The sequence below is a fragment of the Rissa tridactyla genome, chromosome 3 (assembly GCF_028500815.1).
Source record: "Rissa tridactyla isolate bRisTri1 chromosome 3, bRisTri1.patW.cur.20221130, whole genome shotgun sequence".
NCBI lineage: Eukaryota > Metazoa > Chordata > Aves > Charadriiformes > Laridae > Rissa > Rissa tridactyla.
In genome coordinates this window covers 25,332,379-25,454,274 of record NC_071468.1, presented here as the reverse complement: position 1 = coordinate 25,454,274, position 121,896 = coordinate 25,332,379, and the positions used below count along the sequence as shown (strand labels likewise).

At 40.2% G+C, this 121,896-nt stretch overlaps 3 protein-coding genes and 1 long non-coding RNA gene across 13 annotated transcripts; 2 read left to right on the top strand and 2 right to left on the bottom strand.

Moving 5' to 3' along the window:
* The first annotated feature begins 929 nt into the window (after positions 1-929).
* Positions 930-48,797, top strand: PPP2R5A (protein phosphatase 2 regulatory subunit B'alpha). Of its 5 annotated transcripts, XR_008465525.1 has the most exons (14): positions 930-1,886; positions 20,178-20,374; positions 25,574-25,675; positions 32,651-32,743; positions 35,094-35,224; positions 35,437-35,496; positions 36,723-36,831; positions 39,270-39,323; positions 43,422-43,472; positions 44,195-44,314; positions 44,410-44,537; positions 45,764-45,848; positions 46,656-46,757; positions 47,570-47,720. XR_008465525.1 is itself a non-coding variant. In XM_054195810.1 (13 exons), exons 1-13 carry the CDS (start codon positions 1,736-1,738, stop codon positions 47,700-47,702), a joined length of 1,431 nt encoding a protein of 476 aa, XP_054051785.1. In that variant the 5' UTR covers positions 932-1,735; the 3' UTR covers positions 47,703-48,797. The 5 variants fall into 5 exon arrangements, 4 of the variants coding, with proteins under 4 accessions (XP_054051786.1, XP_054051788.1, XP_054051789.1 ...); XM_054195810.1 differs by lacking the exon at positions 45,764-45,848 and having other exon boundaries at positions 932-1,886; positions 47,570-48,797; XM_054195811.1 differs by lacking the exons at positions 39,270-39,323; positions 45,764-45,848 and having other exon boundaries at positions 931-1,886; positions 47,570-48,797.
* A 1,901-nt stretch (positions 48,798-50,698) lies between these two features.
* PACC1 (proton activated chloride channel 1) lies at positions 50,699-73,403 on the bottom strand. Of its 6 annotated transcripts, XM_054195815.1 has the most exons (9): positions 73,241-73,403; positions 69,323-69,419; positions 67,473-67,682; positions 65,198-65,352; positions 63,545-63,687; positions 57,169-57,313; positions 53,893-53,997; positions 51,852-52,112; positions 50,699-50,808 (listed from the first exon to the last, which is right to left on the bottom strand). In XM_054195815.1, exons 1-8 carry the CDS (start codon positions 73,274-73,276, stop codon positions 51,951-51,953), a joined length of 1,053 nt encoding a protein of 350 aa, XP_054051790.1. In that variant the 5' UTR covers positions 73,277-73,403; the 3' UTR covers positions 50,699-50,808; positions 51,852-51,950. The 6 variants fall into 6 exon arrangements, with proteins under 6 accessions (XP_054051790.1, XP_054051792.1, XP_054051791.1 ...); XM_054195817.1 differs by lacking the exon at positions 50,699-50,808 and having other exon boundaries at positions 67,473-67,574; XM_054195816.1 differs by lacking the exon at positions 50,699-50,808 and having other exon boundaries at positions 69,323-69,482; positions 73,241-73,379.
* Positions 73,404-75,970: 2,567 nt separating this feature from the next.
* On the top strand, positions 75,971-80,203 carry NENF (neudesin neurotrophic factor). Its single transcript, XM_054195822.1, has 4 exons — positions 75,971-76,159; positions 77,390-77,450; positions 78,645-78,748; positions 79,395-80,203. The coding sequence occupies exons 1-4, from the start codon at positions 76,010-76,012 to the stop codon at positions 79,569-79,571; spliced, it is 492 nt and encodes a 163-aa protein (XP_054051797.1). The 5' UTR covers positions 75,971-76,009; the 3' UTR covers positions 79,572-80,203.
* Positions 80,204-85,059: 4,856 nt separating this feature from the next.
* Positions 85,060-102,161, bottom strand: LOC128907231 (uncharacterized). Its single transcript, XR_008465534.1, has 7 exons — positions 101,704-102,161; positions 100,562-100,684; positions 96,408-96,485; positions 96,101-96,202; positions 91,408-91,594; positions 90,563-90,610; positions 85,060-89,591 (listed from the first exon to the last, which is right to left on the bottom strand). It is a non-coding gene; the product is annotated as an uncharacterized LOC128907231 (long non-coding RNA).
* Between the last annotated feature and the right edge of the window lie 19,735 nt (positions 102,162-121,896).

The following is a 121,896-nucleotide window of genomic DNA, read 5'->3' as shown; positions in this document are numbered from 1 at the left end:
CCCAAGAGCCAGAATCATCTGGAGCTGTGAAGAAGACCAAAAACGTTGAGGTGCCAGGAGGGTGGAAACAAAAAAGGAGCTTTGAAGATAGCATAAACCATTTTTGCATGTTGTCCTGACTCCCAGTGCCCATCGCTTAGGGTTAAACACGCTTTTAGTAGTTTCCCCCCCATGAGGAGCATCTCCAGCTGCCACATGCGGCTGCCGACGGCTCACTGAAGGCATGGAGAGCGACTGCTGCTCTCCCAGCAGCTCTACTACTGTCAGGCAGCCCCTGCCCTGCCTGCGGGGAACGCCGGAGCCGGGATCCCCGCCTCGCTCAGCGGGCTCACGGTCCGGCCCCGAGGCCGCAAGCATGCTTCGGGCCGAGGGGGAGGCTTCCAGGTGGAACAGCCGTCCTCTCTCCACACGCCTTATCATTTCGCTTCCCTCCCCGCCCAGCCTAAATCCGGGAAGAGTGCGACGGCCCAGGATGCCGGCTTCACCTCCTCCCCCACCCCCGCGCCGGTCCCCTTGACGGCTTATGTCTTCGACGAAACGACTTGGGCTCCGTAAGGAGCAAAGGGCTTCACTGCCGGCTCGCTAACGGCGGCGCCGCGCGCCCAACGGCCACCGCTTCCCCCGCCCACCCCCGGGCGCAGACCAGCCACCACCGACTCCACCCTCTATCTCCGCCCCTTCCCCTGCCCTCGCCTTTTACGTCCGCCAGGCGACCCCCGCCCACCTCCCCTCCCCTCCTCTCGGTTGGAGGAGCCTGCTGTCAATCACGCCGTCCCCCGTGCTGTGCGCCCTGGCTCCCGCGTCCGCCTCAAAACCCTGCGCGCAGGGTGGGTGGTGTTTCACGATCCTCTCTTTTCATTGGCTGCCGGTCGCCGTCAATCATCCAGTGCCTCTCGCCCCTTCTTTCCCCCCTCCGCCCCGCCCCTTCCCCCTCCTCCCTCCCCTCAACTCCGCTCGGCTCCGCCAAGTTGCGCGGCCGCTCGCCCGCCGGCTCCGGGGCTGCGGCGGGCGGGGACACTTCGTTAGCGGTCGTCGTGTCGTGAGCGGGAGGGGGCAGGATGACGGCGGAGGCGCGGGGAGCAGCCGGCGGTGGTTGAAGGCGGAGAAGGGGCGTGTGGGGAAGCCAGCGACTTGGGGAGCGGGGAGTGGAAGAGCCGCCTCCCCGGCGAGCTCGGCCCAGGGGGCGAGTCCGGCCGATGATCGTGGGCTCGGCGCGGGCTGGTGCAGGCGAGCCCGGCTGAGGGGGGACGCGGAGCGAGCCAGGCGGCACCGGTGCCGCTGAGCCTGGCCCGCGCCTGCCCTGAGGAGAACGGGAGCCCGGTGCGTGTCCCGTCCCCGCCGCGGGAAAGTTTGGCGCCTGCCCGCCCCTCCGGGCGAAGTTGTCGTTGGGTTTGTTTGTTTGTTTTTCCCCCTTTTCCTCCTTCCGCTCCTCCCCGGCAGCCGGCTCCCGTCGGAGAGGAAACTGCGAGGGAAGCAGGAACTGAGGAGCGAGGCGGCAGCCCAGATCCAGGAGCCTCCCCGGCGCCCAGCAGCCCGCGCCGGCACCGCCGCTCGGACGCCAGCCTTCTTCTCCCCTCTGCCCGTCGGTGTGTGTGTGTGAGGACAGGGAGGACTTGATTTTTGGGGTATTTTTTCCTTTTTTTTTTTTTTTTTTTTTAAGCCCCTTTTTTGCCCGCCCGCTTCGATATATGCTTCTGGAGAGCGACGTCCCCCCGCGCCGCCTCACCGCCCAGCCATGTCGGCGGCCATCTCTGCCGCGGAGAAAGTGGATGGCTTCACACGGAAATCGGTGCGCAAGGCTCAGAGGCAGAAGCGCTCGCAGGGCTCCTCGCAGTTCCGCAGCCAGGGCAGCCAGGTGGAGCTCTCGCCGCTGCCCCAGCTCAAAGGTACTCGTCTGTCCTCCCTCCTCCTCCTCCCGCACCCCCCCAGATTCCCCCCCTCTCCCCCCCCCCCGGCTGCAGGTGCCCCGGGCTGCCTTTGGTGACAGCGCTTTGCCTGCCCTGTCGCCGCCTGCCCTGGCTTGTCCCCTTCCCCCGCACCCTCTGCCCTTTAGCCGCGTCCTCCTCCACTCCCGGTGCTTTCCAGGTAGGGATCCCGCAGGAGGAATTCTCTGTGGGCATGGGCTCGCTTCCCCCGCTCCTATAAACAAGGTCGTGCGGGTCGGTTCCCATTTACCGTCCCGGGCACCGACTCCTCTAAGTCGCCAACCCTCTTCTGGGTAGTCCGGGGGTAAGTCTCGGGCGGGCAGGTGTGCTTTTTTGAGGGCTTACAGCGAAAAAACGTAGACGGTAAGTTGAGTTTAGGAGTGCAGGGAATTGAGCGCTGAAACGTAGGAGCGAGTGGTGGCTCCTCCCACGGGGGGATTTTGCAAAGAGGAACTCTGTGCCTGTGGCATAATATCCTGAGTTACCGGAGCGAGTTTGCGTCTGGCTTAGTGGTTCCTTCCCGTCACTTTTGGACGGTGTTTGAATGACGTTTTGCCTGTCCCGTTTTAATGATCAGGAGTTGTCTCAGAGACCTTCTACTGCATACTGCTGTGTGCAAATGCTCACAAGTGAATGAAAATTGTAGATTGCTGACATTAAAATAGATAGCAAGGTTTTATCCTTTGTACTGGAGCTAAAAATCTGAAAACATTCGGTTCATTAGATTACAGAAGTGAAACGAAAGTTAACTGCAACCTTCCACACCTTTGAACAACAAAATAAATTTCTGTATATTCCTTCTTTTAAAAATTATAAAAATAGTTGTTAGGCAGAGAATATGAACTTGTTGTTAAAGTATTTGACAGGGACCTGGAAAATAAGGGAGACAGAGTACCCATGACCCAGGATATTAACTATACTTTCATTAGTGTTAAAGTCTTGAAGTTTTTTGAAGCTGTTTCATGTGATGGTGGAAAAAAGTCTCTGATGATTTGCAGCATTTGAATGAAATACATCAGACTTAAAAATATTCCTAGATATTAAGTACTTTTTTTCTGTTTGATTTTTATGGCTTTTACAGTCATGTGTGTCGTATTTCAGAACAATTTTTTTTTTCTACTCTTGAGTGGCAGATGTACGTGAACCATAAAACTGGCTGAAATGTTATTAAGTGCAAATAAGTTTGGGCAGGAGAGTAACAAGGGGAGGGGTTTTTTCTTTAGCGTGTTCGTTGCAGCGGCTTTGTGTGTTACTTTTAACAACAGCAGGGATGTTCTTGCTGCTTGTTTTGGCCTTTCTTCTCTCTGTGAAGTTGTGTCCTGTCTTGGTATGCTAGTGTGGTTTGAGGGATTTATAACCAGAATAATTTGTTTGAAATCAATATTTAGATTCTGCTGTTCACATGCTGTTTTAGACAGTATATTTTCCTCAGAGATCGTTTTTGTAAAACCACATTTCAGACCTTGTAAAAGCACTTGGTAAATATTGCACATAGGTGGCAGACTTCAGAAAGTTTGAGTCCTGATCCAGCAAACAGTTAAGCATACATACTTTATGCAGGGAGTAATTCCAGTTTAAATCGGCAAAATGTCCAAGTTTACATTCTTTGAGCTAGGACTTTAATGTTAAAATTTTTAACTCTCTGTGATTAGATTTTATAGTTTTGTGAGTGCGGTTTTACATCTTTTTTCTTATAACACCGAGAAATTTTGCATGGTATCAGCAGCTCAGATGTTTGGAAATTTAGGGCCATAAACTGTCAGAGGAATTTCTTCAGTTATGCACAGTTTTATAGTAGTTTGAATTGCCTTAAATTCTTAAAGGAAAATCACATCTGTCTTTATGCTTATGATTTAAATTTGCAGACTTGCCCTCTAAACCTACTTCAGAACATAAAACTGTGGGCAAAATACACTTTTCTGCATTATAGTATCCCAGCTAGCCAGTTAGCAGAAACTTGGGCAGCACTCTTCTGCGTGTTTGCTCCCTTGGGTTTGTGATGTTAGATTTGCCCTGAATGTAGCTATGGACGTAAAATGATTTCTCTCCATCTGCTTGAGGCTCCCTCTCTCCTGTCCTCTCTTGAACCTCCCCTGCTCCCCCCAAACCAAAAAAGCTTCCAGAAGGATAGTGTTTGCTCTCTCTATAAATATATCGTTTTGTAAAACTTCTTGAATTAATAACATACACCCTGGGAAGATGAAGCTTTGCTTTATTCTTTAAAGCCAATATGGAATTCAGTAATAGTTGTGATGCTGCCAGTGTAGTATCATCTACAGAGTAGTAGCCAGCTCTCCCAGGGAGGGACAGAAAAAGGAAAGTACAGTCATTATGCTGATGCCTAAGGGTGCTCAGTATACACTTACGAAATTTATCTAGACTTTTTTTACTTCTCCAGATATCTTCAAATAAATGGTTAAATCTGAGGTGTTTGAAGCCTGTGGTGGGAAAAAAGTAGTGTTTTGTAGATGAAAAAGCAGTTTGGTATTATGCTGCTGTAAAATATTTTATCTTTTTTATAGTTACTGTCTTGTTTCATCACTTTTAAGAAAAATATTCTAAAATAAGTATAAACAGTATTCTCAAAGTCCCTAATAGGTTTGTCAGACAGGCATCTATTTTACTGGAAGGAGAGATCTTCCAGAAGAAGAATAAAGATTACCCATCCACTTTTAAAAGTACCTTCTTGGGTAGATAGTGGTGTGGTGTTTTTTCCTTTTATCTAGGGACTGTCGTTTGTTTGCTATTGAAATGGCCAGATTAGATTGTGTAACACGCTTTCATAGTTTTGTTGTTTGAAGGCCTGTAGACAGATAATCTTAAAAGTACATATTTTTGGAGTTAATTGTTCTGCTGCTTTGTACTACCAAAATTCCTTAATTTGGCTGCATATTGTATTGCTGCTAGGTGAAGAAATATGTCTGTAAACTGTATGTAACAGTACCAAACAGTAGGTGCTCTTTACTTCAGAGGTTTTGTTGGGGGAGTGGAATTGAGAGGAGGGGCAGCAGAATTGTGTGTTGTCATTAATGTTCAGCTTATTTTTGTGTGTGGTATTATTTATAATTTTTAGATAAAAGCTTAGCAAAGCCTGACTGATGTCAGGATACATAAAATGAATTAGTAATGTATTCTTCAATTAAGTTAGTGGCTTTCCTATGTGTTTGTTATTCATCAGTGTCCATTTTACTGTATTATTTAAAAGCTGAAGAAGAAGTACTGAAGACCCAGTGCCTGTATTTGAAAGAAAAAGAAAAAAAGAGCGCTTGTTAAACCCATAAGAAGTTGAAGTTGCTTATTTCTTTCCCCATCTCCTTTTCATTTTGTTACTTTATAGTGTACATCATACAAATATGTGGAAAATTCTGCAGCCAAAAAGAGGTGCTAGTTAACAGCAGGATTTTATCACTTTGTGATTCTGAGAGTGAGTTTAAAGAAATCTGGCAAAGGAAGTGTTTTTTTTAAAAATCTTAAGTGGTAATTTTGTCTCAATAGCAAGTAATTTTAAAAGACTGCAATAGCACATGCAGTTATGTCCATTTTTGAAAAAAGAGATACGACTTGACCTTGGAACCTGATCTGACTCATTACAATAAAAGTATGCATACTTGTTTCTGTCATTTTTGGTTGAAGAAGCATGTAAAAATACAGGTGGTAAATGGTGAATAGAAAACACAACTCATTCCTTTTATTTAGCACAGTTAATGTGATCTGTCAGGTTGTAAAGCAAATGTACCTTTTTTTCCCCCCTGTATACCAAACATGTCAAGTGCAGCTGGAATGAATAAACATTTCCTGATGCCTTTCTGTGATCTTCTCAGTAGTGAATATCCATTTGGGAAAGTGCATGTCACCGCAGGCTTATTTCCTATATCATGCTCAGAGAACAAATCTGTAAAAAAAGTTTCTTACTATTCACTTCCAAATTAAACTGTCTCCTCACAGAGAGGACTCTGGCCTTTACAGCAGAAGAACTGGAAAGCGGTTCAAAAATCTTTCAGCCATAGGCTCACGGTCGTTATAACAATCTCTGTGGGGCTGAGAGTTACAGCGGTGAAGTATACAGCAATAAGACATTTTTAAGAATACCTTCCAGTGTGTAGTTTCAACATTCAAATATGGCGTCTAAAATAGGTGTTAATGTGTTTTCTTTACTTAAACCCTTGAGAGAGAGCTTGGATTTGACTGAGAACCAGGTGCTGTGTTCAACCTAAGCTTTTGCGGAATTCTTACAGGAAGGCCTAATAAGCTTGCTTAGGGATAAAATTTTAATGTTATTAAATCTATCAGTGTCAGTTCAAACCTTAAACTTTGAATGTTTTGGGTCATATAGTGTGTGCTTCAGAGTGATGAAAATAAATGGAGGTAAAAACAGCTTAGAGCAGTTTTCTTCTCATATTAAGTTGCCTTTGCTCCCAAAGGAAAAAGTCCTTAAAAAATTTTAGAATGGTTTACTTTTACTACAGCCTTAATATATATTTGTAAGTGAAATGACAGTTTTCTTTCTCAGATTAGCACTTTTTTTTTGGTATCTCTCATGATTCATTGTTATTTCCTCTTCTGTAGTCCCCCATCCTGTATGTTTTGTATTCAACAGCCCTTGCAATTACGGTCTTCTTGGGTGAGTTTTTCCTTAAGAGAGATAATCTTTATTTCAGATGAAGAATGAGGACATTCTGTGAGGAATTTAGGTTTTTAACTCTTACGTATAATCCCAGCAGGGTGCACTATAAAGTAGTCAAAACTTCTGTTTAGTGAAGTTACAATCTTGAGAAATAGAGAACCTGTAATAGCTAAAGAAGCTTTAAGAATTTTTTTTTTAATAGTCTAGAGTAGTTCCATGAAAAATGGTCTGTTTAATTTTTTTTTTCCTATATTAAGGGACTGTTCCTAGTTTATGGAGTGGAACATTTAGTCTTTAATTCTTAACAAATTGACCTTTTTTTATTCTTAGACTTGAATTTTTGGTCTTAGAATATACTTCCATCAAGAGCCACTCCTAAATATAGAGTCTATTGACAGTCTTCACATGAACTTTTCTATTTAAATCTTTCACATCTTCTGTGTGCCAGCTTAGTATCAGATTTCTTTTTCCATATTCGTTGCTTTCTAGTTTAGTCAGATATTAGTTTTGTAGGTGCTGAATTTAATGTTAGTTGCTGTAGGAAATACAAATGGTGTTACTTATTGCTCCAGGCTATCTGATCAAAAGATTACTTCAGCCTACAGATTATTATTTTTTTAATATCTATCTATCTTAAAATCATTCAGTGCTTTTGAAAAGGTGTCATACCAACAGTTCTAGACAGATTAAAATTATGTTTAAGCGTAGAATATGTGTTATGTTCTTACAAAAAAAGATACTTCCCTTGGGAAGCATATAAAATTTGTCTTCTGTGCCATTGTAGTCCTGACTCCTGTTTTAATCTATCAGGCTAAAATTGCATTTACAGTCTCATAACAGTGTGTGGATTTTGAAGGTTGTAACCACAGCCTAACTAGATGAATAGGTAGTAAATAACATCTGTTGTCTAAGACTCCCTTGGCAAAATGCTGTAGTAGAAACTGGACTGACAGTGACAGCTTCTTTTTAATGTCTGAATCATTGATTTTTATCAGAGCCACTGAACTAGTTTCTGTTAAGTTTTGCTGGGTTCATGGCAAATGAAATATGTTGCCTACAAGGTGCCTATTTCATAGTATACTTTTGACTTAAAAGGCAGAGCTCATCATAGTTAAGGTTGCCTACAATTTTCCTTCACAAGACCGTATTCTCAGCTGCTTACAGCATTGCTGAACTGTTTGGACTGAAGTTTTCCATGCCAAGTATGGACAGTTTTATTTGGAACTCTTCCTCAGGCTAATTCTCTTAGTTTCAGCAAAAACAGTTCAAACTGCGTCTAAGACCAGAGTAAAAATAAATTGTATGTTGTCAATATTAAAAAAAAAAAAGTTAACTGTCTTGAGGTTTGATGTTTGCTGTACTTTGAAGCTTAGCACGTGAAAATTGATCTAATTTGGTCCAAATTCTAAGACGTGCTCAGGAGTTGTAGCTCAGTAGCAAGACTGATGATTCGGTACCTACTATGCTATTCTGTATAGATACTTCAGTATCTCCTATGCTACTCTCACTCGTTATGCTGTGTGAGGCTATTATGCATGGCTTTTCTTTGGTTTTCTTGTCTGTAGTAGTGCTGGGCATGGCAACTAAGCGTATGGAAAACTTGCAATGTATTTTTCTACAAGCAAGAAGCCAGAAGTGTGTTACAGGCAAAGGGACAGTATGGAAGTGGTGGGAGAAGTGTCAGTGGGAAGAGAGCACAGAAACTAGCTCCTCTCCAATAGCTGTAGTAAGCTCAGTGTTTCGATTTTCAATGCTCTTGTTGGCTTTGAAACTCACTGGAAATGTTTGTTATATTCTCTTCTGGTTTCTTCATAGTTTTTCATTGCAGCCAGCCATGGTTTTTGAATGTCCCGTGATCTTCCTGAAACTTCATGGAGTTAAGGTTTTTATTCTGTACATCAGCAACTGATTGCAGATGAGTTGACTCATCAAATGAGAGTCTTTACTTGAGTATTTAAAAATGAGGAGAACATAACTGCAATGACCATGATTAGAGCATGAAACTCACTTTTCAATCATTGTGTTTAGTAGTACTGCTTCCGGCTACTATATGTTTGGGGGGGACGGGAGCAAAGTTGAGAAAAGCTGGTGAAATGTAGGTGCAGGATACTAGGCCTTAGTATTTTAAGGGTATGGAAACTATAGGAAGAGACATCAGTCTGATCAGAATTGAAGGTGGCCTGTAGCCTGCTAAAGCAGTAGCATGTATTGCTGCTATGAATATGGTGAAGGGAAAAGGCTATAGACTTTTTTAAAAAAAAGATTGTACTGTTGTGTTGCCTGGCTACCATTGGGAAAATATTTCTGTCTCATTCTCATCTCAAGTTTCCTTTCTTTGCCATCATTTATCACTATCTTACCAAGCAAAGCTTTGGTGACATTAGTAGTTTTTGTCAGCTTCATTGATACGATAGGGTTCAGAAGAGAAATGTGAATTTTGCTGTGGAGCTGGGAAGTCAAGGTGCGAGTAACAACAAAAATTATATTTGCAGGTATATATTCAAGAATAGTGCTGCAGAAGGAAGATGTTCTAATTCTAATAAGTGATTTTTAAACCCTTAACAATTAAAGCCATTAAAGCTACTCCCTACCATAACAGGAAAACTTTCAATATGTTATCCAAGTTTAGTTTTTCAAATTACCAATTAAAAGTTTATATCTGAGACCATCACACACTTGGAGAGTTGATGAGCTCTGGATAACAGAGGTGAAAGCAGCACAGCAGGTTTTCTCATAAGAACCGAAAGAGCAGGTGGACTGAGTGAGTTTAGAGAAGGACAGTATAGCATGGACCAGGAAGACTGATCTGAAGAAGAGCAGGGATAAAAAGTCACTGCAATTTGTCTGAATATAAAAGGGGAAACAGCTTTATTTCTGCTATTGCTGTATTTGAGAATTGGCAAGAGACATCACTGCATAAACAAGTGAACTCTTAGGAGGTGATTTAATAGGTTACTTTGTTTCTGTAGACGGTTGGTCCTTCAAATAATAAAACCACAGCTTTTATTTTATTTTTTACCAAGTAAAATTCTATGGGAAAGTGTGGGGCAATAAAATGGGTTTTAAAAAAAAGTTCCAATTTAGTGTAATCGGGTAAAGGTTTTGAAAAGTGTATGATGTTTTAATTAAAAATTCTATGCTTAAAATATATCATACGTGTTAAGACTGAAGTCCTGTTAAGCAGCGTAAATCTTGGTTCCGCATGTATGTAACGGCAACGAATGATGAGACTTGAACTTGAGTTTTGAATTATGTATGTGAAATAAATTTGTGCATTTCAGCATTGTTGGGTTCTGTAGGAAAGCAGTCATCATTTTGAGATGAAAAATTAAGATGCAAATGTCAGAACCCCGTTGAGAGGCATAGGCTGGGTCCCACAGTATAGTCAGGAAGGACAAGGTTTGGTAGTTCATATTTCTGTGTATTTTCCCTTAAGAGTAGGAAGCAGGAGTAAAATAAACTCAGTACATCAAAATGCTGTAAACTGAATTTAAAAATAGCCAAGAGATTTTGTCAAATGGGAATATACTCAATTGTAGCATCACTCATTACTGAACACTTGATGTTTACAGATTTTGATAGAACATAACTGTTTAAGTATGGGTAAAATTAATGAAAAAACATAGCTCAACCTTTTTATTTATGAGGCTAAATGCTTAAATTAAGTGAAGTGGGTAATGAGATCCTGCAAGTGCTTGAATATTCATCTGCTCTGGATGGTCTACTCCCATTGAGGTCACTGGGAGTTAGGTCACTGAATACAGCAGAACCAGGATTTCACCTGTCTTTCCAGTCTAATCTAATCTTAGCTCTTCCTACTGTAACACTTATCATTATAAAGCATCTCATTGTCGTCTTTGTCTGAAATTTGAAAGTTAAGAAGCACTGGTTTAGCCAATTCATAATGTATATATTTATCCAAGGAATTAATCCAATACCTGTAACTTCCACCGGGATTTACATAGGCATTCAAGGGAAGAGGAGGTTTTTCCTTGGCTTTTGAAAAGCTCGATTGCATGTTTCCTCTGGCACAGATTTCCTATTAAATTACTCCCCTATACATCCCTTTCACACATTTAAAATAGCTATGTGTTAAGTTAACTGCAAAATGAGTTTCTGTGCTTCGTGAAGTAGTGTTTAATAGCTACCCCTTGGTTTCAAATGAAAGGTATTTTTATATTGCAGTCGGTGCTAATTTTGCCATGTGGAAGTGGCATAAGTGTTTCTTCAGTTTCTGTGAAAATACAAACAAACTTGATTTGTAATGTTGACGTGCATTTTCTAGTGTGATGCCAAACTGGGGCAAGTAAGCATCTTATTCAAAATTAATTTTACTCTTAGGTAAGGTGCGGAAATGATTGGGGAAGGGTACAAGTTAATGGGTTTAAAAAAAGAATATACCACACCTGATCCACTTATGGCATATTGCATTATGAGTGCTCACTAATGATAACACACCGTAATTTCAATCAGATAGGAGTTTTGCAGTTGGCTTAATAAATAAGGGAACTTATTCAAATGATAAATACAGCTTCTGTCCTTTCAAGCTTAAAAGTTGCAAAACAAATTGTTTTGGTCAAGCAAAGTGTTTGTGTTCCTATGAATAGAGAGTATTTTTAATACAGTATGTATTGTATAATGGGTATTGAGCTTAAGTGTTTACTGAGTCTGTGGCACACAACTTTGTCACCTGCTTTTCAGCTGTCTTTATATCCTGGTAACGTACGTACAGAGCACTACAGCTGTTGGGGGGTAAAAGAGGGAGCAGAGCTGTTCAGATTATTCTTCTTTTAATTCTTAGCAGGGTAGATGTGAAAAAATTCCTTGAGTCTACCTTGTCACAACCTGACACGTTGTTTTAAATCTTAAAAATTACATGTGAAAATCCAAAATTGTATCGAACAGTTCAATAAATAGTATTTCTTAAAGAGCAAATCCTGGTGTTTGGGGAGCAGTATAATTAACCGTTCCTGTGTCAGGAACAAGCAGCATCCTACTGATAGTGCTCCTGATTTTTTTTTTTTTTTTTTTTTTTTTTTTTGATTCAACAGTCTCAGAAACATGGCCTGTAGTCTCTTTCCATTTCTGTAGAGTCTCTTGGGTCTCCCTCGTGGTTAATTTCCCTGGCACATGAGTGAGTTATCAGGAGTAACAAGCTGTTGTGTGCCAGCCTCTCTGTGGGTGCTTTCAGCTTGTGGCCAACACAACGTAACCTGAGTTAGACTTTAAAGAGAGGACCTGTGTACATACCCAGAACTTTACCTTAGCCTTTATTTGCCCTCTTGAGAGGAGGACCTCTTGAAAGCATGTATGTCTTACCATAACAAAAACCTTTGTTTCCTTTCAGTGTAGCAAAGGCTATTCATGAATTGTATTTTCTGTTTTGGGAAAGCAGTTTTAAATCTCAGGCCTTTGTGTCAACTTTTGCAATTTTGAGTTAAAGGTTGCCATCTATTTCATGTTTGCAGCTTCCAAGAAACAATTTTCCATTCCAGAAATCAATTACTCCCCTGTTTCCCAGTTTAATGACCTGGTTGTGCATGTTAATTCTGTGATAGGATTTAGCACCATATTCCTTAAAGAGGCAGGGTTCCTATTTTAAATTATTTTAAGATCACTGTTACTTAAAATGGAGCTATTGCACCATTGTCAAGCCAGTGAAACCATTATTTTAGTTAATGTCTTGTATGGAGGTGAGAATGTGAAACTCTTAGAGCTTCTGGTTATATTAAAGATAGGCCCATCCTGGCATATGATCACTCATTAAAACTGCTTGATGGTTTTTAAATGAAGACAGCGAATACAGTAGCAGTGAATGCCAAAAACATAAATGAATGCACTGGGGAACATAATAGTTGGCTTACTGGTGGCAGAAAGCTTGGTTCAAATACAAGAGGAGTAGCATAATTGTTTTTTGAAAACGTACGCTTCAGCTGTGTAAGTGAAACTTCTCTGCCTTTTGTTTAGAGTGATACTATATTTACTATAGTATCTCAGTTGCTCAACTTCTCAGTACTTTCAAAAGCAGCATTGATTCAACCGTGTCAGGTCATTGGACAATATTATTTTTACACCCCCCCTAGTTTTTGTGGTTGGTTGTTGTTGCATGTAGCTAAATTTCAGTTAGATTCTGAACTGGCGGTGTGCTCTTGAGGAAACCTTTGTATTGTTCAAGTTGTACATTTTGTTAAATTTTGTTAGGGTGTTTTATGTTCCTCTTCCAGTGGTTGGTATGTTCAGTGGGTTGTTTGTTTAAGGAATCAATGGTGCTTTAAATCTCCTTTTTGAGAAAGTGTGGTAGAATGAAGTAATTTGTGGCAAACTTGGTTACTAGAGTCTCACTATTTAACTCTTTGAGGACCAAGAGAATAGTTTCTATTACTTTTTGCATCTTGACTGCATGTTGTCTTCTGTAATTAGACAGTAGGAAATAGGGCTATTAATATGAAAGCACTTCATCAGGGTACTTTCTTACTTGTCTGAAGTGTCTTGGTTGACTCAAATATTCGTTAAAAATCAAGGGATTTAATGTGGTAGTAGCTGGAAACTCTTAACTATATGAGATTATAAGAAAGCTTGGAAGATGGTAGAAGCAATCTAGCTAAGACACTTGCAGTTTACCATCGCTGCAAGGAGTCATAGCACAGAATTTGTGACAGATGTTGTGAGATCAGCATAGGCTTTTCAGATTTTCTGGACTGATTTGTTAAGGTCAACTGCTGGCCACGTGGAGTGGCAGATGAGACTGTCTGAACAAACAATATCTGTTATTGGATGGAAGGTAGCTTTCCAGGGGTATTTTCAGTAAACAACTTTGAAATTCTCTATAGCCTAGACTTTGTAACTAACTTCATAAACCACAACGCTGTGTGTGAATAAAGTCAGTGTTGATTGTTACCCTCATCTAGTTTTACTTCTAATGTTTGATTTCTTTTTTTTTGTTTTATTTTGTTGGGTTTTTTTTCCTTATTTTTCTTTCCTTTATTCCCTGGCATGTATCACAGAACTACTCTTAAATCCAGAATATTCTAATGAGCAAAATTTGTGATGTCCTAGCTATTTCAAAAGGAAATGGAGATTTGCTTGGAAGGTGGTATGATTTTTAGCAGGTTGGTTGTTTTTGGCAGTTTTAATTTGACTTTGCACAACTGGTTGGAGAAACATGTGCTATAGGGACAGTTGAGCAAGTAGGGTGTCACAGCGTGTTTTTGAAGTATTGTTCATGTGGATCTCAGTGCAAGTCCTGCCTGATCACTGTCTGCAGAATAGTTTGCCTATAAGTGGAAGCACAGCAGAAGCTCAGCTCGTTATCTCGACTGCTATTTTGCAGTCCTTTTGATTTCTGAAATGAAGAGGTTAAGTGGTCAGTATGAGCATATGGGTCCTAGACGGGATTGACCAATGTGGCTTCTGTGCCTTTAATTCTGTGCCAAGTGTTTGTTTTAGTTATCTCCTATGTGTAGTATGAATTTCCTTGTAGCATAATTGAGAATACCATTCTACTTTGTTGTCTTGCAAAACTCCTTCTCTAGTGAACAAACCTGCTACTGTTTTGGGAGCTGGTTAACTTTTAAGATACATAATGTTGTTCTATCTGTCTCCCTTATCTGACCTGGAAAGTCAGAGCTGTGTTTACTGAAAACACGAAGAGGAACTTACTCAGCCCCTCCCAGAGTTCCAGCAACAGGATGTAGACTTTGGGGTAACAGGTAATTTGAAAATATATGCTGTTGATCTCTGAATGGAGGGTACGGGGAGGGGAAACGTACAACTCTAGTTTATTCAGAAATTATACTTATTCCTTAGGGTGGCAATTTTTTTCTGTGGAAGATACTGATGACAAGATTCCTTGGGTACCCAAGGTGCTGCATGAATACTCACTGAGTAGCCCCACTAGTTTCAGTTCAGCTGTTGAGCTACCAAAAGCTGGAATTATGGGAACTTCTCTTACGACTGTATGGAATTACTGGAGAATGTTACAGACTACCAGTATAGCCAAGTATACTGCGAGATTTTATACAGGGGCTACATTTTTCTTTAAAAGGGAGCTTAAGGTGATTTAAAACAAATAAACAAAACACCAACCAAAAAACCCAACAACAAACAAAAAAAACCCAAACAAAAGACCAAAATATGTTATTCAAAAAACCAGCGAACTTAACGTGTAGGTAGGATTCTTCAGTTATCTCATACCTCAATAGTTGGATGATATGGTTCCAAACAAGACGGTGAGCTAACTTAACAGCTCACTACAGCTGAAAGAGGAGTTTCTGCTCCCACCACTAATCTTGTGCCAGAGCTGATGCACATCAGGCCCCTCCAGAAGCTGTTTAACCTCACTAATATGGCCATGTTATTGAGTTAAAGCAGCTTGCAGAAAAGTCTGACGAGTTCCAGAGCCAATGTTGAGGGATGGATGTGACTGGGAGCAGAGGAGGGGAAGGGAGTAATAAATGGCAAGGGGGGTAGAGGGGAGAGAGACCTCTCTCCTTTTTGTTGTCAGCCAGCTATTTTGCTGCTTGTCAAGCTGAAGATGTGGACTTCTGGGAACCCAGAAACATGGTCTGTCTGTCTCCAGTTGTAACATCAATTGCATCAAAACTCCATTTCTTAACAGTGCTTTACCATGCCTGTGACAAACACTGACACCCGGATGCTAGAAGAGATTGCAGCAATAATGCACACAAGAAGTCCCCAGTACAAAAATAAATCTTAAATTTAGGTTAAACAGGACTCCCTATGCTTGATTTATGTAGGCTAGGGCAGATTTTACCAGACTAACCCCTCTCCAGACTTCACAATATCTCTGAAAAGAACAGGTTGCGTAATAGTGTTGTTAATTTACTGATGTGAAGAAATAAATAAAAAAGCAAACAAAACCAAACACTTGATGTCTCATAGTACATGTGCACCTCTCTTCATGTCAGTGTTAAGGCTCCATTCTGCTCCAGCAGATCCCGCCACTGTTGAGTACAGCTGCATGTAGCACAGTAAGTGTAGCCAGACAACAGAGACTAACAATAATAAGTGCTAAACTTCACACTGTGGAATATAGCATAACTATGGCACAATCCTTGTCATGTATCAATCCTTGTCTGTATTTGGACAGAGAATTATGTGGAAGTGTAGGATTGGCCACCAGGTTTGAATTACTCTGAGGAGGGATGCAGTACTTTATTCCATAATATCATCGTCCTCTTAAGTGTTTGAAAGGGCTGGGTGTGAGCTGCTTTAAGAGGCTGCCAGAGGAAAACTTTATGGTTGTTTCTCTGGCTTCTGCAGGTTCCGGGGGTAGCTTCTTCAGGAAAAAGTAGAAATATTTAATTAGAGATATTTAAAAAATAAAATTGGAAACTTGTTGCAAATATTTGAGAGAGTTTATATCGTATTGGCAGGGAAAGTAATTTTTTTTGAACTTCCACTTTGAGTAGTTGAGAGAGAGGAGTTTTTGTGGACTTAGATTCTGGTTCCTGCTACTGAAGCAAGAATTACGTTAGGTTCTCTGGCTTTGTACAGAAGGTATTGGGTAAACAGGTCTCTTGAGAAAGGAGAAGTATCTGTCTCTTCCTTCCAGGAAAAATGCCTGTAAACATATGAGGTAAGTATACTGTGGGAAGATGGCATTGTAGTCCCCTGACTCAATGGTAGTGTTTGTCTTTCCAGTTATAGACTAGTGAGATAGTTCTGTGATTGTGAACTCTCTTTCCCTATATATATTTTGTTTGGGACCTCCCTGAAAAAAATAATGTTTTAACTCCATTCCATGCTTAGACTTGGGTTGATGACCTTATAAACTTGAAAGCATTAGCTTTAGAGACAAATCTGTAAAATCATGCAGTTTTAATATTTAATAACTTCTGTTCACAAAGAACTTCCAAGTCAACTTGTTTGTAACTTTTTATCCTTTGATATTGTTGCTACTGTATGTAATGATCAGGTTTTTGTAAATAGTAGACATCATCTGTTGAGAATTTCAGTATTATGAATTGCAAGGATCAAATGAACTGTTTTCATCAGTTACAAACATTTTACCATCTGTTGTGGAAATGACCAGAGGCAATCAATATCCTTAAAAAGAGTCATAGTGGGTCATAATTTACAATGATTTTTATGGTATTGGATGGAAATTTTTCTGTTTGGGATTTCCCGCTGTCATATCTGATGAAGAATTGGCTTTCTGTGGCTGCCTAAAATCTCATTACTACATTCCCAAGGATCTCAGATCAACTGACAACCAGCCTTTCAGAGAAGGTTAACAGTGGATTTAAACAATTTCCTAAATCACGGTTCTGTTGAGCAGCCTCTAGAAAATAAAATTGAGGCAATTGCATTTTGATGACCTCAATCAGATGGTGTGTAGGCCATTTTCTGGGGTGTGGTTTAATGTATGTGTCTTGACACTCTTCCATATAGGATTAAATGCCTTTGCTCCTTTTTTTCCCCCTGCCTTAGGCTTTCTCGTGTTTTGTTTCCTTCCATCCCGTGTTTTTCTAAAGTGCCTTCTCCAACAACGTGCAGCAATTCAGGGACAGGCTGCTGATAGAATTCAGGCTTCCCCCCGCTGCCTTCAAAATACAGCCTGTCGACAGGGTTATTTTATTGAAACGTCCGCTGTCTGCTTTGAATCTGTGTTATCGTCTATGATCCTTATGGTACTTAGTGTATTTGAAGAAAAGCAATTATCTTGAACTTCAGATATATGGTGCAAATCTTGATAGATATTAAATTGAAATTTAATTCATTTAAGAATCTTGACACAAGTTGTTAAACTACTAAAGCTAAAAGCTTTGGTGTTGATGCAGTTATGGTGGCATAGTTTATTTTATTCGTAGAACTGGAACAAATTATTGCAATATGATTTTATTGTGGTGTAGAGTTGTCTAGCTTCCATTGTATTTGGGATAGTTAAAGACAAGGCTTTAAAAAGTTACGAAAGCTATCTGACAAGCACAGTTCCCAAATCACTTGATGGTTCCCGTGGTACCTCTCGTAACATTCCTGGGATAAATGTGCTATATGTCAAGCAGGGATTGAGTGCATGAAGACAGGTAGTGTTGATACAACAGAACTGGCTTTCTTGTTACCTTAGTTATTACCATGGTTGCACATAATTTTCATGTCTTGCGGATGTCTTTATTTCATGATTCCCCTTATAAGTATGGAAAATGGATGTATGTGTAAAAGAAAATACTTCCTGTGGTTTTACTTTAAATAAGAGTAACAAAACAGATTAATGGGCAGGTTTTTCATTTGAGAAAACATGTCTAATTGCGATCAGATTGCTAATGAAATGGACTGGTGATGCATGACAGGATAGATAAGATCTCTGTTACTCTAATGTCAAACTAAAAGTGGCTAATGCAGGGACTTTGATATTCTAGGGAAGGTAATAAGTGATTTGATTATTTTGTCTGAATTCCTGTTACTTCATTTTAACCTTAGGTCTTTAGTCTGTTTTAACCACTGTTAGGAGTATTCAGGTCTTGTCTTATGGTTTTTGAAACTTCTAAGTAAATTTTGGTCAATGATACTTCATTTTATTGAACATCAAACAAATACGCTGTATTAGCTGCACCTCACTGCTGGGCTTTTGTAACTTAGTTAAGTTTGTAAGTAGGTTTGACTCCTGTATGAGTCCGGCTATCAGCTTGGGGCTAGTATCAAAAAAAAAAAAAAAAAAGCTGTTCCTTCCCGTGTTGGTTCCTTAAATTAGGCTTTTTGGATTTTATCCTCAGCATGTCAGTGTTATTGCCTTGTTGCTATGATACGGTACTTACTCATGCCGTCGGCTGTAGAATATTAGAAGATCTGAGCTGAAATGTTATGTAACTTACAAATGTTGTTACAGCTGATGTTCGTTATTTTGCAGGGTGTAACAATTCATGTCTTTGTAGTTATCTGAGCGAAATAAGCATCTTGCAAGAATCTTATTCAAAGGAAAAATGGTTAAAATTGCAGAATTAACATTCAAAAGTATGAATTGCCCTTTATGAGGGAGTAGTAATTGCTGGCTTTTTCAAAAGCTCGCTGAAGTTGTTATGCTCACTTAATAGGATCATAACTGTCAGATGGGGAAAGGTAATACAATATAACATTCTGGTGTTTGAACTTTCAGGGCAGAGCGAGCAGTTGGGATTACAGTGGAGGCGTTTCAGTCCATTTTAGCAATTACTTTTTGCTTATAGAAACAAAAGAATTCTATCAGATAATTACTGAATATGAAAACCACTGTTGACTGTTGGTTGTTCCAGACACTAAATGGGAGGCGTTTTGGTAAGAAACTTGAGGAACTGGCATTATCAAAGAGCATTTGAGCTGTTAAACTTAAAAACTTAAAATGAAGTTTGTTTAATTAGAATAAGCATAAAACAATAAAGAGAAGCGTGTGATCTTTTTGTGATTTGTTCAAATTTTAAAGTGAGACTTAAGATTTTCAGTGCTCAGTGTTACAAGGCAGTTGCCATTTTCTTGTCTTGATAATTTCCTTGTGATGAAACAGCAGTGCTAATATCAATACTGCAATGAACGAATGAAGCTAAGGGATTGATTAGTAGCCTGGTTATAGACGGGTCTTAAATTCTTCAAGGGGAAAGCAGTTACACTTGCAGATAAAATTGGAAATAATTTTTTTTCACTAGAACAAGGGAAATCCCAACTGACTCACAGATAAGGTGATGCTATGTTGGTGGAGTGGCTTAGAACCCAAAGAAATAATTAAAAACAAGACCAAAAGGCACATTAAACCAATTTCTCATTTAAAACCATGGCGGCTGCTTTTGTTGTGATCATGCAACTTTTGACCAGTCACAATATTTTAAGGCTGTATTAAATTTTTGAGGTGTACTGTACTTAATAATCCATCTTCTTTAGAGCTAATGTGAAATACTAATGGAGGAATTTTGCTTATCAGCTTATAGAGAAACTGCACTCTAAAATGAAAATGCCAAGTCACAACCAAACGCATCGTCTTAATAGGCCAAAAAAAGCTGGAAAACCTTACATGAATAAGATTATAAACAATTATTTAGACCAAAGCATGAAAATTCAGGATTAATCCTTTTGAAATATTGGAGTTGATTCTTAAGAGAAACATTCGTCACATGATGTCAAAAGTATGTGAAGTATTTTGCATTGGGGTAAAAAGACAAGGTTTCTTCAAAGCAGATTTTACAGCTTTTAAGCAGGTTACATAATAAAGGATTAGGGAACAGAATGAGACAAATCGGATGAATGAAAGGTTAGTATGGTGCACTGCTTCCATATATGACTTTTACTGAGGGAGAGTTAATACATGTTGATGTCTCTGTATTTCAAGTAAAGTTAATCCAGGAACTCTTTTTTCCCTAAATACATTTTACTGCCACATATTTATTCATTATTTCTTGTATGAAACACAAGTTGAGAGGTGGGTCTATCATTCTAACATACTTAAACAGGTATTTTAATTTGTGACAATGTTGCTTATTTATTTGCTTACTATAAAGCACACTGTTCCCCACAATAAAAAATTAATAGCTATGCAAATTTTAGTCAACAAAATAAACTTAGAGATCCTGAGTTTGCTTCTACAGACATAAATGATGTGGTGGTTTGTTGTTTTTTGTGTTGTTTTTTTTTTTCTTTTATAGATGCCACCTTCAATGAACAGCAAGATCTCTTTTGTCAGAAGTTGCAACAGTGTTGTGTACTCTTTGACTTCATGGACTCTGTTTCAGACCTGAAAAGCAAAGAAATCAAGAGAGCAACACTGAATGAACTGGTTGAATATGTTTCAACGAATCGTGGAGTGATTGTTGAATCAGCTTATGCTGACATAGTGAAAATGGTAAGTAGAGTGCTGTTGTTACATTTTGAATTTTAATAAAATATCTTAAATTAATCAGTTGACAACTGTGGTGGCATCTAACTCAGAATTGCTATTGGTTATTCTGCTTACGAAACATAATTTATTAATTATAACTTGGCTTACAAATTGTTTAGAAAGGCTTGTAAAAACAAACAACTTGTAAGTTTTAATTATTAGCTGAAATATGATGCGTTCAGGTTAATTAAAATGAAAGAACCTGGTATATTGCAGATGCTTGCAGTCCGGGTAAGCTTTGAAGTTGTTCTCATTCAGAAAATTGAAATATTTTGGTGCTGCCTGTCTTTGTTTATTTAAGAATGGCAGTGGAGTGACAGGCCAAAGTTTTCTGGTAAAGATTCTTGTGGCTACTAGTGTCAACAGAAAGGTTTATCAGTGTAAGAAAGCAACTCTTTGTAAATACTTTTTCTGGCTGTTTGTTACAGTGTTGGCCTTGGAGAGCTGTGCTAGAGCAGTCTTAAGGGGTTTGCTCAAGTTGTCAACCACAGGATGACTTGTACTGTGCAATTTTTACAAATGGCTGGTTGAATAAGCAGCAAAATATTTGTGGTCATTATCTGCTGACTTTCCCAGGTTTTTTATATGCATTTTCAAATCCCGTGTTAAGTGATGTTTTAGATATACCTATACTCCGTGTACAGGGAATGCCACCGAAAGACATTTGACAATAATCTTAAATATTATAAAATTGTTTTTTTTAGAAATTTGAACTGTAAAATGAATGTGTTTAGTGCCCGTGCATTTAGGCTAATGGTTCTCTAAACTTCAGTTAAGTTTAAATAGGCACAATGCTGACTTCAAAAGTAGTTATTGGGAACATAAGGAGACCAGTTCAAACATATGTCCTACGACTTCTGTAGTCTTCTATATAGTGCATGCTATTTTTTTCTCAAGGTTTTGTTTGGTTTGGTTTTTTGTTTGGTGGGTTTTAGTTTTGTGGTTTGGTTTGGGTTTTGTTGTGAGGAGCTGATACGGAAGATCGGAAGTTTAATATAAAAAAGCGTAGAAATTTTGGCATTATACTGAAGGGCTAGGATTATTGAAACCCTCTTAATAATTTTGGCTGTTTCACCAGATGCTTATTAAGTTTCACAAAAGATCTAGGACACTGTTGTGGGTTTTGTTTTTTATATAGTTTTGTTTTTTTAAAGAACCTGTGTTTCTGCCCTTAAATGTTTTTTTCACACAAGACAATCAAGGACAGAGTATGTCCACTTCTTCTTTGTCTACTTTTTTTTTTTGTTGTTGCTGCTGGTGGCAGCAAGCCTGAATCCTTGCAGCATTTTCTTACTTTGTCTGCCCTCTATGGCCTCTTGTTAGAAGAAAGAAAGAGTATACTAACTAGCTAATCATACTTGTTGAAGGGAGATTTTCTTTTATATTGGAATTGTTGTCTTTTCTTGGAGGTAAGGTGTTGTTGAGCTGTTCTTTTGAGGTTATTGTTGTTGTGCAAATGATTGGGCTCTGTGGATGCTTGTTTTTTCTTCCATACCAAATTTCCATCTCATTTTCTCCCCTAAAATGACAGAAAATGAAGAAGGCCTTCTGCTTCAGTGAGAGCTTTTTCAGAGCTTGAGACAAAAGATCCCTCCAAGCCTGAATAGTACTTCTAGTCTCCCTGGCAACTGGCAGCAGAAAAGGTCTTTGCTGTGAATTAGGACTAAGTACCAGCTTTCAGAAAGAACTCTGGATGGGTCTCTCCCTCCAAACAGCACGTGTGTGAGGCTTGAGGCCTTTCTTTGTAGCAAAACTTCTATGACATTTAAAAGATCTTTTTTTTCAGACTGTTCAGTGTTACTACATTATAAGAAAAAGCGCTACGGGATAGTGTTTTTGTGATGAAAAAGTAGAAATCAGCCTTAATGAAACCCACCTATGATCTGACTGGTAGTAAAGGATGAACAGACTACAAAAATTCCCTGAAAAAAGCCAGAGTGGCATTAGTGGCAGAAGCGGAGCTAATTCCTTTCCAAAGCCCCTTGTCTTTCCCTGCGCCTGGGATCCCTTTCCTCCAACTTGCAGAGGAATCAGCCCAGCTTCCTTGGAGTCGCCCAAGTCTTGGGGAGGCAAAGTCAACAATCCCTTACCATATCAAGAGGGGAAGAAAAAAAAAAATGTTTTTCCTGACTGGTGCGTAGACAAAGCCTGTGCAGGTGAGGAGGTCTCCTAGTATTCCGTCCCTTCACATTGTCTCCGTTACCATCATAGCTGCTGGGCCAGTACCACACAATAATGGCTCATGTAGTTGTTCCTGCTCTGCATGGATCCCGAAGTAGGCAGCACTAGTTGAAATGCTACCAATGTCTTTTTGAGCCACCAAGGGTGGAACAAGACCATAAAAAAAAAAAAAAATAAATCTTCTTGTTTAGGTAGATGGGCAGGACATATGCTTTTTGTTGCCTCAGCCAACCTGATTTTCCTATAATTCCTTTGCCAAAGCCTTTGAATTAAGAACTGAGGAAGAGTGTTGCTTACAAATAGTTTTGAAGGGTAGCACAGTAGTCTGTGCACCTCCTTTCTAGGTCATCTAAAATATTAGTATCTTCTCTGTCTGGAAATTCACAATTGAAAGTACCCTGAAGCTAACAGCAAGTTAGGGTTTGGTGTTGTGAATACTTTAAGTTTTAAAACTTCCTGGGAAGTCAGAAAGCTCCATCCTTTATCAGGTTTGGGAGCATAACAGAAATGTCCCTCCAGTACACATTACTCCTCTATCTCCTTGTGCCTGCCAGCCCCTTCTCGTTCCCCACCACCATATATAAAAATCTGATGTAAATGAGATTGCACAGAATTTCAGAAATTCAGAATTGAAAAAAAAAAAAATCAGATATCCCTATCTGCATGCTCAGAAATTGGAATTGAATCTAGTATCTCTCCAAATGCTTAGCTCCTCGGGAAGTATACAGACAATAAGGGACCTTTTTTTTTTTTTTCTTGTTTTGTTTTAATAAAATTTAAGTGCTCTATCTTAATACCTTAACTTTCACTTTCATGTCACTTTCAAAAACTTTGAGATTTAATTTAAAAAGCTGATGCTGGGTTTCTCTGGAAACCTATGCAGCTGTAAGATCCTTTTATGATTTGTATTTCTTAAATCACAGTTTTGGGGTAAAGACTCACTTAGGAAAGGAAAGGGATGTTTTAAATAATATGAGAAGATATAGAGAAGAATTTGCACATATCAAAAACAGGGAGGGTTTCAACTCAAACCACCTTTTTGATCGATACTATTTGCAGTACGTTAGAAAGAAGCAAATGATACAGGAATAAAAAGTATTTAAAACATCATAAAGTAAATGAACCAGTTGTTTAGGGAGATGGGCTAGTACATAAAAACGGGTACACAGTTTGTTGTAGGTTTCGTATGTTCTCAGGAAACCACTAATGCTAGTAGAAGTACTGAATACTCTGAAAAACATAAAATTAGATCTCCAAGGATCTGGACAAGAGGTTTGCTGTTTGTTTCTGCTGTAGGAGTATGTTTAGTAGTTAGTACTTTTGTTCTGGACTCAACTTTTGCATTCTGTACTTGAGGTTCTGTGCTAAAGGGTTGACTGGTTTGGTTCAGCAAGATGCATCTAGAAATAAAAGGATGCATTTTCAAGAGGTATTACTAGAAGACGTGCAAGCAGAAGTGCAGAAGTCTCTGTAGGGGACTGATTTGTATGTTGGGTGTTTTTGTTGAATACCTAGAGTAGACAATATCAAATAACAGAATCAAGATTGTAGCCTTGGCTTTTGGGCTTGATTAAAATTCACATTCTGTCAGACTCCTATTTCCCCCTCCTCTTCTCCTAGCCAGTTTCTCTTGTCCTCCCTTGCGTTTACAACCATATAGGTCAACTGTACTGTTTTGTTTTTTCTGCTGCGCAGTAAACTAGAAGACTGCTGTAGTGTGCATCCATACAGAACATCATTGCCTTTCTACTCTAGAGCAGCATCATCTGAAGCTTTACTGTGTACCACCAGGAGACAGTGACAGGTCATAGAATGAAGCGCCTAGGAGGAAATGAAAAGTCAGTTTATGCAACAGCTTTATATGTTGTTTAATGAGGCAGCTGATTTTTCTATGCAGAGCCAGCTGGGTGACTTCAGGATCTTTTAAAGTCCTTTTGCAGAATTTTTCAAACACCTTGGAGACTCCATGGAAGCTGCGCAGTAGCATTTGCTGCAAACTGTCAAATGTTCTTTCTTTTGTGTTTAGTAGGCTAGGGTGGCTAGCAGCTATTTGAAATGGGTTTGATCAAAAAGACTAAGGAGTTTGAAAGATGATTGGAAAAGTTGGGTTAACTGTATTCCTAAAAACACAGTAGAAAACGCAGAAACAAAATCAACTTCATGTTCTCTTTTATTCATGTTAGAGATTTAAAATCCGGTATGTTACATCTGACAGAAGAGATGACATTTATTTTCCTTTTGACATCTGAAAGATTGGTCTTCTATCTAGACTTCATATACTTTAAAAATCCCCGAAGAAACCTTTTTAAATTTGCCCTTTTGAAATTGATTTGATGTGACTGTATCATACTTAAAGTAACTTGTTAGCTATTTTTTTTTTCCAAAGTTACTTTGTGTTAAAACAAAAAGTCACAATTGTTATGTATTTCTGACTTCCCAAAACCTTGAAACATCTTGAGATTATGAAAGGTGGAAAACCTGTGAGCAGTTTTTCAGCTCTTACCTGAAAATGACAAATATCTTGAAGTTAAGTAAAGAACTCTGAAATTAGATATATTTTTGGGATTGTCTGTCTTACACGTGAAGAGAGTTCTGTTTAAGTCATAATTGGTTAGTCATACTGTATTTGATGTCTTATATAAAACTTCAGCTCTCAGTGTTACATAGTTAAAAATTGGTCTTTATTAGGGAAAACTGAAATGTTCCTTTAACTTTCATGGTTTCAGAGAAGAATTTTAAATATGACTGTAAATAGCTACAAACTTGTAAAACAGTTGAGGAAAAAAGTTACTTTCTCATTATGTTCATTGGCCTGTTTCAGACTTTGGGCTATTTGGATTTAACAGTTTTCACAAAATAAAGAATAAAAGTGATTTTTTTAAAGCTGTTTTTGTTTCATGTAATTTTAGGATAAAAGCAGTACATTGCCGACTATGGTCTGTGGAAGCATAAAAAGCGTAAACTTTTTTTTTTCTCTTGCAGATTAGTTCTAATATTTTCAGAACACTTCCACCTAGTGATAACCCGGATTTTGATCCAGAAGAAGATGAACCAACTCTTGAAGCCTCATGGCCCCACATACAGGTATATGATTTGTTTATTTTCAAGCCCTCTTATAAATGGATACTTGAGTCATTTTGTGGCTTTGGTAAGAATGTCAAAATTCCTTTTATAATACAACTGAGTTCCTATGCTTGGAAGGGAAAAACAATGGTGATTTTCTTAACATGTATAAATATGGCAGAATGTAAGTCTTCCAGACTGCTTAAAAAACGTTGGTTTGGCTGTTTTGTTTTTAAGGGAATGATTGCACTGTTAAAAAGTGGTATATGCATGTCTGAAAAATATATGGATATTTTAGGTAATTATGCTCTTAAGAGGTTTGTTTTCTGCGCTTGAGCAACTTCTTTGTGTGATTTCAATAAAATATAAGTGGATGGTAACAATTTCTTGTGACAGTAACAAAAAATGGAGCAATAGCCTTTATTTGCCTTTTGAGCAAGAAATAGATATCTCCTCATTATCCCATCCTTTTCCCTCCCTCCATGCAAAACTTTACAATATAGGTGTTGTTGTTTGGTGACGATTGGTTAGTTATTCTGTTGTTGCACTCCTGTCCCAGTCTTGTGATTTTTATAGCATTGCTGTATCAATCACATGATTGACTTGCAATACTGCTGAATTTTTAAAATTTTTTTTATTTTTTAATTAACTGCTAAAAGTTGAGCAAACTTGAATCACTTGTAGTCATCCGGGCTCATATGTCAGGTAGTTCATTGCCTGCTGTGGTTTGACCCCAGCCAACAACTGAGCACCATGCAGCCGCTCACTCCCCCCAGTGGGATGGGGGAGAGAATCAGAAGGGTAAAAGTGAGAAAACTCGTGGGTTGAGCTAAAGACAGTTTAATAGGTAAAGCAAAAGCTGCACACACAAGCAAAGGAAAACAAGGAATTTAGTCACTGCTTCCCATCAGCAGGCAGGTGTTCAGCCATCTCCAGGAAAGCAGGGCTCCATCGCACATTACGGTTACTTGGGAAGACAAACGCCATCACTCCAAATGTCTCCCCCCTTCCTCCTTCTTCCCCCAGATTTATATGTTGAGCATGACATCATATGGCATGGAATATCCCTTTGGTCAGTTGGGGTCAGCTGCGGTGTCCTCTCCCAGCTGCTTGTGCCCCCCGAACCTGCCTGCTGGCAGGGCCATGTGAGGAGCAGAAAAGGCCTTGACTCTGTGTGAGCATTGGTCAGCAATAAAGAAAACAACCCTGTATTAGCAACACCCTTTTCAGCACAAATCCGAAACATAGCCCCATACTAGCTGCTATGAAGAAAATTAACTCTGTCCAAGCCCAAACCAGCACAATTGCTGAATTTAAGTAACTAGTATCTGTTAAATAAAAGTTACGTAGCAACCTTTACCCAACTAGTAGTGGATAGAAGATTAATTGCTGTCACGCATCTACATACCATTCTCTCTCCTCTCTTAAGGGAGTTAAAATCCTACTGTGTCCCTGTAATGTTACAGTTCTAATACATCAACGAATGTATTTAAAAACTGGACTTCTCATATTGGCTATAAATCATAGAACTGCCTAAGTTGGAAGGGACCTTTCAGATCATCTAGTCCAACCATCAACCTAACTCTGACAAAAAACCATCACTAACCATATCTCTAAGCATTATATCAACCTGTCTTTTAAATACCTCCAGGGATGGTGCCTCAACCACTTCCCTGGGCAGCCTGTTCCAATGCTTAATAACCCTTTTAGTGTAAAAAAAATTTCCTAATATCCAGTCTAAACCTCCCCTGGCACAACTTGAGGCCATTTCCTCTTGTCCTATCACCTGTTTCTTGGGAGAAGAGACAGAAAAGTAGATGTTCAAGATAGGATTTGAGACCTAAACCACGTAAGAAACAAGTTATCACAAAAAATAACTCTTCAGGCTAAAGGCTGTGATGATTATTATCTCACATATGACTGATTCTAATTCATAGGAGAAATGGCTATAACTGAACTAGATGAGAGGCTGGATTTTGGAGGGGTGGGAGGGTGCAAGGGCTGTGTAAATATCTCTTATAGTCAGTAGTGGCATCTGACTTCAAAATGCCCCTGTGTGTCAAGAACAAAATTTGTAAACGTTTGCTCAGTTCACTTTAGGTCATAAGTAATCTATAGGTTTGTTTGTTTTGTTTTTTTCTATAAAAAGACTTGTGGTTTCTGTGACCAGTTCACTTGTGCTTTAGGCTTGTCTAAGATAAACTGAAAGAGCTTTTTTCTTTGCCCTTTTCTAAATGAGTTTTGGCCAGGCTGTCTGATCACTGATTGTGGATTTCACTCTCCTGCATCAATTGTTCACGCTGTCCTTGGACTAGGTTGCTCCCTGCAGCACAATGGAAACAGTTTGTGTTTTTGTCTCCTTTCTTTTACAGTTCATGTGCTAATGGATGGTAGAAGACTGAGTTTGATAACTTACTAATTGCCTTCCAGGAGCACAAAGCTGCTGGCAGCATCAAATTTTGTGTATGGAGGAAGGGGGGATGCACACCCATTCCCCCTCCCCCCATCAAAACCCATTATTACTTTTGGTATAGTCTAAAGAACTGCTTGGAGGTGTGGGTGAGGTGATTGCTAAACTACAAACAAATTCAGAATTCTATCCTGATATGGCAGTCAGGTAGCCAGTTTTCTGAAGGGAAAAGAAAAAAGTTTGAATCTCTTCTGTGGTTGAATCTGTTGGCATTTCTCTATAAAATAACATTATAAATAATGGCTTAGTAAGTTACTGTTGCATGTAGTCACAACAAAAGACTCTAGACCTTCAGTAAAATTAGTGTCACTTGAAAGACATTGTTTTAAAGCAATACTCAAGATAGTTTGTAACAGCCAAACTAGGTTGTCATTAAAGTCACTGTGTATTTTTTGGAGCTTAGGGAGTTGCAAAGTTGGTGGAATTATTACCTTAAGGCAATAATATTCTAGTGGTCTCAGCAGGAAAGAAGACTGAATCACCAAAGTAATAGGAGTTACATTTCCTAGCTCTTTGACCCAAGCAGACCAATTTTGAGAACCAAAATAACTAAATCCAACAGTTCTCCCCTGATCTAGTATTTCCAATGGTGATGCCTCAGTTAAACTCGAGGAAGTTGAGTGTACCTGTCTCTTTTTTAGGTAGGAGCAGCCAATGTCCGTTGTGGGTAGAATCCATTCTTGTCCCCCTAGTTGATAGTTGTTGTTGTGCTTCTAAGTTTGCAAATGTTAGCATATAGGAGGAGGGAGAGGCTGACTATCCAGAAGTGACCATTGTGCAGCTTGCTTCCTGAAGTGCCTTGGATAAAGCTTCATGGATTTCCCAAGACTCCCAAGGGTTTCCAAAGTTATTTGTTACCTTTTACCATTTGTACATGTTCTAGGAGCAGTAGTACTAATTACCAGGAAGCTAGATGATTCTGTAAGCATCAGAACTGCATAAAAACTCCTTCACTGCATGACACTTCCCTACAATACAGCTCAGGAACGGGATTTTTGAGCACTAAATTTTGTTTTTCTGAAAGCTCTTTAAGAACAATAGCAACAGTCCTGGTTCTGGAATTGCATGTGTTTATATGAAGCATTCAAATGGTTACTAATGCATATTCTCCCTATATTAGAAATAAGACATGTAGCTGATTAATTTGTTGTCATATATTGAGAATCTTGCATTGATACCGACTTGTTCTATTTTATAGATGAGATGTACCTTGGTCTTGACTCTAATCAATATCCTAAACTTAATCTTGGATGTCTTGTACGTAGATGTTGCACAGCATTGTGCTTTAACTTAGTTCTTATTCTGCTTGGCGTTTATCGCAGTCCTCGTATCTATTTATGGAAAGAAGCCATGATTGTCCTTCCTCTCCTTGTCCTTTAGGGGAAACAAAGTATGCCAATTTAGTCTTCACTCATAAAAGGTGCTCTATCGATGACAACTCTAGTGGCTCCTTCTCTGTGTCCTTGCAGGTTTGAATAAATTTTCTCAAGCACGTGTAGGACTGTGCATCTCTATCTGTACTGGCAGTATCTTCCTGGAATATCCCAGGATTTCATCTGTCACTTCCATGGCTGCACTGGGTAGATAGATCTTAGTCGTACTATGGTTAACCAGCATTCAGAACTGGGATCACTTCCTTTCTCAGCTTAAAGGCTTGCAAATGCTTAGCAGAGCTTTTTATTGGATCTCGAACTGTGACTTTGCAGTCCTTGAGTTTCATCCTGTATCTATTACTCTGAGCCTTCAGGATCAACTTGTCCTTTCTTATTGATAACCTGACATACTTCACACACACACGCGCGCACACACACACGCGCGCGCACACACACACACACTCTCTCCCCATCACCTGTGATAGCTTCCCATATTGTGGCATCGTCTAAGCAGTTATCACACGTGACTATTCTTTGTTGTGGTCACTAACAGAAATATTTAATAGAGGAATATATTACAGAAATATTGAATGAAATTTAGTTCCAAAATTAATCCCTATGAAGCTGTGCTAATAAGTTCCCTCCAGCCATATATGTTCCATTTCAATTCAAACAATGAATGAATTCATCTAGTTTCTAGCTTGAAAAAGGTCAGGAGAATCGTAGAATGTTTTGGGTTGGAAGAGACCTCGAAGATCACCTAGTCCAACCCCCATGCAATAAGCAGGAACATCTTCAACTAGATCGGGTTGCTCAAAGCCCCAGCCAACCTGAACTTGAATTTCTCCAGGGATGGGGCATCTGCCACCTCTCTGGGCAACCTGTTCCACTGTTTCACCACCCTCATTGTAAAAAATTTCTTCCTTGTATCTACTCTGAATCTACCCTCTTTTAGTTTAAAGGCATTACCTCCTGTCCTATCGCAACAGGCCCTGCTAAAAAGTCTATCCCCATCTTTCTTATAAGTCCCCTTTAAGTACTGGAAGGCTGCTATAAGGTCTCCCCAGAGCCTTCTCCAGGCTGAATAACCTGAACTCTCTCAGTCTGTTGACACAGGAGAGGTGCTTCAGCCCTCTGATCATTTTTGTGGCCCTCCTCTGGACCTGCTCCAACAGGTCCACATCTCTCCTGTGCTGAGGACTCCAGAGCTGGATGCAGTACTCCAGGTGGGATCTCACCAGAGCAGAGTAGAGGGGCAGAATCACCTCCCTTGACCTGCTGGCCACACTTCTTTTGATGCAGCCCAGGATGCAGTTGGCTTTCTGGGCTGCAAGTGCACATTGTCAGCTCATGTCATCCACCAGCACCTCCCTGTCCTTCTCCTCAGGGCCGCTCTCAATCCCTTCGTCCCCCAGCCTGTATTGATACCAGGGGTTGCCCTGACCCAGCTGCAGGACCTTGCACTTGGCCTTGTTGAACCTCATGAGGTTCACATGGGCCTCGAGCTTGTCCAGGTCCCTCTGGATGGCATTCTGTCCCACAGGCATGTCAGCTGCACCATTCAGCTTCGTGTTGTCTGCAAACTTGCTGGGGTATACTCGATCCCACTGTATATGTCATTGAAGATACTAAACAGCCATGGTTGGCCTCTTTCTAAGACAGAGGATGGAGTATGGTAATGTTTAAAATTATATTATTGGGTTGTCTGTTACCAGGCTTTTTAAAATTCTGTCCTGTGTTGTCTGTTGTGCAACTGTGTGCTATTGTGTTTATGCACAAGAAGACAAATTAAGACTCTACGGGGAAGCCTGGGTTTTAATACAGCTCTGTTACATGAAATTTGTATATGTTTAAACTGCTGGTATGAAAAGGTCTTGTTACAGTCTGTCAGAGGGGAAGGAAGTTAAGGGGAACTTGTGTTTCTGAGCGTCTGCTTTGCAGATGCAGCATGCCCTCCTTGAGGCTATGCGTAAGTAACTGTCATCTCAAATGTTCTAGATAAAAAGTACTTATTGTCAAGCATTTCTCTTGAGTGAACTTCATGATTATAATTATGAACTACTCAGATTTTAATAAGTACTCGTAGTGGTAATAGTTGAAATACATGCCTGTGAGTATGACCACAGCTCTGTGTAGGTTTTATTTGGAAGCCCAGTCAGTGATGTCTTTATGTATCTAAATTGCCTTTTAGTATTATTGCTAATCAGTTGTTTAACTAACATGGAGTTAAGAAATAGGCATTGAGAACATAAGCAGCCCTGAATGTACCTAAACATAAGATGTCTTTCCTCTCAATTCTGTCTTAGTTAAGAGATGCCTTATGTGTATTTTATAAATCTGCTGTTGTGACAAAAGTAAAGTATTTTCTGTCCTGGACTTCTGATGAACCCTGAAATACGTGACTTGTGCTCTGCCACCTTCGTGCCCCTCTCTGCTACCTCAGGCCCTCGCTAGCTCTGTCTCCTGTCTGGTTTTCCATCTGTGGGCATCATGGGATCATAGCAAATGGGGACTTGAACTCAATAGAAATAATATACTACAAAATATAAAAGATGCTGAAAATAAATCTGCAAGAGGGTCCTGTTGTTTGAATTTGAATGTCCAGGATATAGAAACCTAATGTTAAGCTGAACTCTTAAGTTTCCATGTATTCATGCAGCTTTTTAATCTGGCTTTTCATTTTTGGACTTTGCATATGAAACTGAATTTGAAGAACACTTAGTTAGCTGACTTTTCCTCATCTGTTTAAGGAATTATGTGATGTCAGAACACTTAATTTTACCCTCAGTGTTGATAAGTGTTTGGTAACTTATTTCTACATAATAAATTGTTAATCTAGTAGGAAATGTGAATGTATGTAATACTTAGAGATTGTTTGTCTAATAGTGATATTTTCAGTAGATTATTTATGAAGCTTTGACTCTTCTGGGAATTAAAGTGTTCTTGATACTTACTGTAATTCTTTCAGTAGATTCCAGTGGAGGCTGTGATTAAGCAGAGATGTGTTAGGCTTCGGTTTCCTTTTGTACGTTTTAAGCATGTGAAGAGTCCCACTGACTTTGTGGTGGTGGCGGGGCTGAGATCTGTGTTATGGTGTGCTTACTAACTTCAGAATTTTCACTGACTTCAAAATTTTCATTTCAATGTTTGTAGTTGGTGTATGAATTTTTCCTGAGGTTTTTGGAGAGCCCGGATTTTCAGCCGAGCATTGCAAAGCGGTATATTGACCAGAAATTTGTACAGCAGGTAAGTAGAGAGTTTTCCCACCCCCGGATTTAAAGATCACCTCTCAAGCTTAACCTATCAGGTGACTGTACAGCTAAGGAGATATGAAAGCTTTCGTGTTGACTGAGGGTTAAATTTTAGTTATTCCAACAGTGGTTTCTGCCAGACACTAAATAAACAGCACATCATACCTCACAGGCTGTATGCAACTAATAACTTCAGAAACACGTTATTTTCAGATATCAACCTTAGTGCTTTGCAATGCAATATATTTGTAACTTGTAAATAGAAGTTGTGGTTTTAGTGATTTGTAGCTTAGTTCCAGTCATATCAACAATATGCTGATTAAATTGTAGTGCTTCTATGTTTGTTTTTTTTCTTCATAGATTTATCATGGGAAAACTTAACAGCAAACTTTTTTCTTGTAAAAAGCTCATGTACTTATTGTACATGAATTTGCATTCCAACATCTGCTAACTTGTAGGTAGTATAGTTCTCTTTACCTATCATGTGTTAACCACAGAAAGACAATCAAGTAAGAAAGTACCTAGAAAAAATCATGCTTCACCATGCAAAATAACTATGAGCAAGAAAGTGAAGTGAGATTTCATTTTAAATATAACTTCTCAAGGAATTAGGCTGTAGAATACCATAGCATTTTTTTGTCCAAGGTTAACTCGGTGGGGACTTTTTCTATCATATCAAAATACTTGTTTGTCAAGAAAATGCTCAGTATCTGCAGAGTGAGTGGTGGCAGGCTGTCACAGTACAGCAATGGAAGCTAAAAACAGAGATGGATGCTTTCCCTCCCCACCTTCAATGACTGCATTTTAATTTCCACTTGTTTGGTTTTACTGTTCTTGTTTTATAGGTGTTTCCTTCTTCTCTGTTTTATTCAATTTTCCTACAAAATTTAGGCCTGAAGCTGCTGCTGGCTGTGGGTATCCAATTTACTAATTGACCCGTGGTTCCTAAGAGCCATGTTGCAGAGTTTCAGTTCCTGACGTTTCACTTGATCTTTCTCTGGAGTACGAGAAAGACAATGCAATGAACAGCTAGCTATATATGGAAAAAAGTGGAGTAGTGACCCTGAGAAATTCCTTCTAAATATAAAAATGAAATGAGCCCGAACAAAGCTCCTGAACAGCTGTTTCCAGTCCCTTATGCTGCTTGGTGTAGACATACCCGACCTTGCAGACCTGCACTGAGCAGGAGACTGTAGCGACTGCTTGAGCTAAGTTATGGACTAGTTTAGCACAGTTAGCGTTTCCGAATATGCTCTCACTTGGGCATGCAGGAAAAAAAATCCCGAAACTAAAATAATGGTTTGCAATGGGATTGGAATTATTTTTGATGTCTTCAAGTGAGTATGGTCTTTTCTGTATCCTTGGAAAATTTTCTATGAGAGAAAAAAAATGTGTGGAAAACCTTGCTAGCTTATTGCAGCATTTAGTCTGTATTAGTAGAGAATCAGTTAATAATTACATATCTTATGCTTATTTTATACACAGTAGCCCCCCCATTTAATCATTAATTGTGAAATTTCTTGTATAGGAACAAAACCAAACATGTTCATCACCCAGAATATGTAAGAGGAAAAAAGGGGTGGGGGTGTGTGAAAGGTGTGGTGGTTTTTTGTTTTGTTTTTTTTTGTTTGGTTGGTTTGTTTTGGTTTTGTTTGTTTGTTTTTTTAAATAAAGGGTGGGGGGCAGGGAATATTGATAGTAGATTTGGACAGAAATGAACCAACTTCTACTTTCAGTGACTTTTTTTTTCCTCTTTGTTTTCTTCCCCCAACGGCTCATTTTTAATGCATTATCATTCTGTTAAATGTATCTCTCCCTCTTCTCCCCCTGAGGAAATATGCATGAGTCTTATCATCCACTTATCCTGCAAAATGATTCTGCAAAGAATTATGCTTTTGCTTAACCTTCAAGACACAAGTAGCTTTCTGAGATGAGTAGTATAGGATTTTAATTAAGAAATTGTAAATAACTGACACAGATTTGATTCATTCTTATTTCTTAAAGACCAAGGATTACTTAAGGTTTGATAATCTCATTCTCACAATTTCATTTTTGTTTTGAAAGTGTAACAGTTGTTGGAATGGCTTTGATGTCTGTTGTATGTAGACCTTTGAAGGGAATGAAGCTACTGGGTTTAATTTAAAAAAAAAAAATCAGCTTTATTAAATCTAATTTTGAAAATATAATATTGGCAACCAAACAAAATTTTTTTGGTTGAACTGATTCTAATTTTTCTAATGTAAACTTGTAAATGAAAGATAAAACTCCAATTGGTTAGTAATGGTTAGTAACATAACAAAATTTAAGTCTTTCAAAAGTAATACATTTCAATTTAATTTTTAAAGTTGTTGGAGCTCTTTGATAGTGAAGACCCACGAGAACGTGATTTCCTAAAGACAGTTCTTCATCGAATTTATGGAAAATTCCTCGGTTTAAGAGCATTCATCAGGAAACAGATTAACAACATTTTCCTCAGGTATGCTGTGTATATATATGTGTATGTGTGATTAAGTTGAGGAATGTTTTATCTTGCATTCATGGTCTGGGTCTGCAGTGATCTGTTCTTGAAATAAAAGACCTGGGTTTGGTCTGTGATCTGGCTTTCAAATATTTGAAGCTTATTAGAGCTTATTTCTTTGGAATCTCTGATCCTTTTTCGATTTTTGATGGTTGTCTTTTTTGTAACAGGTTTATATATGAAACAGAGCACTTCAATGGTGTTGCCGAACTTCTTGAGATATTAGGAAGGTAAGTTTGATCTGACAGAAAAAATATAAAACGTTATTGTGGGTGTTTGCTTCCGTTTTCTTCCTCTGGGAATGGAGGGAGGGGAGAGAATTATTACAGTAACGAGTGATGAAGTGCAGTCACTGATATAATCTAATACTGTCTGGGTTACCATGTGAATATCAAATTAGGATATACAGTATAAATTATTCCTCTTCAGTGCAAATTTTAAAAGATGACTGGCAAAATATTTCTCAAGGGTCCTTGTTTGTTAGGAATATCTACTCTTGCTTAGCTTACATTTGAGAGATGACTTGTTCTTTGATTCAGAAAATGAACGTTAACTTTTCCCCTCATGCTGAATGAAATGCTTTAATCTTCACCAGGCTGGTTCTCTTTAAATTCTATTCAGTAAAGCCTTGTAAGTGCTCGGATTTTTTAGTTGTCTTTTTTGTCATTATTTCACTAATTTAATTTTTAACTTTGAAGTTTTTTTGTAGTAGTATTTTACTGTTTTTTCCAAAGCTGTCACGTATATTTCACAGTAGACAATGTTATAAATATTACTGGTCTAACTGAAAATCTAAACATTGTGAAACTATTGTGGAACAAATTTTCATGAAAATTGAGTGAAAATTATACCATTATTTTCACAGATTTATCTAAAATGTAGGGGAGAGGGGGGTGAATCCCACCCTCTGCCTGAAGGACTTCTGTCTGTTCTATGACTTATCAACTCATTACTGAATCAATGAGACAACTTTTTAACTTTGTTTTTGGAGGGAAAGGTTGTTCAACAATCTCAAAACAAATGTTCAAACTGCACTGTTAAAATAGTTCAAAATTTTATGCCATCTCTTTTTATTTTTTTTTCCTCTGCAAGTTGCTATTGATTGTGGGTGTGAAATGGATCAGCCTCCTGATGCATCTGTCTGAGCTTCACAATCAGACAGCAAGACTTACTGTAGATGATTTTATTTAATGGCTGTCACAATAAAAATAATCCAGCTTGTCTAATTTTTTGACTTCTGCTGCAGTTCTCTGATATTCCTGCTAAGAGTCTAAATTTTCACAATACCAACACTGTGATGGTTGTGTGTCTGTAGAGCTATTTTATGGCTTCAAAATAATCAGGTTGAGAAATTGAATCAGGAATGAAGTAGCTTTCGAATTTACAAAACTTACTGACTTGCTAGGAAAAAATTATTTTTTTAATAAAAATAAATCCTGCTTATTCATATTTTCAGTATTATCAATGGTTTTGCACTGCCACTGAAAGCAGAACACAAACAGTTCCTTATGAAAGTTCTGATTCCCATGCATACTGCAAAGGGATTAGCTTTGTTTCATGCACAGGTAAGCTTTTGCCTATTTTTAAGAGCGGTGGGGTTTTTTGTATTTGTGTTTGAAACTATTGAAATTTACAGCACTATGTGTTACAGTATCAATATTCCAAAATGTTTGCAAATTCAAAAAGATCTGTTAAGATCTCTTATGTCTAAATGTTAATTTTGAGATAAATATTTAGCATATATTAAAAGTGAAAGAATATAACAGCGAGTCAAAGTCATGTCAGTTGAAGTGGGAAGCTTTTTTGCTTGCTAGTCTTGTCACACTTTAAGCTTCATTTAATCCCAGGACCTTGTTCTGTTATCACTTCCTTTATGTAACCTAAATGCTGCGTATAAAGGGACCTTGAGTATGGCCAGGTACTTATTTCAGAAGTGCTTTTTTTTTTTTTTTTTTTTTTAAATTTCAAAAACCATTGCAGTGATGGGGAGGGGAAGAGAGTGTTGGATATAAATGGCAGAAATGCATAGTAGCTCTCTGGATCAGCTAGAAATTATGTAGATCCATGACACGCTGTCAGAACGCTTTAGTTCTTCATTTGACTTCCATTCTTATACTTTGCACAGACGTTCAGCATTTTATTTGAGGAATAATGCATATCCTTTCCAGACATATAGCACTTGAGTATTGAATACATTTGATGCAAACTCGCAAGTAATTCTGCTGTTCCTAATTAAAACCTTGCTTTGTTAACTTAGCTCACTAATACAGCTCCTTACAGACTAAAGATACAAGGAAATGAGTTTCTAATTAAAGTGAAATCATTATGACTATACAGCCTACAAACAGGATCAAGTCAAGAGCTTAGTTAATTCCTAATTTTCATATAAAGTTTTAATTTCATTGAATCACTTGTCTTTTTGGTTTATTGTTATGCAGTAGGCTGCTTATGGAATTGAGTCAGTGATACGAAAGGGACCAGTCACGTGGCAAAGGTGTAGTGGCTCAGAAGAGCAAGCTGTCCTTTTTTCTATATTTTTTTAATCTGGTTCATCGATATGTGGAAGGGTCCTATTAATTCAGCTGTACCACGTTGCTGAAAGTAGCATTTGGTTTGGTGACCAGGCTACTCATCTATCCCTCTATAAACCACTAGTGCCATGTGCACTTTCAGCCTTGTTCTGGTTTCATATTATCCTGAAGTGTAAACCTGCATTAAGTCTGCTTTGCGGTCAGGAGTGGCCTTCTTGCGTTGTTGCTGCAGTACAAGTTTAGCTTACCCTTAAAGCCTTAAAACTGAATTAAGTTTGAGTCTTTGTGTCTCAAATAATAAAGCATTACTATACAATATATATAATGGGATTGTATGAGATTAATGTGTGACATTCATTATTTTTTTGAATCTACGCATATGCATCCTTAGCCTAAGGGTAAAAGAAATACAATTACAGCATTGTAATTATCTGCTTTGGGATAACAGATTCAAAAAAAAAAAAAAAAAGGTAATGCTTGAATTCAAGCATTCTAACAGTATTGAAATGTACGTGCTCTACATGTAAGTAATTTTTGTCTTTCCTGTATATTCCTGTGAGATGAAAAATACTGTGACTTCTTAAAATCAGTCTTAATGGAATCCATGATTGCAACTACGTTAGTCATGGAATCATAGGTTATTGTATGGTTTCTGTACTGGGCAGAGGTATGCTAGTTTAGTTTCTTAACTGTATGCTAAGTAACTAAACAATAAGTCAGTATATAACACATAATATCACAGTCTGGCCTGTGAAAACCCCTGGACAGAAATCACTGGAGGCTGGGAGAGCACGTGGGTGACTCCATCACCTTGTGCTTCCCCCACTTCATGCACTCTTCCACGGGCATTTGTTGTTGGGCTCCGCTGGGGGCAGGATACGCAGCTGGACAGATGCTGCCTGGTCTCTTGTGGCCACGAAATGTGTTAAAATTATTTCACCTGTAATCTTAGCGCTGAATGTTGTATGCTGTGGATGTCTAGTACTTGAGCAATGTGTGCTCAGTCAGTCCTGTTTTAAAACTTCTGGGTTTTTTGACTGAAAGTAACACCTTTTTTACCCCAATGCAGATGTTTGAAAATTATATCTTTGTAATGTTAATACAGGAATGGATGTTGAGGAAAAATATGTTTGGATGTTGGATCAGAGTTAGGGAAATATCTGTCAAGCTTAAAAGTAATTTTCTTCTAGGATGAAAAAAAAAAAAGAAGGTTTTTGGTATGCAGGAAGTTTTTGTAAGATAGAGCAGGCCTGTATATCTTGCCGCTTTAATTGCTGTTGTGTTTAGTTTGGAAGAATTTAAAAAGGCTGTGTAGGGGTGTTGTGGGTTGGGTCGTCGTTCATCTGTCCATGTCCATCCCCTCCTTCCTCCCCGATCTGAAGTGCTTCCATTATAAGTTGTGATATTTAGTTATGCTGCGATGTCTAAACAATGTCTGTTTAACCTAAATAATCATATGACTTACATTCTAGCTGGCCTATTGTGTTGTACAGTTCCTGGAAAAGGATACAACTTTAACAGAGCCTGTAAGTGTTTTTCAGTTGAATGTTTTTCTGTTTTTAATTTCAACTAAATATCTCAGTGTAACTTGCTACAATTGTATAGAAGTGCTATCTGTGCTATTTTGATTAATGATCCATAGGCATTTTTTTAAATAATCTTAAAATCTAGGACAGTTAAGAAAATTCTGGATTTGAAAATACAGTTATCTCCAACCTGTGACCAATATAGAGCACAAATTTAAATAAAAGTTTGAACCACTGGTACCACGTAAACAACCTCATATGAGAAAGCATCTAACAACTGTATTCCTTCCTGATAAGAACTAAAACTTCAGTATTTTTGGTGCTGATGGCTTGTGCCTAGACACTGCATAAAGCTGAAATATTTCAGGGAATAAACATTCCCAAAATAAAAGTTGGAAAGAATAACACCACTTCATTTAGACAGCAAGAACTCTGAAATTCCAAATGCGATGTTTCTGTTCTGTCTCTTCAGTTACTGGGGTGGCTCTTGGCCATTATAATACAGGTGCTTCAGGCATCAGTGGCTTTTGCCAGACTGAATCTCCCGTGATACATATTGACAGCTCAGCTAAAAAGGGGTTTGCGGTGGTTCATGCGAGGGCTCTGGCAGTGCCTGTAAAGAAGAACGTGGGCTCAGGGCAGTGCAGCAGCTCACGGGGCCACAGGCTGATGTCAGACCAGCTAGAACAGAAACTGGGTTTAGGTGGACAATCAGAAATCTTTCTGTTAAGGTTATGTTGGTATTTAAATACCCCTTCTTGTGACGGAAAAATGACGAGCTTATGCAAAATGTAAATTTTTCTACAAAGAAAAAAGATAAGCAGCTTTGTGGAAACAACGTAGATCTTCACCAGTCTTTCAGTGGAAGCTTGCTTTCTGCACAGCCACTTGGGTATTGGTGTTCCTTATCGGAAAACAAGTTATTCTGTAGGTGGTGGAAGGTGGTTCACTTGACTGTCTATACATTTGCTTTGACTGCTTGAAGCTTCCTCTTTCCCCCATACTGCAGTGGTGCCAGATACACTGGTCAATAAACTTATTTTGTTGGGTGAGGAGAAAGGAATTGCATAAGCCTTGTTCCTTGAGCCAGGCGATAAAACAACCCAGGCATTTTCACAGTTAAAGTTGACATGTGAGCAGAAAATGTGTAGTATTACATAAAAACCTGCAAGATTGAATGAAGTGACAACGTGACAGAGTCAGAACTTCCTGGTGTGAATTTACAGAACTGTGATGCAGGATCCAAGCCCAAACTTAGAAGTGAAGGCGGCAGGGCTTTTGAAGTAGGAGTGCCACAGGGCAATTCTAAGACTTCACCTGGGCTATAGTATATGCAATTCTGGTTGCCTCTTAATCAGAAAAGCTGAATTCAGAATGGAGAAGATACAAGAGCTCTCTGCAGAGTCACTGCCTGTGCTTGCTTTGGTCCTTACTCTGACCGTGTAGTGAAATGGGCTTTATAAAGTTAGTAAGATGATAGGAAGTGAAGCTTTCAGAAACTTTCTGAAATGCTCGAAAAGTAAACATTAAAATTTGGGGCAACTGATGAGATAGCATTTGGAATTTTTTTTGGCTTTAGGTCAAGTAATATTTTAAGAACTCCATCAGAAGGCTGTCTTCACAAGTACCTTACTGTTATTTTTCTGGCAGGAATTGTCACTCAGGGTCAATTTAGAGGACGTTTAATCCGAGCTCTTGTAACTATGGTAGCCTGCCTTAGGTCAGTCCTGATGTTTGCAGAGCTGACAAGAAGAGTTTGTTACCTAACCCTGCTAAGTGCAATAGCCTTTACATTGAAGAAGGCGGGCTAAACATGCAGTCCTTGTACGGAAGATATGTTTTCTAGCAGGTACCTACTGTTCTAAGTCAACTTTGTGGGAATTTTGTAGCTCGGGAAGAATTATTGATATTAAGAGTTTTGTGTAGTAAGAGCAGCAGGATTTCAAATCTGAATTCATGTAGAATATTTCTTTGAATAAAATCTTTGAACATAAATGTGCATTTATCATCTTTTTAAGAGGAAAGCATAGTTCAAGATGGAAACTGATTCTCTGAGGAGCAAGGAACAGGTGTCTTGGTGAGGTCTGCACTGTTGTATTCAGAATATGCCATCTTTATCAGTTGAGAATATGAGTCTGTGTAGCGAAGTATATTCAACACTCTTACAATAACAAGTGCTGGAAACTGGACTCTTCCAGCTAACTCAATTTTATGCTTTCAAGACCAGTAAATTCATGCTCCAGTTAGGGGAGTATGGTAGGTTCTCACAGCTTTTCTTTGGCAAATGTGCTCGTCTGAAGTTTTTTTGGCTTCCTTGCTTTGTTGTGGGGCAAGGGAAGGTGTCGGCAGAATGAGCGATTATACCTGTAAATGTTCGGGTTTGTTCTCAAAAGATACAAAACCTCAATAGTGCATAACGGAGTCATTCAGCTACAAGCTAATTAACAGAAAATGGCCCTAAATTTAAAATGTATTTACATAGACTGCTTTAAATTGTGACTCTAGAGAAACAAATGTAATTAATTCACACAAGTGTGACCCCCCAAGGGTGGAGAGGTGGGTGAGCGAAGGACTTGCTTCATCAGGTAACAGCAGTGAACTGGGGGTGGGGGGCTCACAATCTCTGTGCCCCATCACTGAGCTGTGTCTGCCCCAGCTCTCCTCCTGCCCTGCCTGTGGCCAGGAGGGAGGGAGCTCTGCCACTGTGGGCCAGGCTGCAAAATTGCCACCTGCGTGGGCTGACCCAGGCCTCCTGCTCCTTCATCGGGTGCCAGGTGAGGGTGTTTCAGTTGTCTGTAGCTTTCAGCCAGCCGAGTAGAACTTGTAGGGTCGAGGATCTGTAAGGGATCTGTTCTTCCCACATAATTTGCTTTCTTCTTGTGGATTTGAGCATAGGACTTTACCAGCTGCCTGAGGTTTCTGCATTTGCTTGGTGTCACTTGAAGTGACATTCAGTTTTGTAGTAGCAGGATATGCGTGTATCCTAGGATAAAGACTTGTGGGCACTTAAAATCATATTAACTTTTTCTCTGGAAAGTCACTTTTGATAGTTCACATAGTTATGAATAAAACAGCCCGCTGGGAAGCTGGGGGAAAAAAAATCAACATGACAAAATCAAATATGGAAGGTATTCAAATAGTTGAGTAAGTTTTACACTTGTATATGATCAAATAGGTGCTGTTGTACCATAAAAAATAGAGGTCCTTCCCTCAGAGTTGAAGTTTATAAGGCTCTGAGAATGTTTCTGCTTGGGAAACATACAGTTACAGTGCTGCTGTTTGTTTTTTTTTTTTTTTTTTAAAGCCAGCATTAATTTTGTAAATGAGATGCCATGTCAGATGTTTGTTGCTAGGATCCAGGCCTCCAGCCTCTGTTTGTCCTGTCCTGTCCCCCCCTCCCCTGCCTCTTGGGGGCTGTACTTTCCAATTAAGTTTCCAGAAGGTTTTTTCCAGTCTTGTGTAAGAGAGTTTCCAGTGTAGATAGTGGAATATATTTTCTCTGTAAGTTCACATCTGTGGGGTTTTGTGGTATTTTTTGTTGTTGTTGTGTTGTGTGGTTGGTTTTTTTTTTTTTTCAGTTGCCAGTCTTTAACATTTCAAATGCTAGAAGAAAAAAAGGAAGTGTCAGAGGCCATGACTCTTCTCTCTAGCGCTGTTTGTGCAGTCAGAGCATACTGCTTGCTCTCGGGCTTCAAACCTTCCTACCAAGACAGGTGCTCCCCAAAGCGTGGATGAGTTAGAAGAGAGAAAATATTCTGGGAAATCTAGCTACAGGGGGGCTAACTCCATTTTGGGATACTTTGGGTGTTATCAGCGTCCTATCAATTAGTGTATGTACTGGGATGGAAGCAGTGTGTGAACAGATAATCAACGACTTGTGAGGTGATAAGGGTCTAAATTATTTTGATAACCTAAAGAAGAGAAATGTTTAAATGAGACGAGGCAGCATTTATTTTCAGTGGAACTACATTTAGCTGTATTCAGTTTTCATTGAACCGCTCGCTAAGGAAAAGCCAACTAGTACTTCTTTTTTTTTTAATCTTATCAAATATGTAATAAAACTTGTTCTGTTTTAACTTGTTTGTATTTTTAATATAGGTAATCAGAGGACTGCTCAAATTTTGGCCAAAAACTTGCAGTCAGAAAGAGGTTGGTTTTGTCTCTTCCTTCTTGTGTCTGCTGTGATGTAAAATGTAGCGTGTCAGGTTGATACACCTCAATCTTGCAGAAATTTAGCAATCGAGATACGGAGTAAGCGTCTAGTAAAGCATACATATGTTCTTTTTCTGTAATAAAAAAATAACTGTAAATGGTCTTGGGTAATTAGTTTTTTTCCCCCCGTTTCTATGCAGTGAAAATGAGTATAAAAATCAGGAGCTTGATTAATGCCACCACATCCCACCTCCCAATAGCTCTTTAAAAGTGGAGTCCCTTAACGCTGTTGTCCCAGTGTTGGGAGCAGTGTTAAATTTTCCTGTGCCACCTGCCTGGTGTTCTGCCGGTTGTAATCTAAACCGGGAATTAACTATTTATCACTTCAAAAGCTACTTTGGAGATCTCAGATAACGGTAACCTCTGCAGCCATTCTTGAAGAAATAAAATGTTTTAGTGTGGTTTTTTTAACTGTAAAAAACATATTCTGCTGAAGCAGTTCTGTGAAGTGTTTAGAGCAATTACACACAAGAAGGAATCCAAGATGAGAGCTGTAACCTGGCAGCTGGAACTGATGGATGTCTAATGCATTGTAATTACATACCCTGTTCCTTGCAGGATTCATGACTAATGTATAAGCTGTATTTTGTTTGTTTCTCTTTACAATGGCAATCTAAAACATTCTCACACTTTTTGATATATTTCTTTTATACAAACAGGTAATGTTTTTAGGTGAAATTGAAGAAATCTTAGATGTAATAGAACCGACACAATTCAAAAAAATAGAAGAGCCTTTATTTAAGCAAATATCCAAATCTGTCTCAAGTTCACATTTTCAGGTAAAAAAAAAAAAAAGACAAACATTAAAAAAAAAAAACCTCAAACTTGTAGTAATGTATTTTGTGGTTGTTGACCCCTAAACTTTGTGTTTCAGGTTGCAGAAAGAGCTTTGTACTTCTGGAATAATGAATATATTCTTAGCCTGATTGAGGAGAACATTGATAAAATTCTACCAATTATGTTTGGCAGTTTATACAAGATCTCCAAAGAACACTGGAATCCGTATGTAACGTTTAACTTTATCTATAGTACCAGAAATAAATTGTCCTCTGCTTCAGGTTTGCATCGTAAGCTTCTAAATGTGACTTCATTTTTACTTAAATGAGATTATGGGTGCTAAAATGGAGGTAATTTTCAGCTGTTTCACTGTTGTGCATTGCTATTATGGACAGCTGGGATTTACTGAAAAAGCATGAGGAAACTGGATGATGGTCTTCATATTATAAACCCATTTGATCTTATGCATTAATTAAAAATGCAAATGAACAATTTCCAAGGGATTCTTCGGCTATAATTATGCTTTGCTGTCTTATGACTTGAGATGAACAGAATTCTGTGAATGTCTTCATGAGTAGTTATTGCTGCCCGGTGAGATAAGAAGGGGAAGAGATGCTAGAGAAGAGCAATACCTACCACTATAAAGGATGGTAGGGATGAGAAATTGGTGACTACTTCATTTTGTATTTAATGCCGGGAGTTAAACGTTAGTATTTTTATCTCACGTTTGAAAGAAGCAGTAATTACAGTGAAATACTAAAAAGCAAAGTTTGCTTGTGTCCAGCACCCGAATTGAGTTGCAAGTCAGTTTGCAGAATGGAAAGCTCGTACAGGCAAAGGCCAGGGTAGGCAGGAGCCTTCCACAGCTTTGAAGTAAATCAGATGCCCTGTTTTAAGCCCTTTGGGGCTCTGAAATTATTCTGAATTTATCCAGATGGGGTGTCTAGTTGCACATATATCAGCGGAGACCGCATATAAATTATGGAGAACTGGTTCTTGAAGCATTAGTAGTACTTGGGAGCTCAACAAATGTGAAGGCTGTTCCTCTTTCTCTAGCTGCGGACAGAAGTTGCTTTTTCTGAAGTGAAAGACTCAAGATAACTGGATACCTTGAGGACCAGGAAGTTTGGGGAAGAAAGTCTTGATTTTAACCTGGTTTTGGAGGGCAGAGAACCGTGCCTGTATCCATCTAGCTGTCTGACATGGGCTTAACTACTCACTCAAAATCAAGCTTTTCCTCTCAGAAAACCAAAACCCTGAATAAGCTTTTGTCTCCAAACCATGTGAAACCCAGCGTTTGGAAAAAAATATAAAAAAATGTGTAGACAGGCCCAGTGTACTGTGTTTTGAGTGAGCATAGGGCCTCCGATGCAATCTTGGGGCATTTCCTCGTGCCACCACGGCCAGAGTGTACTGAAAAGACAAACCTGGTCCTTTCGTTACTTCCTTAGATGCTGCTTTCACTCACTTGTCAAGGTGACAAGGCTGCACGGCACCCCTGCTCTGCCACCTCCCAACCGATACTGCTGGGTGAAGGTGAACTGTGGGCAAGGGGAAAGATGGGGAAGCCGGCTTGCCGACTTTCCTTATTAGTGATAAGCTTAATGATGAGCACCTTTTCAGTGTTTAATTTTTTTACTATTTTTGCTTTTTTTGTATAAGTAAGAGCGAGCTTAAAGGAGATAAACAATATAATATTTAAGATAACTTATTGAAATATGAATACCTTCACAAAAAGAAGAGTACTACCTAACACGGAAATACAGCCAGCCATGTAAGACGCAGCCAGTGCTGCTCCAGCTGTTCAGTTTCTTACAGGTACCAAGGTACCACAAACCACAATCTGATGTTCTCAGCTCAGCTCTTTAATGGGGCCTGTGCAGCAAAACTGTCAGCTGCCTGGAAATGCTTCTGGTAGAACTTCTAGTATTAAACCATGTGCCTGTGGTTCCTCTGCCCTGTTCTTTTGCCCAGTCTCCAAGCTATTAGCCGGAAGCTTTTTTTTTCTAGACTCATATTTCATTCCTCAAGTATTACAAAATTGTTATTAAAACTCAGTTAAATAAATGTTAACATAATTGAATGGCTTTATAGTACAGCCACAGTACTAATAATTATATCCTGTGCAATTACAAGAGTCAGGAATTTAAGGTCTTTTCAAAAGCCTTTTCAAGAAACGTTTAAATATGCAGTTTAATTTACAGAGGAAATTATAGTAAAGGATTTTGTTTCAGAAACTCACTGACCTTAAAGAAGCTGAGTCCAAAAAAGAAACTGAATGCTTGTTTACTGAAATTAATTTTGTGTTGAGTAATTCTAATGGTTGTGTTTCTTCTGTTCTAGAACTATCGTGGCACTAGTATATAATGTGCTGAAAACCCTGATGGAAATGAATGGCAAGCTTTTTGATGAACTTACAAGCTCATATAAAGCAGAAAGACAAAGGTACTGATTTTTTTTTTCTTCCAGATGTGTCTGTTGATTAATACATACCTAAAATGTACCAGCTGAAAAGAAACAAAACTTAAGTCATGGCTGTGGGGTGCTGTAGCGGAGTTGCTCTGCAGTGGAACCGCTCAGCAGATGTTTGCTGCTGGGTGTCACCTAAGTAAGAAGCACCCTTGCAGGGGGATGTCCGCGCTGTTGTGGGAGCTGAAGCCCGGGGAGGCGTCAGGAATGCGCCCACTCCCTGTCCCACCTGGGCAGGGAACGCTCACTCCTGTGTGGTAAAACTGGGATCAGCCGCGAGGGGCTGCCAGGAGCCAGCTCTGCGGCTTCGGGGCTGTTTTCTGAAGAAAGCTGAGCTGGAGAATGCCTCATCGCTCAGCTAAAACCTCTCTCTTATCCCGCCAACCTCCTAAGCAGTGCTGTCAGAGTAAGGGAGGCAGGGTCGGAGTTATCCGGGGCCAGCTGGGACCACGGGCTAAGTCTCCTTTCAAGAGTTGTGCTTTTCTGCCCCAGAGACGCTTAATTTGTTTGCACGTGATAAAGAACCTGCTTAGAACTGCACTCGTCTGTGCAAAGCCGCACTACGGCATTGTCTGACTCCGCTGGAGCAAAGTTACAGTTTTACCACTAACCAGTACCAATTTGTACACGCAGTTTTTAATAGAGGAAACTGTAATTGCCTCTAAAAATAGCTTTGAATAAAAACTCAGAAGAGGAAATGCTAGATGTAAATCACAGTAGTTAAGTAACTGCACCTCCATGTTGCACTTAAAACACATCCAAAACTGATACTTCACTCTTTTCTACAGAGAGAAAAAGAAAGAATTGGAACGTGAAGAGTTGTGGAGAAAGCTAGAGGAGCTAAAGCTTAAGAAGGCTATGGCAGAAAAGCAGAACAGCACTCACAACGTGCTAAATGCACACAATACAAGTGCCAAATAAAAGAAATGACCACCTCTACTCGGCAGACATACTTTTTTGTACCCTTTTGAAATATATAAGGATTTGCAAAAGAAACCTCATCAGTATAATAGAAACAGCCAATTTTTTCTCTGGCAAATGTAAAGATTTGAATTTAAATACAGCAGTTAAGTGATGTCGTTACCACAGCATATTGTAAATTTGTCTAATTATTGATATACTGTCACTTCCAATGTTTCATAGAACTGAATTATCATCCTTAATGAGTGAAATAATTACGGGAGTGGTGAGAATTATGACTTGAATTTTTGATTGTGTTGCACATAGGTGGTATAGTTTGCTATGTACATTTTTTTTCTTGTTTTATATGTGCTTTTCACATCGCTGCATACTTTGGTTAAGGTGATAGAAAAGGCTTCTAGTTGTGCTGTATTTTCTCAAATAAAACCAAGGTACATTACCATAACTTGAGATATTCAGTATGTACCCCTCACAGCATTGAAAGGAACTCAGATGTGGTGCTGTCCTTCAATTCCTGATTGGATTCAGATGTCGTTAGAAGGAGGCGCGGTAGGGAGAGGAAGTCAGCTCGAAGGGGCTGGGGTGGTCTGTGCGTCTGACCTACTGCTTGCTGAGTGCTTCTGCCCCAGGCTCGCTGCCTCTTGGTCCTGGGCTGAGTAGACATTTCCTCCTGCTACAGCTGAGGATGGAGCTTCCTCCAGAGAGCCCATCAATGATGCTCCTCATCAGCCCCAGGACTCCCTGCAGAGTAGTTGCAGGTCTCCTGGAGACCGTGTTGGGTGGTTCTGCATTAGTTTTAGCATCTCATGGACTGAAGAATGAGACCAAAATTGGGATTACTTTTTGTTGTTGTTGTTAGTAAGGAGGGAAGGATGTCAGTAAATAGTTCCTTGTTTTATTTAAAGAAAATGCAGTCTGTTTCTTAAAGGTGGAAAGCTGACAATAGAAGTCTTGTCTGTTTACTTGATCAAGTATTTTTCACATCTTTTATCAGAGTACCATTCCAATCTCTTAAACTGCAGTTGTGTGGAAAACTTTTGTAATGAAAGATCTTTGGGGAATTGAGCAGCATTCAATAAAGTCTTTATGTTTGTATTTAGTGCTGTATATCACATTTTTGTGTTTATAAAGACCAGGAGAATTAGAGTGGTTTTTATGAACAACCTTTTAACTGCACACCTCTGAAGAGCCTGTGGCTTTTCACTGAGTGGCAAAAGTGTTGGAGGCAGAGGCCCAATGCTGGGGTTTCATTTTTGTGGGTAGGGTGGAAGGCTTTGTTCTGCTCTGTGGTGGCCAGAACAGCTGAGGCAGGGGTCCTGGGCTTCTCTTACTTACCACTTGGCTGGTTTACTGTCTTGATTTTCAAGCAGTTTCCAGGCTAAAAAAGTTTCTACTATGCTGTTTGAGTTGACTTTATTACCCTTTTATTGTTACTTCATTTGTGTCTCTAAAAAGTTGCGTTTCACAGAGGGAATAACACTCTGCTTGAAGTCACAGTAGCTCCATCTGATGAAAACCAATTAGTTGCTACTCTCTATGTGTCAGTTTTATCTTAAAAGACTACATAATCAGCTGCCCAAAGGAGACTCTGCCATGGTAGGTGGCTGCCCAAAATCTGGGGGGGGGTTGGGGGTAATCATTTACTTTTCATGGTGCTTCTTGAAGTCCTGATGCCAACCTTAAACATTGTGGAGCCTGCAAGGGGGCATTTGCCAGCTCTGGAGGGAGACGACTGTCAGGCAGACAGCGTTTACCTCAGTTTAGTTCTTCAGTACCTTTTTCCAATGGAAGAATAAAAACCTCAATTTGAGATATAAAATATTTTCAGGAAATAAATTATATTCAAATTAGGGAATCTAACACTTGCAGTGGTACAAAGAACAAATTACAGGCACTTGTAATCGAGTTGTTAAAAAATTTGCAAATATAGCCATCAAGAGTAAGTATTAGAAAACCAAGCCAGCAGCTATAAGAGGCCATTTCAAACAACTTGTGCAACACTTTCTACTAGACTCACTCCTATAAATAGGTATATAAAAGAAAGGTTTCTTGGCTGGAATCAGCTGGTCTGCTCTAGTAACAACATTTCCTTATAAAACAAAAGATCTCAAGAGCAGAGATGTAGTGACTGAAGCTGACTACTCTGGGAATATATTTTTTTGGTTTAAAAAAAGTACATTAAATACTGCAGAAATGAATGCATCCTTTTTTTTAACCACAGCTCCTCCTTACCCCAGAGCTGGGACTAAGCTGCCTTCCAGCTTACCTTAATTAGCAAAAAAAAGAACAAAAAATGCAGTGGGAGGCATAGGTTCTGATCAAACTGTTGTTTCTAAACATTTTTTTAAAAAATCCAAGAAATAGCTGCTGTACTATAATTTGTTGAAGGAACACTTGGGTGTTTCTTTGGCAGGGAGGAGGTAAGAGAGCTCAGTTGTCTTTGTCTTACCTGTAGAACAGGCGCGCAGCAGTGGGAAAGCAAAGGGCGGTAAGGGGACCAGGGAGGTCAGTGGGCTGCTTTCCTACCAGCGGAGGCTGTTACGTAGCAAAATCAACAGGGTTTTTCTTGATACAGGTGGTCTAAGTGTGGAGGTTTTCATCATTTTTCTTCCTCCTCCCTATTTCCTGCCCCCGGCACCTAGGGATGAAGTAGCTCTCAAACAGTTTGCTTCAACAGGGTCGTGTTTGGCCTTTGCTACTGGCCTCTCCTCTAACCTCATTCACTTGCTCACCTACCTCACCTGGGGCAGTACAGTGGTGGCCCTGCTGGACCTGTTTAACGTCCATCATCGCAAGATACTGAATATAAAGCATTGACTGAACACCACCTGTTCTTGCATCCAAAAGCTTGTTTTTCCCCAGAAGAGCGTGATCAAGTCAGCTCAGACTAAACCATTCAAATTATGAACTGTTGGAAGCACCAACACAGGACCCAGGAAGAGGCAAGAGCGGTAACTGCGAGTGACTGGTAGGCTGTAACCTCCTCCCGCCCTCACCTGTCCGGACGCAGGAGACCCCGTGTGGTGTTTTTCTTATTACAGTGAATTGTTGCTCCCTTGTTTAAGGCTGTGGTCAATGCAGTCCCTTGATTTGCTCTGGAAATCAGCTGAAAGGAATACATTTAGTTCCTTAGGAGGCAAAAAAACCCCAAAGACAGGATACTTCTGCTATGCTTACTACTATATTAATACTTCAGTAGAGGATGGAAGAAGCAAGAGATGACTTGGCATAGCTGCCTGCCTTGCAACAAAGCCTTCAGAGCAAACGCAGTGGTGCAGTGCTGCCCTGCAGCCTCCACAAGGCCGAGTCAGGCATCTAGACTAATAAGGGACTTATAAGGAAGAAAAAGCCTCTGCCACCACAGCACAGTTAGTTAGCATGCATTCTCTATATAACAATCACATTTAAATGCCAGGCTGATGAAAGACTATTTTTCACTTCCCTAGCAAAGGCTTGGGGGGAAGAGGGAAGAGCAGCAGCCTGAGACTTTGAAATCTGTCATCAGCTCAGATGCCAAGGTAGTGAGCTGCTGGAGTTTACTTTGCGTTGGACTGGTAAGGAATACATTTTTGCTTTTTACTGAATCTTCTTGCTGGAATGCCTCTGCCCAGACTACCTCCTGCAAAAATCCAGCTGAATCTGAGAGCAGGTAGTTTCAGAGAACATACACAGTATCTTATTTGAAGTATTTTTTTTAATATTAAAGTCAATATACTTTAAATCAAAAATGACACACAACAGAATTCCAGTGTATTTTGTTTTAAGACATACTTTGGAGAGGGGAGGCCAGACTGACTGTTCTGTTGAGTACTTTACCTTCCACTAAACACAGTCAAGGAAGTAACCGCATTACGGTAACAGATGCAGGTCATAGCTCATGCAGAAGTTAAATGTTCTCCTCTCCCGAGAACCATTCAAAAACACCACCCATTTTTTTAGAACTTAACCATTACAGTGTTGACTTTCTGAACATTAGTGAAATCTCACCTTCTCTCTTGGTCCCCCTGTATATTGAGGTAAACTTGTTAAATTGGGAATAGAAAAGCATGAGTTTGTTAGACCTGTCCTAGAGTTAGCTCCTTGCTAAAGGTCAAAGGCCAGTTCACTAGGCTGTTCCTCCAGCCATCGTTTTTCCTGAAGAAAACATACCTGGTTTGCATCTTTAATTGCTGTACTGCTGGTCGAAGTGTATTCCAGTTATTTTGTATCCCTTCTGCTATGAATAGTTAAAAGAAGGCAGTCTTAGTCTCAGTTTATGTGGTTCATTACTTGACTCCTCCTCTTCAGATGTCTCTTTCGGATTTTGATCATCCACTTAACACTTAATTTAGCAAAGTCCGCTGCCTTGAACAGAGCCAAAAAGATACCACAAAGAAGAGCAATCATGTTCCAGGGATTTGCTGTGATTATCTGAAAGAGATGAAAAATATTATTCCCCTCATCTCATTCAGCAGGTATTATACCTCTTTTGATAACAAACAATTCCATTTTTGGAAGTGAAGTGTTTTGCAGCATATTCCTTTATGCCGCAGAGGTGGCCTGTAGTGCCTTCTCCATGCATCTGCCTCACACCACGGTTTTTCCAACTCCTGCCATCAGGAAGAAAACACACTGTACTACCTGCTAAATTCCTTTTAAATGGTGAATTGCTTAAAAAAAATCAGTTAAATTGCAAATTTTATGATTAAGGATTATGCTTACTATGTCATTTAAAGATTTACAAAAATAATTACATTGAAGAAGATCTTCCAGAAGACAAAGCTGAAAGAAGCAGCTACTGGAAGGCTTTAATAAGACAGCATTGTAATGCTAAACTCGGTTTTGACAGCGGCAACTGTTTCTGCAGACCCACAGCAAGTATTTTATGTTTCTATGTTTAATGACATTTGGTTCACAAGTAGTTAAATTTATGTATAGTTTGCAATTCTCCTCACACCTCTAGGCACAAGGATGACTTCTAGGATCTCAGATGAAACAAGCAGAGCTAGGCTTAGGCAGCAATAAAGTAGCACACAGCTTTGGGACTGGCCCTGGAGTCGGCAGCTCTGATGGTCAGCATGAGCACAGTGTTGCTCGTCACCACCAGAGCCAGAAGGTCTTAAACAGGCTTTCCGTATCTGTTAATCCTCCTAAAAGCAGCAGCGCTGGCTGCCAGTGCTTGTGAACTATGGCCTCTTCAGCAAGAGGAAACAGGCACCCCTAATCCATCGGATCAAGGGCAGCTGTCAGCATGAAGGAGGCGGAGGTGTGAACCCTATCTGGCCCAGAGGAGCAAGAGGTGCTGGGAACAGGACCGGGCTCTCCAGGCCAGGTTGGTGCTTGCCCTGAGGAGGTGCCCAGCCCCAGCACAGACCGGACAGCAAGAGTGCAAAGGACCAACTATACAATCCTGCCCCTCACTGCCTGTGTTTACAGACAGGAAAAAAAGAACGCTGTGGGGTTTGCTGGTGATGGACTTAAGTTGTCAGAGAGGGCCACGTTAAATGCAAAATTTTAAACAGATTGTCTTTGCATGCTTTGCCAATCTGCATCTTTCTGGGGAGATCAAATGTACCTGACCTTCTCCGTTAGAACACTAGGAAAACAAGATCTAGCTCACATGCTTAAAGCACATGTACCTGCGGCGCGCACCTTTTAAGCCCTCCAGTGACTAACTGGTCTTGTCTGGCACATCATACACCTCCAGCCGCAGCATATTGAGCTCAATTTTAAAGTGCTTTTCCTGCATTTCAATGCGGTACCAAATTCCATTCAAATAAGAGGTAAAAAATATACTAATTATTTATTTTTATTATTTTGATATAAGTCTAGGTTTCTTGCTTGTCAATTAATAAAAAAAAAGTCATTAAATCACTTTATCCAAGTACACTTAGTTAAGCAAAAAGTTCAGACTTGACCTGAAGCTAACTTTGCTAGAGCACAAGGGACAGATGCTTTTTCTTAGCTACGTGTACCTCTAGCCGCGAAAAAGAATGCTGAGTGTCACCACGCCAAGGAAAGGCATCAGATGGTCTTGACTGCCACAGAACGTCCATTACTGGATATAAGGAAGAGCCTAGACTGAAATTTCAGATGTAGTCTCACTCTTCCTCTGAATTTCTACTTGGAGTGAGGTAGATGTATGCACAAAACACACACACAAACCATGAGCATGTACAGTCAGACAACAATTCGGTAGCATGTTACTCACATCTTGAACAGTCTGTATAAAAGGATCTTTCCATTCAAATACCACAAAAAACAGTTGGTCACTTCTTGGTTGAGTTCTCTGGTCAATGTAGTTAACCACACTAGTCTGGAGAGGAGGAAAATAAAACGCAGGTTACTTTCTTCAGCGTTGTAATGAGTCCTCTGTGCAACAGAAAAGGCTTCTGAGAAGGTGAAAACAGCAGACTGGTCAGGAACTTCCAATTCAGCCTTCCTCGACCTGGAACAACAGGCTCCCAAAATATGGGAAGCACAGTTTCCTCCATCTGTCTCATGTTCATAATCTTTTCCTATTCCCTACTTAGTAAAACACTGCAATGCTATTTTTATAGCCAGGGCCTTTATTTTATCAAATAGTTTTTCCCTTTCAAAGGGAGAAATTTCATTTACAAGATTGATCTACTTGGAGTAATACAGCATTTGGAAAGTTCTCATGAATGAATGCTAAATTGATTTTCTTTACGAGAGAACTACAGACGGTGACAGGAAGATGTGTTTGTTGGTTGGGTTTTTTTTGAAAAATCAGTTGTAGAATAAACTAGAAGATGCCAGCAAGCGCAGAATAAAAATGAAAGGGAAAGAAGCCTAGGTGTTACCAATTAAAACCAGCATTGCCCATGAACTAGGTTACCACTTGAAACTAGGACTGACCAGCAGAGCTGTTTAGCACAGTTCCACAGAGCTGGGATGGCCAGGGTACAGTTTAAGATCCCAGATCGATGTTACAGCCACATGAACCCATAGTCTTTAGAATCACAATCAGGAAAGTATTAAGGCATCAGGCCTCAGAAAAACACTTGTCTTGTCTTGTAACACACCCCATGGCCCAGAGGGGAACTACACAGAGTTTGTACGCAGGCAATAACACCCTTTGCGCTAACCCCACTGCCGCTAGGAGACAACACAAACCGCTGCAGAGCCAGGCAGTTACCTAACAGCAAGCACACTGGTGTTACAGCTGAACAAACGATGGAAGGACTGCTCCCATCTCCAGCCCTCAAAGGAATATTTACATCTCGGTGTGCGCAGACAGCAGTACGGCTGCTCTTCCTACATTAGTTTAATACTGTACTGGAAACAATGAGTATAGCGTACCATAACTTCACCTCAGGGTTCTGATGGGAATTATAGATATGAAAACAGTGATTCAGCAGACACTGTACGAGGGATGACCTACTCCAAAAACTTCCCATCTACCATGGCTTAAGTTTCTTCACAAATACTTGAAGATTTCTATCAGCCTTCTCCACACCCCTACACACCCTGCCCTGACCAGATTTTAGGCTGTGAACACGTAGAAGCAGGAGCCAGAACACTACATGTGTCTAATTCAGAGCATATGGGAGCTTCACCACCTCATGCTTTCTGGTCAAACAGCTTTGCTGTTACCCTATACTTCTACCACTCATTTAGTTATTGCAGCATACCATCACCCCAGCTACACTTGTTCAAGAAAACTGCCCACCAGGAAACAAACAGTACACAAAGCTAAAGGAAAGTAACGGGAAAGGAAGAAAAGACAAAGTAATGACTATTGGGCTAGATAGCAGACTAACTGACTGTGCTATTTGGCCTAATATTTATATCCATCTTTCCGGTATGCCATCTCCCAGTTTCAGATTTGAAAGGCGAATGGACTTTCTTATGCCATTTAAGCAGATGTTTTACTGTCAAACAAAGCAAGTGCAATTCATGTCTGAGCTATTTCGACTTCTACTGTATTATTAATAGGGATCTGAAACCTGAAATTCACACTTCTGCTGATTCCTATTTCCTAAATTGTTTGTTTTTTTAAAAAAAACACCACGCAAAACCAAAAACCCCCAAAGGTTGTTCACCTGCCCAGATGATCAGAGACTACTGATCCATAACTACTGGACTAAATGGATGTTTATGGTCACAAAGATCTCAGCTTTTTCCGAGTTTGATTCGGCCTTTTATTTCCACTTTGTGACAAGTTGGACTTGGGCACACAAAGGAAGACTTCCAAAAATCCTACACTAGGTAAGTACCAAGTGGCAAGTGATACGGAGCTGTAGGTGATGAAGGAGAGACAGACAACTGCTGTTAGTGCTTACATGGCAGCAGCTGACTGATGCACCCTTTCGTCTCCGAACTAAGGCATTGATTTGGGACTTGCATGACTTCGGGATTTGCCTCCTGTCCTCTTCCAGTGGAACAGGAGGGTCTCCACCTCACAGTCACAGCTCTGCTCTTCCCTTGAGGTTTTGTCACATAAGGCCCTAACTGTGAGAACTAAAGGTAGGAGAACTGAACATTCTGCTTCATTTTAATCTCCACAAAGTATTCTTTCCAAGTGTACCAGAGACTAAGAGACAGTGTTGTCTCTGAAGCACATACTCTCTGAAAAGGACTGCTCTTAAAATTCTCATTTCTCATCACCAATGAGACTCTTTCTCCCAGACCAACAGCGGGAGCAAGATAACAAACTCAAAACACAATTATTCTCCTGTCCATTAGTATGAACAGAACAGGAACAAAAGTCAAACTCATTTCATCTCTACCTAAGTTTGCATCTTCCACCTGCATATTTTCTAGTTTTAAATGATACAAAAAGTTAAGTTATTCCTTGTTTCTAAGGATACTCAGCAGATAAAAATCCCAAACCCAAACAGAAAGCAGACATGAGAATGCTACAAAGGACACAAGGCTTATGTTTACCTCTTCATCCTAACATCAGCCCTTGTGGTAACCTAAACAATACCTCTTTCCAATACTAGCTATTATTTAGACAATTCCTTTGGCAATTGTTCCCCACCTTGAACTAAAGTTCAAGTGTTAGTATTTCTATGTCTGTCTCTCCAGACCCTTACCTCAGACCACAGCTGTGACTTATAACACATTCAAGGCCTCGATTTTCTGGCCTCCCCATTAGATGTTTTCCTGGGATGTGTCACTTAGCCATACCAACAGACATGCACATCAAGACATTTATGCTTCTACAGAACCCCTCCATATTAAGAAAGAATGTGAGCAACTGTACAGCCAAAACTGCTCAGTGTCAAGTAGCGTAATGGATGCAATGAAACAAAGACCAAGCTCCTGATGTTTCTTTCACTCACTTAAACAACCAGCCAACCCACTCACCCACCCTTCTTCCAACTCATATTGCTATTTGCCCAAGAACTGGTTCTATTTGCCAGTTATCATTAAAACTATGGCATAACCAGTGGCGCCCCAGGACCAATAAACTGAGAGGTCCCAAAAACTCTTCCTGAGGATTTTTTTTTTTTTTTACCTCTTGTTTGAATTCAACAGTCTCACTACCGTCTTCTTCTTTTGTTTTCACCAAGGACATCTTGACCCAAGTTCGAAAGCCTCCGGAAAACTTCCAGCTGGAGTATGAACTTTCACAGTCCTTCATGAATTCTGCTTTTTCTGGACTAAAGGAAAAAGACCATTACATTACTGACCAAACTCAAAGCGGTATCTGAGCGTTCTAGGCAGGAGAATGCCAGACCTACAGACACTTCAACGTGTGTTCACAATTCTTTTTAGGTTCCAACTGCTAAAAGTCAGCATACCTAAAACATTGTTAGTATTGTTTTAAAGTCAAAAAACATTTTGATTAATGGTAGCACTTGCATTCATGTGTTTCTCAACTGCAGAAGACCTACCTGCTGCCCTACCACCCTAGAGTTCTGCCTGCCCCAAGGGATTGTTCTCCTTATAGAGGAGCTTCATTCTGCTCATCTGTCACCTCTGGGACAGAAAGGAACAGAGACAGGATGCCAGGAAACAGCGTGCCACAAAGCTCAGAAGCAAGAGAGATGGAAGGAACAGCCTAGAGGCAGGGCATGTTGCTTCACCCCATTTCTGGGATGCAAATAAACTGGCTGCAATGCAGACATACTTAAAATACTTTGAAATTTACATTCAGCATATTCCTATTATTTTGGGAACACTATACCTTTGATGTAAGGCTCCCATCTGCAATAACATGTCTGTTTTCCCAATATATGATCCCAGATATTTGTAGCAGAACAAATCCCAGAACAGGATTGCTTTGTGCACCCCCCCTCCTTTTTTTTTTTTTAAATACTGTGACCTTAACCCATTTTAAGGCTTCCAATACCCCTCACACCACAAGCAGTAAAGAGGCAGCTCTAAGGCATATCTAGTCTCCATCCTTTCTCTACCAGCTGCACAGTGAATTAACCACGCTATTTACTTGGAGCTCCTCAGTACTGTGATTTTAGCCACTTTAATGTCATCTCTACAAAATAACCTGGCCCTGCGGCTGCTTTTTCAACAAGGTTTCATTTGAAACAAAGGGGTAAACCACTGCAATGAGTCAGAATCATTAAAGCACAGACCGCTGATTTTTACTAAAGATAGATTTCAGGTTGCAGAGATATGTCAGGGTGTGCTGGTCTTTGAGACAACAGAAAGGGTTTTTCACTCAGATTAAATCCACCTTCCTAGGTGAAGGGAGAGAGTATATTTCACTCATATGGCAGAGGGAGTGTGCAGCTAGGTCTGTTGGGAGATTAAGGTATTTCGGTCTTTCAGGAGAAAGATGCAAAGAAGTAAAGAAGAAAAGCAGGGCTGAAGAAGGAAGCTCTTGTCCAGGAGAGTAGATCAATCAGGAAGATTTGTCCTGTACCAGCACTGACTGGATTTGTACTTTTCCTATCTTTTTCCTTAGTTTTCAGACTCCTTAGTTTCAGGCTCCTTTTCTTCCTACAAACCAAGATGTCTTGTCTACAAGGGCTCAAACACAGAACTCCACTTTGCATACAAATAGAAAGAAGTGTTTCTGGAAAGAAAAGCTACTACACTTTGCTACCCACCAAGACAGATTATATTCCAAGAGTGTTTTAGTTTAGGAACATCTTTATGGATTTGTAACATTAGCTGCTTTTTTAGCGAACCCAACAGGATGGCAGTGCACCTCTCTAACCCCAAGAAGGAAGACACAAGCAAGGCACATGAACAAAGCCCACCACCTGACTGCTCCTCACTGTACAAACCAATGACATAGGGAGACCTAATCTGACAATGATTTCTTCCCCCTTCGGCCTGTGTGTAACAGCAGCCGCTGATGGAACAGTATGGAAGAGCATGGTGCTTTGCCACTCAGAGGAACGTACATAATTAGCACTCTGCCAGCCAGTCATATGCCTAATGCACAACTAAATACAGCATCCCAGAAGAGTTTTCCAAACCAACACGGAAAATTGAGGCAGGAAGCTATGACACAGAGCTGAACGTTACAGCCACAACTTAGATGGTAAGCAGAGAGCAGTAGTATACTTTGCCTTAGACAGTAATTGTAGGCTTGAAAAAGAAAGATTAATAATATCTTAGGAGAAGTGATCTGAGAAGGCATCTCCTTGCTTGTGCCCATAACCCAGACCACTGCCACAGAGTCAGGGGAAAAAGAGGGGGGAGCACAGCAGAGGCACGAGCTTTGCACAAATGATAGCAATGGGCAAATAACACAGTGTAAAAACCACACACAATTAAGTGAACACAAGACAAGCAAGGGATTTTAATCTGAAGAACAATTCTCCAGACAGTTTTTTTTAATTCTCTCTTCACCCCAATGACAGACAACCTACAAAGGCTGCACGCTTTTGTTTGTTGTTCAGTAAGTTCTTCACCTTTAACACTTTCCTTCAGCTAAACTGCAAGATTCCTGGAATATTCTGCACCAGGCTCTCCCCAGTTTCTGGTGGTACCTCAAGACAATGCAAAAAATTCCTTCATCACAGCAAAGAAAGAGAAGTGCAAGAGGCCACTGTCTCACTCAGGTGAAGTACAAAGCTCTGCTCTCCCCAGTATTTTCAGGTAACTATTGACAGTTACCTAACCATTGCCCCAGCACATACTGACACAATAGGAGATTATATTTGTTGCAACTGTGGGAGTTGCTAATCTGATTCTGGACTGGGCTCTAGCGCCGCAGTAAATCCTTCTAACACCAAACTCTATGGACCAACCCACAAGAGCCGGAGTCAGTTTAGGACGTCCCACCAGCAGATCCCAACACAACAGCAGCAGTCAAAACCACAGACAGATCAAACACAATTTGTGTTTATTGCTTTTTTTCCCCCTAGATTAGGAAACTCTCAGACAGCCATGGGATCTAATAAAGGGTCAGATGGCATGGAACCAAAAGTCTCGACCCTTCTATGTTATAATTTATTTCTCTGCACGCAGCAATCCAGACCAGAGAAGCGAACACAGAGCTCTGTTTAGACCCTGAAATAATGCCTGACCTGTTCAGACCAGTATTCATCATTTCACAGGACTGCAAATTATTTTACATGCTATGCTAACAACAGTTTGTCAGTATTAAATTCAGAGGATTTTCTTCTTAAACCCATGTATTATACTAATGACAGTTTAGGAAAGGAACATGTATTTTTAGATATACTTTTTTGGTAATTTGCAAGGGTTTCATTATTTCCTTCCCTCCAATTAATATGGTACAGACAGCAGCTGCCACTGTATTTTAGAAAAAAAAAAAAAAAGGAAAGAAAGAAGAAGAAAAAAGCCAGTGGCAGTATTCCTCCAACTCACAGGCCAACAACAGCACACAGTTCAGCAGTGTTCTGTGAAGGCCAGAACAAAACTAGCAAGCCGTGCCAGTTTCATGTAGTCTGTCGATCCAATTTTAACAGAAGAGCTGCAGAAAATAAAACCCTTGACAGAAACAACTGGCCCTTACTTGAGTCCTCACCACTTCCTATGCCTCAAAAAACCCTTAAAGACACAAGTGTCTAGATGCCATTTTCATTATTGCTTATGGCTGATGCTTGCAGCTGCCTTCACTGATACGATTATTGCTATTTAAAGCAAAAGTGAGCTGTACATAATACTGTCTGCACAGAAACTGTGGTGTAGATAGAGCAGAGCTCTTCTCACCAATTTCAAGGTGTTTTGGACTGTGATTTAAAATGATGGAATACCCTACACATATATTTTACAGCAGTCTGCCTGCCCAGCCCAAACAAAGCTGTGTGCAGACATGGCAAAAATCTGTAAAGGTAATTATGGTATCTCATGAGTTTGAGCATAGATCTCAGCATCTTTGATAACACTTTACGTGAACTGCTGGACACAGTGCTAATAATATGCCCTCATAACCAGTGAGACAATTTGTCAGGAAAAGTCGTTAACAGTGGCCAGTAATTGACGTTTTCTAAAGCCCACATAGAAGGGCAAAATTTGCGTTGTCAATACACAACAGTTTCTACAGATATCTTGAGTCCAGACTTCTCACTGACTAAATTTAGCATCTGCTGATGAACCAGAAATCATTTCTATTTTCTCTTCTGCTGGAAGTTGGACAGAACGAGTACATTCCACATATGCATGCAGTGTCACATGCACTTCATAGTCAGGAGAAAATGTAAACTTTCAACGTCCCCTGAGCCTGTTCAGTTCATGCCCACCAGAACAGCAATACACAACACTAAGCCATACAATTTGTACCAAGCTTTGGAGGATGCTAGAAGAGAGACACTACTGGCCTCTTGCGCACAACTGGCTCTCTTACTGTATTTCACCCTAGACATGCAGGTCATTTACTACTAAGTTTAAAGGCCTACATACCCTTACCAATTTTACTGTTACCTGGGTTAGTTCAAAACCAGTTTTAACTCACATTCCTACTACCCGCTGCAAACAGACACAAAGGATGCATCCCCAAACAAATACCATTTCCTACCTTTTCACTTTGCAAACATACCCCAGGCTCAGCGTTCACTCTCCCAGCTTCGGTTCTGGTGCCTTCCAACACCGAGACAAGGCAGCTTCTCTAGGAACAAAGCGACACTTCCCCATCTCTTCGTGGATTGATTCTGCCATCTAACCAGTCTGACCTGGCAAATCTGGAGGCACGAGGTTGCAATCCAAGTTTCTCCCAGGCAGCTTACAGATGATTCTTACTGATTCACTTCAAACACAGCCTTGAAGCTAAGACCTTTGCAGTACTGCTTATTGCTGTTTTGCACATCTAGCCTTTGCACAACAGGTGGCACAAGCATTTGTGACAGCAGCATGCAGACTTGCAGCTTGCTTGCAGAAATACTGTCAACTTAAGCAGGACATAAATGTTTTAACTTGGGAAGAAACAGCTCTTTAAAATGGCTTATCTGCAAATTGATACAACAAGCACAGAAATGTGGCTTCCAGGACTTCAGTATGCATAGACCAAATTGTGTCTTGATATGTTGGCTCATTCTGCGAAGAGGCAGGAATGAGATGCAACACAACTGTGCCTCCTGCTCAGTTTCACAGGGGCTGGTCTCAGTGCTTGTGTCTGGAAGTACAAAACAGCTGTGCACCTTGCTGGAATTGGTCCCACTGTACACACCACTAACTGCAGCACAAGCCACGAATACTGAGAAAAAACAACACAGAAAGAAAAAGTAGCACCTTCTGCATGCATCGCTACTCTTAACTGGTATTTTCTCACCCTAAAATATCAATGCCTAAAATACCTGGAACATAAGCATTTTATGAGGTGTTTTAAGTACAGTTACAGAAAGAATTTAATGACTTAAGATCTCTCCTTCACTGAAGTAGAAATGCTTTGTAAAAAGCAAATTCAGATAATTGGTCTTTGGCTGCCCAGAGACACTGTGACTACACACTTCCAGTCTTTGCTCCATTTGAAAAGTACCAGCACGATCATGTCCAAACCTCCAAGAATTCTCTGTTACGATAAAATCTGTTATTTCTCTTCTCCTCCTTCACCTAATGTCACTCGACATCTGACTACTACCAAACTGAGGCCTTCTATTAGGTCTCTACTAGGTCTCACTAATATATATATCTACACACACTATATATATTAGGCCTTCTATTAGGTCTCACTAATATATACATACACATACTGTATGTATATCTCCTGCCTGGCTTTTAATCTGGATCACAGAGAGAAGAACAGAACCTGAATTTAAATTAGAGCAAAAACTAAACAGGTAAATACAGAATTTATTCTCACAAGGTGGGAAACAGGGTGGAGCTTTCAAGAAAGTTCAGGACAGGATTAATTCCACTCCTGTTAAAATTAGAAGAAGGTTGATCAGTCACTCCAATGGCACCAATGTCAATCCAATACAAAGCAATTTTGAAAACCCCATCAATGAAATTACATAATTCTGTAGAATCTTAGAGTAATACAAAGAAATTTAGTTAATCTTTCAATGAAATCACAACAAAGCCACCTAGGGATCTGGTCTTTACAGTAATTTCCTAAAAAAATAAAAGGTACAGAAACAGTCGTATTCTCAGTGCACTTCCTGTGCACGCTGCCCAGGACAGCACATTTCCTGATCACCCACAGCAGCAGACACCGGTAAGCCAGCACAAACTTCAAACTTTTAGAAAATGCAGCAACAAATGGCTGAAGTATAGCTGAAGGGCAGATTTTGTCACTGAAAAAGTCCTCGATTCATTTCTAAAAAGCAAGATTAGTAACCTAAGGCATGAAAGAGCATCAACATAACCCAAACATTAAAAAAAAAAAAAAAAAAAAGAGAGAGAGAGAATACAAAAGCCTGTCTGATTTTTACCAAAAAAAAGTCCTGCTTTCATTAGCCCTTACTAGTATTGTTGTAGCAAGTTCAATGCAGTTATAGGCTCATCCCTTTACGTACCTGTTGATGAACTCTTGGAAAGAAGAAAACAGAAGGTAGTCAATGGCACTAAAATCTTGGTCTGTTTCATTTAAATGAAACTGCAAAAACACAAGTTCCTTTTTCTTCACATCACGAGGGCCTTGAACAACCAAAGCATACTTCTGTAAGCAAACAGAGAGATGGTGAGAGTAGCAGAGGAATCCTCGTTTCCTGTTCATGAATTTGCCATCTGTCACTAATACTCTATAGAAATCTAATACACACCAAGATTTTCTTGGCCTCTACTAAGAATAATATCTAACAAGAATGCCAATAGAATCCCTCCTTTTAGTTTAGAAATGAAGTCTTTACATCAAGATTTAGTGTTTTTCTAAGAAATCTCCTCTAGTTCTACTGTAGCTCTTTGGGTTCATGTGGAATTAACAGTTAAGGCCCTGCAACCTGAATTCTGCAGAAGGACAATCAAAACTGTTTTGAGCATTAAAGTCTAGGAACTTTCAGCTCTTGACATGAAACAAGTTAATTTGGAGTCTGATGTAGAGAGCATCAGGCTTCTCGTTGGGAAAGTGGAAGTTTCACAGCCCCCAGCACCACAAGTAAGCTGCTGAAGGGGGCGGGGGGGACACAAAAAAAAAAAAAAAACAACCAAAAACCAACCAAAAAACATCCAACAGAAAATGCTTGCAGGCAGAATACAACTTAAAGTAGTGCGGGCATTTTACCAAACAGCACACTGTTGCTTGCAAAAGGACTCAGCCAATTTGAACAGGGCTCTCCGTGGTTCAGAGGTCTCTGCCTCAGTGCCTCTCCACTCAACTCTGGGACTAGAGCCGATTAGATCAGCCAGCTTCTAAAGGCATCTACCACGCAGCATAAAATGCAGGTTCTTAGTTTGTTAAAACATGCAAAAAGAGCATACTAGTGTCAGGAATTAAATTAGACTTGCACCTAGAATATTACTTTCAAATATACTAAGGAGCTGCTTCCCAGAAAGAAATGGTAACTAGACAAAAGGCAAAACATGAAGAGGAAAAAAAGCTCACCAAAGAGGTACCTAGGCTGTTCGTTTGTTCACGTTTAGTTTCCTTAAAAACAATCTGAGCAAACACTTTAGATACAAATGACCATATTTAATACTAGATTCCCATCATTTTTAAGGGCAATTTAAGACAGACTATCACTCTATGTACCCAACTTATTGGCTCACAGCATTTCAGTGTAATGGAGCACTTGGTGCCCAGTTAAGATTCTCCCAAGTGTGACAAAAACAGTACGCAATTCCCAGCAAACATATAAAAAGAGATAAGCTATCCTGCTTTAATGGAATAACTGCTACTGCTTTCAATCAAAGCTAGATTTACTATATAAAGGAGCACGCTTGCCAGTTCATTTAGGAGAGGAATGAAGTGAGAGTTTCGTTGTGAAAAATTACTTATTTTGTCCCATTGAGGTTTTCATGCTGCACACACCCACATGACAGCTGATCATTCATAACACATATACGCACTGACTGGGGTATTTTACATTTCTAAAAACAAAAGGACAGACGGCTTGAATAAAAACTAGAAGCAAGGATTTTTTGCAGCAATAAGTAAATAATTTTACTTTCAAATATTATTACAAGCAGAAAACCTCCACTGAATAAGCTTTGTTCTATTACATTATTATTACCATAGTTTGATTAGTAAAAGGATCTGTGTAGTTGATTCTCCGAGTGGTGCATTCAATGTCTCCTGGCTGACCTGGATTTATCAGAGGCGGAATGTGATCATAGTAATGATGCTTGCAGCTAAGCAGCCGAGCCTTGCCTGGATAAAAGGCAATGCCTGTTTTGAGAGAAAAAACGTTGAAGAGAGCTGATTTCTTTCCCAAGTACATAGATTTTCATTCTGGGATTTAATCATAGAGGATACTGAGCTATCCTCAAGATCCAGCAAAACAATCCAATTAAACCACATGCTTCAGCATTTTTCTGGAGCAGGACAACAGTGCATTTTTCTGCAGACAGAACCCCTGCAATGCACTGGAAAAATCAGGGTTCATGTTGCTACAACAATTCAAGGTTCACAGCAGCTACTAAGTTTCCCCAGTCTTCCCACAAGCCAGCAACGAACACATCAGTCCCTCTGGCCCCAAATGAAATGAATGTGTAAAGTAAATTAGGAGGCTATTGAAGTCCAGTGGGACATGTAGTGCTTCAGCATGTATGCGTTTTCAGATATTATCATTTAACACATCAAATCTTAATTGGAAATAATGTTCGTAATACATGACAGATCAAAGATCACTGGCAGACGTTATAAAAGTGAAAAGATGCTCTTCAGAACATCTAGCATTTTCTGTTCACTAAATACAATGTCACAATAAAAATCAAAGAAAAAAAACCAAACAAGTACTGACTGTTACCATCCCTTAATACTTGTATCACTAGGTAGGCAGGCTACTACTTCACCTGCCTAGATGAAGTGTGTGTGTATATATATACACACACACTCATATATACTATAAATCTATGGTTTCAGACCAATAGCACGCATTAAAAAAAACCCTCGGTCACCTCAGATGTAGAAGGATAGAAAAATAAAAGGCCTAAAATCCTCTTATGCCACATATGCCACATTTAGTATTGGAAACAAGCTTGCTTGAAGATAATCTAGACCAACTACCAAAAAAAGTATGATTTGAGTTGTTAGATATGATTAACTCTCACAACTGAAACGACCTGTCCACAAAAATACGAGACATCAAAGCAGTCAGCATGTATCAGTCTAAAAACGCTTTATCCCTTTCTTCAGTGCTCCACGCTTGCAACTTGCCATCTCATCACTTTGTTAGAGCAATGAAGTAAAGGGCTACATTAATTTAGGTTCTCTGATCTGGCAGGGATCCCTGACAATACTTGTGGATTTATATGTATGTTGCTTTTCTTCTTTAAATGACATTTTCTTCCTATTGCTGTACGAAAAGCCCACGTGGGGAAAAAAAAAACAGGCGGGGGGAGGGGAAGCCTGCTCTTACAATCAGATCCACATGGTCCAAACACAAGGACTTAGTTACAAAACTGAGCCTAACTGACCATACAGAAAACAACTACAGGAATACGGCAACAACTTGAAACACTCACCTTTCAGCCACAATTACTGGAGTGGTTATTTGTAAAATGTGGTAACACTTCAAAGAAAAGTGTTATTTTTAAATTGGAAACTGACATACGACTGAGTTGCATTTGCTACCGCAGCTCTATTTATGAATGGTTACTGGATAATTAAAAAAAAAAAAAAAAAAAAAAAAAAACACGAACCACAAAAAAAACGATAGAACTCACTATTCAAAAATGCTTCTGTGGCATAATCCCTCCTGCAAACTGCAACACAGTTTTCTGATGCCACACTGCATTTTTATGCCAACATTGTTCCCTGCAGTCACATCGCATTTTCATTGCCTACTGATGTAATACCAAGTTGTAAACAACGCAGAACAGAACCACAGTACCACTTTCTGCTTATTTTGTGGTTGGTTTGAAAAATTCACCTTCTTTACTGTCAACAGCACCTCACTGTGCAGTGCAGCACTGAGGTCCTGATACACATCCTATGTGCTACCCTGTTTGAACAACACAGTTTTGGGAGTATTTCCATATGGAATTATTTTCTTTCCCTGTAAGAGGGCTCATTCTAGAGTCTGCAAACACTTCTTATCTACCAAATGTTGCATGATGCTCCACAGCTACTGTAATTCATGTTATTGGCATGAAAACCCCCCAAATTTGTCCTACAGTATTAACATTTCCATGCAAAGTTGACACAACGTAGATTAGAAAAGAAGTGAAAGACCTGGTTCAGAGCATTATATGCACTCTGGGCCCTGGAGAATCAACACCAAAAGTGTAAAACAATCCAAGATAAATGTAAACAACTTAACTCATTTTTTTTGCTATCAGTCTTACCAGGTGCATCATACAAGGACACTTCTTTGTAAGAGACAGACATCACTGGGTGCTTGAGCTTCTCCCTGAAGTCACTGATGGTTTGGTAGACAAGGAACACAGCTACAGCCATGAGCAGCAGATAAATAAACAGGAGAATTACTGAAAAAACATTCTTTAGGCAGGTCTTGCTGAAACGCAAAGAAGGGGCAGTGGTACCCAGTTCACTATCTGGAACCAAACAGAATATGGATTAGGACTTTAAAATACAGATATTTGGGCTAAATTTATGTAGTGTTCATTTAAAGATGAATCCCTTGAGAAGACAGTAAGCCTCAAACTCAGCTCGATTTAAAAAAAACACAACTGTTGCTGGATTTGATGATCAGCCAGACAGATGCTTCCTTCTCAAGCATGAGCCATAATCATCCAAAGACTGTGCCTCTTTTTCACATGTTGAATTTGGCACTCTGCTTAAGGACACAGCAGGCAGGAAACAAGGTTTATTTTCAAGAAGCACAACTCAGAAACAAAGTTCAAAGTTCATAAGAAAAAAAGTCTGTTGATGGTCAATCTTTCCTCCTGGAAAAAACAACTCCTTTTCCTCCCTCACAATCTGAAGCGATTCTTACACACTCAGCATATGCACCAGCAGAGAAATTTAATATTCTAATGCTCTTTCACAGCTATCCTTGTATCTCCATCATGGTAGAAGTTACTAGACACTTGTTACCCTCTCGTTTTTGGACTCTAGTTTATAACTCCTTGTGCATACTACATAAAATGTCACAGAAGGATTCTTCCGATTACAGCTAGAAAAAGACTGACCCGATTCTCTCACAGTCTCCTTGCCTTCAAAGCTTATTCTCTGAAGATCTTCACACTAGTCTCACTTGTACACAGACACCGCTTTCTCCATACTCCTTGCATACACCATTTCCTTTGGCAATACTTGTAAGGAAAAAGTTCCTGCATTCTTGAGTTACACGTCATGTTTTGATCATGAGTGATGTAGGGCTGAACGTGCAAAAGGAACATTAAACCCCAACACAGGAAAGGAGATAAGTAGGCATATTTTACGCTGACTTTTCTGCATGGTGTAATCTAATGAGTCAGGCCCTCTGAAGCCATGACACACTCTGCCCTTCCACTATAATAGCATGATTTGGTGCTTGTTCCTTACCACAGCAAACACTAGCCTTTTCCTAAATCCTATTGAACACATAATCTCTTAACAAAAGCCCACCGTCACACACATGTTCCCAAGTTCATTGCCAGGTGATGGCAGCCAAGGAAATTAGGACATTAATATGCATAAAATTGCACTACTGAAACAAGTATGTCTTGAACAGCTGCAAAGCATTTAGGGGATACTCACTTTCAGGCTGGCTTACCTTAATGCCTACATCTGAACTGCAATAAGCCCATTTAACACTGCCCCACACCCTCCAAAAGCAGGTCTGAACAGTCTAACTAAAATCTGTTTAAAAGAACATCTGTTGAATATTGCACCTTTTTCATGTAAATGCGGCAAAACCTTTGCTTGCATTCCATTGCCATCACAGACGTTGCAACTCAGGTAAGATACAACATAAAGGAAGATGATGTACTATGCTATCTCAGAACCAGATGTGCTGAATCTTCTTTGATTGAGCACAGTTCATGATAAAGAAACGTTCTCATCTCAATCCTTGGAGAAACTCCTTCGCTTTTCATCAGCACTTATTCCCCAAAATAAGTAAATAAGCAATTTAGTGTTTTGTTTGCTTTCAGAAATGCAATAAAAAAACCCAACAAAACAACCAAGCCCACACACAGAAGCACCTTATCAGGCACTTAAAATTGGTAATTTCTGGGTCAATAGTTCTCACCTGGTAAAATAACAGAGCTGGCATCTTCATGAACTTCCATCTCTCCTTCTCTTTCATCTGTTGGGTTTTCAGATACTCGCTCCACATCTTCACTCAGCTGTGTAGTTAAAACAGTGGTTCAATTTCCAAACATGCTCTCAACTTGCAATTGCTGGAATTTCTATGGTACAAATAAAAGAGGCTCCAACTAACCAAACACACAAAAACATGCCCCCAGTCCAAGAGCACCCAACATCTGTTCCATTTGTTCACAAGAGCCACATTTACATAGATCTACAGCTAAAAATTAAGTGACTTGCATGCTGCAAAGAGAGAAAGATGGCACATTAAATTTAACCTACTTCTACCCTGCTGCTTCAACAATAACATCACCTTTTCTTTCAAGATCAAAGTAATTGTTTCCCCAGCAGCTTCAGCTCACTTTAAACCCCCAATTAGAGCAATGCCCTCTGAAATACGCAGGAGCTTCCTTCTGTCACTCAAGAACGTATTTTAGGCATAAACAAACCACAACACATACCAACAAACAGAGCATTAGCACTTCTTAATAAAGAGGTGCATAAAGAGCAAGTTGCATTTTGACAGGTATTAGGGCAAGTAACTCAAATGTAGCCTCGGACACATAGGCAGGTGGGTCATTACAAGACAACAGTCAAACATCCCCACATTTCTGGTACTTACTTGAGCTCACTGTACATATTATTATATATTAGTGGTTATGCAACTAATTAGTCTTCCAGTGTTTCTAAAACAGCAACAGAGACCAGATGTTTTCTTGTTTTGCTATCCAGAGCCCTGGGCCCAAACTGCCAAGACACTTCCCTCAAATTCAGAAGCTTGTCACATCAGATAGGTATCACATGAGATCGTGAAGCATTAGACTTTTTATATATATATAAAGCACCTCCTCTATGTTTTCCAAATTTTCTTTGTGGTAGGGACTGACATACAAACTACAGCAAGGCAAAGCAGGGCATAAGCTTGCAGCGCATCATGTGTCACACAGTAACTGTCCAAGCTAAATGCTCAGTATCACCTACCTAATTAGGTAAGGAAGACTAGCTTTGTTCCTGTTTCAAGGAAAATGGGGCACAGTTAATGCAGCAGCCATACTGAATGCTATTAAACTTTACATCCCCAACTTACTCAACAGTAACCTGCATGTATTCATAAGGAAGTGCTTTTATTTCACCCAACTTTAATTTAGTATTGAAATCATCATTATACCACTAACAGATCATCATTTGCACTTATTAGGAAAGAGTCCACTCATTTTATGTCTTCGAAGTCTGACGTAAAGTCTCCATCACCTCCTGCTGTATTTCTGTATTCATTTCAGAAAGCAAGTTGAAAGCAGTTACCAAGTTGTTTTTAAGTGCTTTGCACATAAATAAAGCATGATTTCCCATGGTGTGAGGTGTGAAATGAACAGGTTACTAATAGGCTAAACTCAGCTCATTTGCAGGAGACTTACCAGGCTCCAACTGAAGACAATATTTTTTTTCAAATATCTTAATAAAATAAGGGAAAATTAAAACTCTGCTCCTTTTTTGTAGAAACACACCAGTTTTATTTCTTTACCTGACCCAAAATAAGCTATTCTGACCTAAGAAGAATATTCACTGAACCTCTTGTGGTGATTAAAAAAAAAAACAGCTAAGATGATACTTACGCCACAGCTGATCCAAAAAGTTTAACCTAAGTTACAAAGTCACTGCAGTTTCTCAGTTGACTCCCACACCACCCTGATTCAGCCACAGTTCCCCACACACAGGCACCTCATCAACTGAGGTTATATAGAGAGTAAGTAAATTCTATTCCTGATAGCAAGGAGATCCCAACACAAGTTTAAACAAGAACACAATATGCAACATTTCTTACCATAGAATGGTTCGGGTTGAAAGGGACCTTAAAGATCATCTAGTTCCATCCCCCCGGCCATGGGCAGGGACACCTCCCACTAGACCAGGCTGCTCAAAGCCCCATCCAGCCTGGCCTTGAACACTTCCAGGGATGGGGCATCCACAGCTTCTCTGGGCAGCCTGTTCCAGACCACCGAGAGCCTATCTCTGTTTATGGCTCAGACACCACATTCGGAGCGTACAGCACTCAGCACACTGACTCTGCAAGGCACAGCAGCATAGACCTACAAACCCAGTAATTCACAGACATATTGAGCTACAGTCTCCTAACAACTGGGAAGCCAGCAGAGTATTTACTGCATGACAGCTGATTCGAGTTTCTTCATACTTGACAGAATCCCCAAATCAAGGCAAATGACAGCAGTGAACCTGGCACACGCCAACCATGTTCACCCTCACAGGACAGCTCTTCCTACATCTTATTTTTGATAATGAGGCAAGGCACGGTGCTAATGCAGAAGGAACATAAACTTGCAGGGCAGTTAAGCTTGCAATAGGACGCAGAGATAGGATAAGATGTCAAGAGCAGGAAGGGCATGAGACAGACCTTTGTTCTGCATTCCTCTGTTCTGCACGTACAGCTAAGTGAGAAACAACTGCAGGAGCCTGTCCGTGACCCAGCAGTTCCTTTTCAGTCCTGCACACAGAAAAGCACTGGGACAAACAGAAGCTCAGAAGAGGCAATTCAAAACATTTGAGCATCCTTGCTAGGAGCAGGAGCATCACAAACTGCCCCAGGTGCCAGAGAAGTGATGGAAACAGAGCCGCTGCACTTACACATCATCTAGACTTGTGCCCCAGAGTTTGGGACAATCCCAAGCATACGGAGCAATGTCAATGGTGGCTGATACACAAGGCGGAAACACAACATGCATAGTCCAGTCAATGCAACTTCAAGCATCAATCTGACTTTATTAACTCTTTCAAGTACCTCCCCTACACACAAGCCCTTACACGAGTTAATTTCATCCTGATAATCACAGGATAAAGCCTTCCTACTGGATAAAACCTTCTTAAATAAAAGGAGAACTTGTCCATACAGGCCTTCTGCAGGTCCACTGATTCATCACCTTCCAATGCGTTTTAGCCTGGCACAAAAACGAGAAGCTGAAACTAAACAGACAGTACTAAACTAAATTGGAATGTATTAAAACAGAGCCCCAAACTACCCATCACATGCAGAGGAAGGCAAACATCTGCATTCCCTTTGCCTGCAAGTTGCAAACAAAAGTGACCTACTGCAAGTCTCTGCCGCTGATGAATTTGGCACAAATAGCTTCTATCTCTAGTGTGCAAGACAGGAGCGAGCAAGGAATTCCGGTTGCTAGAGTCTGTACATTGATATGCAAACTAGGCGCTGACTCGGGCTCTTGGCAGGACGATAATGAGGCCTTCAGTTTCATACGTGAGAGCTCTGGGACCAAAGTCGCTTCTCACGCCCGACAGACCATCTCCTTGTTAGGAAATCCCCAGTTACGGAGCTCACCGGCCAGCTCTACCTAGCTCATATACTTAAGAAGTACTGCTGCCGATTATTTTAACCATCTTTAAAGCTAAACCAAGATATTCAGCGCGCCCAAAACGCCTGTTTCTTTCTGGCGAGCGAGGTGCAACCTGACATCCCACTAAGGAGGAAGGAGGGCTGGGGCAGCACCAGCCAGGTGAAGGCACACAGCCTCACGGCGAGACCCAGCCGGCTCGGCCGCCCTCGAGCGGTGGCAGACGGGCCAGAAAGGGCAAGCGATACTGCGGAGGGCTCCCTACAGCCGGCGACCGGCTTCGCCAGGGCTCCTGGCCCCCGGCAGCGACGCGGCCAGCCCCGCCGAGCCGCAGAGCCAGAGACCGGGGCCGAACTGAGCTCACGGCGACAGCGTAGAGTGTAACCGCTTGGCGAGCGGCAAGCCCCGGGTCGGGCACGGCCGCCCGGGGGCTGCCCCGGCCCCTCCCGGCAAGCTGGGGCCCGCCGCCCACTAGCCCTGCCCCGGTCCCCCCGTACCTCCTGGTAGGATGCGGAGACCTCTGGTCTTAGCATGGCATCGGCGTCGGGGAGCGGGGGCCGGGAGGCAGCCCAGCCGTACCGCACGGGTCGGCGACACCGCGACCCAGCCGAGCCGCCCTGCCCGGGCAGGGCCACGCAGGCGCCGGGACCCCCCACCCGCCCGCCGGCTCCTTCCCGCCCCGCCGCCGCGGCCTCGCCACAGCGGCGCGGGGGCTGCTGGGAGGCGTAGTCCGGCGCGAGCCGCTGTAACGGCCGCCGGGCGGCCGTTGGGGCAAGGGCTGTGGGGAAGGGGCCGGGTGGCGGAGCTCGGGCCTCGCCTCAGCGACGGGCAGCCAGGGGGCCCTCGCCCCCGTTGGTACACGGCTCGTAACGCCATGGAGGAGCCGGGTCTTGTTTTAGCTTCCAGAGCTCGCTTCGCAGGTTCTGCCCAGCTCCCTTGCTCTAGGCAGCATGAAGCCGTCCAGTGCCACGGTCGCTGCATGCATAAAGCGGGTTTTTCATAAGGTTTACGGGAACGTTTCACTCTACTGGAAGCACAAAAGTGTGCTGTGTATGGCAGTGTAATGACAGTCTTTTCCACACCACACACTTCACAACACAAACTCTCCTATGTGAGACTGAACTAGATTGGAAAAGCAATATAAAACAATTTTGCCAGCTCTCCCCAAGATGCATGCGGTATTACTTTTTTTTTTTTTTTTAATTATTTTTATATTTTGCTGCTCAAGGCTGCTAGCAGAACATCAAAACAACAGGCTCGCCTGGCAACCAGACAAAACTTCTGCAGGGCTCCTACGAAGACCCACCCACGCTGTGCCGGCAGCAATGGGGCGCTCCGAGAAGATAAAAGCCAAAGCCACGTAAGAGCTGACTCACGAGCCACCCGTCCACAAATACCTACACAGCTATTTTTCTTCCCCTGCATGGAAGTAATTGTTAATGTTTCATCATCAAGAAAAAGCATGCCCAACATTTCTTTGCATTGAGATGCAACGCTGTAGTGGAAGTCTCTGCTCAGGAGATCATTTCCCTATGCCTGAGACCCACATCTAGCAAATTAATAACCAAGGTCTGAAGTCCTTTGACAACAATCCTAATATATAGCTTCTCCTTTCAGAAAGAGAACATTTTAAGTCTTGTTATTAATTTTTCACGTGTCTGTTGTTCAAAGGCAGGCTCTAACTCGTCCCCAAATCAGTAACACTTCTGACAGATGTTGGCTAGGATTCAGCATGTGCAGCCCTCCCCTGGGAAGACGCTAATAACTAATTATTTCAGAATAAAAGGTAAATCTATAATGTGATTGAACCAAACTGACAAAGTAGACTTTTGCCTATTTCCCAGCAGCATGGGACTCTGCGGCAAGCCGTGCGGGGGATATCTGCAGGCAAATGCCAGAGCTCTCTCACACATAGCAGGAGCGTTCAGGAGCTGTTTTGTCCAAAGCCCTACTAAAGGTCTCTTTTCTGCTTGACATTCCATATCTGTCTTGTGGCATGTGGAGTCAGCAAGTGGACATGACCGACAGCTGGGACGGGAAGCCCATTCTGAAGTCCAGCTATTGTTAGGCCCGGTAGGCAAACTTCACTGCTTAAGGAGAATCTCAGTACCAACCTTGTGATCCCTCGCCCCAACAGGACCAATGCTCAGCTTGCACAGCAGATAGCAGCCTGCGGCAGTCAGCTCCCAGGTGGCCACCAGGATGCACCAGGCTTGCACCAGGATGGGGAAGTGGCTCATGGGTTGTCATGTCCATACTGTGGTGACACGCCCTCACTCCCCTGTGCGCCTCATCCATGCTTTTGTCATCCAGAAGAGAACTATGGAGAAGTTGCTTTGGATTAGCTACTTCAGCGCTGCCTTTGGACAGCCTATGGAAAAGGGTGTTACCTCAGGCAACATGGAACAGGTGTCCTCAGAGGTGGGCATACGGAATTTATGCAAGAAAAGTTTATAAACGATCCTTAAAACAAAGATCAAAACCATTTCCATCTCCTATTTACTGTTCAGATCCTCCTCCGAATGGTTCAGCTTTCACAGGACACTGTACAAGGAGTGGAGATACCAAACAGGGATTTGAATTGCAGCATGGTAGTCGGGAAGACCGGGCGCTGCAGCATCAAACATCCGGGCTTTAAATCCTTCAAGCCCTCACTTGCCAGTACTACAGCGAGGGATGTGATCTATGTATCTAAATTGTAGCAAGTTTCTAACTTTCTTAATTCATTATAGAATCACAAACATCAAACGTTTATTCTTCTGCCAGCCCAGAATGTTTTCCCATGCTATATTTATAGCACGGGGAAATCACATAATTTGAACATTTCCTATTTATTCTCTCCTTCCTATAGGCTAACAATGTCAGTTTATTATTTTTAAGTCAGAAAGACGAAGCCTACGTGTGCTGATTTTCCGAATAAACTTTTAAAACAGCAAGCAGAGAAACTCCAGAAGGTGGGGAAAAAAAAAAAAAAGGAAAAGGAGGAATCTTTTATCGGCAGCTGTAAGCCGATCCCCCCAGCTGCAGCCCTGACCCTCTCACAGCTTTCCCCCCGGAGCAACGCCGGGCATGGGCAGTTATTTAACCTCAGTGCCTTAAACTCTTCCCACCGACTTCCATTTAACCAGCCCACCGAAGCGCCGGGTGACGAACTTGCTCCCCGCCGTCAGCCCAGCTACCCGAGGTCGAGCGGGGCCCGGGGCCTGGAGGCGGGGCCGGGCCGGGGCGGCCGTCTGTCCCGTCCCGTCCCCCCTCCCCTCGGCGGCATGGCGGGCGGCGCGGCGCGGCTGCTGTTGGCCGCCCTGCTGGGCGCCTTGCCGGCCGCGGCCGAGCGGGAGCTGCGCTTCAGGCCGCCGGCCGAGGCCCCCGTCCGGCTCTTCACCGAGCCCGAGCTGGCCAGATACGACGGGCAACAGGTAGGGGCGGGCGGGAGGCAGAGCCGCGTCGGGGCCCCCGAGCCTCCCCGGCCGGGTCTGTACAGCCGCCGGGCCGGGGCCGGTACACCAGGGCCCGTGGGGCGTCCGGGCGCCGCACTGCACAGCCCCCGGCGGTGCCTCCGTCCCTGCTGCTCGGTGCCCTGAAACCACGTTAGAACTTGGGTTTCTCCTGCTGTGCTGCTGTGCCATTCCCTCTCTCCCAGTAAATACGGGATAACTTGCTTTTTAGGCATTCGCCAGAAGTTTGTTGGCATTGTTGTGTTGCTAGCCTGATATTCATTTGTCCTGCTGGCAGCTGCTGCTTTTGGTCTTTTGAGGTTGCGTACAGACAATTAGATGGCATGTTCTGATTTTATTCGTTGCCTGCTTGACAAGGCACTCATGCCGGTGAATTTCAGATTAACATAAATTGGAGCCAAAGTAATTTTCTCTGAATAATTAATTAAACCATGTATTTAGACCCTCTTTTTCCCCTACAAGATTATAGAAATAACAAAGCAATTTCAACTTAACATTTTTTAGCTTTCTGTGATGCAGAAATCTCAGCAGAAGATCATATTCAAAACAATAAGGTCCTATACTGATAAACATCTGTCTTCCCTTTTGAAAAACTTGCTGGCTGACCTTCCCAGGGTCTTCTCTAGGCACTTCCAAGAAACTAACCCGCATCTGACTAAAAATACATCTTGTGGATGAAAGACAAAGCAGAAGCACTGCCTTATTAAGTAAAACAGATGTCAGCAGATCAGATTTGTCTGTGTTTATGTATTTATCTGTTGTTGTCTTAATCAAATAAAGAATGCTGTTGGCCAAACACCCTTTTATCTTGGGCAATATCCATCTGCATTAGGAATGGAAAGACGCAGTTGATCATCTTCGAGCAGACAAGCATGCAGACGAGAGGTGACTTGCAAGAGGGACGTCTTCTGTGATTGTGATGTTTATGTTAAAAAGATTCTCTCATTCTATATGCTTAAATTCCTTAAATCCTAAAAAAAAATAATCAGGGACAGTTCAAAGCACAAGCAAGAACTTTCAAGAGAGATAATGTGTATGCTGGTATACACACACAAACAAGAGAAAACATATAACAGATAATAATTTAATTCTCTTCTTTGTGTCCTGAGTGCTTATGAATTTCATAGCTAAAACTAATTGCCTTTTGCCTGCGCTTAAGTGTTGAGGATATATTGATGGCTTTCTTTCCAGGAAGGACAGCCCATTTACCTGGCGGTGAAGGGAGTAGTATTTGATGTCACTGCTGGAAAAGGTGAGTTTGCTTCTCCTCTGCCATCTGCTTTGTTCTCATGCTATTATTCGGTCATTTATTTTTAAATATTCCCAATGTATTAGAAGCCTGCAGTTCAATTGCAACAGAAAGAATATACTTTTTTTCTTTTTTTAAAAAAATCGATTTTCCTCCTCTGACACCTCCCCCACTCAGGTTTTGTCTAGAACTTACACTGGTTTGAGATTACAGTACACGTAGACAGACAAACCAGTGTAGTCCAGTTAGCTTGGGTGCTGACAAGAAATGCAGAAGATACCTGCCCAGAGCCCTGAGTCCTCACCAGATGTGGGGTCAGGCCACACGCAAGCCGGCACTACAGCATTTTATTGCGCTGGGTACATGAATTGACCACATCAAAGTGAACTTGGATGTCCTTGTATTGCACTACACAGAATCAGCATTGCTGCAGCTTCATCTTTTCCTTTTGTGCTGGTGTTTGCCTACCCGTGCTGTCCAGTGGCCTGGTCAAAACTCTTGGAAGAGTTGACTGTGATTTTGAAAGGAGAGTGGGGGGCTAAGTAATTTTTTTCTCCTTTAAAATTTTCTTTTTTAATGAGGTTTCTTGTCTCATCATTTACACCTAAACCTTTTATTTCTGTATTTGCTCTTTGTGCCTTCCCTAAGAACTACAGATGTTTTAATTTGAAGTCCTGCTACTTAATCCAGATTTCCTGTAAAATGTCTGAAGGTACCATGGGGGTCCTGGACACTTGCCGTAATGTCATCACAAGCAAACTAATGGCTTGTTGCTTTGTACTAAGCTTGTTAATGCAGCTTGTCTGGATGTACGCATTGGCTGATCTTCAAAACCTAAGTTAGACAAGGCTTGCCACTGCGAAGTCTGGAGTCTACAAACCTCTCATGAGAATGTAAAGCGCAGCTCCCTAAATAATAGGTATATTTTAAGACCGCAGTACAGGAGTTCAACGGTTGTATTTTGTAACCCCACCCTCTGTTGTCTTTTGTTTTGGTTTGGGTTTTTTTTTAAAGACAGGGTTATATTATAAAAAAGCAGGAAATGAAAAGTCAGTTTTGGAAAGAAGAGTCTTAGACTTGAGCTGTTTCTTTCAGTTCACTGACAAGTATAACAGGCTGGTGAAAAGTAGAGGCAGACTATACGCTGTACATTGTCAGATCATTGCTGGATTATTTTATTTTTTTTTAATCTGACAGAATTTTATGGAAAAGGAGCCCCATACAATGCTTTGGTTGGAAAAGACTCAACAAGAGGAGTTGCAAAGATGTCTCTGGATCCAGCAGATCTTACACATGATATAGTAAGAAAATAGACTGTTTAATTCTGTTTTGCAAAGTTATATTCTTTTGAAAAATGATGAATGATAATATTAAAATATTTGTGTTAATTTATGCGATTCACATCTGTCAAAATAAAATTAATTAATATTCTTTAAATACATAAAATGGATATGCATTTACTGCTCATGAAAGGTACAGTGTTAACAGCCTTAAAGAGGAAAGTTTTTAATCTGTGGAATAAATACAATTTACATAAGCATATAAAGGGGAAATTACCTGCTGTTTAAAAAGATGCTTCCAAAGAGAGTAAATCACTTTCTTTCCCAGTTGATTTAGTGTATCCTGTGTCACTGACATGGCGGTGGATGCTATCTCTGGCAGTGACTTGTTGCTTGTTTGAGGTGTGATTTACTCATGCAGGGAAAATGAAGGGAGATTAACCCTCGTTTGTTTGACCTGAATATATTAAAGTTTTGTCAGGACTGAATCTGAAAGAAAAGAATAAAATTACAGGCTATACTATCAACTTTGTTAATCATGCTCTGCAAAGTAAACCCAAAAGCTAACCCTAAGCTTTATAGCAATTAATAAAAAAGAAAAATGCATGTAAATATCTGTATTTTTATTTCTTTGAGACAGGACTTTTCATTTTCATATTTCATTTAGACAGGACTCACAGAAGAGGAACTGACGTCCCTGGATGATATCTTCAATAATGTTTATAAGGCCAAATATCCAATTGTTGGCTATACTTCTCGAAGAATTCTGAATGAGGATGGCAGCCCCAATCTAGACTTTAAACCTGAAGATCAGCCACATTTCAACATTAAAGATGAGTTTTGAGGAACTCTTTTGAACCTAGAGAATGCCTGGGGATAGAATATTGGATTGATTCTCTGTTTTCTGGAGTTCAGTACAAAAATTAGCTATCATAAGTAAGTTTTCTGTTTAGAAAATATCTATGTGTGTACACACATAGTTAACATAGCATTCTTCCTTCCAGGAAACAAATAGATCTGTATTAGTGTCATACACTTGGGCTGTTTTCTCTGAATTACGGGAATTTTTTCATATGAAAGTTCTTTCTGCCTGGATTTCTCTGTTTACAAGTGTGTAATGTACAGTTACATTCCTTAGAAGAGATAAGGAAGTTTTTAATAGTTGAAACATGACTGGTCTTTTTGTAAATCCCAAGTTGTTTCCCACTCCTTGGAAAAGTGCGAATACGTTATCTGAATGAGTTTACATCAATTCTCTGTGCTTCAAGTGAGGGTAGGTTATCACATGTACAAACGGGTGTAATGGAGGGTTACATTTTAAAAAGCATTGTGGGATTTAATATTTGATAGGTTTGAGAATACTGGATGTAAAACCACTCAGTCTCTTGAAATACAGTTACTGTGGAGTATTTATGCAAAGCCTACAGCTGTAAACCAAGAAAAATAAATCTTTTTTCCCCATGAGAACTACTGTGACATTTTAAGTAAGACTATTATTATGTTAGTTTTGAATAAATGACACTTTTAATTTTTTTAAATAATTATAAAAGATGTCATCTATATTAGATTATGATGATTTCCTTCTAGCTTCCTCCACTCTTTCTCTGACAAAACCCGGATATGATAGCCCCCTGTTTACCACATACTCTTACAACACAAGTTTATTATAGTAGTTCAGTATCCTGTGGATATTGTTAGCATCTTTATATTGACAATTTCAGCTCTCACTTTTAATTTCTGTTATTTTTAATTTGTTCTTACTCTGACTTCATCATTTCTATTGCAAAGCAGCGTGCATTCATATGTTCCTCTTGCTTTTAACCTAATATAAAACTGCAGATCCTGTAGGATCTGCTAGGAAAGCAGACCCCTTTTATCAGGTTTCTCTGGCAGTCTTTCAGCAACAAGAGGACCGTAAAAGCATGTGTGTCCTGGTTTGAGATAGAGCAGAACCAATTTTCTTTTCAGTAATTTTACTTTTCAGTTAAGTCTCTTCTAACTAAGTCGGTGTTTTTTTCAGACGGTGTCTGCTTTCAGAGTGATAAGGTCTGATGTTTATAGTTAATGCCAAGGAATGGTATGCAGAGAGGTGCTTGCTTACACTTACTGCTGTAACAGCCAAGGTTAACTAACTCTATTGTGTGCCCTGTTGGAGGGCTGGAAGCAGAAGAGCGTAGAGGGGTTGCATCTGCGGGGAGGAGAGGACAGGACAGGTGACCCAAAACTGACCAACAGGGTACTCCATCCCATCTGCCCCATGCTCAGTATAAAAGCTGAGGGATCAAAGGGGTCAGTCTCTGCCTGTGATCCTTATCTGTGCGTTCCTGACTCCAGTTCCTGTCTGTCACCGAGTCCAGTCTGGGACTTTCCCAGTGCCTGCTGGTGACATTCTTGACATCCTGGGAGCTTGATATTGGTTTTGTGTATAAGGTATAAATTTCATTATTTTCTTATTAATATTATTATCTTTCCTTTTTATTATATTTAATTAAAGTAGTTGTAGTTTCTTTTTCAACCCTAAGTCTCTCACCCTTATTCTCTCTCTTCTCTTCTGAGAGGGGAGAGAGCTTAAAAGAGAGCATCTGTCATTTGTTTAGTGGTAAGCCCAGCCTAAACCATGACAGATTTATTAGTGCCCAACGTGAGGCAGGAGCAGGGCTCTGACAGATTGCCTGAATAGTTTGAATTCCAGCTTGCTCAGCTGAGAGAGTATCGGATTTTTTCCTCTGAGAGTCCTGAGGGGTTTGAAATTAAAACAGGCAGCTCATATCATGTCGTTCTTGAGCAAAATATTATATCGTGTCTTTACAGAGTTTTGTTTAAAATTAGTTGATGCAATGCTGCTTAACCTGCTGTATGTGTTGTGCTATTATTCATTTGTGCATTGTGTTTATTTGTGGTGGTTTGGTTAGGAGTGCTGGGCAAAACATGCTATTTGGCTATGGTTTTTTACTGCAATTTATGCTGGAATAAACTGGGCCACGACTATACCTGCACACGTCGGGCGTCACCTAGTGGATTTTGTTACTGATTACACGTTTAATTTTACCTTGGGAAAGTTTACCTCTTCTTTTTATCACAAGATGACACCACTAGAGCTTGGGGATTTTGGAAATGATTGTTATGTCCTCAAAAATCGTGATTTCATTACTGACTCTCCTGAATGTGTTTCAGGGGCTTTATATTATACTTTGGTGCAGGAGTAGGTGTTATAAGACATGCGCTTGCTGCTGCTGAAATCCCACGAGCCACTCTGCCACCAGTACTGACCAGTACCGCCACTACTCCAGCTCCAACAAGAAGTTCATTTTCTTCCCTTACCCCTTATACCAAAGACCAGCTCAAGTCAGATGGCACGGGAGAGAATTCTTTTGACGAAGATCCAGGAGAGGGTCCTTCTAAAACAGGTAAAGGAAAGGGTTCTTCTAAAGTAGATCCGGGAGACAGTCCTTCTCAGGCAGTGTCAATGGATAGGGATGACTCGGGAACAGAAGTAATCATTCAGTCCTTCTCTGTGAAGGACTTGTGTAATCTGAGAAAGGACTTCAGCTGTTGTGAAGGTGAGACGCTTATCACCTGCTTGCTCCAATGCTGCGATAATGGGGCCAATACCATAGACTCCGACAGTAAAAAAGCCAGGCAGTTGGGGAACCTGGCCAGAGATGGAGGCGTCAACAAGGCACTTGGGAGAAAGCCACAAACTCTCAGTCTCTGGAGGCAACTTTTGTCAGCCGTAAGGTGTAGGTATCCCTTGAAGGATGATATCAAATGCTGCCCCAGCAAATGGACCACCATGGAGAAAGGTATTAAGTACCTGAGAGAACTGGCTGTGTGAGAGGTAATTTATAGTGACTGGCGAGTGATTATAGACCTTGATGAAATGCCATGCCAATGACCTATGTCACGGAAGTTTGTGCAGAGTGCACCACCAACGTATTCCCACACATTGTCAACGATGATCTGGGGAGGATCTGATGCCGATAGCCACTTGATTTACAGTTGGTGTAGCAGAGTACAAGAGTATGAAGACAGTTTCTCTCGTCCCCTCACTGTTGCAGCCATGGAGAAAATAACTGAGAAAATGAGAAAATGACTGAGAAAGTGACTGAGAAAACTGAGAAATTATTTGAAAAACTGTCTGATAAACTGTCCAGGCTGGAGACAAGATTCCACACTTCCCCTGTATGGACCCGCATTGCAGCTGTTAGCAGAAGATGCCCTCCTACAAGACTGGCTCAAGAGAGAAGGTACATGCCACAAAGTGCCCTGTAGTCCACTCTCCACGAATACAGAGAGGATATGAGAAAGTAGGAAGGACAACCTACCTCAATCCTACAGGCACGAATATGCGAGTTGCCATCCCCTGGTCTACAGTGAGCGGTTCTCTGGTCTGAATATGAACCCATTTGTGGACCACTACAGAAGTTGCGTGAACCCATCTGTTAATAGCAGGTACTATGCATAATATTAGAGAGGCCCTGCCTCCAGCCAGGTGGAGGAGAGGGACAACCGAGTGTATTGGACTGGGTGGATTCAATGACCTGGCGCATTAGAACCACAAAAGTATAAAGCCCTGGTGGACACTGGTGCACAGTACACCCTAATGCCATCGAATCATTAAGGGGAAGAATCCATCACTATTTCTGGAGTGACGGGGGATTTCAAGAACTGTATTGGAGGCTGAAGTGAGCCTAACTGGGAATAAATGGGAGAAGCACCCCATTATGACTGTCCCAGATGCTCCATGCATCCTTGGCATAGACTGCTTCAGGAGAGGGTATTTTAAAGACTCAAAAGGGTATCGGTGGGCTTTTGGTATAGCAGTTTGCTTGGTCTTTCAGAGGACTCTTTTGTTGTGGGACTGCTGAGGGTTAAAGAGCAGCAGGTGCCATTGCTATTACCACTGTGCACTGATGACAATATCGCACCAACCGAGACTCCCTGATTCCCATCCGTAACCTAATTCCTTGGCTAGAGAGCCAAGGAGTGATCAGCAAGACTCGTTCATGCTTTAACGGCCCTATACGGCCAGTGCGAAAGTCTGATGGAGACTGAGGATTAACAGTAGACTATCGTGGCCTGAATGAAGTCACACCACCACTGAGCACTGCTGTGCTGGACATGCTAGAACTCCAATATGAACTGGAGTCAAAGGCAGCCAAATGGTGTGCTACAATTGACATTGCTAACACGTTTTTCTCTATTCCTTTGGCAGCAGAGCGCAGGCCACAGTTTGCTTTCACCTGGAGAGGTGTCCAGTACACCTGGAATCAACTGCCCCAGGGGTGGAAACACAGCCCTATTATTTGCCATGGACTGATTCAGACTGCACTGGAGAAGGGTGGAGCTCCAGAACACCTAGAGTACATTCACAACACCATTGTATGAGGTAACGCAGCAGCAGAAGTTTTTAAGAAAGGTAAGAAAACAATCAAAATTCTTTTGAAAGCTAGCTTTTCTATAAAAAGAGGCAAAGCTAAGGGACCTGCAAGAGAGATCCAGTTCTTGGGAATTACGTGGCAAGATGGGCATCACCAGATGCCAAAGGATGTGATTAACAAAATAATAGCTATGTCCCCACCTACTAACTAAAAGGAAACACAAGGTGCCTTAGGTGTTGTGGGTTTCTGGAGAATGCATATTCCAGGTTATAGTCAGATTGTGAGACCTCTCTATGAAGTGGCTCAAAAGAAGAATGATTTTATGTGCGGCCCTGAGCAACAACAAGCCTTTGAATAAATTGAGCAAGAGATTGCGCATGCAGTACCCCTTGGGCCAGACTGAACAGGATGGGACATTAAAAATGTGCTCTACACTGCAGCCAGGGACAATGGTCCTACCTGGAGCCTCTGGCAGAAAGCACCAGGAGAGACGTGAGGTTGACCTCTAGGATTTTGGAGTCAAGGATACAAAGGCTCCAAGGCCAACTATACTCCAACTGAAAAAGAAATATTGGCAGCATGTGAAGAAGTTAGAGCTGTTTTGGAAGTGGTTGGTACTGAAGCAACAGCTCCTCCTGGTGCCCCGATTACCAGTACTGGGCTGGATGTTCAAGGGTAAAGTTCCTTCTACTCTCCATGCCACCGATGCTACATGGGGTAAATGGGTTGCATTAATCACACAGCAAGCTCAAATAGGAAACCCCAATCGTCCAGGAATCACAGAAGTGATCACATATTGGCCAGAAGTCAAAGACTTTGTAATGCCAGCAGAAGAGGTGGTGACATGTGCTGAAGAAGCTCTACCGTATAACGAACTCTCAGGTAATGAGAAGTGGTATGCTCTGTTCACTGATGGATCTTGTTGTATTGTAAAAAAAATTGAAGGTGAAAAGCTGCTGTATGGAGTCCTACATGATGGGTCGCAGAAGTGGTTGAATGAGAAGGTGAATCAAGTCAATTTGCAGAGGTGAAAGCCATTCAGCTGGCTTTAGACATTGCTGAATGAGAAAAATGGCCAGTACTGTTATCTCTATACTGATTCATGGATGGTGGCGAATGCTCTGTGGAGGTGGTTAAAGCAGTGGAAGCAGAGCAACTGTCAGCGCAGAGGTAAACCTATCTGGGCTGCTGAATTGTGGCAAGATACTGCTGACCAGCTAGGGAAACTAGTCATAAAGGTACATCATGTAAATGCCCACATACCCAAAAGTCAGGCCACTGAGGAACATCAAAACAATCAACACGTGGATCAGGCTGCTAAAATTTTCTAAATAGATTAGGACTGTAAACAGAAGGGTGAACTACTTTAGTGGGCCCATGACACTTCAGGTCATGATGAAGGTCACCTTTGCTGATCTCAAAGCAGATAATTCAGCTTCTATTTGTACTAAATTTCAGGTTCATTTCAATGAAGAAATGTTGCAACAGGAAATGGTGATATAAACCCCACTCTTGTAGTGTGAGATCCCTGTGAATCCAACCTGCCCTCACTCATGTCTGTGAGCAGAGGGAGATGCTCTAATCCTTCTTTTCTGTTCTTAAAGACAAGACTATCACAACTGAGTGCATTTTAGAATGCAAAATGTTTCCTTTTTGTTTTTATTTCAGTTTGGGAACTGAAGCACTCACATTTAATCACTTCCTAGGCTATTTCACTTGAGGTTCCCACTCAGCAGAACAGTGGTATGATAATAAGGCTTTAAGTGGGCATATATCCTTAACATGTTTTCATAGACTGCTTTTTAAAAATGAATTCAGAGTACCACAGTATTTCTTTCAGTGTTAATTTAATGACACTATTTTATATCTAAGGTTGTTACTTGCCAACAGCCTGAAATTTATTTTGCTTAAAAGCAAACTGTCTGTTATGGTTGTTTTGTTTAGTAAATCGCATTTCCCTGACCTCTGTATTATTCTAGTAAGGCAGGTGTCCTCACTGTATGTATACACTGCTCTCAAAACAAGCGAATTGTATGCTATCCTTGTTTTTTCAGTCAGCTGCGCTTCCCTGACCTCTGTATTATTACAGTAAAACAGGTGCCCTCAGTGTCTATAAATGGCACTCAAAATAAGCAAGCTATGTAAAGCCCTATTGTAGCCCACCTCTTACTCCACACCTCTTTTGGAGAGTGAAGAATTTCTTTTCAATTTGCTTGCTGCTTCCAAATAACATTGCACATGTCATTATTTTTGCTGTGCTGGTTCTAATCTGCATCTTTCTAACTTAACATGGGTGTTTGAATGGTCTGAGGTTTTAATGAATTGCTGTGCCAAGAATTGCCTTACTTTAGCTAGTTTACTCTTTGGAATTATATCTTTGGAATTATAGGAAATTTGGAATTAAGAATTATCAAATGAGTTCATCACTTAGAGGAAGCATAACCTGAGTTGCTGTTTCCCACCTAGTGCCTCACTTTGATCCTAATACATTTGACCAACTGTTGCGGCAGGATAGATTCTATCATCCATGCTTTAAGAAGGACTTCTCTGATTAACAACTAGAGCAACAGGACTAATAATAAAAGCAACCAAAAATTCAACTAAAGGGGTTATGAAATGCAGATGAAAGTATGTTTTGTTTTTGCAGTTGTAGAGATTGCAGTTAAGTGAAATCATACTAAGAACATGTAAGGTGGGTTAGAAGCTGTTCGTCACAGTTATTAGTTATTGCATCCAAATCTGAACAAGACCACTTGCCAGAGTGCAGGTACTCCGAATCCTGCAGATTGAGCGTCTGAGATTTCTCCAAAAATTTGGGATTAGACATAAACCAAAGTTATTTCTTTCCTAACTGTAATGTGTATATGGACACCATTCTTTTTGTGTTCCTTTGTCAAAATATGAGCATTTCATTAATTTAAGTGAATTAGTTTGTGTATTAATTTTCTTATGCAGAAAAGGTCTTATGTTTCTTTGAAAACTGTAGCCATGTTCTTTGTGGTCTGATGATATTGGCTGCGAATTCGTAACAACATAGGAATCAGTGTATCAGTGCAGGATCATGTTTTAGACTGCACTTTTAGATCTGCCAGACTTCCACATTTCAGTAAAAATTAAAAGAGGATGCTTATCTGTTTAAGTACAGTGCTTTGGAATAGGAGAAGCCTCAACACAGTTGTAAATCACCTCCCTTAACTTTTGTTTCAAAACCACCATCAGGCTACACACTCAACAAATGATAGTTTGGAAAGGCATTTATTTACTGCAGTTTTTCCCTTGCAAGACTCCCAAGAACACATAGAACTCACTTGATGGTGCAGGAGAGAAGACAAGAAAAAAAACGGTTTAGCTGACTTTTACAAATGTATTCTGTCTCTTTTATAGATAAATATACTTATCTGAAATATGTTCAATGTAATTTGCATCTGCAAGATGCAAAGAGAGAAAACGGAAGAGATGTGAAAAGTTTCACATAGGAAGTCCAACACTAATTTTTCAGCTGATCTAGTTAAACCAAGAGGAAAACATTTCAAAAAAACTTCTGACTACTATTGTGAGTGAAAAAGCTGCCATTCAGTGGGATTCAGCTGCACATCAGTAAGATGTGCTAAGTAGCTCTGATTAGTATTTGCGTATTTTCAGATGAACACTGGATATTCTCAGGGATATCTTGAAATCCCCAGAACTGACGTAAGCGATGACAATCATAGACTTTGTTATCCATCATCCATTTATTCTTTTGCTTAATATTTTTCTGTCCATACAGGAAACGCTTTGATTAAAACAAATGAAAAAAAAAAACCCTTAACTTTTAGATTTGTAATAATTACTTCGCTCAGAGCCCTACGTGTGAATGCTGATTGAGATAGTTACAATATAGAATGTGTCTGACTGCTTTGACAGAAAAATCAGTGCCATATCAAAAGGTGTTTTTTTTTCCCCACTCTCTTCAATCAGTCTCAAACAACTAAGGGTATGATAGGTGGGCATCATTGCTAGAAGTACTCTAATAGCATAGGCATGATTTTCATCTTGGCATGACCAAAAAAAAACCCTAACCCAGAAAACTGAATAGGTGGGAAATGAGAATGTGTCTTAGTGTGGTACTGGGACAATTTATACTGGTAAGATAGATACAGCAGAGCAGTACATGCAGGTCTGATAACAGACAGCGTGCTTCCTATTTTTGCCTCTGTCAAATATTGTCAATGATAACAATGTAAACTTGTACCCTTACCCATCTGTTGGTCTTTACATAGCACTTTCTGTTTTGGCTTTTTTCTTCCTGTTCAGTAGAAGGTGAGAGTCCAAATTTATTTGTTTACAAAACTTATGCTTAGATCTTCTTGGCTGGGGTTATCTGTTGACAAGAAATCCAAAATAACAGATAGAAACTGAGATTAATGTTCTGTGAAAAATAGAGCTTGTGCACCTGGATGAACTGCAGAGACACAGGAATTATTCTTGAATAAACAATTCCTGTTTCCCCAGGGTTATTTGTAGCTGTTGCAATCAGAAATTCTGCACTGTTAATGAATGTTCAGATTACCACGTTAATCACAGAATCATAGGATGGTTCAGGTTGTAAGGGGCCTTGAAGATCACATAGTTCCAACCCCCCTGCCATGGGCAGGGACAGTTCTGCAGCGTTCTGCAGTTCTTCTTGACATGAGACATTATTTTTCTGAGAAGTTAAAAGTTTAGAAGAACCTGAGTGCAAAGCCATCCAAGAAAAATCAAAATATGACATAATTTTCCCTCAACTTAAAGAAACCTCTCTGAAAAAGGAAAAGAAATCGATGTCCCAATGTCCATATTTTACCTTCCAGATTTTGCTGAAAGTTTTCTCATATTGTGCAAAGGCAGCAGATAAAGCAGAGACTTGGATCTAACCCTTGCATTGTGAAAATGTGAGACCACTTCTTGGCATATCTACTTGGGCTTTAGAGATTACAACACCACATATAATAGGCTGATGACCACGAGTCAAACACATGAACTGAATCCAAACAGACCTAAACTTGTAGCGGTGTTTGAATGTAAAGCTGAACTTAAAGCCTTGCACTCTTCTTTTGTAGACAACAGGGTAAATACTTCCTTTCTCTGAATGGTCGTCTTTGAGTTTAGCAAGTCTTGGAGTGGAAGAAAACAGGCTGCTAAAAGATTCTGAAGCAGAAGCTTATCAGTGGAATATAACAATCCACGGCAGAGAGAAGGAAGGTGAGTGAAGTTCTACTTACGGGCAGCAGCAGGAGATTATAAATAACTCGCAGGCAGTACAGTTTCAGAAGAGGTGAAACTTGCTGATGCACTCAGAGAAAAGGTTGAACTTGAGAACGGAAAAGTGTGACATCCTCCTTGGATACAGTTCTGGGAAAATCAGCATGAATTAAACAGTTCATGACTGTTGGTTCCTTGCTTGACATCCTCAGTCTCATTTTCCAAAAATACCGATGCCTTTTGCTTTGATACCTTGCAGGTGCCTGGATTCATAGAAAATTACACTGCTGCTATTCAGTCCATAGCAATGGACTGAAAATTTAGCAATTTTTCTCATTTTGTCTTTAAACAATGCCCACTCTAGTTCAAGAGAGAAGGCTGGAGCTTTGCTGCTGAAGAGGTGACCTGGGACACAGAGATGAAGGTGCAGTTCTCAGCTTAACTACAATTTTGCAATCCTTAATGCTAGGTTTCCCGGCTGGTAAATGAGCTGATGCTTCCCTTGAATTTCCTTTGTCTTTCATCCCTATTGGGACTTCCAGGCATTTGAAGAAGGTAATGTTGGTTGGACTTTTGGGCTGGTGGAACCCTAAGGTGGCTGTAATACCAAGAATGCTACTTTCTGAAGCTCTAGCTTTTTCTCACTCCAAAGACGTATCACTTTGTGGTGCTTCATCTTTCAGCTGAAGTGAATATATTTTACCCATGTTCATCCACATCTGTCATCACTTGAAATTTGCCTATATGTACATTGGACATTTGTTTGTTGAAATACTGACAGAAACTGATAGAATACTGATGACGCCAACAGTATTTCTGGCTCAGCCACTTAAAGACATTGTATAAAAGGTGTTTCACAACATTGTCAAGAGTTTTAATGATACATTCAAAATGTGCAAAGTGAAGGTCCAGCTGGAAGCTAGAGGTAAACTTTTCATCCACTAGGCTTAGCTAGTTTATGATAAAATAGACTAGATGTTTCAAATAAGAAGGAAGTGGGCCTCTAATCCCAAAACAACTGGTTTGTTGCCTTTGCAGACTAAGACACATTAACCTGAACTTCCCTAAGTATGTAAAACAGCTTTTCAGCTTGAAAAAAAAGTAAAGTCTTAGGCAAGATTTTATCTGAATAATTATGTTAGCTGTATCTGCTTCAAAAGTAATATATATTTATGGAAACTTTAATACATAGGGAAATAGTTACAAACTATTACTTCAAAATACTGTAGCTCACCTTATTGCAAGCCCTTTCAGAGAGTATGCGTGTAAATTCCTCATGGTGCTGTGAAAACACAAATATAAGCTAGTCTAAGTCTTTTAAATGTATCTGGTTTATGTTACTCTTAAAAAAAATCACTCCCATTCCACTAGACTGTTTGATTTAACAACAACAGAAATAAATCAGGGGATTTTCTGATACTAGCTGAAAAACTGTCTCACTGAATGTGCTTTCTTCACAGCTGGGAACCTGCTGGCCACTTCTGTTTCTGATTGCACACACTGCTCATAGTCACGTAATATCACTGAAATAACCGCATCAATTATTTACATAAATAGTTCTAAAATTCTACTTTTAAAAATATTTTTTGTTCTTAACGCCATTGAACTGAAAACAAAGACAGCTAGCACCATATGACTAGAGAGGTCTCCGTGAGCCACTGGAAAGCATTTCTTGATTTACAGACAGGGTTTGTAAAGCCAAATGAATTCTGCAGAAGGTTTATATAAAAGCATTACTTCCCATAACTTCCTCTAACTAGACTGTCCTTTCATTTATATCTTTTTCCATCAACTCATTTAGATTGACTCATCGCACCTAAAATTAGTTTAGATTTACTTTATCTTTTTATACTCGGGAATACCACCACAAAATGGTTCATGCCTACATGCAGTTATCCGAGAAAACCTCCTGTGTTATTTCAGCTCATTCCTTTTGGTGTCTGAAAAATCACTGAACCACATGTTAAGTTGGTATAAATTTACATAGCCATAAAAGTCAAGGAAGTCGTGAGCAAGAATCTGATCCTAACTTATAAAGTGTAACAAAGATTACCGTGTAGGCCATAGAGAGCGTCTCACCTTTAGATATCCTTTTAGAAACACAGCATGGCTGCAGTGCTGTTAATGGAATCATCACAGATCTGTGTCGGTGTTACTTCAAATAAATCCAAGCTTCTTGAATTTTAATTTTTTCCATGTAGCAGGAGTTAGCTTACACCACTGGAGCTGAAGGAGGAACTCTACAAATAGCAAGCTCTTACCCTATCTGGGACAAATCACAAGAAAATAATAAAAGAAACCCAACTGTAGTTCATTATTCTGTGCCCTGAAATGTGGTCTTTTTAGAAAGGAAAAAAAATGAAAAAAGGGATTAGAGTAACTTCAGCAGAAGAAGTGGGACTATAGCTGCAGACCACAGAGCTGGTATGAACTTTAACAGTAGGGCTTACCCCTCATACACATTTTTAGTGAGTACACAGCTCAAAAATATTCTGAAACACTTAACACAAGGGAGAACAGCACACATAATTTACCTGTTATTTATCTACTTCAGAAAACAGATTTCTGCTTCAAGCTATAAATCATTAAGGCCTCTAACTTTCAAACAATGCATCACAAATTGGCTTTCCGGTTTATAAAAATCATCCTAATATGCCTCAGCACTGTTTTCTTTCAAGAAAGTCTACAGAGAGCCAGCTGTCTGAGCTGGTTTTGTTGCTATGTAAGATTTGTCCGTAAGTGTCTCTCTGGGAGTTTTGTTTTGGTTCTATCATTTAATATTCATGACAATCATCATTAAACCTGCCAGCTGAGCCGTCTTAGCATCCTGCCTCCAGACAAAGTCAAAAGTTTATTCCTAGCCCACACAGCTCCTGGAAGCCTACATTTCCACATTACAGGCTATTTCGGCTTGGAATGCTTATGTTTAAACTAACAGGAAGAATAAAAAAAAACCAACCACCAAAACATAACAACTGCTAGGGAAAAGATAAAGCAAGAACAAGAGGGTGTTGAGTACTCCTAGTTAGCAATGACATGGTTAAGCAATTAAATTAATTTGATCATTCCAGCCCATACACCAAGGCTTTGGGAAAGCTGACAATTCAAATGTGTCCATTAATAATAAAATGTGATGGGGCAAAAGGAGAGGGGGAAAATCCTTACTTTTAAGCTGCACAGAGTAAACTGTGCCACCTTAAAATTACTCATAACCCACTGCATATCTGTCAAAATAATATATAAATATTGGGAGTAGTAAATAATTTCAATGTCACCAAGAAGAAATATATTCACGCTAAAAGCAAATTCTGTAATTACATTATGATTTTAATGTACATATTTTTTCATCAAGAATGTCAGAATAATTAAATGATGATTAACATTCTAGACAATTCAATTACACAACACCCCGAGAAATCCAAGGGATGCTAAGTTTCAGCTTCCCCAGTCAGACAGAGAAGGGAGTGATCAGTGGAAGAAGGAGAATAAGAGTAGAGAAGGACCCCCAAAATTAAGCGAGAGGGGGGTAATAGAAATTTTGATGCTGACAGCCACAGCAAGAGTAAGAGAAAACAGAGCCAGCCTAACTGCATGATTGGTTCCTGCCTCATAATTTCAGACTAGCATAGTGGGGAAAGAAGATAACGCGCATTTTAAAGAGAGAACTGTTGGGGATTAAGGTGTGGTTTTTTTTTTTTTATATTGTACCTAGTGATTAGAAGAAATATATGTTGAATTCTGTTTCTCCCTCTATGTTTATAGGTTGGTTTTCATTCAACTGCAGTTGAACAGAGGGAAAGAGGGAGAGGCTTACGCGTTGCCTGAAGGAGAAAAAATGTTTTTCCTTATTGTACACCACACCCTGCAACGGAGCATCAGGGATGGATTTGTCAAAAAACAGCAGTTGAGGGAATTAAGAGCTCACTCCTAAATCAAGACTACGACATCTCATCATCTTTCCTAAGAAGGCATATATTTTCTGCAGGGAACCAGACTCCCCAGTCTCCCAGGGGTGATCCTAGTAACAACGTACTTCTAGAATTACCTTTCAAAAATAAATAATTTGATAAAAGCTCCCACATAAAACTTTAGATAACAGATTTCTAAAACTTGCCAGTGTATAAGCAGTTTTATGAATGTTTCTTCCCCACTGACAAAGAATTTAGGAGACCTGAGGAATGTGAAATACAAATCTCTAACACAATGAAGAGCTGTCTATGCATAAAATGAAATTCCTAAAACCAGGAACAGTAAAGAAGAGTAGGGCAAGGGCCTCTTAGTTTCTATCTAATGGGCACCCCAAACAGGGACGCAGATACCCTGAGCTAAATCACAGTTCACCTGCACTTCCTGGGTGGAACCAGCTCAGTGGCGATGGGGAGAGTGCCAGCAGCTTTCACCAGACCATTCCCGTGCCATACAACAGCTCTGCTCAGGCTTGTTTCAGTCTCCTGCTGCCTTCTGTAAAATCAACTCTACTGCATTTAGACTGGTTTAAGGCTCTAGCAGTGGCAAGTCCACGAGGACTCAAAGCCTGTTATGAAATCCTAACAGCAACACCCAATTTTCTAGCATCTCTTTTCATGCCTCGTGTGTCCTTTCATAAACAGGATTCTGTGCGCTGTCTAATAATGATAATCCCTCTCTCCCCCCAGTACAACACAAATATTAAATGGAAGAAGAGGAAAGCACGATGTAAGTTAATTTGCCAGCAGCTGGGTTTCCCTGCACCTCTAAGGGGCTGAAAGAGTTCTTGTTTTCTCTAAGTATGACCATTATGAGGCTTATACACATTACCAAGTTTGTGCAGAAAATAATGATTTTATATCTTTAGTAAAAGCTGGTTATCAAGACTGTTAGGTGCCTTAACACCATGAAAATTAAAATAAAAGAAAAAAAGACAGCAAAAATAAAGGAGAAGCAGCTCCTCCAAATACCAACTCAAGACAAGAAAAAAAAAATACCATTTTTCTCAGACTCCTTTCTGGAAGCCACTTTTTGAAAGATTTTATCGTTTCTTCAAAGCCAGCCATAAGTATGGCTTTATGATGATGTGGCATAGCTGTTGCATTTAAAAAAAAAAAAAACATGTCCCCATTAGACTGTTTTTGATCTCCTTGTAGTCACAAGCTATGCTTAATATTGTTTATTTTCTATAATTTGTTAGATCATGTTTTACCCTCAAGTACATTTCATTTAAGTATTGCTCTACCGACTGTTGATTCAAAACAGCTAAAGGAAGTAGGAACAGGACAGCAAAGTATGCAGTAATAGGTACCAGGCCTACAGAGAAAGTTTAGAGAAAGTTTCAGTTCAGAGCGTAGCTATTTCTGTATAAGCAGAAATCACCTACGGGCAATTCTCCTTGCATTTAGGAGCTTATTAACTTTGATATTTATGAAACTATGAAGCTGGTCCTTTGGAAACAACCATAGCAAATGCTTCTTAAGGTGGTTATGAAGCAGGGGTATTTTTCTCTAGAAAGCTTCTTTGGAAATAATTAAAAAAAAAAAAAAAGAAATTCAGTTCTTGTAAGTATACCATCAAGACAGCTAAAAAGCTAAAAGAGCAGTCAAAGTTTGCTTCACATTTCAGCCCATATTTTCCAGGAACTCCCCACTAGGAAACTTTATTAAATTTAATAGTAAATTTAATTTAGAAAGAGTTCTGTTTTCACTGTATTTTTCTTCCCACAGTGTTTTCCTAGATGGATGCTTTCATAACAGTTTCTTTGGTTTGCTTTGTTTCTATACAACTTATAGTCATAAACTGTACCTCAACAGAAATAAAGAGCTCCTACTGAGCTATGCTGATTTTCACTATTTTAGAATGCAGACACCCCTCCTTCCGCTGGACCACAATAACCTCCTACATTATCAGCTTTGATGTTTTCTATGGTGCTCAGAAACCTACATATTTTACATTATTTACATTAAGCACCAAAAAAAGGACCTCTCTAATTATGAACATAATTACAGATCCACTTTTCTTCCATAATTCTTGAATTAGACATTTGCTTTTGACTAAAAATACACTGGAACTTCGGAGTTCCGTACTGCACTCATCTGTGTACACTATTATCCCTTTCTCTTCATGTCTCCTTTTGCAGAGTTTAAATAGATCCACACTACAGGGAGTTCTGACAACACTAGGACAAATATTGTTGCAAGATACAGTATAGGATTAATGATGAACTCTGAAGCAATAAGTAAATCTAGCTGAAAGCTATAGAAGAAAACCATACATTATGATGATGCTTATTCTTGATTTTGCTGGGGAAAAACCCACAAACATGCTCCAAAAATCCTCAAAGCAAACCTCTTTTTCTAATTGCATGCTAATTTACAAAATTAAATAACTCTCCAGGGGTTTCACTGCCAGTCTAAGATAACAACCATACAATCTGGCTCTTGCACTAAATAAGCCCTTCTGATTATTGTTTAATACATAATCAGGATTAGGCAAAGATCTTTCCCAGTGCTAACCTGGAAAAATCCAGAAGGAGTAGAGGCCTTAAAATATTCAGTATAGGAAAATGCAGGTTTGTCTGGCCTAGACTTTACGAACGTGGCAATGAGCGCATTCTCTGTTTACAGCTTAGTTTAGACAGTTAAACAAGACTTCTGATATTCTTAAAATTTCACTGTCCAAGACAAGAGAGCACAAAACTTCTTGGACAACCAAGTGCTGTTTAGGTCATTTAAAAAGAAGGGAAGCCCAAAAGAATTGATAATGGCACATTTCAGAGTAATCGATTGGTTCATAAACCCACCTTTTACAAAGAAGTGAGAAGCATACTTTCCCTGCCTGATTTCCTTACAGGCTACACAGAAAACCGACCAGAAACAGAGTGGAATGAAACCAGTTTGTAGTCCTAGAGAGGAAAATGGGTTTGAATTAGAACTGTGGTAAAACAGAAGATGCAGACAAATAGGTATCACCTCCCAAGCACCAGCCACAAGACAAGCAAATAAAAAAAATCTGAACCACATGGATGTGAACACAAAGGTGTGTATATAATTTTAGCAAAATGGTGTGACCCAGTCAGAAATGTTACGTGTACAGGCAAAAAAACTCACCCCAAAACAGTGAAACACTTTGTAGAATGATGCTGAGTTCCCACAAAGAAAGAAGAAGAGAGTTTTCTGAGTGCAGTGCTGATTGAAAAGAGAAGCTTGGGTTACTGCCAAAGGAGCTGTTTCCTATTGTCTTTTTTCCTGCTACATTCAAGGAAACAGGACCTCAGTTTAATCCCACTTTGATTACAAAGAATGTACACAAAGATATATCACTTTATATCAACATTTTTGACAGAAATAAACTAGAGGAGCTCAAATATTGGCCAACCATTAAAGTAAAAAGTTATGTAACTTCTTTCATGTATACTGAGAGATAAAGAGAAAAATCCAGCAAAATTCTGAAAGATGGCAGGCTTTTAGCATTCAGAATTTGTAATCTCAGTTGGTTTTAACGAATTAAACAAATAACATTCATGTAAGGAAACATACTGTCTCACAATATACAGATGAAACTCTTTCTGAAAATAGTGTGGAGAATTGAAGAATGGAAAAAATTACCTAGTCCCCACATTACCTTGAAATTTAAAGATCTCTACTGCATACCTCCTTAACTCCAAATTCCTGTATTATCCTAGCTCAATCTCTGAAACTAAATTCTCAGTGCTCACCTTCATAGGTTCTTCTGGAATCACTGCCTGAGGCTTCACTCTGTTCTTTCCCTATGTTTCAAATCACTGAAAGCTATGTGCTATGAAGCAGTATGAAACTCTTTGATTCTACACAAGTCAGAGACCTTGACGTTCTTAACCTCAAAAGGATTTCTTAAGCATTTTCCTGCATTCATTTATTTTTGACGCATCAAACAAACAAGCGCCGATAATGCACATGCAGAAAGATTTCCACTGCTTCAGCAATGAAGCTGAGCAAAACAAAGATCTGGTCCTGTGCCCTCGATTCACACAGGTAACCAAAAGTCTCTCCTAGTGTTTATTTTTCCAGAACAGGATTTTATAGAAACATCTGAATGCGTCTCTCATTTGTTTCAGAATAGAGAAATAAATAGAAGGAAATCTGTTTCTTGTCTAGCTAAAGTTACTACCAACTTCAACTGACCTGAGCCAGAAACCCCTGGCAGGAATAAAGAAAACGTACCTGGTGCATTTCCACTATATGGTGGTGACTGGTGTCAAAGCACCTCGGTCAGCTGGGCAGCACTGGACAGCTAGCCTTCCATAGTGACCCATTTATCTTTCTGAGGTGTACGTTTTTCACTGGGAAAGGCCAGTCCTCATTCCCATAAGCAGAACAAGAGAGACATCCAGCGGCTGCATCATTTAAGTGTATTTTTTAGCCTGACCAGAGACAAACTCAGTGATGTTCTTACCTATTGCATGTTCTTGCATGTACAAGAAACCATTTATGTGCCAACTATCAGACATACAGAGCCAGAGACAAAAATATTCCAGTGGCTGGAGCACTACTGTCAGCTCTGCTGTATATCTTTCCTGCATCCTAGAGACTTCCTCATTGTGGACTCCAAGTTCCAGACACAGTTCTCCCTTTTTCTCTTAAGCTTAACTTCATTATTTTATTCTCAACTCATGAATTTGTATAGGTCTATTAACTTCCATAAAGCTATAATGGTTTGTGTCAACCCAGAACCTCATTCAAATTGTCTTGCCATTCAAACATGTACTTTTCACATCTACTATCTTCTAGTCAAATATTTTCTGTAACCTTAATTCTATTTGTACGACTTAGTTTTATTTGCATAGTAAATAGACTTCCCAGTCATTAATGATATAAAATTCCAGAGAATCAGTGGTTAATCCTGGTATTACGTGGTTTGATCTTCATCTAAGAGCAGGGAGAAAAAGACTATTAAATTTAGTAATATAAATTAGTAGTATCTACTGTATTTGTTATGAAAAAGAATCCATATCTTTACTGTCACATCTAGACTATTTCTTATATATAAAAATACAGCTTATTTGGAAACATAAATCGGCACAAAAGGGCTTAGAAACTCAAAAATCTGAAGACAGGATGAATAAATAGAAGGGAAATATAGGGATAAACAAAGTACTAGCGATATTAATTTAGAAGTAATTAATTTTCAAAAATCAACTTTGTCACCGCTACCTGTTAAATAATGCATTTTTTAAAGGGCTTGACCCTTACAAACTTGAAAGATCTGTATGAAAAGTTCTGATAAGAGAGTAAGGAATAGGTTAATTCTTCCATATTTAGTGAAGAATTGAAGGCAGGCAATTGCTGACTTCACTTACAACAATGTAAGCTGAGATGCGAAAGATACAGTTAAGGGCTACGAGCAACTTTCCCAGCTTCTAAAGAGAAAACTGTATGCAGCCAATGCGGTAAAAAAAGATAATATGATGTGATGACACAAAATTAGCAGGATATGCTACTTATGAAAAAACTGACAGTACAAGAAGTTTGGTTTCCTTTTTATAACACATATCTATGGAAAATCCATCACACGTAAGCCAAACAACAAATCAAGCCTAAATAGAATTATTCCTAATAAAAAAAAAAAAGAAAAAAAAAACAAAAAAAATCACCTAAAAAAACAACAACAGAAGAAGCCTCAAGACTTTTGATGTGCCCTCTGCTAAAATATTACACTCTACCACTCTACCGTGCACTTCCTTGCAAGGTTTTTTTAACTGTGCTGCTACAAAAACGCACATCCCAAACAAAAAAATAAAAAAAAAGGAAAAAAGAAAAAAAAAGATAGAGTGTAAAGAAAGAAATGTCCACAAGGCACTTCTTACTGCTGCTTAGTGAGAATTGCTTGCTTGGTATAGCTTAACATTCATTCTGTGCTTGAATTAAATAAAACGTTTCTTGACTACCAAATGTCCATGGGGGTTGATTTCAATTGCTAACATCATTAGAATCTACTTTCAGAAAGACTGTAAATCAATATATTCATAGGCTTCTGGATATACCCTACTGTGACTGAAAAATGAGAGCAAATAGTTTTCCCTTATGATTTCAGACCATATTTGATGTCATTGGAAAGCCAGACAGGCTCTATTGAAGCAGCAGAGCTGTATCAATAGAAATAGAAAGCTGAAATCAGAATCTCAGGTTCTGAAAATCAAAGGCAGCCTCTTTAACCTTTGGACAAGAATCTAGTTTTTTAAATATTTTATCAAAACACTGCTCCTCTTCTTGTGTTTTTAAAGGACATATCCAAGCCAGAGTAGATGACGTTTGGAGAATTATTAGACATCTGGTAAACCTATTTTTCAGTTTGAAATCTTTTTTAAAAGGGGATGTTTCTTGGACTTGCTGTAAGGCAGAGCTGTTCATGTTGACTCACCTTAGGGATATGTCGGTATTACATACAAAGCAAGTCACCCAAGCAGACAGCAGGCACAGAAGAGCGTGGTTTGTCTGACAAATCACAGAACTTACATTACTCCTATTTCCTCCACAGCAAATCCTTCACTGATGCCTTTATAAAAATACTTTGAAACACATTGAGATACAGCATCCATCTACCACCCCTCAAGTTAGCTTTGATCCGTATTACATTAACTGCCCAGTTGCCTCACTGAAATGACCTAAGTTGAGGATTTGTCCATCTGCTGAGTCCTGAATAGTGGCCTCGGAAAACAGAGAGACAAAAACACTTCAGCTTCAAAGCATTTAAAGACAAAACCCAGGCTTTTTTGCCCATTCACAAAAGAAAGCTACATCATCCACACAGGCGCTAGGAGACAACAAATCTAGAGGTCCAGTCTATTATATGTCAGAATAACACTGTAGCAATGATTTGGGTCTTGTTAGGTAGCAATTTGGTGATAAAACACAAAGTCATTGCGTGTTCCAACCCTGGCACTAGTGCTTCACATCAAGGTCATACAGTTCAGCAAGATATTCAGGATATGTCTTCCATGAGGCAGCTTTGTCTACAGGCAGATTTTAGGTCAGTGTTAAGTGATGGCCAAATGGCAACTGAATTCCTAGCGATGTCCTGATGGCCACAGGACAATTAGTGTTCATGGCTAAACAAACAAAACTGGACTGCTCTGAGCCGTAATTACTCATCAGCAGCGGCTCCTTCTGGAACATATATAGGTGAAAACTTTTCCAAGAGTTAACAGCAACCTGAATGCTGATTTTTCTTTTGTACAATGACACTTTCCCATCGGTCTGGACTCATGAAAATCATTAAGTCTTACCTAATTGCTGTACTCTGGACATCTAAAGTCCCTTGTATTACTGCTCCATTGGGGGAAAAAAAGTGACGCTGGCTGGAGGTGACGCTCTGTTTCTTATGACATTCTTTATTTCTATACTTGTTCCTGTGGAAGAGTGCAGAAAAATGCATGTGAGTTTTCTTCTATTAGAAGAGTTATTAATTATCAACAAGGTAATTGGTGGAATTTTCACCTGTGTGTCATTAATTAGATGGATACCAGACAGTAACCTGAAATTATTATTACTTTCTAGTTATCTCAAAAGAATTAATTTTTTTTTTTTAATTTAAAGGTTAAATCAACAGGTGATTAACACTGATTTTAATCAATGATTTAATAATTTAGGTGTAAAAATATTAACAAAACGTATTCTAATATACCTATATGAAAAGTAAAGAAAGGAAAATAAACATTTGAAATCTGTTGGGTTTTTTTTTCCTTAGCACCCATCTTGCTTTGGAGTCTGTGATATTAGGTAAGAATTCACTGAAAAACAAACAACTTTAAACTAGTCATCTACATATGGCAAGAGCTCACCCTGATTTTAGGCATACATATAAAAAATACCACTCCTGAGACAGGATTCTCTCAAAGTGTTTGGTCCTGTTGTAACAGGCAATGTATTACTGTTTTTTACGCCACATATTGTTTGCCCTGAGGATCTTGTTTCCATCAACAGCCCTCAAACACTGTGATGAAGTAGCTATTATTGACACTCCACTCTCCATACAGAAACTGGTATGGAAAAAAGATATCCAAAGTTTTGCCAACACTTTACAGTTGAAACAGAGGAATAATTCAAATTCCTCAACTTGATGTTTTGTGCTTCTCCAACAAACATTCTTCCACTTGGAAGTTCAAGGAATAACACAGAAGAATGGCTGAGTCAGCCAATCAAAACTAATCCTGAAACTGAATTATGTTGGCAAATCATCACTACCACAGTTGACATCAACTTTGTTACAAAGTTCCTCTGTGAAGAACTTCTTCCTAAATGTTTTTATTATTAGGCAACCTTTTCAAAGCAAGGTGGTTCTTCAAGAACAATATTAACGTGTGAATAACAGAGAAGGATGTGTCTGAAAGCACACTTTTGAGATAAGGTTGCACGCAGAGTATTTTACCACTAGAGGACAGTCCAATGTAACCTCCTTGACACAATGCATTCGGTAGAGAAGACTCGTGGCTTCAACCTTCTTTAGAAATCTGACAACCTGAAGGTAGAGGACTCTGTGTAGTAAAGTGAGGAGAAAAAAACCGGCACATTACTGATTTACTGCGACATAGACAGGAGCACCAACACAGAGCCACGGCAATGATAACCTTGGGTGTGAGCACACTTGCCAGTGCCAGGCAGAGCCGACAGGGTGTCTTTGCTTCTCTGTCAGGCTGGGGATTAAGGTGAAGCTTTAGAGACTCTTAACACCACTACATGGCACAAATCCTAAAATGCTCTTTCTTTTTTACTGGGCCTCTTACTCAGGCAAATTGGCATCAACTTTGATGGGAAAGTTGCCCAACTGAGAACTGAGTAAAAACTGGAGTAAGGCTTCGAGCAGTTGACCTGTTAAAAGATTATGCACAGAACTGAAAGGATCAATCAGTTTTTATAACAAAATTGATAATAATATTAATAAAGAATACATCAGGGGATAATTATTGTTCTTTATTCCTTAATATCATTACCTTCTCATTGTGTTATATGGCACAACTCTGATCCCATTTAGGTTTCTGAATCAAGTCACTGACTTCAATGCGCAGGCTCCTCTCGGCTTCTGACTTGAGATGAGCCTCTTCCCTTAGGGCCCAGGCGAAGTGAGCTTCACAATACCAAAGGGGTTTAGCAGGTGCCTATCTACACTGCACAAGGACAGCGGTGCGTACGGTGGCAGTAACAGCACCAGAAGAACTTAGGCCTGGAATAAGAGAAGTGATACAGGTGAGCGTCGTCTCCAGTGTGCAATGAGAGATGCATGCAGGCATACAGCAGAACTTGGTTGTCTCTCATTGTCCTGGTTTGAGGTTTGCCCAAACCATGATACTTGTTAACATTATTTAATATTTAATGACCCAATTAGTTCATATTAATGAAAAATACATGCCAAAGAAATATAACAACTATGACTACAAGCAAAAAAAGTTGCCAGAAGGAATGGTCCCTTGTAAAGATGCAGACGACTTGGGCAGTGACCTGCAGTGAGGAGAGCTATTTAACTATTCCAAGCTCTGGTGGAGACCAGGCTGTGATGTTGGTCAATCTGCGACAATCACCTATGTCTATTTTTCTGTGTAACAAATGAGAAGGTGCTTATTTAGCTGTGAGAACCGTAAGTAGAAAGCACTGGATAAAGAACAAGATTTTCCTAAATTACACCTAGAATAAGGAAGGCAAGGAACCCCTGTACCTGAGGGAACTACAGTTCGGGGAAAGCTGTGAGACACACAGGAGTGAACAGGCTGTGTGTGCAGCGACTGCAGTCCAGGAGGGCTGATTTACAGCACAAGGAATGGCAGATTTGAGTTGAATACCTGGAAGGGACATATATCCGTGCAGCAGGATGGGCCATTTGCAATATCTCCTGTAGCAGCAGTGGCCAGGGCACAATGGAGAAAAGGACAATGAGATGACTGCACCAATGACCAACAGTATCATACAGAAAATTTTAGGTTGGTTGGGTTTTTTTTCGTTCTATCAGTGAATAAACTTACATTCATACAGCACACTCTTCCAGAGCTTAAAAGCAATCGGATTTCTGTTCAGCCTACTACAGAAAAGAGGGATCTGAATGGGGGTCCACAGGCACTCAGAGCTAGGTCTCTGTTCTGAGCAAAATGACCATGTATAACCCAGCAATTCCCGGAAGAGTTAGTTACACCCTTTTTCCTGCTGCTCTGCACCAAAACAAGGTGTATTTTCACAAACATCTCTTTCAGCAACAGTGCTGGCTTTAACACCTTGTTCCCTCCAGCTTATTCCCACTTTACACCACAACCTTATTTGTGCCAGGACAACTGCTGGTATGGCACACGTTGAACTGTATTGAGGAAAATAACCCTCCCCTGCCCCCATAAAAAAGATTTTTTAAAAAACTGAATTAGTTTCCTGATCTAATTCCCTGTGCAGTCACACAAACTGTTATACTGGCACAAGTGAATATGTGGATGAAGGTGGGAAGCTAGCCAGAATGAACAGCGAGTGGATGGCAATACTGTGAGAAAGAAGGGTTTGTGAAACTACAGCCTCAGCGGAGGCTGAATCTGATCATTAATTGCTGCTGAAGCACATTTAACTTTGGCACCAGCTGAACTATTTAGCTCTTAACATTTTTACCTGATCACATAGACAAAACTCAGGTCTTTCCAGTTAGAAGATACTGGTATAGAATTTTACTCCAAAATAGTAACTGGTTTAATTATTATCAAGTTCACAAATAATAACTAGTTTTAATAACTAGCATTATCATTTTGAGACATTCCCCCATCCGCTCATGCCTGTTACCACCTTCTACCTTGCTCGCTGGACTTTCCACCCCACCAGCCTGAGCACAGCTGCAGAGGTTGCTGGATCAGCCTTTGCCACAGCCAGGGCACAGGAGGGAGCAGCCAGGGGAGGAGTGGGGCTCTTCTGCAGCACCTCTGCTGCTGAGAGCACAGAAACTTTCATCATCAATGCCAGATCGTTTCTAGGAGACTTCTGACGCTGTATCCAGGCCGTGCTCCTCAGCGCAGTTTCAGCCTCTCAGCTGTGCCAAATACAGGCTGTTTGAGTGCTTTCACTCTCGCAGAAGAGGTATAAATCTCCCACAGACAGAAGGCAGAAACAAGAACTGACTTTACTCTTTGTTTGTTTTTATTTTCCCCCCTCCAATTTATTTATCAGCTATAGTTTCAAGATAAAACTAACAAGGCCTTTTACAGGGTCAGATCTTTTCCAGCTGTGCAAGAATCAAACAAATGAGACAGCTTAAAGTGCCCCCAGCTGGTAAAGCAGGATGCTGCCCCAAAAGCTCTTGCTCAGCTTTTATTTACTCTTACCCAAGATATGCTTCCTACTCACTCTGTGGTTTTTCCATTTTAGTTCCCAAACTCAGCTCTTTTTCTTCTGCATATGTGCTCCCCCCCTTTCAAGACTGCTTAGCATTGCCCATTAGTCCAAATTGTTCAAATATCTAAGTAGCCTGCACTTATTCTTTTTTTCCAGAATTGCTGATGTGCCTGACTGTCTTTTAAAATACAATATAATTTATTTAACATAAAATTACATAAAATAAAGGGCATCAGTAAAACCTCCTTATTGCAGGAAATCACCTCACTAGTTAATAATAGATTATTCAAGCACACACATAAACACATATCTTTAATACAGCTGCATTTTCCCCTTGGATACAATTACATATGAAACAAACAGCTTAAATTGGTCATAGGAGAAGAGAATTTATACAAATAATTGTAAAAACAAATTTAAGGAGAATCACTAGTCCTAGTTTTTCCCCTTGACTACTGTAAATTTTGATCTCAAAAGGAGATAAGCTTTGTGCATAACAAGAGGGGATAAAATAACTTTTAAGATCATATATTGCAAAATTGAAGTTAAGTAATTACAGACGCTTTGCAGAGACATTTTCTCTCTTCCAACTTTTGTCAGTTCATATTCCAAATCAGGTTTTAACACTTTCTTTTAGCTGCAGAAAGCACAGTGGCTGCTAGAATGAAGCGACGGTCAATAAATACATTGGAGGGTAACTCCAAAAACGTGCACTGTAAAATTGACAAAACTTGTTCAATTCCATATACATTATTCCTATATCAACTGAAGATGAAAGGCTGAAAAATAGATTTATTTAGGTTTATTTCTGCTTGGAAAAAATAAATCTTCAAGATGGCATTGTAGGAATGAAGTTATGGTGCCCAAGTTATACTGAACCCTTATGTCCAACAGTGCTTCTACTTGTTCTGCTCAGTGTTTATATTAATTTCTGAGCACATCACACTGGCATTCCACTTGTAGGTGTAATAAGAGAAAACCAAACTCAAACTCCCTTTGTACAATGTACAACTTTCAAGCTTGGATGCCTACATTAAGCCAACTAAAGGTCAGAGCAGAGGAGCTGCAATTGTACTTGTCATGAGAAGAAACCCGAGGCCTCAGCCCAGAAATGTATCAATGAAATTGCTTAGCTTTCAGTTGCTGAGTATCATAAAAAAGTTCTTTCCTGGTACTTTCCTGGATAGAATCCTAAATATGGATTGAGTTTCCAAATACTTTACAGCAGATTTACCAGTATTGCAAATAGAGCTGTCTCTCTCTTTACTTTAGTCCATACGCTAGTACCTAATGACGTGATCACTTAATGCGCATGCAGTTGCCTTCCTACATCACAGCTGTGCCTGGGGATGTATTAGTCAGTTTTAAGGTTTTGGACTGTGTGATTTACAAGAAGGACACGGGTTGTCTCAAGTAAAAGATAGTATCTCTAGCAGATGGGGCTTCACATTTGCATCAGTGTTAATAACCCGGACTCTTGTCTGCTCTGGATGAAGTTCCAAAGAGTTCTCTGGTTTTAAAGTTTTGCTAGTCTTAGCAAGAAGGTGTAATAACAATGGGCTAAATGCTGAGCTGGCCTGAACTGCTTTTTCAGCCCTAAAGGTTGCATTTCCACGTGAGAATGGAGATGCAGTCATGCCAGCGAGAGGAAAGCCTGTAGTGTAATTCTATGTATTGTATCTGTTCAGGGATTAAAGAGAAAGCGTCGCTTCCCAGAACTGCTAGCACGGTACCTTCCCACAAGCATGAAGTTGTCTATTTTGGAGGGTGAAAAAAGAAGAAAGACAGATTCCCTAATTACCATATCATGTTCCTCATACTGTCAAATGACCTACCACACTGTGGTGAAGCATGTGAGGCTAGCTAAATCCCACCACGTTAGATAATTTGGTGGTAACAGAGAAGTAGGCATGTTAGCCAAATGACTGAGCACATACGGCATTTAAAAATGCGTCAACTTTGCCCTGGACATTCTTAAAGAAAAAACAAACAAAACTAGCCCAGACTTTTCCATCATCCTGATTACGATCCTTGGTGATTATTTTAATCCAAATTTTTGTCTGGGACACATGATTTTCCGTCTCTGTCTTCCTCAAACCCCACCTGTGGGAGTTTTCCCATCTCACAGAATCACAGAATGACAGGGGTTGGAAGGGACCTCTGGACCACCCCCCTTGCCAGAGCAGGTTCACCTGGAGCAGGTTGCACAGGAAGGTGTCCAGGCCTCAAGTTTAGATGGAACTTCCTAAGTTCAAGTTTGTGCCCATTACCTCTTGTCCTGTCAATGGGCTCCACTGAAAAAAGACTGGCCCCATCCTCCTGACACCCACCCTCTAAGTATTTATAAGCATTGATAAGATCCCCCCTCAGTCTTCTTTCTTCCAGACTGAAAAGAACCAAGTCCATCAGCCTTTCTTCATAAGAGAGATATTCCAGTCCCCTAATCATCTTGGTAGCCCTTTGCTGCACCCTCTCCAGCAGTTCCCTGTCCTTCTTGAACCGGGGAGCCCAGCACTGGACACACACTCCAGGTGTAGCCTCACCAGGGCAGAGTGGAGGGGGAGGATGACCTCCCGCGACCTGCTGGCCACACTCTTCTTGATGCACCCCAGGATGCCATTGGCCTTCTTGGCCACGAGGACACATTGCTGCCTCATGGTCATCCTGTTGTCCACCAGGACACCCAGGTCTCTTTCCACTGAGCTGCTCTCCAGCAGGTCAGCCCCCAACCTGTACTGGTGCATGGGGTTATTCCTCCCCAGGTGCAGCACCCTACACTTGCCCTTATTGAATTTCATAAGGTTTCTCTCTGCCCAACTCTCCAACCTGTCCAGGTCTCGCTGGATGGCGGCACAGCCTTCTGGTGTGTCAGCCGCCCCCCCCAGCTTTGTGTCATCAGCAAACTTGATGAGGGTACACTCTGTCCCCTCATCCAGGTCATTGATGAATATATTGAAGAGGACTGGACCCAGTACTGACCCCTGGGGAACACCACTTGTCACTGAGCTCCAACTAGACTCTGTGCCCCTAATCGTGACCCTTTGAGCTCTATCTTTCAACAAGTTTTCAATCCACCCCACTGTCCGTTCATTTCACCCACACTTCCTAAGCTTCCCTATGAGGATGCTGTGGGAGACAGTGTCGAAAGCCTTGCTGAAGTCAAGGTAGACAACATCCACTGCCCTCCCCTCATCTATCCAGACAGTCATGCCATCGTAGAAGGCTATCAGACCAGTCAGACATGATTTCCCCTAGGTGAATCTGTGCTGAGTACTTCTGATACCTTTCTTTTCCTCCACATGCTTTGAGATGACACCCAGAACGAGCTGTTCCACCATCTTTCCAGGGATGGAGGTCAGGCTGTCTGGCCTGCAGTTTCCTGGGTCTTCCTTCTTTCTCTTTTTGAAGACTGGAGTGACATTGGCTTTCCTCCAGTCCTCAGGCACCTCGCCTGTTCTCCAGGACCTTTCAAAGATGATGGAGAGTGGCCCAGCAATGACTTCTGCCAGCCCCCTCAGCACTCTCGGGTGCATCCCATCAGGACCCACGGACTTGTGGATATCTAATTGATCTAATTGATCTCTGACTTGATCCTCCTCAACCAAGGCGAAGCCTTCCTTCGTCCAGACTTTTGCTGTTGCCTCCGAAGTCTGGGACTCCTGAGGGCTGGCCTGAGCAGTTAAGACTGAAGCAAATAAGGCGTTTAGTAACTCTGCCTTCTCTGCATCCTCTGTCACCATGGCTCCTGTCTCATTCAACAGCAGACCCACATTTTCTCTAGTTTTCCTTTTGCCTCCAATATACTTGAAGAAGCCCTTCCTGTTGACCTTGACATCTCTTGCCAGGTTTAATTCCAAGGAGGCCTTGGCTTTCCTCAGTTCATCCCTGCATACTCTGACAGCATTCTTGTAATCTTCCCAAGTGGTTGGTCCCTTCTTCCATGTGCCAATGACGGGAAAGCAAGAGTAAAATTGCTGCTCTGGGTCACACAAGCTGCTACAGAGATCCTATCCCCAACCTCAACTTCACTGTATGTATCTTAATGTGAATCTGGGGAGGCAACATGTTCTTAAGCTACGACACTTGCATATGATCACAAAAGTCAGTGAAGGGAGGACATTCTCCATCTCACGGCCAAAGCAATGAGCATGCTCCCCACACATTGCATCAAGCAAATACCTGCTCATCTAAATTATATCTCAAAGATTTTGGGGATGCAGCCTAAATTTGTACTGTGTGTGCAATTTAAATGAACTATGTAATTTCCAATTCAAGTCCTTAAAGCTATATTGCAACACCATTTCTATGTAACTGACTTGCAGCACAATTAATCTCTTTTAAGTTAGGTTCCCACAGTAGAACAGACGGCAGACTAATAAAGGAATGCACAGTCCAAATACATTGAGCATACACTGCCTGTACACAGTGAATCAGTATATGATTCACCCACTTCCGTGAAACAGTTGTGACCTTTCATCTGACTACTTCCTCAAACATAATACAGAGAAATACGTATAACATATGGAAATTGGGAACCAAAAAATTAGGGGAATAATAATAGCTCATCTCATGATTTTTTTGCTGTTGTGCTAATCCTTACTACACACTATCAAACACTGGTGTCATCTCTTGCTATCCTTTGACTAATTAACCAGATCAACTAAGGCATAGGTTGCTCTTCGTTATGAAATGAGCGAAGGCAGAGAATACCTAGACTTTTGTAGTATCAATCCCTAGAGGCCTTGCAAAGGGACAATTTAAAAAAAAATATGATAAAAAGAAACAATGTTATATGAATAAATAATATAGCAATCCTCAGACAGAGAATCTAGTTCTGTATTTAAAAAGTGACATTTATTTGTAGAACTAACTTTCCTTTCTGCCACTTACAATGTAAACCTGGTAACAAGCAACCCTGAGCACAAACATTAAATTATGTCAAGACACAGAGCTCACACCTAGAATTAGGGAACGTAAGGTTAGCACACTACAGCATTGCACCACAGATCACCACAATGTGTGAAAAATTGCAAGCATAAATAACACTAGACCAAAATTCTCTCAAGCACCTACTAATAGTATCTCACCCCATTAGGCATTTTGAAACAGTTAATCAAATATCAGAGAAAAAGCCCTACTTGGTCTCTAGAAACATAAGGTGATAAACAGCAATAGGAAAACATGTTTTAAATGTATTGCAAAGCTTTGGCAGGAAGATTGAAGTAGCCAATTATAATCCAACCCCAAAACCAGCATAGTTGAGATGGAGCAGAAAGATCAGAGCCCCACTGGATTCTACCAGGACAATCATACATATTAAAGAAAGAAATGTGTGATAAATCTGAGAAGCAAAGGCTAAATGTATTTTAAAAGGACACCATCCTGCAAATATTGTACAAAAAGTGAAAAATAGTGCATTCTTCCACAATACACAAAACTTTGTAAAGTGGTGCTTCAGTGCATTTTTTTTCCCTTTCTTAGTAGCTCGCTCTTGACAGAGATTATAGTATTCTAGGGATCATATAATTGGTACCCTAAAACCCAGGAGAGATGGTTTCTTGGAATGTCATGGAGATTGCCACTCACTACGGTGTTGCGCTATGAGTTCACATCTGGGAGAGGCAGCGGAGCCCACAGTGTGTTAGTAAATCTCCAGAGAATGGCAGAATTGTCAAAAAGTTTGACTGCTAACCAGGTGAAGTCATCACAGTGACGCTTTGCAATTGTTAATGATCCAAATTTCCAAGCATATCGCTAGAGGCCTGTTTTGCGACCATACAAGGGGTCACTTCAAAGCCACAGCACTGCACCTCTCTTTTCCCACGTGAATGCAGCGACAGTTTGCACGACCCACTGCCTAACGCTTCTACGTTCTATACAACGCAGTGCGTCAAAATGAGTCAACAGGCAAACCATTAGTTGAAATCACAGGGTTATGTTACCAAAAAAAAAATAAAAATAATCTTATAAACCCCGTAAAGAATTGAGTCCCTTTATCCTTGACAGCGTACCAGTAAGTAACAAAGAGCTCCTATCCCGAACAACTCACCATCTCAATTGCTGACGAGATGCCACAGGAGGAGGAAACATAGGAACAAGATGGGGATGGATAAGCATAAAAATAGCTCAAAGAAAAGCAGAAGTCCAAGCTTCCCCTTCCTAACCATTTATTTATGTCCTTTGGCAGGATAGCACAAATGCAGATGACTTAAAGCTACTGTATTCACCCTTAAAGAGAAATTCTCTTCTCTGCCGCACTTGGTGCTCTATTTCCCCATGGCTTTATCAGCAAAAGATTAGCACTGTTCAAGCAGCTCAGATGTTCACATGCTGATGCAAATTCTGAAAGACTGGGAATGTTTGGCAGTCACTGGAATGCTGCAACAGGCAGACACCCACAGGTACAGATGCAACGCGGTGAAATACTCAGGTCTGCAGAAAAGCTTAATCACACTATTAAACACAGCTGTACCAGTCACATGGTGGGGATTTCCCAGCTGCAGACTCTATCTCCCAAAGCACACGTAGTTTGAAACAATTCAGTCACTATGTAATCAGCAACCATGTGACAATTTCATTTTCTCTTTCAAAACATCCAAACAAGTCTGGATTCAGAAAGATTCTGTGGCTCAGCCACTGCGACTCTTTCTTAGTACTTTTTCTGCATTTATCGTGTCAAATATAATGCTGCTACTACAGTTGGACTGTAGTGGCTTTTACAGAAAGTACTTCTATGATCTTAATTCAGGAAGGAAATAAACGTTCTTATGTATTCATGAGATCTAAAGATTTCTTCAGCAACATGATCTGGACAAATCATATCAAGACCGCAGGTTTAACGTGTGACACTCAGGCATCGTTAGATTTTGAGTCTCTATCAATCACTGGAAAATATCAGATGAAATCTGTATAAGAAAATGACCATTTTAACACAATACAAAATAGTGAGGGATTAGGAAACGAAAAGTCTGCATTTAAAATTCTTTGCATGTTCTAATTCCGCTTGCTTATTGTTCCCTCTCCTTCCCCAGTTATAAACCAGCCTGCAAGTCCATGAACGAAGAGGTGCAGTTGAATTTTGTCAGCTGTCTTTTCCTCTCTGCTCATCACCTTTCAATATTTCTGTTCTCAGATAGGAAAACCTACAGAAAGAAATAATGACTTACTTCCAGTTTCCTCTCCAGTCTGTGCTAATTGGCATGATTAAGCAGGAATGTTACTAAAATAATTTTTAAAAGGTGTAATTGCAACATACGTGTATTAAAGAAACAGTTTTTGCTGGGAGTACCTGCTGCAGACAGGAGAACCTGCAGTGATGATTATTTTATTTCATGAAGGAAAGAGGAAGTCAGAGGGGAGAACTGCGCTAAGGGCCCTGCCCTTGGAAGGCATTTGATTTAAAATACTAAAGCAAGGAGATATGTCCAAGCCACAATTTTTGTTTATCACCTCAGAATGGTTATTGTTTCTGAATGCTGACCAAATCCGAACGCTCACTGCAAAAAATGCAGTGTGCTTTACTCCTGGAGAGCAGCCTTTAACTTCACTAACAAAACAGCTGGATGCTATAGTTCCCTTAATACCCTTTATATTATCCCATTGAATTCACCACACACTATTCTAAAACAAGAAAGAAAAACACACGCTAGTTTGGAATAAAAAGCTGACACATCCTCCAAATATGCAGGAGTCTGAGTCACAGAGACAAAATGCACAAAATTAAAAGGAGGGCCTGCTGTATAAGACCATACAAAAAATGAGATTTACTTTTGGCTTCTGCTGGTATACCAGTGTGGAAGGCACCCTAGTGAAAATTTTACATAGAGAACATGTATTGTGATGAAATCTATCTGAAATATCCTTTTTGCAGTATCACTTCTGGAACAGATGACATTATCCTCAGAGTAAGTATGGTCAGATGAATAACAAACAAGTGCGTGACTTGGGAAGACTTCACTAACAGGGCTTTTAGGAAAATCCACTCACCATGGTAATTTTACCTCTTAGAAAAACTCTAAAACAGGACGGTTCTTTACCTCTTTCTGGTTCTTTACCTCCTTCTGATCTGGAGATAAGATGGAGTAGACAGGAGAATGTTAAAGTAGCAACACCTGAGGAAGCTGGTAAGAAGGCAAATATAGAATGTGCTCAGACAGTCCCTGAAGAAATTGAATTAGCGTGGCAAGGAGTATTAAAAGATGACATTTTACAGGCCTTTATGTACTGAGATTGAAAGACTTAATAAACCAGAGAACATGAAATTATCACCAAAGCAAAAGAATGATGCCATTATTATTAGTGAACATTGTGCAATGATTCACCCTATTTAAATGCTAAATAAAACCACACGAAGAGGTCAGGAGGAGTAGGAGAGATGAGGGAAACACTGCTGCATAAAGCCATGGGTGTGGTACATGCATTACAGTTGTCAGTACTGTAACTTCAACAGTTACAGCAACTTCAGTACCCTAGCAAAGAAATTAAAATGATGATTCAAATTCATGTGGGAAAGTCAAAAGTGAGAGATTTCTTTAAGAAGAAATCTTAAGATAGTCAAGAATTTATAATTCCACAGTAAAGAAGAAGATAGTTTTGGCTAAAAATGGTGTCTTCTTTCACTACTCAAGCATAAGCAGTAGCTCATAATAAAAACTACTATATAACAGATGAAGATAAACAGTAATAATCCATATGAATTAGGAGTTATGAAGGGAAAAAAAAATCAATAAGGCAAACTAGAAACATTAGTGGGAAGTCCACAGTTGACAGGACTGCTGTAACATGAAGAATAAAAATAAATAAAAAATAGAAGTATCAAGACTACAATAGTCCTAGCAGTTATATAAACCCGTTGCCAGATGGAAATTAAAAAAAATTTTAATAGCGATGCAGGACAGACAGAAATTTTTAGAAATATTTCTATCCCATATTTAGACAGATGTTCTTATGAACATCATGATGATGTCGAACTATTTTCCAGTCCCTTAGTAACCAAACAGGATGTTATATAACAGGTACTAGAAATAAACATTTTAAAATCAGCCAATCCATCTACCTCACACCTAAGAACTAAGACTGAGAAGGCCTGAGAACTAATCATGTTTATTTTAATAAATTAAGGCATTCCAAGGAAATTCTATTTGACTGGAAAAGTGCTAATGTTGTGCCAATAACAAAGGCCAGCAGGATGATTCAGAGACCTAATGGGCAGTTAGTCTGACATTACTTCCAGGTAATAAAGCTGTTATAAAATTAATAAAGAATTAAAGCACCAGAATTTAATTAATATCAGTCAAGCCAGTTTTGTGGCAAATAGGCCTTGTATCGCATTGTTTGATGAGACAGACATTTCGCTGAGGAAAGTAATTGTATATCTGCAGTACATTTGTGGAGAGCAGTTGACTTAATAGTGTATGACATTCTCATGAAAAGTAGCACAACACGATACCAAGAGAACGTGTTAAATGGGCTGAAAACTGAAAGATCTAACAAAGTAATAATGAACGGAGACTTGTAACACAAACTTTAGGGCTTTTGTGATTTGGAAATAAATATAAATCAGAAGTGATTTGGAAATAAATATTTACATCCATGATAATAAGATTTGTGAGATTAACGAAACTGTGAGGATGAAAGCTGAAGATAGTCATGTAGAACAATATGAATCACTTAATAAACTAAGCCAGTTCTAATTAAACACGACTTAATACAGCCAAATGCAAAGGGATTAGAACTAAAAGCTCCATCAGCAGCCAAGTCTCCTCCCTGGAAAACACATGGTCTGAGAAGTACCAAGAATTACAGGTGACAAACAGCTGACGTTGTAGCAAAAAAACCCCTAATACAATCCTTGGATGTATAGATACAAAAGCAAAACAGCTTTATACAACTGTATGCAGCACTGGTGAAACCTGCAGTGAAACACCACACCAAGTTTCACATTCCAGAAAGAATGTTTTCAAGATGGAATATAAAAAAGCAGAAAGAATGATTTGAAGAGGAGAATGTCTTACAGTGACCTGTTTGAAGGAAAGACTCAAAGTTCACTTGTTAACATTATTAACTAGCTTGATTTAATATATCACAGAAAATACTGTCTCCTACAGGATTCTTTAGCGCAAACACAAAGTTCAGGTAGGAAACCAGGCATATTAAACAAGTTATTTATAACTCAAATTACCATGTGAATTCTCAATGGTACCTTTAGTTCTTGAGGTCTTCAAGTCTGGATACCTGTTTGAGTGTTGTAGCTCAGCATGTATTTGCATGCTTACTACTGCAGTTGAACACAAAATATTCTGTACAGAGGTAACTGGGTAATAATGACAAATTAACTGACTTAGTACTTCCTTCTAGCTTCCACCCCCCGTGGATACAGAAAATATATTTTACTCTCTTTTCTGAAGAAGTGAGCTGGTACCACTAGTTTTGGAATACTTTATGTTGAGATCTGCCCGAAATCACTAAAGATTGTCAGATCCTCAGGCTTATCCTCAGAATGGGTATTTCCTGGAAATGATAAGAAAAGGGTTTTGTTTAAAGAAAAGGTGGGGGGAGAGGGAAGCAAAAATCCTAAACTGGATCCCATTGACATCAATATGTGATTTGTCATTGACTTGCAGAGGTAAGATCTGGAGCAAAGAGCTCACAACACTATGCAAATAGTTCTAATTTTCTAATTTTGGGGTTCTTAATTCCACTCACAATTTCTTCAGGAGCAACTGCTTGGCTCTGCGTATGGTGTAATAATGAACAGTCAGACCTTCCGCTTTTCCAGAAATAACCATGTCATAAGCTGCTGCTTCCTTGTTTTATGTATTTACAGACATCAACAAGCTATATAAAGCCTCTCCATAATTTGTTCATATACAGTAGTTTTCCTTTTGATATATTTTTAGAGCAATTGCACTTAAACAATACTTCCTCAACCTACTGAACTTTGCTCTGTGACAGATGATTAAGAGAAATGCAAATACTGTACTGTTTAAAGTGACAGACAACATTTTCCACAGTCCTTGCTGAACCAGTAGGGTACTAAGAAGCACAAAGAATTTAGTGTGACTCCAAAATGGTGCAGCCCTCATGCTTACAAATTCTGCATCTACCCCTTCGGTTGCCTCCAAAGCAAGGTAGGTGTAAATCTATCAATGCACAAGAAGCAGAAGCTAACTCATGGTCTTTCAGTTTTCTAATAAACGGTGTCACTTCGAAGAAAACAGCTTTAAGCCTCTCTGCAAATAATTTTATCAAAGGGAGAATTGTAAGGAGTAAGATGACTCATTAAGGAAAAGCTGTATCCATGTGCTCCTTTCCTTCTTTGGTACAAGGTACCAAAAAAGCTGTAAACATTTGGAGAGGGTATTTTCCTACGACTAGGTTGTTGTGCGCCTTCAAGCATACTACCTTAAAATATCAGGAATGTCAAACCTGCCCTTTTCTGAATTTTCCAGTCTAGAGGATATAAACAGGCCCAACTTCTAGTTACTGGCTCTGGTTACTGGTGCAGGAAACCTTTCGATCAGATTCTGCCATTCCCTTCAGGGAAAGAGGTGTGGCTAAGCACAGCCGTGCCTTCAAGAGTTTTCATGGTCTAAAGAGCTTGACTGCTAAAGCTGCAGAGTGGACAAAAGTCACAAAAGATTGTGGACACATCAGGATTTTTCTTTTTTTTTTTTTTTTTTTAAATGGTTAAAGTACAAGCTAAATCAGTCCAAATTACAGTACTGGGCACTGTTGCATGAACGGATTTCCCCACACAGGGTATAAAGTACACCAAGAAAAATTTACAGTGGTTTTGAAAAACAATTTTCAGCTACTTTGTATGCTACAAAAGCTCTCCTGATTCTGTTTTGATCCCAGGCAGCTAATGCATGTCTTACTGTGCAGAGCACTTGTGCAGGGAGAGAACCTGTTAGCGTGTCCCCACTGGACAATCAGACTCTTTATGTGCAAATTTTGTTTTAAAATGCTGATTAGCCACGTAATCACCAATCAGAATATTGAGCAGAAAAGCACTTGAAACAATATGTAGTTTGCAATAATGATACCTGAGTTGAGAATACACTGTGCATTAGAATATACACACGCACATCTCACTACATCTTAGTGAGGAAAAACCACAGCAAATTCATCAGAAACCAGATGATACCCCAGCAGGTAAATAAAAACCTTGCAATGTTGAAAAAACATTAAAATGTTAATTTTTGTGCTTTCTAACTGGAAATTACTGAGATATTGTATTTAACAACTATTTAATTTGTTTTTCAACAGTCTTAAATTACTAAACCATTTTGAGTGGTGATTTTTAAAAGATGCTCACAAACTAAACACAGTTATAGAAGGACATCCCCTGGATAGAAGATCCCTAAAGAACTGAGATATTGTATTAGTGGTTCAAATGGATGTCCCTTTTCCCTGTGACTCAGAATTGGGCTGATTTACCCCATACTGCACCATGCCACGTAAGAGGTCACACATCTGCTAGCATTTTCAAGAGGAAAAAGAGTGATAGAGGCCATGATAAATATCACTTTGGGCAAGTCCTCTATCAATTTCCATTTCCCTCTGAAGATTTAACTAAATGTGCTGTTCTTCACTTGCAAATATACGGCGTTTCTAAATGCTGACTACGGGTAGAGACAACTCATGGCAGCTGAATACCATCCCTTCTATATAACTACCTGGGCAGATTCCAAATACCCACGTGGTCAAAGCAAGCCAAAGTGTATACATCAGTGCAAAACAGAATAAAGTTATATCTGCTTTGCAGGAACAAGACGTTCCTGTAGAACCGATTATACTGCAACTCTTGTTCTGCTGGCAGAACTGGAGATACATGCAGGTGGCATATTCTGCAGCCAGTAATGCAAAGAAGACTACCGGAAAAGAATCAGGCACTAAGGAATAACGCTGAGAATGAAGACAGACACAAGTGGACTTTGAGATGGAGAGCTGTACACAACATGAAATGGGACAGAAAATGATTGACACAAGGACAGGCAGGACAGGCACATAAACAGTACAAGAAAAGGCATGGAAGCTTGGGAAGCGTGGAAGCATATGGCTATATCATGTGCAAGTGAAGTCAGCGAGAGCTGGCTCAAACTGGCAAAAAGTGCAGGATATACGTAAAGGTAAAGAATGGTGATGCATAGGGTGTGTGTTGGTGCTGATTTCACAGGTATCTGAGGCTAAGTAGTCGAGGCTTACAGTCTGAATTTGATGGAAGACGGAAAGCTGGTATAGGCAACCTTTTTTCAGCTGTTAAACTTGTATTAGGTGAAATTCACTCCATCATAACTGAAATGCATGCCTATTGTAAAGGCCTCAAGCCACCACAAGTTGTCTTTCAGGATCCTGCAGAGCTCTGTCATACTTATGGTCTGGGTCTTAAAAGAAATAATTTTTAACAGGGTCTTGTCCTGTAAAACTCCATCAACTAACTCAGTAACAAATGTCTTGAGGTTTCAGAAGGAAAATTCCTCTTTCCCAGTTGTTATCTATCCTGTCTGCCCCTTCAGGACCTTTGTAAATAAAGGGAGCAGCTTTGCCACACTTACTCACAACAAATAGCTCCCATCACATGGCAGCCCTCCGCAACACAGTGACATGGCTTGCATGAGTTAGGATTACAGCATCAAGCCTACGGAAACTAACAGATAAGCTGTTCCTATCCAGGAATCTAAAATTATTTGCTGGCCTCCAGACTCAGGTTTTTATGTTCTCTCCTGACTCGTGCTACCTTTCAGCCCTGGATTGTAATGGATCCGACTTAATCCACCCTGTTGATCACTACTAAGTCTTTCCTATCTCTGTTGTCACAGTGCCATGCTTTAAGAAAACTGAAGAATGCAGCCTTTGTGACAGCCCTGAGCAAACACCACTTTTAAGGAGAATGTCCCAAATCTCATTAAAAAGAGATAAAGTCATCTGGATCCTAAGACAGTCGGTTTAAAAAAAAAATCCACAAAACTATTTTGAAACCAATTTACTAAGAAAAACAGAAAGGAAAACAAGTTTGCTGCCAACAAACGTTGTAGCCCTTGTCATCTATTACCACATGGACAGAGCACTCAATGACTGACTCCAATACCATTGCCAATTATTATGACAACATACAGTGTAATCATATTATGTTTACAATATAATACATGTGAGTATTCAATACAGCCTGGCAGGACTTCAGTCACTGCCCCGTTTATGTTTTAAAAATTAATTTTTCAAACTGAGTTTGCTGGATAACATGTTCCCTAATTATATACTTTACTGTATAGAGAACAATAAAGGATATTGAAAGTGATTTCAGGCAAACTTCTTAACATTTAGTGAGATCAACCAGTTTTATTCACACACATTGCACCCCTACCAGCCCACATAATGACTTTATTCTACAAACACACCCCACCTCCTTCCCATTGACATTAGTGGCAAGTTTTTCAGAAGTTTAAACCAAAGCAAAAGCAAGACCAAAATGTTCAGGGCCTAGTTTTAAAAGGGTTCTTGCCTCACCATTTCTTCTACAATTGCAAATAACTATAAAGGTAAATGGAGTCATTTCAACATCTGCTTAATTTGTGAATGACATCAGATAACAAGCTTAGAAAATGACTCAATTTACATTTGCCAAATCGTGTGCAAAATACAAGCAGGAGGTTGCCTTGGAAAATATGAACTAAAGACTCAGACTCAACTACCTGGTTCCTAAGAAACCCCATTGTCAGCCCATAGCCGATAAACCAGTCAAATTTCTGGGTGGGCTACTGACTTTGCAGATAAATCAGGACACAGGTGCAGAGATACTTAAAATAGTAACGTGCCTGCTAGCTTAAGTCTACCATACCTAAGCAACAGCACACAAATATGACTATAACAATTCTCAGGCAAGCCTGAGTTCAGAAGTAACATGGTTGACACAGCTCTTCATCTGAGTTAATGAACCTCACTAGATTCATGATATCATTATAAATTATTATAATACACCAGCCTGGGTGCCTCTACACTGCATTCCACTGAACAGCCAGTTTCAGAAACTTCTTAGCTCAGGATCGTCTAATAATAAATGAAATCAATTTAGGTTTAGAAGTTCAGATTTAAAAGCAGTAGTATTATGCACAGCTTTCTTTTCTCCGGGCTACCCTGGTCCCTCGCTAACACGGCTTAAATGCATTTCTATGATAAAATGTTACTTAATGTAATAACTGAATTATTAAAAAAAAAGTGACATTGATAAATTGTTGTAATGGGTAAAAAACTGTCTGGATAGTTGGTTTCAGAAGCTAGTGGTTAATGTGTTGTCCTTAGTCTGGAGGCTTGTAAACAGGGAGTACTGCACAGGTCTATACTGGGACCTGTTCTGTTTCACATCTATCAATGACCAGGAGGAGGCAATGAAGTGTGCTCTCACCAAGTTTCCATGTGACACCAAACTGGGCAGACCAGCTGACCATGCTCAAGAGCAGGACCACCAGTCAAAGGGACCTAGATAGGCTGGAGGGTTGGGCTGATATGAAATTATGAAATTCAACAAGGACAAATGAAAGTCTTGCACTTGGGAAGGAAAAACCCCACGCAACAGTACAGGCTGGAGATCAACTGGCTGGGCAGCTGAGGACATCGGCAGCAACAACACGAGCCAGCAGTGTGCCCTGGCAGCAAAGGACAACAACATCCTGGGCTGTACCACCAGGCACATAGCCAGTAGATCATTAGAAGTGATTAACCCCCTTCACTCAGCATGCTTTCGACTGCATCGAGAATACTGCACCCAGTTTGGGCCTCCCAGTATGAGAAAGATGTTGATAAACCACAGTGAGTTCACTGAAGGGCCACCAAGACAGGGGGCTTCAGCAGAGGCTGGGTGAGGAGATCCTGAGAGAACTGGGCTTGTTCAGCCTGGAGAAAAGGTGGCTTTGGGAGGACCTAATGGCAGTTTTTTCAGTAACTGTGAGGAGGTTACTAAGAAGATGGAGCCAGGCTCTTCTCGGCACTGCATGGCAGAAGGATGAGACAAAAAAGGACAGCCCTGGGGGCAGAGTCAGAGCAAGCAACAATTTCAGGGATGCCTTCTTAAATGTGGTGTTTGGAAATTTTAGTGCTGGCACAGTGGTCTGAATGGAGCTGCTTTGCAAATACCTGAAGAATGTCTGGAACCTCTTAGAGGCTCCTCTGATCACTGATGGGAAATCCATTTTCACACTTCAGTATGATTTATACAATCTAAGATTCATGTATAAACTTAACAGCAAAATTGTCCTCGTATTTCTGTAGCACTGGCTAAAGAGAAAACAACTGGAAGTATCAGGCTGGAGAGAAACTGTTAGGGTAATTCCTCAAGTATCTGTCTTGGGACATACTTAATGTTCTTCCTTGTGACCTTGGCACAGAAATTAGGTGTGTGATAAGCTGTTAGTACAAAGAAAGACTGTGTTCCACACCAAAGGAGAATGGGTAACTCTGCAATAACAGAAACAGAATGAAATTAGTTAAAACAAAGTGCATGGTCATACACATAGTAGTAAAAATTCCTCTGACAAGTTGGAAATAACAAATGAGGAGAAAGAAGAGGGTGTATTAGTCCATCAGAGGATGACTACGGGCAACCACTGTGATGTGGCACAGATAACACTAAGATATTCTGGGTGAGATCTTGTCAGGAAAGATGGAGAAGTATTACTGACAGGATACAAAGTGCTAATCAGAGCGAAACATATTACATGTAAAGTCTTGTCACTCATATTCAAGAAAACTTAAATTAAAATAGAGGAATTATGGAAAAGTCTGACTTGAGCTCCCAGGCAACACAATAATAAAAATAAGATAAACGCTAAAGGTGTAGATAAAATGTCTGTTACAAAAGAAAAGTCTGATCAAATCATTAAAAAGCTGATAAAATTCACTACTTTGAATATTTCCTTTACAATATTCTTCATGTGTAAATAATTACAATTCAAAATGACCAGCATTATGTACTGCTTTGTTTCTCTAGACAGTTTTAACGTATTTTTCTTCTGGATATCTGTTCTTTCCATCTTCTGTTCCAGGACTATGGATAGCAACAACTCTGAAATTTATTTGAACGTGGATCCTCACGAATATAGATAAACTTCTGTTATTCTCCAAGAGTTACAGGAAATATTAGCAGAAATACCAGTTACCAAGGAGAAACAGAAATGACAGAGTGATTTCATCATGAAAAGAAAGTCTGTGCAATTATGAATTCATATTGCTGGAATCAGGAATCTTATTGTCATCTTTCAGGCAAGATCACTGAAAA

What these genes read in the sequence shown, in the direction of transcription:
- NENF (XM_054195822.1), top strand. Translation starts at nt 76,010, where the DNA reads ATGGCGGGCGGCGCGGCGCGGCTGCTGTTGGCCGCCCTGCTGGGCGCC. An exon ending in CCAGATACGACGGGCAACAG is followed by an intron (nt 76,160 to 77,389) that starts GTAGGGGCGGGC and finishes CTTTCTTTCCAG; the next exon opens with GAAGGACAGCCCATTTACCT. An exon ending in CAGATCTTACACATGATATA is followed by an intron (nt 78,749 to 79,394) that starts GTAAGAAAATAG and finishes TATTTCATTTAG; the next exon opens with ACAGGACTCACAGAAGAGGA.
- PPP2R5A (XM_054195810.1), top strand. Translation starts at nt 1,736, where the DNA reads ATGTCGGCGGCCATCTCTGCCGCGGAGAAAGTGGATGGCTTCACACGG. An exon ending in GCCGCTGCCCCAGCTCAAAG is followed by an intron (nt 1,887 to 20,177) that starts GTACTCGTCTGT and finishes TTTCTTTTATAG; the next exon opens with ATGCCACCTTCAATGAACAG. An exon ending in AAACTTGCAGTCAGAAAGAG is followed by an intron (nt 43,473 to 44,194) that starts GTTGGTTTTGTC and finishes TTATACAAACAG; the next exon opens with GTAATGTTTTTAGGTGAAAT.
- PACC1 (XM_054195815.1), bottom strand. Translation starts at nt 73,276, where the DNA reads ATGCTAAGACCAGAGGTCTCCGCATCCTACCAGGAG. An exon ending in TCTCCGCATCCTACCAGGAG is followed by an intron (nt 69,420 to 73,240) that starts GTACGGGGGGAC and finishes TTAACTACACAG; the next exon opens with CTGAGTGAAGATGTGGAGCG. An exon ending in TTATACAGACTGTTCAAGAT is followed by an intron (nt 52,113 to 53,892) that starts GTGAGTAACATG and finishes CATCTCTTTCAG; the next exon opens with ATAATCACAGCAAATCCCTG.